The following is a 134,718-nucleotide window of genomic DNA, read 5'->3' on the forward strand; positions in this document are numbered from 1 at the left end:
TCTTATTCTGGTTTCTTTAAAACAAATACATAAGGCAAGAAATCACAGAGGAAAATGCAAAAGTACATCCTGAGAGGTCAAAATCTTCTATTTCCTTCTATTATTGTGTTGCTTTAGACAAAGAAATAACATTCCAAGAAAGAAAACTTCCAAACATGTGTTGTCTACAGTCTTACTGGAAAAAGAAGTGTTACACACATAGCAAAACCAGAAGTAAAAGGGCTTTCTTCTGATTCCTGACCCTAAATCCTCCATCTTTATCAAGGACACCGTATGTAAACTTCAGCTTCTAAAAGAAAAAGGCTCAGAATCTGCTGTCATTTTCACTCAGTGCATTGTTCATCGGTGAATGCTTTTCAAAGCTAATCCACTATTCAACCTAAAGCATTAGTTACAGAACCTGAATTAGAAACAGCTCTCTGTATCCTGGCATTTCCATGCTGTGAGCAGCACGAGATCACAAAACAGCCCTTGCAGTTTGCACTCTCTGTGTATTCCCATAACTGAGTTACAGTTATAGAGATGGCCTGGGACACGCTGCCTGTCAGACCCAAATGGAGGAAAGCAGAAGGTAAAGTGGGAGAAGGCAAAGGCTGGTGAAGTAGATTGTGGCAGTAAACTACAGATGCTGGGCAATTTTAAAGATACAGCTCAGACTTTCTGACCAGATTTCTTTCTGCTTTAGCTGATCTCATGTTTCAGAACTGGCACTGCTGCTCATCAGAGGCCAAGAGTTCATGCTATGACTCTGAACAGAGCCCATCTGATTTGCAGAACATTTTAGCAGCTCAGTTACCCTGTAAGAGCATTACGTTGCAGATCTGCTTCTCTGCCAGTTGAACATCAGCCTATTAAAAGCAGTACAAAAGACAGAAGTTAAAGAGCAGCTTTTTCAACTACTCCTTCCCTATTTTTGGAAATGCATGCCTTTATTGTTCTAAAACACTACAAGCAGTAATAGTTTGTTTGTTCTCCACTGTAATAATGATATTAAAATAATGTGCAATTAAAGCAGTCTTTAAAGATCCCTTCTAGAAAGATAATCACTGCAATAATATGTCACATAAGGGCAGATCATTTTAATAACTTGAAAGAATATGCTGAGGATCCCTCTACATTGCTAACTTCAGATTTAATACTTATTCTGGTCTGAACTGAGAGTTTCATGGAGAACAACTGCTGCTAATGGGAAATGATACATTCCCTAGGCAACTGTCTACAGCATATCTCACAAGAGAAGAGAGAATCACAGCTTCCCATTATGCTGATGAGAGTAAATCAAAGTGACCCAACCTAGAGTGTGAGGAAAAGAGAATAAAGTGATTATAACCAGCAGAAACTGGGGGTTTGGCTTTTATTTTGTATTTTAGAAAACATATTTCAGACTAAACCAAAAAAAAAAGATATTGAAGGACTAAGATATTTAGGACTAAGAAGTTGCTTTGTCTTTTTTAAATCATGCTGACAGTGCAGAAACTCCCTGCAATACTTTTGCTGCATGGAAAATGTAAATTCCATATCTTCAACAGCCTACCAAATATTTATTTAGCAAGAGAAGTGCTAAGATCATAGAATCACAGAATCATAGATTCAGTCAGGGTTGGAAGGGACCACAAGGATAATCTAGTTCCAACCCTCCTGCCATGGGCAGGGACACCCTCCCCTAGAGCAGGCTGCCCACAGCCTCAGCCAGCCTGGCCTCAAACACCTCCCTGGGAGGAGGCTTCCACCACCTCCCTGGGCAACCCATTCCAGGCTCTCACCACTCTCATGCTGAACAACTTCCTCCTCACATCCAGCCTGAACCTACTCATCTCCAGCTTTGCTCCATTCCCCCCAGTCCTGTCACTCCCTGATATCCTGAAAAGTCCCCCCCCAGCTTTTTTGTAGGCTCCCTTCAGATACTGAAAGGCCACAATAAGGTCAATTCAGAGCCTCCTCTTCTCCAGACTGAACAGCCCCAACTCTTTCAGTCTGTCCTCACAGAAGAGGTCAAAGATCCTCTGAAAACAACATTTTTTAGGCATTTTATAGTTTTCCAATAAAACCTGTGTTTCCCATGTGAAAACTGTGTTATCACTTTGTTTCCTGTCCAGATCCAATGTCTTTCCTGGCAGCTTCATTCCTTTCTGTACAGTCCAATGTTCAGCACCACATGAGACTGCATGGCCAATATCTTATGTATTGGTCCATAAACTCAACTGCTTTATTGCTCCACTTCTTTTACTTACTGTTTCTAGGACATCTAGGCATCTTCACTGTACCTTAACATTCAGTGATATCTAAGGAGAAATTTGAGGTGATCCTCGTGGTGCTTTTGAACAGATTTCCTTTCCTATTTTCTCCTTCCCATCCTGGATGGCCCCTATCAATGGTCACTTCTAATTTGCTTGAGCTTTGGAAGCTCAGGATATTTCAAACATCATTTCCTTGGTCTTTCCTTGCTTGTACATCCACCCAGTTTGCAAACCCATGTCTCTGTAGTGAATAAATATGACTCAAGAATAATTGTTAGAAGAGATTTGGAGACATTTCCTTACGAGCAGGTTGCAGATGCCAGAAACTTCTACTCACTCACCAGTGAAAAGCCCACGTGAAACCTGCTCTTTTACACACAGCTTTAACAAACACATTAAGTGCTTATTACACCGACTCTGAATTACAAGTCAAAGGTGCCACAAGTGCCCAGAGCAGCCAGGCCTGCAGCTCAGCAACACGAACCAAAGACCACATCTCACAAGAAGAAACTGCAAACCAAATAAGGAAGAAGTTCACTAATTTAGCTTCCCATTCCAAATGCACAGGATCGTTCTGACTTGAAATGAGACTCCTCAGTTACTACAAGCCCTCTAACTAGAGATACAAACAAGCAAACTGTCCAGGCACCACACATGTATTATTTATCCTACCCTATTTATATCCCATGCAATAGACTGAATCCACATCTGTGCCTTGAATTCCTTCTCACAGCTGAGAAGGTGCAACGAATCACAAAAGGTTTCACTGTTGCAAGGTTTTGTCATGGTATGTGTAATCAGCACAGACCTCGTTAAAGAGGCTCTGGAGGACGAGAAGTTTAAATATTTTATGTTTTTCTGCCTCTTGTAAGTTTAATAATTAATGCTGCTCCTACCTTGGAAATGACAAATCATACAATGAGCACACATGATAAAAGAAACAAACACAGCTAATAGAGAGGAAAACCTTACTTAGAAGATAGTAATTAAAACCCTCTGTAGTATACCTCAAAGTCTCAAAGTACTTTGCTGGCAGAAGCAAATTCTCCCTCCCAACCCAAAATGCTGCCCATCTGTAACTGAGCTACTTAATTTTGGGGAGGATGCAGAAGATGAGAGATAATTGAGTGCTAGGATTTACCTCACGTATGGGAAAACCAATACACAGATGTCACAAGCCAAAGTGTCTTCAAGACTTCTGCACTCACAGCAGGAGTGTGAAAGGTGTTATCCCTTGATGTCCTGCACAGAGGAGCCAGCCACTAAGTCACCACCGAAACTAGACCAAGCCTAGATCTGTGCCTAGATCTAAACAGTGCTGCAGCTACTTCAGCTCCTAGTCTTATCTACAAATACCAGCTCTTGCCCCCTTCTGAAGAACCTCTTTTATAAGACACTACCACCAACACATTTCTCTGAGGACATGCTCCTCCACATTCATTCCCACTGATGATCTGCAAGTGTATGCAACCTCCAAACTCCACTGACTCGGAGGGAGAAGACAATTCAGCTCACGCACCGTCGTGCTCAGTGCCGGCCTGTGCTCATGTAAATGCAACAGAATTAGCTCTGAAGGAAAGCACGAAGCATGGCAGTAATGAAATCTTCGGTGATTCATTCACTTTAGACACATTTTCAGATGATTAGCATTAGAAGCCTGTCAGACAAAGAGGTGAGCACTTTGATATAGATGCTGCCACTACATCCTCCTTTCAAGGTGGAAACCATTTCCTTGAAGCCCAAGTGTGAGCTAATCACGCTGTGGGAGAAGTAGGTACATCTAGAACAGTGACTCATCTTACCTTCAGAGATGCCTAAAACGGGTCTGGTGACTCATTCTCCCTACTGAAATCAATAGCCCGGTGTGACTACTTCAGATTCAGCCATGTAACACCTTGTAGGCATGTCAGTAGTACATCTATACCAGTGCACAGTCAGTAGTGCCAGGGCATGGGCACTGGAGCCCAGTCCCCTGCTCTATCAAGCTGCTGGAGCATTCCCTGGGGCTTACATCTCCTAGTCATCTCCTGAGCAATTCCTGAGCACAGGACCATTCCTAACAATTAACCTGGATTCAGCCACCTTGTTTTGAAGGTTACTTGAGTTGAACAATGCAGACATGCTCTGGTTGTGCCAGCTGACATCAGGGTTAGGGAAAGGTACTGCCACAGCTTTGCTAACTAGCATAGGTATAACCTTCCATCAGTAAAGTCCAGGGTTGTTTTGGTTGGTTAGTTTTTTGCACACTTTGCTACAAAATATGTACTTTTATTTTAGTCACTGTCTACTCTTCTTGCTTGAATCTTCTTTCTTTGAGTGGGCTTTGAGAATTTAGTATGAGGAGACAAATCAACCTTCTATCAGGAGACAACGTACAACTGTGCTTGGAAGTCACAACTTTCCTAAGCTCATTCTTTTACAACAAAACTAGGCTGGGGTAAACAAATGTTCACACCTACTCCTGGACAACCAGGTCAGTCACATCAGCAACAGCTTACAGCTTAAGTCACACTCAGAAAAATATGAAGATGTTACATTTTCCAAACAACAGCTCCCTTAGCACAATACCCTTCAAACTCTTATCCAAGGCTTTTCCTTCCTCATAAGTGGAGGAGCACAGCATATGAGAGTGTTTCTGCAGCATAGCTACAGCTAAGGCATCCAGATGAAACTACCTGAAACCACCTCAGTGATGCAATGATTTGTCCTGCCAGGATCATGAGGTAGTGTTTATTCAGGGCTCTATACCCATTCTGACTTTTTTGACCTCAAGCAACTAGTACTGCTATAATTTGATTGTGCATCAGGGTTATGCAGTTCAGCTGAAGGATAATATCCTAAGAGCTTGCTCTGAACTGCAGAGGAAGAAACTCCAAGGTGAGACTTGACCTGAGGTCTCAAAGTCAAAGCTGTATCTTTAATGGAGTCCTGCTGAAATCTGGCTCTCACTTGCCTGCAGGTAGTCACTTGGTGGCCACCAGCACACAAGGGCTCTTCAGTGCTATCGTGCTTAATGGCAGGATCCTCTGATGTACAGGATCCTGCTGATATAAAGGGCTTGTTGCTAGTAAGGTTAGTTATGGGAGTTTGCTGAGACAACACTTCAGGATGAAGGTCAGGCTCTTCTTCCTCTCCAGAGAAAGGTGAGCAGGAGCCATCGCTAGTCTGGCTGCTGTTTGGTACTGGACAGCCTTGATTTTGAGGTGAAGAGCTTCCATGCTGTACTGAAGGAGGGTTTACAATGCACTCTTCCTCCACGTGGAGGTTTGCCAGCAGCTTACTCTTTCGGTTTCTTGCTGTCATCCTCTGGAGAGCAGAGACAAGATCAACAAGGCTAAGCAGAAAGGATAGGCCACTGACCCCCCAGATGAAAATCATCATGATGGATTTCTCAGTGGGCCGAGAAATGTAACAGTCAACTGTGCTGGTACAAGGGGAATGGTAGCAGGAAAAGCGCTCAGGAACGAGAAACCCCAAAAGAAAATAATGCACAGCTGCAAAGGCAGCTTCAAGCAGTGTCCTAAAAAAGAGATGCAAGGTGTACGCTCCAGAAAAATCAAGTACACTTAGGTTGTGTGCACCACAGTCTGATCTATTGACCACAGCACTTCTACAGAGCTCCCTCAGGTCTTCGGGGCGCGACAAACCCTTATTCCCTTTGCATCCATGCACCAAACAGTGCACTCTTACTATGTGCATCGCTGCCTTGTGCAACACATAAACACTGAACGCAGCAGAGGGTAGCAGGATAGACACAGTCTGAACGAGCCAGAATCTGAAGTGAGATACAGGAGAGAACAAGTCATAGCAAACGTTGGAGCAGCCTGGTTGCAGGGTGTTGCAGACAAAGCGCTCCTGCTCGTCTTGGTAGAGTGGATAGCCTGCCAGCACTACCACTGCCATTCGCAGCAGGAGCATTAACATCAGCCAGATCTTTCCTACAGGAGAAGAACAGGTAAGACAAAGAATCAGAGCACTGAGAAGGAAAGGAAGGCAGACAAAGTAGAGGTGATCTCTCTATACACCAGGCGTTTGAAGAAACAGCTTCTTTTAAACAGCCTCCCCTCTTCAAAGCTTCTCTTTAGCTTGGAAAAAGGTTGAGGATATGTAAGCTACAAGGGGCATCACCAGAGAAACCTGCTGCTCCTGGCCAAGCAATACAGGGAGAGACTGCTTACAAGGGCATGCAGTGATATGACAAGGGGCAATGGATTCAAATTAGGGCAGGATAGACCTAGGGTGGACGTTAGGAGGAAGTTCTTTGCAATGTGGGTAGTGAAATACTCCGGCAGGTGTTGAAGGGCTCATCCCTGGAGATGTTCAAGGCCAAACTTGATGGAGTCCTGAACAACCTAAAGATGTTCCTGCTCACTGCAGGGTGGGTTGGACACGATGACCTTCGAGGCTGTCTTCCAACCCAACGCATTCTGGGAGTCTGTGATTCTATGATATTATCTGACCACAAATAAACTGAGGCTTTTCCATTTTATCTTTGATTTCTCAACTTCAGCAGCTGCTCTGCTGTGTTGTTGGCTTCCTGCCAACACTCTTCTTAATACACCCCAGGATCCCATTGGCCCTCTTGGCTACAAGGGCACATTGCTGTCTCATGGACAGCTTATTATCCACCAGCACTCCCACGTCTCTCTCCATGGGGCTGCTCTCGAGCAGATCACCTCCCAGCCTGTACTGGTGCAGTTTACTATTCCTCCCCAGGTGCAGGACTCTGCACCTATCCTTGTTGAACTGCATTAGATTCCCCTGTGCCCAGCTCTCCAGTATGTCCAGGTCTCATTGGATGGCTGCACAGCCAAGCCCTCCAGCTCAAAATGCCATGTGCTATTTCACTATGAAGACTTCATTAGACCATGGACAGCAGGGAGTGCTGATTAAGAAAAACCAATGGATCCTTAGGAAGCAGTTTAGTGTGACATAAACTGTAGCAATTAGCCCTCTATGCAACACCCTCCCTAGAGACTCAGTCTTGATTAAACAGGCTAGAACTGACCCCCTTGGAGTTTAGCTGGATACTCCCTGCAACGCACAGCACGAACTGCAGCAACCATCCACAGCTAGAGGCAAAGGGTCTTTGAAAGCCCCTTGAAAGTTTTTCTGTAGCTCAGACTTTGCCCAAAGTAGCCTATGAAAAAGCAACAGCCAGAACAGAGTAGGGAAAAAAAGAAGCATTGAGCTCATTGTTAGCTGAGGAGAAGGAAAATTAAAAAAAGCTGCATTTTGTGTTTTAAATCATAGAATCATATCAGTGGGGGTTGGAAGGGACCACAAGGATCATCTAGTTCCAACCCCTCTGCCATGGTTAGGGACACCTCACATTAGAGCAGGTTGTCTAAAGCCTCATCCAGCCTGGCCTTAAACACCTCCAGGAATGAGGCTTCCACCACATCCCTGGACAACCCAATCCAGGCTCTCAGCACCCTCATAGTGAAGAACTTCTTCCTAACATCCAGTCTGACTCTACCCATTTCTAGCTTTGTTCCGTTCCCCCCAGTCCTATCACTACCTGACAGCCTAAAAAGTCCCTCCCCAGCTTTCTTGTAGGCCCCCTTCAGACAGAGAAAATGCATGTGGACCTTAGTTATAAAAAGAAAGAATGAAAATCAATGCTAATTCACCAAGGCAGTAATAAACCACAAACTCCTTCCTGTAAAAGAGAGGTGGGTTTGGGGGTTGATTTTTTACTTTCTTTAAATCTTTTTCATCACTAATCTATTGCATACATTCCACTGTTCACTTAGTATTAACAAAATGTTACTTCTGAGGGTCTTAACCACAGTGCCTGCAGCAGCCACTGGAGCTAACTGGAAGCCTGATCACCAACAAGAGGCAAATTTTAAAACCCTGCCAGAACTTTTTACATTAAGTTCAGAAAATATCTACCAGAGAGGGAGAAAGGATCTGTTTAAAAGGAAATTAAGTACATTAACCACTCCTATCACAGTATGGACCCAAAGATCTCCAGAGATCACTTCTAACCCCTAATATCCTATGATCCTGTGGACTAAATAACTGCTTCTCAATGTAAGGATCACTGAGACATAGCTCGAAATTCATCAGACATCAGCAGGACACACTGGTGGCTTTAGGAATGGGAAAGAGCTCTTTTAAAGCACTTACCTACAATAGTCACATTATAGTTGAGTGTGACAATCAGAAGTCCCAGCGAGTCCCAGCGCTCCATGTCTGAGCCAGTTCACAACACTTCCAGCTCCTGGTGTCCTAACAATGCTGGCTTTTCCAAGGGAGATTAGACCTAGACAGGGAGTCAATAATTACATAGTAAATAAACAAAACACAGGAATTCTTTGTGAGGGTCAACCACAGCAACACATTGTTGTGGGGATTTGAACAGGCCTGGTAGTTTTGGATGTTGAAACAAATCTCCCTCCTGCACACGCTTCAGCTTCTCAGATCCAGCTGCTCCTACCTCTTGTGCGGATCCTCTGTCCACAAAACTGCAAGCAGACAAACAAGGACAGGAGTCATCTCTGCCATTGTAGACTATTCTTACCCTCCTGGGACATACCAGCCTCCTGGCATTGCTGAGATATTTCAGTGGTGAAAGACAGGGAGAGGGGAGAGAGGCAGGAAAGCACAGCCCAAAAACTATCAGGCACCCCTCTGTCTCCCCATGAGAACTGCAGATGGATAACAGAAGGAAGGACAAGCATCCCTACGTTTGAAAGGCACCTCCAGCTCTGCTCACTGGAAGCTATTCCAATTTCCCAGAGCAAATTTATTTCTAAAGCACAGCCTCCCTGACAGGACATCATGGCCCTGTCACTCACAGCCACACCATATTTTCTCCTGTGTGCTGAGCCAGCCAGCAGGCTGAGCCTCCCTGCAGGCATGATGAAAAACAGGGGGAGCATTAAAAACGACAACAAACCCCAGGGCAGGGGCTGGTTTCTAAGATGCCATAAGTCACTTCCTTTTAATTTATGTCAGTTCTTTCTGCCTGAACTGCTTGGTACTCTGGATGTCACTCAGAAGATCCCGAGGCTGCTTGCCCAGCATTCTGAAGTGCCAGCAAGCCACTGCAGCAATGATGGAGTGAGCTGTCTCCTTGGAGCAGGACACCCCATGGGCTGCTTGACTGCTAGGTGCCATTGCACAGTGTGTCCTTGACACTGTCTCACTGCACTGTACTCCAGGAAAAAAAAAACACAGGGGTGGAAATAAGATTCTCAGCTTCTCTTTTCTCACTCTTACTGTACCAAATCCCCTTGGGGAAAATAATCTACTACCATTTTCTACCCCTTGTTAAACTACTTCGAGCATGTAACTCTGGCATTTTGAGCCTCTGCTGCAATGGGGACAAAAAGTCTGTGTGTGACAGAGCGAGAGGGAAAAGTGATGTCATGACATCCTGGAGTCCTGGTGGATAACAAGTTATCCATGGCACAGCAATGTACCCTTGGGGCCAAGAGGGCCAATGGGATCCTGGGGTGCATTAAGAAGAGTGTGTCCAGCAGATCAAGGGAGGTTCTCCTCCCCCTCTGCTCTGCCCTGGTGAGACCTAATCTCACTCGATCTCATCTTGAGTTCAGTTTAATAGGGCCAGGGATCTGCTGGAGATGATTAGGGGACTGGAGCACTGTCTGATGAGGAGGCTGAGGGACCTGGGGCGGCTTAGGCTGGAGAAGAGAAGACTGAGAGGGGATTTTATAAAAGTTTGTCAATATCTGAGGGCTGAGGGTCAGGAGGGGGAACAGGCTCTGCTCACTTGCTCCCTGGGGTAGGACAAGGAGCAATGGATGGAAGCTGCAGCACAGGAGGTTCCACCTCAACACAAGGGGGGACTTCTTGACTGTAAGGGCCACAGAGCACTGGAACAGGCTCCCCAGAGAGATTGTGGAGTCTCCTTCTCTGGAGACTTTCAAGGTCTGTCTGGATGTGTTCCTCTGTGACCTGAGCTAGATTGTATGGTCCTGCTCTGGCAGGGAGGATGATCTCTTTGGGTCCCTTCCAACCCCTAATGTCCTGTGATGCTGTGATCCTGACATCTGAGGGCTGACAGCAGTCCAGGCACAAGGCTTTCACTGCAACCGTGCCCCTGTACTTCAGCACAGCACTCTGTGCCTGGGGAGGCAAGGTGAGTTGGCACAGCACCGTGTGCTGCACTGCACCAGTTACGGTCACTATAAGCAGGCTAAGCTTTATGACTGAACACTCTTACCTGGAAGGTGATAAAACTCACCATTTCATAGTGGCAGGGGCAACTGTGCAAAGACTTGCCCCCCAGCTTTCTGCTTCCAGGGCATGCAGTGCCTTGGCAGAAAACAGCAGGCAGCCTGTCTGTAGTGAGCCTCATCCTAAGGTAACCACACAAATGGAGCCTGAAAGTGTGTCACTTACAAGTTCTTTATGCAGTAACTGCATGGAGAGATTGATAACTGCAGTAGTAAATACAGGAGTTTCCCTGGTTTCAGAATATTTGCCAACCAACCATTTCTTCTGCTACCAACTTTTATTTATGGTGTGTGGTGATGATGATTTTAGCTTCATTTCCCCACTTCTTTTTTTTCCTTTGCAGAGATGTGTGGTGTAGGAGGAGAAGTTTGGGAAGGAGAGGAAGCCGAAGGAAGGGAACAGAAAAGAGATGCAAATGGCCAAGATATAAATTATGCTGAGATATGAAGGTATTCCTGGTTAAACATCCTTTCTCAAAAATAGCATCAGGAATGCCAAGATGGTGGCAGGCTCAGCAGCTGCATCCACACAATAGACTATAAATTGTCCCTGTCAATACTGCCTGTTGAAATACTCCTGCTCTCTGCTGCTGTGAGACCTCTCCCACTTATGAAAAGATAGCAGCTAGGGATTTAAGCCCCTGAACTGGTGCCTACAGAACTATACCAGGCGACACCTAATCCCTCAGCATGGATGTGCTGAGGTACGAGGAGCCATTTGCTTAGAAAACAAGCAACATCACCTTTCAGACTCAGCAGCAAGCCTAACCTAGGGCTAGATTTATGTCAGAAAGCCTAAAGCCTGTTTCAGCTTTTCCAGACAACTTTGGCTTTTCAATTCAAGCTTTTCCAGACAGCTCCTAATTCAGTGCAACACTTGCCTTTTGGTGGGGTGACCACTTCCCAAGTTAAACTGGAAGAGACCCAGACTGTTCAAGCAATCTAGAACACTTCAGAGCCAAATTTGCACTTTGAGGCCTCCTTTGACCACAACCTGAAGCAGTTTGGCAAAGGAAAGGCAGAAAGCATAAACACAGCCAATATTAGGGCATGGCTAGCAGGGGCAAAAACTGCCTTTGAAGCACCAACGTGTGTGCAGAAGGACAAAACCACAGGCTGTGGACCTGCTCTGCAAGCCTCTGCCATCAGTCCAGCTTCGGGCCACAGGCTGAGGTGGTCATTATACTCCACCTGCAGTACTGTGTGCAGTTCTGGAGCCCCCAACATGAAAAGGACATGGAACTGTTAGAGCGAGTCCAGAGGAGGCGGCAAAGATGCTCAGAGGGCTGCAGCAGCTCTGCTGGGAGGACAGGCTATGAGAGTTGGGGCTCTGTGGCCTGGAGAGGAGAAGGCTTCCAGGAGACCTTGGAGTAGCCTTCCAGTATCTGAAGGGGGTTACAGGAGAGCTGCAGAGGAACTATCAACAAGGTCTTGTAATGACAGGACGAGGAGTTTAAACTGGCAGGGGGGGATTTAAACTGGATGTTAGGTAAGGGTTCTTTCCAGTGAGGGTGGTGAGACACTGGCACAGGTTGCCCAGGGAGGTTGTGGCTGCTCCCTCCCTGGAGGTGTTGAAGGCCAGGTTGGATGATGCCTTGAGTGACCTCTTCTAGTGGGAGATGTCCCTGCCTATGGCAGGGGATTGGAACTGAATGAGCTTTGAAGTCCTTTCCAACCTAAATCATTCTATGATTCTATATCATCACATCTGAATTTAGGAGAGGGCCAAAAAGGCACTGGAAAGCTTTTAGAGATCAGCAACAAGACACAAGAAGATGGAATGAAGTCTATTTTGAAATTCACAACTGCTGCCCATATTTCCAACCCCTTACCAGAGATGCAAGGCTTGATCCTGCACAAATTCACAGGTGTCACTGTGAGTGGCTCACTGAAGCTTTCTGAACTGCTGGAAATGCTCCTCACTGTGCATCTCTGCCACATCTCTAGGCTGAGACCTGGGCTACTTGGTGCAAAGCCCAGCAAGGACACTTCACCTAGATCCAGAGGTGAGGTACAGTTAGCTTGGAACCACTTTGGGGTTTTTCAATCCAGGATCAAATCAGTCACTCAAAGGGTGACACAGTCTACCTCATACCCTAAAATACCCCAGAAATTAGAGGCATTCCTTTGGGGCAGCAAATCCCACCCCTGTCTCACCTAGTCAGCACCTACACTGATGACAGGTAAATGCAGTGAAGTGGGAGTTACTGCAGGAGATTGCATTCTACACAGCACCTGGCCATAAAGAAGCTTCCCTCTACCCATTTAATTAAGGTTAAGACAACGCAGATTCCCCTGACACAGAAGGGGATTTGGCCTTTCTGTCAGGCTCTTTGGCAGATAATTAGGAAACAAAACCTACAGATGCATATCTAATATTTTAAAGTCTAATTTTAGAACCTCTTTAGAATTTTTCTAGTTAACAAAAGAAAAAAAAAGGACCTATTAGTGACAAATCTTGTAGTCAATCTGGCTCTTTAGATGGTGACCCTTAAATCCAGGATGGGGAAACCAAAACCAAAGCCCATCACTCAGAATGGACAATAAACAAAACCTACAGGTGCATATCTAATATTTTAAAGTCTAATTTTAGAACCTCTTTAGAATTTTTCTAGTTAACAAAAAAAGAAAGGACCTATTAGTGACAAATCTTGTAGTCAATCTGGCTCTTTAGATGGTGACCCTTAAATCCGGGGTGGGGAAACCAAAACCAAAGCCCATCACTCAGAAGGGACAATAAACATTAAAAGGCAATTCATTTTGATGCCCTTACCTTTCAAATGTGTTAAATAGAGCAGAAGGGTGAGAGAAGGAAAACAAGCTAGCCATGGGGGACGACAGTAAGTGAGTATCAGGGAAAGCTACCCAGAGCCAACGTTCATTTTAAGGTATACATAGTGCAGATGCCTGCACATAAACATGTAAGACAATCCTCCAAGCAATCCCATGGCACATAGAAAAGCCTTCTACAGCACAGAGATAGTACAGAAGCCAGCACAGCGTGGAGAGCCCTTGCTCCATGCAGTGCTGCAGGCTTTGCATTCCCTGGGACTTCTCTGCAGCTGCCTCTCGGATACCACTGCAGGGGAATACGTTCAGAAGTAGACTCTCTTCCCTAAGCAGCCATTGTGTAGCTGTAGAAATATCACAGGACGTTAGGTGTTGGAAGGGACCCACAGAGATCATCGAGTCCAACCTCCCTGCCAGAGCAGGACCATACAATCTAGCTCAGGTCACAGAAGAACACATCCAGACAGGCCTTGAAAGTCTCCAGAGAAGGAGACTCCACAACCTCTCTGGGGAGCCTGTGCCACTGCTCTGGGACACTGTGCCACTGCTCTGGGACCCTTACAGTAAAGAAGTTCCCCCTTGTGTTGCGGTGGAACCTCCTGTGCTGCAGCTTCCATCCATTGCTCCCTGTCCTGTCCCAGGGAGCAGTGAGCAGAGCCTGTCCCCCCCCATCCTCAGATGTTGATAAAACATTTCTAAAATCCCCTCTCGGTCTTCTCTTCTCCAGACTAAAAACATAACTCCATAAAAAATAACTTCATAACTCCACTAAAAAAAAACCACATAAAAAATAACTCCAGAATTAGGGCTATGGAGCCTACACACACTGATGCAGGGGTGGTGAATACTTTCCATCATGAATTATTCACAGGAGAGCTTAAGCAACGTGTTCCTACTCCCCACTGCCCAATCTTAAGCTCCCTGGTCCCCAGAAGTGGCACTCTGCAGGTCTTTTAGGAAACTTCCAAAGAACATGTTCCTCCTCCTCCCTGTTTTGTCTACACACCTTCTGCTCCCAGGAAGGTGCTTAGACATACATAGCTGGCTGCTGCCGGTCTCTTCTCACAGGTAATTGCAGACAGAACAAGGGGGAATGGCCTCAAGCTGAGGCTGAGGAGGTTTAGATTGGACACTGGAAATTTTTTTCATGGAGAGTGGTCAGGCACTGGAATGAGCTGCCCAGGGAGGTGGTGGAGTCACCCACCCTGGATGTGTTTAAGGGTTGTTTGAATGTGGTGCCTGGGGATATGGTTTAAGGTGTCCCTTGTGGAGTAGGGTCATAGGTTGGACTTGGTGATCCTGAGAGGCTTTTCCAACCTGGATGTTTGTGTGGTTCTGTGATAACTGCCTCTGCAGTGAAACCATTTGAAGAACAACCAGAGCAGTGAGTTCAACTCAACGTCTCTGCTCGTATTGACTGGACTCCAACTTGGTAACTTCTACACCAGCTCTCTCACCCTGCTCTTTAGCCTGGTGCCCATAGTGCCTTGCCATACACACCTTGTCTCCCTTCTCCTCTGCTAATTCAGTCAATCTAAAAAACCCTGTGTTTTACTGCAGGTTCTGAAGGATTTAGACTTTGCCTCAAACAGACCCCCTTACAACAAGTATTGAAGGTTCAGAAGGGTCCTCTTCCTAAAGGGAACTTGCTTCTAGGAGGACGACAAATGGAAGATGCAGTTTTCCTTCAGACTGGTTTTAGCTATTCAGCTGAGAACTTGAAACATTTCAGGGCTGATCTGAGGGGAAATTAAGCAATGGGAAGTATAGGCTCATTTAGAAGCCCAGGGCTGATTTCTTCCAAGGTATTTAACATTACTAAGTAGTAAAAATACAAAGGGAGGCCATGGGATTTTCAAAGGCACATTATTAATAGATGCTTAAGTCCCACTGCAGTAGGTAGCTACACAAGCACATGACATGATCACTGCAATCTGCCCTGCACAGTGCAAATGCGAATCTGAGGCTCTGGAGGGTTTTAAGATCCTGTATTTTACAGTGAAGCTTTATGATGATGGTGTTTGCACATTTCACTAGTGCCCAACACCTAGCACTACTGAGAGGCTGAATTCTTCACCCAGGTGAGTCCAAACCCAGCCATAGTCAGACAAGCACGGGGGGCTGGGATCATGTCCTAAGTAACTGGGACATAGATTTCAAAAGGAAGAGAGGATAGCAAGAATATCTTTGGCTGACTGTGCTTTAGATTTAGTGCTGACATGCTATCACTTCTCAGTATGAACACTGCTAGGTTTGTGGAGAGCAAATAAATCCCTGTTTGCAGCAGGCACAACAAAAGCAGTCATTGTGCTGGCTCTGGATGCCAGTAAATAAATCTGTCATCTTAGACTTAACATACAGGCAGCCACTGCAGAATTAAAATAAGAGTTCTTTACACCTTCTTGTATTTTGTGGCAGTTGTCTGTTATTGAACACTGACACTGCTGCTTCTTTCACTAGGCAAAGATGAACTGTAACTACATGGTCATTCAAACCAAGCCAAGAAAAGGCTAAACTAACACAGGCATGAAAAAGGAGGCCTGAAAAGAGAAATGTAGTTTTCTTCTTTTTTTTCCCTCTAGCTTTCCTGTAGGATCCCTTCAGGTATTGGAAGGCAGCTCTAGGGTCTCCCAATAGCCTTCTCCAGGCTGAACATCCCCAGCTCCCTCAACCTATCCTCATAACAGAGATGCTCCAGCCCTTGGATCATCTTTGTGGCCTCCTCTGGACTTGCTCCAGTAGCTCTGTGTCCATCTCATGACGGGCATGCCAGAGTCTGCTGAAGAGATCAGTTCCAGTTTTCCTCTCTTCCTCTTTCTCTCAACCCTCTGAAGCTTTCAGTTTATCCTGTAAGTTGTAAAAAGTCCATTGTTCATGTTACAATATGAAGGGCAAAGTGCCAAAGCCTGCAATCTTATATCATGGGATTTACCTATTCTTAGTAAGTCAAAGAATCCAGACAAATGCATTCCTCAGGGGAAGGAGGGTGGGCAAACAACAGGTTCAAGTGACATTTAAAGTAATTGCTTTTTTCTAGTAGCAACTGCCACAGAAATTCCTTACCTAATGCAATTAATACCAAAAAGAAACGTTTGCATATTGAAATTGCCAAGGCAAATTCAGCTCAAGTTTGAAAATGCATTACAAACAAACGATGCCCCTGAAATGGAAAACATAGAAGCTGATAACTATTGGCAATAGAAGCTGATACCTGTTTGCAATCTATGGATTTCAGAGACATTCCAGAGCTGGTTTCTTGCCCTGGTCTCTTGTGCAGAAGAAGGGTTTTTTTAACTGAAAAAGTTAAAGAGCAAATGTCCCAGCTGGGCATCAGGTATCTAAGCATGCAGGTCGAGCTAATGCTAGCAACCTGCATGCTTTAAGGAGCAGAACAATTTGTCCTGCAACATGCCAGCAAACAGAGCAGAACAGAAAAGGCCTCTCTGATGTACTGTAACAAGAGGTCAGCACAGAACAGCAATAATTTCATGGTCTAGATGTCTTACAGGTCAGGAACACTGAAGATGCTTTCCCTGAGATTCAGAAGTTGATTCATTACTAAATAGAGAAGCAGGAGAATCAGGCCAGTCCTTTGTTCACTGGAGCTCAGTGTCAGGGTGACACAGCCACAGTTTCTCTAGATGAAGTCAATACTGTTGCTTTATGCTTCATGACATTTCTTTCTGGTCAGCAGAGGAAATCATTGATCCAAAGCCTCAAACCCAAGCAGATCTGGAAGATCACTTTACCTGACAATGTTCAAAAGTATAAAGGTTTACCCAACGATTTTCCTAGGTGACACAAATCATTCCTCTAGCTTTAGAAGACAGACTTAGAATTGGTGCCCCATAAAGCATCACTGAAGTACAAATTCAAGTCCTGGACCCTTTCCTACAGCAGAATCTAAGGAACATACACGTTGGCAGTCACAAATAAGTCAAGTGTCTAACATTGCAAATGCTGGTGGTGGTTTGGGTATTTAAAACAGAATCATAGAATCACCTGGTTGGCAAAGACCAACCAATTCCAACTGTAACCTAGTATCTCTCTGTACACAGCTGTCAGACCAAATATTTTCACTTTTATACAGAGCAACCACGTCAAAAAGTGGGAAGATCATTTTCCATCTCTGGTCACAGCTCTGGTAGTGCTCATGCAGAATTACTCTAACTACAACAATGGACTTGGGGTTAGCTGGGGAAGGTTGGGAGGTGGAAGGTGTGTGGGGTGTCTGCAATTCTCATTCTCCCAACCTGTGACTTCACTGGTAGGTATACTGGAAGGTGCCACAAGCAGGAGCCTCACTTTACCCCTCTCTTCACATGGTGTTCACACTGGTGAAGCCCCACAGAACTATCAGATCATGATCCACAGCTTTTGTTTTTAACAGGAGCTCTTAGACTGTTCTGCTTTGCTTTTTGGTAAAGACTACCTTCAAATATTCTTGATCTGATCCTAGTACTTCCTAAAGCGTGCTAAGATCTAAGATGAACTTTTATGTTAAGACCACAAAGGGAACAGGATGCAATTAAGCAAGGTGACCACCACAGCCTTCCAAGCACTGCTGGATTATGCATCAACACCAAGCTAGTCCTGAAACTCTAATGCACAAGTAGTCGAGATTATTTGGTGTATTTTATGTGTTGTTTCTGTTCCATTTTGCTCTGTACAACTTGGTCTTCCTCCTCCCAGGATTCATGATAATACAACCTGCACAGCCTGTCCCACTACAGGGAGACAATTACCCCTAAAGCTCCTCACCTCATGCTACTCATTGGTATTATCACAAAAGATACATGTATAAATTTCTGCCCTGATTTCCTCTCTTATTTTAAAACTATGCACACATAATTATGCCTCACAACCCTTCTAGCAGATCTACTCCCATTATTTTTGCCATTTTTTTCCCCACAGAAAGAAAGAAGTCCGTGGTCACAGGATGATCTGTGTTCAAAGAAAAGGCAGGGAGTGTATCACAGCTCTCAGTTCCCAAGATGTTGTTTCCATGGAGAATAATTTGCACTAATGTCTAAAATAAAGGGGCATAAAAACCCAGAGGCAGTGAAGCAAGAAGACCTACAGACAAGAGAAGAATTAGCTCCAGACAAGAGTGCTGCAGCATCTCTGAAGTGAAGGAGCTGCCTTACTATAATGCCTGGTTAGTAAAGCACTCATGTCACGGGTGTTAAGTCTTCATCTGCCTTTTAAGGAGGTGCTTCACTCTTAGGGAATTCAAAATGGACAGCAGTGCTAGTTCAAGCATTTTCTAGCTTCAGAGTTTTCCTGCAGGAGTTAGCACAGCACCCATTTGTCAGAGATGGCAAGGAGAAAAGATCTGAAACTTCATTATGTAAGAAGATGGAGTAAATGATGTAAGTACCTTGTGAAATGGCACTTCCCAAATGCCATTGCCATTTTGCTGTTATGTGCTGTTCTCCATCTGAGAACATTGACATCTTCACAGAAGATTCTGTCCAGTGCCTCCCTCAGTGAGCTTTACAGATTCTTTATGGAGATTCTGGGTAACTCCTATGGGAAACAGAGGCCAAGCCAAGATAAAGGATGAGGACTCAATGATCTTTCAAAGTCCCTTCCAATTCCTAACATTCAGCAACGTTCTGTATCGTCACTTGTCACCAAGCCAAGAAGTTTGCTTCTCATGCCATCGCCAAAGAGTATCTCTAGTTGTAACAGCTGAGTCTCCACCAGTAATCCTGAAACACATTATACAAGGTGTAAAGGGTATGAAACCCCTCAGGTTTTGTTTTTCACATCGAATTCCATCAGAAGGAACACAAGAAGTGCACTCTATTTATGCTGCTCTGTCATTTACCTTGCTTCAGTCTACCATCCTACTGCTTCTTCCTTTCATGGGAAGAGCCTCCTGAGCCATCTCAAGCAAGATAAGCAGCCTCATGCCAACACATTCAGCCATTTCCAAATGGCATTTCTGGGACTCCTCGAGCACTTTCTGTGGGTTCACTTACAAGGATCCAGAAAAGCAGGTTCACATACCTTAGGAAACAATGCTTTTTAGCCCCACCAGTATGTTTGCTATCACTTTTGGCTTCCTTATGCTCAACAACTTTTCTCTAAGAATTGCTTCCTTTTCTAAAGGGTTTTCTCCTGCCAGTGGTAGGCAGATGTATGCTCTGTCACTACCTTCAGGTACAGTTTATGCAACTCAAACGCTCACCAGTTCTGTGGTTTCCTTAAGTAATTCAGCTGAAAAGCCAGAAAGAGCAGGGGAACACTCACCACACTTTGACTGCAGACACTAACATTCCTGCATACATCTAGGTCCTGCTGGTGTTTGAGTTGTTTTCTCAGATCCTGGCAGAGACACCAAGTGGGCACTCCACAGCAGAGGTTTTCTACAGCTGTCAACTTGAGTTAAAAAACAACAACAACAACAAAAATTTCTGATTTCAGAAATGCATTTGAAAAAGTGAGGAAAGTGCTAAAAACTAGGTTGAGTGAAGTCCTTATGAAAACCACAGAGGCAGAGAGCAATACGAGGCTGCAGTGGATGTGCAAAGCACTTCAGCTAGCAGCTCAAACATGCCATTGGAAAATGCAGTCTGTTACCCACAAAGGATAACCCTAAATAATTTGTTGCTTCACCTGTTAATAGCTTTGGTGGTTGGTTCTGGGTTTTTTTTTGTCTCCCTATGGTTCTCTCCTTTCAGTTCCTCTATCCCCTCCCATATACTGCTACTTTTATAAACAGCCAACACTACCAGAAGTCACTTTGGTATCTGCTACTGAGGCACTATCACCTTTTCCTGTGAGGTTTTTGGCTACTTCTAAATGTTCAGGTTGTATCTAAGGCTTCTGGCATTAGGAAAGCTCAGAAGTGGAGAAAGGGGTGTCAGAAAAACCCAAAGGCTGAGCTAAGACTTGATAAAGGTCAACAGTTCTTCATGTTTTTCATTCATGTGATAAACTAAGTTAAATAAGCTAAGGGAAATTAACTCATATATGCTGATCTCTATCCCCCTCTCCTCCCCCCCACCCCCCTATATATATATAGAGAGAGATATATATCCTCCCCACAATTCCATCACCCTGCTAGGGGACAGGATTTTATGTTCTTAGCAACAGAAAATGTCTCATTTGAAAGACTGGTAGAGGGCATAGAAGGTGAAGGTGGGAAAAGTGATTTGTTTTTTTCCTTCTTTTCACACTTTTATCAGGTGTCTCCAGCAGGCACAGCTCCAAGGAACAGTGCTTGTCAGAATGACAATATATCACTGACAAAAAAAAATCCAATATAAAGAACAAACGACATAGGAACAACTCTGCAGATGGAAAGGAGCTGAGGAAACATCTCTGTCTGCAGAGGGATGCATGGATAAAATCTCTAACAAGACAGCCAATTACTAATGCATACATGACCAAATGAGTGAGTCACTGGCTCAAACATACAGAATCAGAGAGGGTGTAAAGAACCTTTGAAGATCATCGTGTCCAACTGCCCTGCCAGAGCACCATCACCAAAAGCAGATCACACAGGAATGATTCCAGACAGGTCTTGAAAGTCTCCAGAGAAGGAGACTCCACAATCTCTCTGGGCAGCCTGTTCCAGGGCTCTGACACTCTTACAGTAATGAAGTTTTTCTTCACGTTGAGGTGGAACTTCCTGTGTTCTAGTTTGCATCCACTGTGCCTTGTTTTGTCACAGGACACCACTGAAAAGAGCCTGGTCCCTTCTTCTTGACACCCACCCTTCAGGCATTTATAAACATCAACAAGATCTCCTCTCAGACTTCTCTTCTCCTGATTAAACAGCCCAGGTCTCACATCCTTTTCTCATCAGACAGATGTTCCAGTCCCTTAATTGTCCTTGTACAGAAATAATTCTTTAAGACAAGGATGCTTGAAGGGACAGGTTTATTACAGCTCCTACACCTTTTTGTTTCTGAGCCGGTGACCAAAGCAGTAAGGAAAACCTTCATCCAGCAAACATTTACAGCAGGTCCTGAAATGTAAACCACAATGTACCTGTGCTCTTATTTAAAGCACCGTTTGGTTCTCCTCCCTTCTCACACCCAGGTGGGTTCTCGAACCTTGCGATGGCATTTTCCGTACAGCAACGTTTCAAAGAAAAACTCCACTGAACACAACGTAATCCTAAATAACAATTTGGTTTTAATCATATGGCATAGAATACCTTGCAAACAAAAGACACTCACTGAAGATTTACTGATAGGTACTGTATTTTTGGCAACCCTGGAACAAATCAGAAGGAAGAAAAAAACGGAAGCAAAGAATTATTCTATAACCATGAGGAAAGGAAACATCCTCTGTAGAGGATTCATACAGCAAAACTCAAACTAAAGGAAAAAAAAAATCCACACTTAGAGCAGATTTTTTTTTTTTTTAATTCTTAGTGCAAGAAACATAACCAAGTTAATCACAGAATCAGTACTAATTAAGAATCTGGAAAATTCTCCTATACAGAGGTAGAGTCCAGTGCACAAGGCTAAAACGATATTCAATAGTCTAAACAAGACTGAGCCAGGTTTTACGGAATCCACTTTTTAAAATATCAGACTGTATGTACATACATACAATAAATAGACTATACAATCTTTAAAGTAGTTTAATAAACTTCACCAAAAAATTATAGCAGATGCATTGAGATCTTTACAGAATCCAAAGTTCGTATCTCTTCTCACCCAGAAATGGATTAAAGCAATATTCCTGATACCAAGTTAAATGGAAATCAGTTTAGCAAAGTGGTTGGTAAATCAAAATACTTTACCTGTTTTAAAGCCTAAATTGATGCCTGTAAAGGATGAATTCCAAATGCTCTGAAAATGGTCCTTTTGATACTGTCTGTAAAGAGGTTCCAAATGCTGTGATTTGCATTTGTCTTGTTACTATAAACACTTGCCTTACATTCCATGTTTAAGGGGAAAATGGACTTGGATACTCACAGTTCTGATGCATTGGCACAATGAGAATTGAGGAGAGTTAGATTATTTTAAAGGCCCAAGGGACATCAGGAGAATTTATGGATAAAACCTTCATGTCTCAAACTACACAAACCAATAACAGGAAGTTAGCAGGAAACTATTTGGCATCACAATTTCAGTCCTGTCATTGCCTCACCATCCTGAGGCATCTGGTTAGCATTGCACTGGAAGTCAAGTGTGCATCTCTGGGCCCCTAGGTTTGCTACAAGCCCATAGGGCTTAATAAAACAAATATGGAATCTTTATGGTCCACCACAGTAGTGCATAAATCAGGGACCTCTGTTGCCATTCACTTCAGTGATAGTCACAAAGAAAGGATTTCAGGGAACTGAGAGTTTGCAGCTGTATCTTTCTAAACTGTGCAGAAAAATGGGGGAGAATAAAGCCACACTGGGGAATTATAAAGCAAAGATGCTGCTATTGGTAAGTTATCTTCTACAAAAGGTTCTCACAAATCCCAAGGGGCAACAGCCACAGTAAGAGGGACCTGATGACAACAGAAGAGCTGAATAATCAGAGCTGCAAATGATGTTCACAGTTCGGTTACTTTTAATTTCTATAAGCACCTAAGCTGAACAACACCAGGGTCTGTATTTTAGCTTCCAAATCAAATCTGCTTGTGACAAGTGCCTTGTTCAGATTTTCTACAGGCCTTCTCACTGGAACTATTTTTTTTTAAAGTCTTTTTTATTTTATACAAACAGACTCACTTTTGCTTTAGGTAAACATATAAAAATGGAGGCTATTGCTTGCAACAATGGACCTGGAGGTGAAGGAATGAACTAGTCAGGGGAAAAAAGGCAAAACAAAACAACACCCAAAAAAACCCTCTGTCAAAATTAATTCTGCTAAACTTCTAATGCTATGAAAATCTGCAAAAAGGATCTTAAGATCTGTTGCAAATTTCAGAGATTTGGCCCAAGTCTTATCATCATCATCATCATCCTCTGAATTCTTCAATAACTGTATCTTTCTAGTAAGGAAAAATAAATGATTCCAAGAACTCAGGAAGGCACACGCACCCAGGTATACCATAAATAAAAGACATCATGAAATTATCTTCTGATCCCTGTACACACTTTTGGTTCAGCACTATGGTCAAGTTCTCTCTTTTGCAATACAATAAAAGGCATACAAGAAATAGAACATATGCATAATAATTATGGAGAATAATGCTAGTAGGACAGCTTACAGAGAAAAGTGCAGTGAAAAAACCCAATGCTATTTATTCAGGGGCTTGTGCTACTGGTAAATACAGACTTTGTATTTGCTGCTGTGCAAGGGGAAGAATTTATCCTGGGAAGCAGCAATAAGGAACATAAAAAAAACCCCAACATAAAATAAAAAAAGACATTAAGAGAAACCTTTAAGATGGACTCTCCCAACTTCATTCCTCTAGTGCACAGTCATCTCACTACATGGTTTATTTTCATGCTGTCACTTCTCTTCAGGAGTACAGCATATTAGAAAATGGCACAGTTCTTAAATCTTTTTTCTGCTCTGCTTCATTTTGTTTGTTTCTTTCTTCTTTCAAGCACCTATTTTGCTGTTTCCTCATAAAAAGGGTAAAGCAGTTAGCCAAAGTGAGAGGAGAAAAAAACCCACCAGCTGTTGCCCATCTTCTCTGCCAAACAGGGGTTCCTCCACGTCTCCTCCCGCCAGGTATTTTGCTCGTGTGCTACACAATGGGGAGGCACTGTAAAGGCAGCTCGACAGATTTAAAAACCAAAAAAACCCAACAAAAAGTCTTTTTATTTTTTCCTTTATCTTCTCACCCCCCAGCCCACCCCAAAAAAATATATGGATGGATGAAACAGTACATCTGTAGGAATATTCCAGTCTCCTCTGTTAGGAGATAATAGCAGGGCACCACCTAACCACAGTCAGGTTGTCAGCGCTGACGGACCGCTTCTTTGCGGCTTTCCTGAAGTCCTTATACTTATCTTCACACAAGCGGGAAATGGCCTGCAAGAGAAGAGAATGGAAACATCTCAGCTGCACTGACCACAGCCAGACAGCTCAAACAAAACTAAATGCAGATCTCTCCGTAGAGGTAGGGTTACAGAAGGTCACTGCATTAAGCAACAGACGTGAAAAGCTTCTCCCCACGATTCTCAATCTGTTCACCGTCCCTGGAGCTGTTCGAGGCAGGACTGGACGTGGCACTTGGTGTCATGGTCTAGCCTTGAGCTCTGTGGTAAAGGGTTGGACTTGATGATCTATTAGGTCTCTTCCAACCTTGGTGATACTGTGATACCTTAAATGAAACACAACTGCTTGGGAAGGCCTCAGTGAGCAGATTCCAAGCTCCCCTTTACAGATTAACCATCACAAATCTCACCCAAGTAGCTGGCAGTGCTTACCCACTGCTGGATGGTAACTCATGTATAGAACCACCACACGAGGGCTTAGGTTGGAATGGAACTCAGAGATCCTCTGCTCCAACCTCCCCACCATGGGCAGGGACTCCTAGACTCAAGTCACAGTATCACAGTATCATCAGGGTTGGAAGAGACCTCACAGATCATCAAGTCCAACCCTTTACCACGGAGCTCAAGGCTAGACCATGGCACAACCAGACTCAGCTGCTTAAGGCCTCATCCAAACTGGCCTTGAACACCCCCAGGCAGGAGGCAGCCACAACCTCCCCGGGCAGCCTGTTCCAGAGTCTCACCACCCTTGTACTGAAGACGTTCTTCCTCAGATCCAGTCTAACCCTGCTCTCCCTCAGATGAGTCTTCCCTTGGAACTGGCACTTCATATGTGGCATCTCTAGTCTCCAGTGATTAATTGTATGGATGAGAAACCCAGTGGCTGCTGTTTAAAGCAAGCTTATATCTTAATTTGCAAAGAATTTACCATAACTAACATTTGGTGCCTATTTGGAACATATGGGAAAACAAGACAAAAGCAGAAAGCTGTAAATATTTATTGTGGTTCTTCAGTTAAAATAAACCCAAAGAGTTGATAAACACTTTTCTGTCATCTGATCTTTCTGTTGCTTTTATTGCTATTAAAAGAAACCAATTCTTGACAGTCACAAGAAGTGGTTTCTCATAGGAAATGAAAACATTCCTAAAAACAGGAGTGCTGCTCAGTCAAGTGAAATTTTGTTGGATTTGACTGCAATATCTGTAATCAGCCAGAGAAATGCATACTTCTGTAAAGCCCTTGCCACAGCCCCTCACAACAGCCTGCTCTCTGGGTTGAAGAGATGTGGATTTGGTGGGCACATTTCCCAGCACACAACAAATTGGTTGGCCGATTGCATCCAAAAGGGCAGTGGTCAACAGCTCGATGGAGAGATGGAGACAAGTGGTACTCCTCAGGGGTGCTGTGCTGTTCAGTATCTCCAACAATGACATCAACAGCAATCAGGTTACTCCTGACAAAAAAGCAGGGGAGTTCTGCTCACCCTTTGCTTCTTGACTAAGAGGGTTCTGAACATACAGAAGACACAGAACTGCAACCAATCCCTGCGACAATGGGAAGCTGGAGGGACATAAAGACATTTCTCCACCTACGACTTAGGTATTTTTCTCCTCATCTTTTTTATCTGTTTGATCTATGTGACTGCACCTCTTCAGGGTCAAGCAAATACAGCACATAGTTCAAAGGGTTTAAACTGTGTGCTCAAGCACTATCCTAACAATAAAAAGCTGAGACAACACAGAGTCAGTTAAATTGGGAGGGCACTGACAAAAGCGCTCACAAAATCCAGCCTGAAACAAGCACAGAGCTAAGATCACAAGCAGGAACAGGGTAGGCACATTTTGTGATGTTACCCCAGAGAGCAGAACCTGACTCATATTTTGCCTCAGTACATGTGAGAATAACCAGGTGCAAGAGTAGGAAATTACAAATTTGTGGATTAAGGTTGGAAACCCAACAACCTTCTTGGCAGAAAAAAGCTCAAGAGTAGAAAACAGTTCTCAAGAGAAGCAAAGGAAGCCCTGACAATTGACATAATTAAAAGGCAGGAGAAGACACACTACAGCATATGCTGGCTGGAACAAAGAGCACTGGCACATGGACAGACTGGATGAGCTAATGAAAGGTTATCTGCCATTTTTAACTTGTGTGGTTTCATACAAAGGGTGAAAAAAGCAGGATCATCAAAATGGTTTCTGGCTACAAGGTGGATTGGTATAACAAATCCAGGACACTTGGAGACCCAAGGCTGGTGAAGGTTAAAAAAAATACTTACTTTAATTTGGTTATTTAAAAGACAAGGTTGCTCCTTAAATGTTAATTATAGGGACATTAAATAAGGGAAAACATCCACTGCAGATGCTCCAGAAAGCAATGTTACTTTTAACAGCTATTGTAACCTCTTCAAACACCTCTAAGTCAATGGACCTTGTCCAGCATTTCCATTTGATGTGGAACAGTATTTACTAGACTTGTCCTTGGTATTCTTGGGGATGTTTTTGCATGCTAATCTCATGCTATTTGCAGAAATAGCAGCACAGATCAAATGCTCCTGCTTTAGATACACAAAATAGCTTGAACAGGCAACAGCAAAAATGTGTTATAATATAACTACTCTGTGCAAGAGCTTCCATGATCTCAAATACCAGTAAGTGGTTGTAAATCTTAGGACTGTGAAGGGCTTTTCAGTTTATCAGACAAGGCAAATCCTTCCACTTGCTGTAAGTCTGCTGCCTTCCATCACAGACTGCAGCTGTTCCCATGCTGTCAGAAATCTCACAGCCTGTGTGGTACTACATCCACTGCAGGATCCAGGTAACTGTTTCAAAAAGAAACCTCAGGGCTGATCAGCACACAAGAGACCCAGAAAAGTGCTGCAAAAGCATTTTTACAACTCCTGGCAACCTAATAACTGTGCTCAACGAACTAGGCTATAAATTATGCTGTCAACAAGTTTCAAGGACATACTAATGACAACCAACTACTGCCAGGGAGCAAGGCAGTTCCCATCCTATTCCCTTCCTTTTGGCCACAGGAGAGAAGCAAGGAGCTGGTAGACCAAGTTGGTTTTGCAGCAGATCCTCATTCTCTTCACAGAATCAGAGTTGGAAGGGACCACAAGGATCATCTAGTTCCAACTTCCCTGCCATGGGCAGGGACACCCTCCCCTAGAGCAGGCTGCCCACAGCCTCAGCCAGCCTGGCCTTAAACATCTCCAGGGATGGGGCCTCAACCACTTCCCTAGGCAACCCATTCCAGCCTCTCACCGTTCTCATGCTGAACAACTTCCTCCTCATGTCCAGTCTGAACCTCCCCACCTCCAGCTTTGCTCCATTCCCCCAGTCCTGTCAATACCTGATAGCTTCAAAGTCCCTTCCCAGTTTTTTTATAGGCCCCCTTGAGATACAGAAAGGCCACAATAAGGTCACCTTGGAGGCTTCTCTTCTCCAGACTGAGTGAAAGAGTGTACTTCCCTAAAGAGTATAACAGGGCTGCTTTACAGACAGCATCAGACAGCAGCATAAAGCATCCCCAGCATGGGAATATTTTTCATAATATGGATTGATTTTAAAAATATTCTATTAAAAAAAAAATCTGTTTAGTCCAGAGGACTTTCCAGCATTCTCTGGGTGTTCACAGTAGCTTCCTATCTCCTTTTTTCCTAAGGTTTTAGGAGCTATCCCCTCAGTTGTAACTGGTGGTGTGGTGAAACACTGTGTGCTAAATTACCTCTAGAAAGCACATAATAGCACTTCTTAGCAAGAGCCATTATCTGCTAACTTGGTAAACTACCTCTTCTCATTGAAGTTTTAAAATTTCAATGAATTTCCTTTTTTTTTTAATTCTCTTCATTTGAAACAAAATCTGATGCATTTATATCACATTCCAGACACAGAATTAAGTTATATTCTCACCAGAGCTATCTGAGAAGCTCAGAAAGACTATATGTAAAGAATGAGAAATACAAAATCAGTGAAATCAGTTCTGATTCTTTCCAATTCCAGACACAAATGAGTCAATCAACCTTCCCTTCCACCATCTTCCCCACGCAAAAATGTATACAGCACTGCCTGCTTATTTTACAGGAGTACCTGGAGTTTCAGAACATGCAAAGCTCACTCTAACTCAAGAGGCAAACAATCTCCAGTGCAAAGCACATAAGTAATTAAAGCCATGCGACATTAAAAGTAGTTATTAGTAACAGAAAGTGTGCACACTCATGCAATAATGCCCTGTAACAGAAAGCTCAGGGAAAACCAGATTCCAGTCTGATGCTGATGCTTTTAAAACTCCTCCTGTGACTGTGAAAATTCACAGTGCCCTGCATTTCCCTGGTCCAGACCATCTGCACATGGCACACTCAGGTCTCACAGGCATTCATGATTTCTTCACCAAAAAGGTGTGCTCAGGCTGGCTTTCTGTTACTGAGAAAAACACCACAAGAGATAACAGACTTGGATCCACATGAAATGTAGTAGGAGGAGATAACAAGTGCCTGGAATAGTTATTCTCAGCAATATTTGTCAATAATCTGTCTTTTAAGGTAGATAATCAATTTCAAGAAACTAACCAAACACATAAAACTAGGCTGAGAAGAGTCATTGTAAACTTGTGGGTACTTTCACACGGCCAGTTCAGACCACAGCAACTGGCACATAAATGGAAGGCGAGAGAAGGTATGCAGCAAATCAGGCAAAAACCTGCCCCTACATCCATGACTGCCCAAAGCACAAACAAAACAGTTAGGAAAATTGGGGCATGTGATATTCTAATCTCATGGCAACATTCAGGAACACATGAAAGAAGGGGAATCAATGCCAAAATTCCCAATATTCAGCTGCGAGCAACCTGAAGAGAAAGTGTCTTACCTCAAGTTTATATGCCCTGTCCCTGCTGAGGGGCTCCAAAGGAAAACTCAGGTTATTTGCTTCTGCCAGGGAACGCAAATCAAAATAATACTTGGCATAAACACTGGAGGGAACATTAATATTGAACTGCAACAGCTCAAGAAACTGACGTTCCAGCTCATTCCTGCAGCAAAGAGATAAAGGCGAAAACGTACTTCAGACTGTGCTTGCTGAATGCAATTTACTTTCAACTGCAAATGCTATAAACCAAGCTCATTCCTTACTCTTGCCAGATATCATGATGCTAGCCTAAGGTCTGACCTAGTCTACCAAGTCCTGTTGGCAGGCGTAAGCCAATGAGGAATATGAAAGATGCTGCACTTGGCAGATGCTGCTGCAATGCCAATCAAATCCAGACACAAACTGTTGCTAGTGGAAGGGCACCTCTATCAGTTCAGCGAAGACAGTCTGGGAAAGAAAAGCCGGCAGGCAAAAAATCCACCCTTGTAGTTTCTGCTGTACGTCCACTAGATGGACCTGCACACACAGCTATGCAAACACAGCAGGCAGCCATGCCCTAGATTTGCCAGGCAGCTCTCATAAATGCTGCAAATTAATGCTTAAATTACTGAAGAAAGTATTTAGTCTCTTCAGCCTTTCATAATCGATCACTTGGAATGAAACACTTTTTCCTAGGACACAGTAGTGAGCATTTGTTTTTCACTGTCTAAAATAAATGTGCTTGTCAAAATAGCAGATAGGAAGAGAGGTCCCACTCAAGCTCCCAGCCTCTGAAAACTTTGGTACGGCAATACATTGCTACCTACACCAGTACGGTGGAAAGTATGGTAAGAAATCAGCAAATCAACAAAAATAAGGACTGGAAATCACAAAATCACAGAATTTTAGGGGTTGAAAGTGACCTCAAAAGACCATTCAGCCCAATCCACCCACCAGAGCAGGACCACCTAGAGCAGGTCACGCAGGAACACATTCAGGCAGGTTTTGAAAGAGAAAGAAACTCCACAGCCTCTCTGGGCAGCCTGCTCCAGTGGTAAAAAATACTTTGAACAGAAAAACAAGAGCAATTTGTGTCCTCTCTGTAAGCTACTGTCACAGACCTTGTGCCATCTATCAGCAGCCACCACGTTTAGATAGAAAGCAGAATATACAAACATTCCGTAAGTCAGGAGAGAGCTTCCTGTCCCCCCATACACACAGGTCCCTACATTGGGTCACCAGAGACAAGCAGGCTGCACTCACATGTCTTCAACTGTGATATCTTTCAGGATCTGGCAGTAATCCACGTTCCACACTGCCTGGTCGTCCCAAACTTTGGATGCCAGCAGAATTGCACCCAGGACAATTCGCTTCCAGTTCGCTGGGCAAATATCTATCTCTGCATAAGTTAAAAGTCTTTCAAGATATACCTGTGGAAACACACGAAAATTGAGACTTAATCTAGTGTGCTCTCAAGCAGAAATGAAAAAGAGAGCTACTGTTCTACTCCCTAAGCCCATTCCAGCAATTTAGAAACATTAATTGTCCTCAAAAACTATTCTTTTATGAAAGCTGCAGGTTTAAACACATAAATAAGGCATCAGTGAGAATAATTTAAAACAGATGAAAAGTTACAGCTAAGTAAAAAGGGAGCATAAACTTGCTACTCCCTTACCATCAGCACATACTTGAGAAATCAAATCTAACAACTAAATAAATAGGAGCATGTTAGGCCTTATTCTTACACCACCTTCATATTTGAGCATGTTGAAGGATACGACATACTGCTCCTGAGTCCCTGGGGATAGCTCAGACTTAACTTCAGACACACGGTTTGTGCAATGTGACTCTGTATCACAGAATGGTTTAAGTTGGAAGGGACCTCAAAGATCATCCAGCTCCAAATGCCTGCCATAGGCAGGGACACCTCCCACTGGAACAGGTCACTCAAGGCCTCATCCAACCTGGCCTGGAACACCTCCAGACAGGGAGCAGCCACAACCTCCCTGGGCAACCTGTGCCAGTGTCTCACCACCCTCACTGGAAAGAACCCTTTCCTAACATCTAGTTTGCATCTCCCTTCTGTCAGTTTAAACCCATGCCTCCTTGTCCTGTCATTACAAGATCTTGTCAATAGTCCCTCCTCAGCGTTCCTGTAGGCACCCTTCAAATACTGGAAGGTCACCATAAGGTCTCCTCAAAACCTTCTCCTCTCCAGGCTGCAGAGCCCCAACTCTCGTAGCCTGCCCTCAAAGCAGAGCTGCTGCAGCCCTCTGAGCATATTCATGGCCTCCTCTGGACTTGCTCAAACAGTTCCATGTCCTTCTTGTGTTGGGGGCTCCAGAACTGCACCCAGGACTGCAGATGAGGTCTGAGGAGAGCAGAGCCAAGGGGCAGAATCCCCTCCCTTGCCCTGCTGGCCACACTGCTCTTGCTGCAGCCCAGTGCACAGTTGCTGTCTGGGCTGCACTCACACTGCAGGCTCTTGTGGAGTTTTTCATCACTCCAGACCCCCAGGTCCTTTTCCTCAGGGCTGCTCTCAGCCATTCGCCACCCAGCCTGGAGTTGTGCTTGGGATTGCACCGACCCAGGTGCAGGACTTTACACTTGGCCTCGTTGAATTCCATGAGGTTGGCCTGGGCCCACCTCTCCAGCCTGTCCAGGCCCCTGTGGATGGATCCCTGCCCTCTAGCAAGTCAACTGTGCCACACAGTTTGGTGTCATCTGCAAACTTGCTGAGAGTGCACTCAATTCCTCTGTCCATATCACTGACAAAGATGTTAAACAGCACTGGTCCCAGCACTGACCCCTCAGGGATGCCACTTGTCAGGAGGAAGGTGAACAGTTTGGCTCCTGGCTCCCTTCCTGAAAATGCCTTAAAGGTCAGCATTTTGTTTTGCTCCTTTGCCGTGGCATGCCTGACTCAGTCTGGCGTTTAAGTGTATGTGTTGAAGAAGACAGAAAAAGCACAAGAGTTCTTGCAGCAACCATCTGCAAAAGTTTACTGAGGTCCTTAGCTCATGTGGGAGCTCACTGTAAGCCAAGACTGCCTCCCACAGATACACCTATGCTGTCATATTAGTCTACTTCTTCAACTTCCAACCAAACCCACTTAGTCACACACAGTCCTCATTCCAGCTCTCCAGCTCTGGTTTGGAGAGAACCAGGTGACTCTGCAGGCAGTGAAATTTAGGCCAAGGCTGCTACATACTCAAGCTCTTGCCCTACTGATGTACAACACCTACACAACAGCAGCACACACACAGCCACAGGAGCCCCCTCCTGTTCATGTGTGGGCAAGTTCTCTATTCCTGAAAAATTGAGCTCTTGAACGACTTCCATCTCAGAGCATTGCAAGATACTAGGCCAGGCTGTGGTAGCAACCATAGCACCAAGATTTTGACTTTGATGGGACAGCAGAGTAGAAAAGGAGAGGTGGATTCTGCCACACACTCAGCAGCCTGCACTCCTGCAGGGGATGCTTCTGGCTGCTGCAAAGATGTGCTGCATCAGAGCGGACTGCTGGAGAGAGGCCAGGTGGCTCTCAGCTCCCTTGGAGAAGGCGGCTGGTGGGTAGTTAGTGACTATGCTACTCATCCCAAACAAATTTATGGCTGGTGGGAGAACACCACCTGCCTTTGCTGGCAAAACCAAGCAAGTCTTCCCACACGTGGGCAGGCATGCTCCACCTCATTAAAAAAACCAAGAATGTCTGAGTTATGTTTGTGACCCTCTAATGATGTGACCTATGGAAATGCCACTGTCATGCAATTATACCCATACAGTGAACAGTGTCTTAAACACAGAGGGCATATTCTTAACTATGGGGTTTCTATCACACAGACTTGGGATTCTGTGTGTACTGTGTGGCTGAGTACATTCAGGTGCTGTAAAGAATTTCACTGCCTTAATTTTCTAAGCAAAAACACTTTATGCATTTTCTTCAGCACTAGCTGGTGTTCAGTCAACACAAAGCCAGATTTTAAAAGCTCACACTTGAAAAGAATATTGTAACTCTCATCCCAGAAAAGAATACTGTAACTCTCACCCCAGAATGCTGGAGAAAATTTACTTATACGTCAAAAGAGCAAAACAATGCAGAAGAAATAATGTAGTCATAATCTTCTGGCTTATTTTGGCATAAGCTCCTTTATTGAACCAAAACTGATAAAAGACAAAATAAGCTTTTAGTATCTAGACCGAGAATAAATGCCATAATTTGCCTCCATCTGCTTTTAACAGCTGTATCCATACTTAGGAAGGTCACAAAAGCCCACAACAAATTGAAGCTGTTATATCAATGTCATTTTTCTTCAATTTAATTCATCCTATGCAGTGCCTCTTCTGAATGTAAGCTTTTGAGGCAAAACATCTTGACCACTAAAGCATTCAAAAGTCAAATTCCACGAAGACAACAGAATTATTTTGCCTTGATTCAACACCTGAGTTTTCCTCAAATACTTCAATGGTTTCCAAGAGCCATCTTCATCACTTGTGTCATTACCCACTTAGTCCCATGACTGCATGCCTGTAGATTTTTTTACAGAATGATTGCAAGACAACTTAAATAAAGCCTAGAAGTTACTGACGTGGCACTAGTAGAAGCTCTCAGCAGCTCCAGTCAAACAACATTTCATTCAAGTACTTTTCCCAGCTTGCAAAGGACAGGCAGAACTCAGCGCTAATACCAATAACTCTAACAATCCTCAAAACTCATTGGTAACATAATTCCCTTCCAAGATGAAATGAAAATGCAGTTCTGACCTGGAAAATACCAATGGACATAGGTCCACCAATACGTTTTCACTTGCAAACACTTCAATCAGCCTAAGGTGTTTGGGAATGAACTCTATGGCTTTATGTGACTGTCCTTACAAGCTTTGATGGACAACGCCTGCACCTCATTGGAGACACTTCAATCACTTCAGCACACTACACAGAGTTGAAAGGCTTCAGAAGAGCAATGTTGGACTTGCACCAAGATTTGCAGTTGTTGACCTTTACACTTGAAATATCATCAAGTTATTATTTAATCCTAAGTGAAACCAATTGGGTGATTTGCCTTGGTTAAGAATTACATTTAAATTAATTAAATTACTATTCCGTGGGTATAGATAAACCCAAACTGGCTTTGAGTTCAATGAACTCTGGAGAGGTTCATTTGCTTAGAAGCAGCACCACAGGAATATAGTTAAATGGCTTGAAAATCCACTTCAGGTCAAGTAGAGGGACAGAACTAATTTGTTTCAGCATACATCTTGAGCTCATAAATCTGCCAGATCCAAAATGACCCCATGCTGACCCAGCCTGGATGCTTCTGACCTTAACTCCCAAGACCTGGACTTGCAATGGAGTGGTAGAGAAGCATTTATCTATCCATTATCACCACTCATCCTGGGGGGCTTTTTTTATCCAGACACAGAACTGTAACACAGCACAAACTAATAGGATCAGCAACCGCATCCAAGCTCCAGTAATGCTGCTCCAGCAGGGCCACTGCTGAGCCAGAACTAATCCCTGAGGTGATTATTTGCAGTTGGGTGAATCCATCCTGGACTTAGTCGCTGAGACCAGCTCCAGTGTAGGTTAAGTCCACACTGGGAGAGGGAATCACAGTGAAAAGGGTCAAGGAGGAGCTCTTCTGAGGGATTTTTGAAGCCAGGAAAGCATCATGGCTCTGCTAAGGGCTGGCAGCTTGTGGCAGGCTGCTCAGGTGAAGCCAGCAGAGCCAGCACCTCAGGTAGCATCTAAAAGGGATAGAAACACAGCTGAAAAGAAGGCTCAGGGAGGGCAATAATGAGTCACTGCCCACTGAGCACAGAGGTGAGCTCAGCTAATTTTAACTGTTGCCTTCCCAGAAGACCCAGAGTATAGCAACAAGGCTGTGTGGAATTGTTTAGGCTGGAGAAGGGAAGGCAGAGGGGAGATCTAATTGCTCTCTCTAATTACCTGAAAGGAGGCTAGAGTGAGGCAGGTGTTGGTCTCTTGTCCCAAGTAAGCACTGATAGGTTGAGAGGAAATGGGTTTGAGTTGTGCCAGCTGAGGTTTAGATTGGACACTAGGAAAAACTTCTTTACTGAGAAAGTGTTGAAGGGTGGGAACAGGCTGCCCAGGGAGGTGGTAAAGTCACCACTCCTGGGGGCATTCAAGAAGCTGTAGCAGTGATGCTTCAGGACATGGTTTAGTGGTCATGGTAAGATGGGTTACAGTTGGATTTGATGACTTTAAAGATCTTTTCCAACCTTAATGATTCTAAGATGCTGAGTGACTGATAGTAACAACAGTATCCAGTGTTGCCCCAGTTATCATGGGCAGCAGGACGTCCTGGATAGCACAGAGTTGGTTACACAACATCCCAACTAACAGGACATAAATGTTGAAGAAACTGAAAACTAAAGATAGCACTGAAGAGTTCAGTCTTAATTAGTGAAAAATAATATCTCCTCATCTTTTCCATCTCAGAGGACACTACAGCATACTTGGTGTATTATATAATACTCTCAAGTGGAAAGAGAAGTTGGAAATACCAGGAGAGGGGTTTTATCTTTTTTTTTCTCCTTTCTGCCTTCAGGAAGGCATATATCAAACATGAAAGTGTCAAGTAACTTCAATATTTCATAATCCAAAGGAACATTTGACTTTTATTAATATCTTATTGAGGGACTCTTAGAAGTTTTGTTTCTGTTGCTTCATTTTGAAGCTGTTCAGTGTTAACTTCAGTTATCCCACAGACACCTCTTATCACACTGGAGTTCAGCCTAAGCACCTAAATGACCCTAATTCCTTTTACAGGCTTCCCTAAAGCAATAAAGCAGGTTTTTGATGGAAGTTTATGAAATTTCCATCCTTGGGAGAAATTCAGAACTCAACTGGGCAGGCCCTGATCAGCCTGATCCAGCTGGTCATGCTTTCAGCAGAGGTCAGACCCGACGTGACCTCCAGAGGCCCCTTCCAATGTAAATGATGCTGTGATTCCATCTGTCTGCAGCTCTGGAGCTTCCTGTGGTGCAGCACAGAGGTCAGAAGTTGTGCACTGCCTCCAAGGAGGTTGAGTGGGAGTCTCAGCACACCAAAGAAACGGGCAATCACTAAGAAATGTCACTGACATTCTAGAACAATTCTGAATTTTGAGGCAGCAGCAAGGGCAAAGCATTATCTTTTCTCATCCTGTTTTTATTGCTTTCTGTCAGATCCTCTCTACCAATAAAACCCTAGTGGTTTTCATTATTTCTCACTCTATTTACACTGACAGAAGCAAATTCTCTTTGCAGTATTTTAATTACCATAACAAAAAAAACCAAACTACATATAAACATGGTTTTGAAACACTTCATTCCTTCCCTCTCCCATTTACCTCTCCTCACTAGGCTAATGCACATCATAAGCTGCAGGAGCACAGAATAACTACCAAGGACATTTTCCATTCCAACACACCACAAAGCAATACACAGCCTTCTCTCTTTAATGAGAAAACTTCAGTGTGTCACAATGCCTTGAAACTACAAACATCCTTGTACAAAAAAGAAGTAATTGGTAGTGGCTCCTAGTAGCCAAATTACGGCTCTGATCCAATCACTAAATTGCCATATGCTCTGTTCTAAGCAATCAGCCAGTTCCCTACCACGACACTCCAGAAATAACTGTGCTTTGCAATTGCCCAGCTGGGCATTTGCAATGTTCCACAAAGGTCTGCTGCCATCCATTTGGTGGAAAAAGATATCACATCATCACGGTCCTGGCAAAAAAAAAAATCATCCCTTTCTTATTTTTTGAGACCAAATGTTGAGAAATAATAACAAACGCAGACAGAAAACCCTGAAAGTGTGAACAACTGCAAAGGGCCATGGTAGATATTCATAAGGAGGGCTAAGGGAACTGAGAGAGAAGTCACACGTCACCTGGTCTGCCCTCTAACCCTAAGGCAGAGAGCTACAGTACATATAAAGCACACTCAAAGTACCAGGCAACATCAACCCTCCAGTCTGTAACTGGGATCAGTAACCACTCCTTGCCCACACAGAAGCCCTTCGAGATGCATCAGGAAACACAGAGCCGCTGAACGTCCTCTTCTCCAGGGGATTCAAAATCAATTCCCTCCCTGCCTTTAATGTTCTCTTTTTATGAAGTATATATCCCAGCAGGCATAAAGCAAGACTTGATTGAGAAAGACACAAGTAATAACCAATAATCATTCATGTGTTGTGTACTAGACTGTAGCCAAGAGATGAGAACAGCCCTAAAACCGCAGACCAAATCTCAGTCTCCCAGCTCCCACCAGTGCCTGCAGCACAGGTACAAAGCTCCCGTTCCTCTTCATGTTCTGCAGAGCATATCCTGAACACACAGCCAGCTGCCAAGGGTTATAAGGACCCATAGCACAGGTGGAGACCTCTCTGAGCCTGGGAGCCCTTCTTCAGCTGTGCCTTCAGCCACCTCCCAGAGAACGCTTGAAGCCCAGGACAAGGGCAGACACCGACAACGCTGAATACACACAACTGTTCTCCTGGCTTTCTCACACAAGGAGAAGTCTACTTTCAACAGCCTGTGTGGCTCACCCAACCAGGTCCACAACTCTCTCCAGTCACTGGAGAGTGTCAGCATCAAACAGTGCAACAAACAGTACTTGGCTTTTGTACTCTGAGGGCTTCAGAGCCCATCAGCAGCATGAATATTGGTAGCTGTGCTGGGCCAGCTGGAAAAGCCCACTGCTGCAGACCACATCTCTCTCTGAGCTCTGACCACCTTCTTTCCTGTTTTTGCTTTATTTTAAACAAGTAACAGATTTTTTTAATATATATTACAAATGAAATATAGAGTGGGAAAATGTGTTTTATCAGCATTTAAAATGAAAAATATGCCAGCGAATGCAAATCGGTTACTGTCATGGAGAGTAGCAAAAGCTCTCTAAGCTTCTGCTATATTGTGTAGTTTTTAATGCCTCACATTATTTCCTTTCTCCTCCAAACAGAAGAAAACTTCTTTTCAGACACTCTAATTTTCACAACACAGTTCAACAATATTCACTTTCTCTGCCTAGCTGCTGAAAATATGACTGATGAGAACAATGAGAACTCAGGAACATCTGTCTGGATTAATTAAATCCCTGTTCTTCACAGGGAGAATTTATTCTTACATTCTTCAAATTTCAAATTATCCTCTCGGTCACAGCATGAACTTTGCAATGTATTTCCAAAGAACTCTCCTCTGGACTTCACAGAAATAGCTCACCTCCTGCATGTATTTGCATACTGCTGGCTCTGATCAGGCTGCAGCAGACAGACACAGCACATCTGCCCATGTGGAGCCCCTGTTACAAGAGGGATGTGGACATGCTGGAGTGTGTCAAGAGAAGGACCACGAGGATGATGAGAGGGCTGGAGCACCTCTGCTATGAGGACAGACTGAAAGAGTTGGGGCTGTTCAGTCTGGAGAAGAGGAGGCTCTGAAGTGACCTTATTGTGGCCTTCCAGTATCTGAAGGGAGCTTACAAAACAACTCGGGAGGGACTTTTTAGGCTATCAGATATTGACAGGACTAGGGGGAACAGAGAGAAGCTGGAGGTGGCGAGATTCAGCCTGGATGTGAGGAGGAAGTTCTTCAGCATGAGAGTGGTGAGACCCTGGAACAGGTTGCCCAGGGAGGCAATTGAGGTCCCATCCCTGGAGGTGTTTAAGGCCAGGCTGGATGAAGCTGTGGGCAGCCTGCTCTAGGGTAGGGTGTCGCTGCCCATGGCAGGGAGGTTGGAACTAGATGATCCTTGTGGTCCCTTCTAATCCTGACTGATTCTACGATCTGCTTATTTACAAATGCAAAATGGCTCCTCCATGAAGCTACTGCAGCTACAGAAGTACACAGCCTGTTTGCAAAAACCTCAACAAGTCATGCCAAGGCAAAGCAGAAAACTTGGATCCTCTCTAGGTCTAGTTAGTAGGATTGTTTTCAGGGAACAAAAGAACAAAGCATAAACACTTCATTCTCAGGACATGCAAACACTGTTTTGCTTTCCTGTCAGTATGGATACTGCTCCTGTTCACATTTTTGTTTGCTATCCAGTTAGTAGATTAACCTAAGTACAGTTTGCCACCTCTGCCCTTGAGGAGATGGTGAAGATCACAGAAGCGCTTCTTGGTTTAGCAAGGATGAAACACCCTGGGAACTGTCTGAAAGAGTCCAGCCCAGAGCCCCCAAGCTGCAGCAGGCAGGGGATCATCTCATGTGAGGACAGGCTGAGGGAGCTGGGCCTTGGAGCCTGGAGCAGAGGAGCCTGAGGGCTGCCCTCATTTGTGCTGGTACCAATGAGCAGAGCCAGGCTTTGCTCAGGGGTGTCCAATGACAGGACAAGGGGCAATGGGGGCAAACTGGAGCAGAGGAGGTACCATGGGAACAGAAAGGAAAACCTTTTCCCTGTGAGGATGCCAGAGCCTCGGAGCAGGCTGCCCAGAGAGGTTGTGGAGACTTTCAAAACCCACCTGGATGTGTTCATGTGCAATCTGCCCTAGATGCTGCTCTGTTAGGGGGGTTGAACTGGATGATCTTTTGATGTCCCTTTTAACCCCTAACATTCTGTGGTTTTTTTTCTCACAAAGTCAGGTCACAGAGAATATAGTTCAGCTGTTCCCTGGGACAAAACCACTATTTGCAACACTTTAGATCAGGAGTAGAATTCCTGAAGCTAATTTTATTCTTACTGCATTATTTTATAAATAAATAATGTGAATTAGTATTTAATTGTTTCAACCTGAGATTTTAATTTTCCCCCCTATCAGTATGGGAAATCTCTTGGCAGCTCTGGAGGCTGTGTGAAAATTAAATTTTTTGTTTAATTATAAATTGGTTTTACTGTGATAGTGCAGGCTTTAATTGAAATATTTTAATTAAGTGCTTGAAGCAACACAATGCTCAGCTTTTTGCTGGAGACTAGCTTATCTATGAGTCTGAAGTTTCACATTTACCCAGCTCCTCTGCTGAACATCCAGACTGCTACCTAACCAAGTGTAGCTGCTGCTCCTACCTGGCTATGGGCAAGTAAAATGACAAACAGCAAAGTGCATCCAACCACACACCTTAGTAGTTCGTATTAATAAACTGGGTGATAAAAATGGGAGGCTAAGATGGTTTCAAAAGAATTAAGGTGAGGGAAAAAAAAGCTACAGTCACAGCATCGTGTTCAAAATGCACTGTGATCTCCACAGATACACTTCCTGTCTTCTGGCAACCCTCCCAGGAGGAACAAGTGGCAGACAGAGCTATCAGATTGCTCTCCAACGGACAGCCAGACCATGGTAAAACACAGCTCTGGCAGGGAATGCTTCTCTCTTCCTCTCTAGACAGGATATCAGAACTGAAACTGCTTGGAGGGTTCCTAAGGAGCAGTATCGACACTATAAAGATTTCAGGAGCATGCAGAGGGCAGGAAGGGTTGATTGCTTTTTAACAGGTTCATTTCTACATTTGAACATTTCAGAAACATTTCACTTTTGGTGACTCAAATAAAACAAAGGGATCTGGAAGTACAGAGGAAACTGGGAAGAGAAGCAGCCTTGTAAATCACTATTTATCCAAGAACTCTGAAGCTTTCTGGGAAGAGGGGTCAGACAGGTGCTATTATCCTCAAAACATGGGCAAGAATTAATAGAACAGTAACACTATGAAGACCTGCATGGCTGCTTTCAGAGACTGGCTATAAAACAGTTTGCCTGCTACTGTTTTTGGTAAAACACCCAAACATGCTAAGCTTTCAAGCACTAACAACTACAGACAGTGCCTCTGCAATGTAACAACTGAGGTAAAATCCATCCATAGCTCATTGCAGATCACCTTGGCAGAGTTACTTGCAGGGCAACCACGTACGAACCAGAAGAGGCAAGCCAGCAGTTACACACAAAAGATATTGAAAGGCATGCCTGGGTCAGCCAGATCTGTGGGGAAGAACTTTCCAAGCACTGCAGTAACAGGAAAGAAGGCCTCTTCGTTTTGACTAAGTGGTGTCCTCTCTGATCAAGTAACCTAAGATCAAACAACAGACAACCACCACAAGCTTCCAGTGTACTTGACAGTAGATTAATTAAATTACAGAAGAACACACTGATTCATACAACATGTCTTGCCTCTAGCAGAGAACACTTAGGAAGAGAAGGGAGCAGGACAAGTACTTAGTGCAATTATGTAAAAGTCAGGCAAAGTATTTCAGAGAACAAGTAATGGCTGGGTCAAGTAACTAGGTAGAGGAATACTTCAAAATGTACGAGTGGAGCACTGCGGGGTGTTTCTTGCCCTATTTCTCTCATATTCCTGTTCTGTACTGGCTAGTACAATTCATTCTGACTGTCCAAAGGAGAAAAGCTTGCCAACTATTCTTAGAAGCCAAGGGAGAGAGATTAACAGAGGAAATGAGTAGGTCTGAGCTTCAAAACCCACCTTCTCCAGTTTCCCCTTCTTCCACCTAAAGTGCGTAACAAAGTTGTTATGAAACCATGCGTTGTAGGTTGGTTAAAAAAAACATTTTGTTCTTATAAAACCTCTGAGTCAAGAACATGGCCACAATCATGCCTGAAAGCTAAAGGGGCTTGTCAGAGTTTGTAGGGTAACAAATTCCAGAAAATGAAGAAATTATCAGCTGGTGGAGACAACTCTCTCCTTTAATCTACATTGCTATGCTGATCCACGCCAGCTGAAAATCTGAACCTTCTTTTGTGTCATCCTATTTTTAAGTAGCTAAACTTGAGAACAATTGCTCATGCCTGTGAAGTGGTCCCGAATGACAAGCACAGTGCCACTAAAAAAGAACTATCGCCAACATGTCCCAGTCACTCACCAAACCCTTCCTCTGCCTGTCAATTCTTATTAGCGCTATCAAATTACCTACAGCTGCTGCTGAGCCTCTGCTGGGAGCTACGATACACAGCAAACTCTCCAAAAGCCTTTCTGCTTTTAACATTCCCTCTTGCTGAGCCCCCTTATGCCACCTGCATTTTCTATTTGTCACCTCGGTGGCCTGTAACATGACCACTCTGTGAGGGCAAGATGTAACTCTGGCTTCTGTGTCACATGGGACCTAATCTCCTCTTCCATCACCTACTCTCCCCGAGCAAATGAACTGCAGTTAGTATCTCTTCCCAAGAGACTTCCTTGGTCCCCATGGTGAGAAAAATTTCCCTGGCACCACCTAGTTCTATTAAATCCCACAAATCCCAAGCTTTGGGAACAAAACCGGGTCTGTCAGACGGCTGATGTCATCTCTCAGGCACTCACCAGGGTGACAATGGCACATTCAGCAGTCAGTTGAGCAGCACTGAACAACGTCCGGACAAAGCGGTAAATCTGTTTCTGCTCCGGGTCATGTTTGTCATAGTCTGGTGGCACTTCAGATTTCTAAAGAAGAAACACTTCCAAATAGGTGACTGAAACAAAACGAAGCAGACAGAAAGAAAGACAGTTCACGTGAAAGGGAAGAAGAGGCTGCTGGACTTACCGAAAGCGGGTGAAGGTTTTCATCAAAAATATCTAAGAGCATTCTTCCATCTGTGTCCCTAAAAGCACCAAAACCAAAGCAGAGTCATTATCCGGAGGTGACAGCACGCAGCTCGCAGATACACGCACATCATTACCACTCCTCATGCTGTAGGGTGCTTGGGAACAGTGCAGAAATGTGGGCTTTGGACCTATTCCACCCTGAGGATTGGTATGGTATGAAATCCACGTTACAAAGGAAGCTAAAAGTCTCAGCTTTCAGTGCCCTGGATACTCAGGTTTTGTGCTCTTTGCTGTGACAATTCCCCACAGCCTAAGCAGCCCTACTATGAACTCACAGTAACATCAGCCCAGCTTACTCTCCTTTTCTTAATTTCATCATGACAATCCTCAGAATCTCTTAATTCCTCCCTCCTTTCTTGTCAACACTACAACCATTACCACACATACAGCATTTTTTTTTACAGTTATCCTTAAGCTTTACATATTCCACTTTTCATTCCGTTGGAAATGCCTACCCTATTAATGATTTCTGAAAGCAAACAGGAGTGCACAGCAAATAAAAATGAATTACAAGAATCCAGACAAAACAATATTCCTATTCATTGGTTTTCTTTGCTGTTTTTCCCTCAGACCCCTGTTGTCTCAACTCCACCAGCCTAACATCCAGCATGCAAGATAAGATTTTGCTGTGTGTAATCATGGCACGAACATTAACGATCCCAGAAGTATGTGGGAGAAGAGTACCAGTTAGAACTGGACACTTTCTGGACAGATGCACCCATGTGACCTACTTACTACAATTCCATCTTTATTTATAGCATCCCTGGTACTCTGGTCATAGAGTTCTTCAGAGAGAAACTACTGAATATGGTCTCTATCTTCACCCAACAGCACGTGTCTCTCAGAGCATGCAGCACGAATTTCAGTCTGGATTCACGTCTACAAAATGTACTTATTAGGAGGTAACATTTAAACCTCAGCATCTGAAGGTGACTACTTTTTTTTTTCCTGCTAGAAAGCCTGCCAGCACTTGAAATAAACTGAAAGCTTGCTAATACTTGCAATAAATGCTTGTAATTCTGTTCCTTTGTTTGGTTTTGGGGAAAAGGGGTACCTGAATTCAAACAAAAACCCAGGCTGAGATAATTACTAGAAAATTCCTAATCAGCAAGGATTTTAGGTCACTCTTTCACCTCCCTCCATAATAAAGCAAAGATGGAAAGAGCCTGCCTGGAATCACTGTGTGTTACAGTAAACTGTAGCCCTTCACAATGAGAAAGGAGAAAGAGAGAATTTCCTGGTTTGTTTTTCCATGCTGTAGCTTCTGTGTGCTACGAAGGCACATTTGATTGCCCTCAAAAAAACATATTCCACATTGAAAAAAATAGGAGCTCCAAAGTTTTTGTCTTTATTAAAAGAAACTCATATCCTTAGCTTAAAGAAACTGAACCGCCTACTAGTTGGTGAAAGCGTTTTTCATGGTTAGTTCGCTGGGGGTTGGTTTACTTCGTTTATTTGCTTAGCAAATCCAGCACTGCTAAGGCACTGCTCTGAAAAGCAGCTAGGTGTAGTCTTTAAGCACTTGCTGAATAGCTAAGGACAACAAAAGCCGTGGGGAGCCAATCAGTATAGCAATGGTAGGAGACACTGGGGGAAGGAGGAACGATGACTAGAATGGGACAAGTGGAGGGAACAGGTAGAACCATAGAACCGTTTTGGATGAAAGGGACTTTTTAGATCATCGAGTTCAACCATCAACCTAACGCCATTCAATCAGGTCCCAGAGTGCCATGTCCACATGACTTTGAACAGTCTATGATTTTGAATATTCTATTTCATAGAGAGCTTCTCAACAAACCCAGCACTGGCGAGGGTCTGGAATACCAGCAATTCAGTTAGTTTTAAGCTCGCTGTGCAGGAGATAAGAAACCAAACACTGTCTGAAAAGAATTCTTCTCTGGCAAAGCAGATGCTTGACTCTGTCAAAATCAGCCCCGAGTTGCAGTGGCTTCTTACTCCCTAACCCCCCCCACAATGAACCAAAATCTACCACATAGGTCAACGCCTCCTCTTTGCCCATAGTGGCAGGACGCAGAACACACTCCGCCGCTACTGTTTCAGCAGCAAGTACAATACTGAATGCTGCTACCACCTTGACTCTTCGTTCCCAAGTCAGGGACAACTAAAGGCAGAGCGGTCACTTCACATCCCTCATTTGGGAGTGACACGCAGCAGCCTGCTCCAACATCAGCACCGAGCCCCCGAGTCCTAAGCGCGGCAGAGGGCGTCTTGACACCACAGCTCCCAGCCTGGGCAGCTGCAGGAGGGGAAGCAGCAACCAGCTCTTCCCGAATAAATCACTTCGGCATTCCGCAGGAGAAAGGACAGTGGCAAGTTTCCCAAGCTGGTAACACTCAGAGGGCATTTGTTTTACAGCAGGCAGAAATCAGCTCCACGGCAATCAGCACAAACTCTGATGTTCTTTGGGTCTGGATTCCTCCTGCACAGCTGGGAGCTCTCATTGAAGTTTGTCACCCTTTGTAGTCCCTAATGAGCCCTATTCCGAGTCTTTTACTCAGCTGGCTTGACACCTAAGCACTTAGGAATAACTTACTTCTACAAAACTTTCAAGTCTGACTACCCTCGAGATCTCTATTTAGTAAAACCTGACTAGTCAGCCAAACTAACCCAGGGGTGATGGAGGAACGGGTAAAAAGGGAAGCACAGATGGATAAACAAGTAATGCAAGCATGAGCACTAATGGCTCATTTCCTGGGAAAGGAGATTAAAAGTTTGGGGAAATATTTTACTTCAACTTTTGCTTTTCATATTGTCACGTTCCAGTCCAAGGCAAACTGATGCCTTGAAAAGTCTCGTAAAAGCTTTCAGCGAGGACCAAGCTGTAAACCTCTCTGCCCTAGTGCACTTCTACAGGTTTCTCTTTAGATGTCAGCCTTGTTTCAGAAAGTGCAACGGGTTACTAATAGCGTACCAGCTCAACTTTAAACTTCTGAGTAATTCCTTTTGTTCTAGTCAGACTTCTTACAGCCCAAAAAGAAAAAAACATGTTAGTGGCTTGCTAGATCAAATCTAAGCAAAGTTCTCTGAAAAGACACGTGGAAAAGCCATGGACACAAAAGTCAGCTGAAAGTATACAGTCTGCCCTCAGAAATGCTGGGAGGTATTATTCCATGGGATTTAAGAGACAGGGATTTAAGATACAGAAGCACAAAATAACATGAAAAAAATCTTAATTGTGTATCGAGTTACTTTTCAGTGAACCTATTTTCTATTCAATTTCAAACAACTTGACTGAGATCTAAGAGATAGTAACCAAAAGAGATAAGCCAGGACCCACTCTGTTTCTGAAGCATCTCCAATTGTATCTATTCACAACGTTTCTCTTCCTCTGTAATGAATAGTTCTTATTTCAAAAATCCATGAACTGCTTTACACAGTCAACTTACAAAGGTATAGCTAAAGAATTAAATCTCAAAGACAGATTTATCTGTAACGGCAACACCTGCAGTAAAGCAGAAGTGTCCTGTGCGCATAAAACTCAGCACTGATTCATCTAGATTTTCAATGCTGAACTGTAGTTACAGATTTTTATACTGTTTAATCCTCCAGGTTTTTTTTTCCTAAGCCAAAACAACATAGATGTAAATACAAAAGAATGTTTCTCATTTCTGGCATAGTAAATGAAAAAAAAATACTACCAGAAAGAAGTTCAGAAAGAAGTTCAGAAAGAAGTTCAGAAAGAAAGAAAGAAGTTCAGAAAGAAAGAAAGAAAGAAAGAAAGAAGTTCAGAAAGAAAGAAAGAAAGAAAGAAAGAAAGAAGTTCAGAAAGAAAGAAAGAAAGAAGTTCAGAAAGAAAGAAAGAAAGAAGTTCAGAAAGAAAGAAAGAAAGAAGTTCAGAAAGAAAGAAAGAAGTTCAGAAAGAAAGAAAGAAGTTCAGAAAGAAAGAAAGAAGTTCAGAAAGAAAGAAGTTCAGAAAGAAAGAAGTTCAGAAAGAAAGAAGTTCAGAAAGAAAGAAGTTCAGAAAGAAAGAAGTTCAGAAAGAAAGAAGTTCAGAAAGAAAGAAGTTCAGAAAGAAAGAAAGAAAGAAAGAAGTTCAGAAAGAAAGAAAGAAAGAAGTTCAGAAAGAAAGAAAGAAAGAAAGAAAGAAAGAAAGAAAGAAAGAAAGAAAGAAAGAAAGGGTTTGTAGGATTTGGGCAGTTGATTTGTTTGGACTAAAGATACCCTCAATAGAAGATTTCATTATTCACATACCTGTTTTTGATGTGGTAATATATTGCAAGAGCTACACTGTAAAGAAAAACACAGAGTTAATATCTCAGGACTGTCAGATTCTTTAGCATTTGTCATGTTAACACGCAGATTTAAAAGCGACCAGAAGGTGTGACAAAACTCATGCTCCACAGCCTAGTCTCTTCACTCTTAGATACCAGGACAACTGCTGGAGAGAGTTTAAAACCCCAAGTGCCTCACGTTCAGCAGAAATGAAAATACTGATACTCCACACAGCAAGCTGCAGACATCTTCCATTTAATGCCCTGCAGACAATGATAAAACTCCTCCTGACTTCCAAGGTGCAAGACAAAGCACTGTGGCCCTTGGACATTCTCTATTATTGTTTGCTAAGGCTGCCAGACTAATGTGCAATGTTTTAATCACTGTTGGCTTATGATTTTCTATTTAAATCCATTAACTTTTGGCTCTCTTTCTATGTAGTTACTCACATACCAGACTCAAATACCAGGCTCCTACAGTTTTATGGCACCGAGTTACTTATTTTAACTCAGGAAAGACAACTCCCTGAATAACTTACTGCATTATGCATTTCCCATGTTCCCAACCACATAACAAAGTACCTCTGTTTATATTCTGTACAAAGACAAAAAGTGTCTTTATGCTCACAGAAAGCTAAGATTTTAATTACATATAAAACTAACTGATCTCATTCACATTTGAGCCTGAAGAAAATTAAAAAGTGGCTTCTCGTGGTTCTTCTCCAGCCTCCTACTCATGACTCCAGCCTTATCAAAGGACACATGCTTTACTCATGATAGAGTTATTGAAGGATAAAGCAGATCCAGCAGCACCCCTTCCTACTTGTGCCAGTAGGATAAATCCCAGACAATGCTAAAGGGGAAGGGGAAGGGAATTATATTTGCTGACAATCTGTCAACAATTCACTATATAATGCCTATGTCTTATACAGATGCAAAATTCCCCTTTTAAAAGAGCCATTTGATTGCTCTGCAATTTTATTCCAGATTTCTTGCATGAAAGCTGGCATACTGCATGTAGGGAAACAACAGGTTGGAACTATCTCTTTAGCAAAATGCTAACTGATTTCAGGTTTGGGTTTTTCTAAGCCATGTAAGGGAAAGTATTTTTTTCTTAGTTGAAAGTAAATGTATTTTACTAACTTTGTATGAGCATTATAGCTTTTATCTGGCTGCATTACAAGCCTGTAGATCATAAGTGCTTTTGTGGACATTTAAAGGGCACTCTTCACTGAACACAAAAAGCACATTTATGAATGAATTTAATTTGACTGAAAGCTCTCTCCAAAATGAATTAGTCCTAGAATTTGATTTTAAATTATGCCCCTAGGAACACACTTGCAGTTCACTTTATGAAAGCAGATGTAAGAATCTATGTGCAGAGCTCTGCTTGGTGCCCATATGGTTGCTTTTGTGAAAAAAACAACAACATCAAATTAAGTTTAGAAAATATTTACTATTTAGGAATCCTTATCAGAATCTGAAGGCCTTTCAGAGCTGCAATAGATTAGCTCAGATCCAAGCTTTCTTCTGCTTTTCACATGCTGATTCAGCCAGCACTCAGAGTGCAGGGAAGAAGCTTATGGAGCTTTCCACCACCCTACTCTGGCCACCCCACTGATGCTGCATATCTCCAGTACATGAGCTAGTGTTTTAAACTCACCAATGCATTACATGACCCAGAAAAATGAGCTGGTCAAAATACATCCCTCACCACTCTATCTATCTGCAAGAGTCTTTTACCTGCAGAGACTGCCAGGATGGGGGCATGAAACAAAGCTGCACTACAGCAGCAATAATCCTACCATCTCCTCACATTTAATCCGGTAAATGTGCAGCCAGACAGGAGAGGAGAAGGAGGAAAGACTCCTCAGACCCTTCACGTGCCAAAGTCCAGTTTCTTACCCCACACAACCCCTTTTCAAACTCTCTGACCCCTTGCAGTTTCCAACCCTCCCCATACAATCAGCCTGGCCCCAGCCCTGCGCAATTCCTCCTGGGACCCAGAATCAGCCCTTCCAGCCTGACACACACCTTTTCCTCCCTATAGCTCTGCCCTCCTTCATGCACTCCAAATCTCTCCCAAATGTCACCACCTTCTCCTCCCCTGCCTCCTCTCAGGAGACTGCTGGTGGCCACGATAGCACACTGAAAACTCTTCTCGGCTGCTGCAGTCAACCAAACTCATCTCTTCTCTCCATGAGCAGTCTCAGTTCTGACATAGAGAGGGACACAAAACCCACCAAAAACAATGCATTTATGAAAATCTGCATGGAAAGACTTTAGAGCAGAAGAGCATGATATACCAGGAGGGTAAAAGGTGTCATTCTAACAGCAAACCCCTTCTCCATCTTCCCCTTTTTTCCTTAAATAGAAAAACTAAGAATATTTTAGTGACCACCAACATTAAAGATTTGTTTGGATGTGTTAGTCTGATTGTATTTGTCTCTCACATAAGTGCCCCTGTAGCACAGGCTCTGTCTTGAATTCTTGCACTGAAGTACACCGAGGTAACTACCCTACAAGCAACTCAAAACAGCATAAAATGCTTGAACATTTGTTCCCTCATTTTTCCCCTCTTACTGTACAAAATGTAAAGCACAACACTCCATAAAAATCAATTTGATTTCTCTTCAAATGCAAAAAGGCATCAGTGAAACCTGAAATGATCATCTGAGATGTCACCCAAGACCATGTGTGCAGCGCATCCAAAGCCCCTCACTGCTGTATAATAAACTGCCAGTGCCCTTGTACTCAATCAGGAAATGAATCTGGAGGCAAAGTCATTTCCATTTCAGAAAGTCAGAAGGAAATGTCACCAAATGAGTATTTCCTCAAAGAGACAAGAGCTCCTCAATTTCAGGTCATTCTGAAAGTCTGAATGAACAAGTAGCCAAGTGAATTTTGAGGACTAGTGCAAAGCAAGCACCCAGTTGGGCACCGATGGATTTCAGCTTCTGGGATTTGTGAGGACTTTGTTGCTGGTTTCTGTTAAGATTTGTAGTATTAGGAGGACACAGAATAAGAGCAATACTCTTTGCTCATCCTGTTCACTGCCTTGGATTACACACATTTACTACTTCAAAATCTAAACCTTTTGAAGCTTGCTTAGCAACACACCTGCACAAATACGTATGAACATAATGTAGAGTCTATGACAAAAAGAGTAATCCTACAACCCACCATTTGATGGTATACTTGAGGTTTGGTTGGCTGACTGTGCTGTCATCCAGGAAAATAGTGGAGCAGGAACTGTACTTCCTTCTCAACTGCCCAGGAGGATGCTATAACAAAAAGAGGCAAAAGAACAATGGCAATTATGTAAGAGAGAAGCATTTTTCTAAGACAATGTAAGAATAAACCAAATTTCTCTGTCTCTCACAATGACACACACAGTAATGTGACTGTGTTTGGAAGCAGCTCAGAAAGTTCAGAAATAATTACCAGTGCAAAAGTCACAACAATCCCTGCCTGTGCCTTGACTAACACTTTCAAACCCAAATCTCCCCTCCATCCCTCCCTTCTCCAAGACCATGCAACACTTGTTGTGCAGAATTACTCAAATGCAGGCAAAGCAAGGCTGAATAAGATCTAGATCTCAATCCATAAGAGTGAAAGGGAAAGTCATGTTAACAATAAAGATTGATTTAGAAACAGATACCAAACCATGCTCAGAGAAAAGAGAATTTATGAAACACCCAACCAGGCAAGCCCTAACAGAATGATGTAGGGCAAAGAGACCTTTACAGTAAAACTACTAGAAACTCTAAAAGACAAGAAGAATCCTTAGACAGGAAGAAAACTGATCAAAGGATGCAAAGGAAAGTAGATACACGAGACAAAACGAAATGTATCTCCTAACTGAACAAGTTCCCAGCAGTTTTCAATCCTATTTCTGCACTGCTGCAGGAAAACACTGAAAAGCTCAGCTATAAAGTGTCATCCAATGATCTCAGAATGACTTAGGTTGGAAGGGACCTCAGAGCTCATCTATTCCAATCTTCTCATCATGGGTAGGGACACCTCTCAACTAGACTCAGCTGCTCAAGGCTGAGCAGCTCAAACACTCCCAGGGAGGAGGATGAGAGAATAACGTTTAGAGGGCTTCTCCTTCAGCTGTTCAAGAGCAGCCCGCACTCCAGCAATCTAAAGAGAATAGTTTCACCATATCAGCCAGTAGCTATCACAGCCATCAATGCTCCCTGATTTTATTCTTGCTCATTTTATTCTAGTGGGAGGTGTCCCTGCCTATGGTGGGGGGTTGGAAACAGAGGATCTTTGAGGTCACTTCCAACCTAAACCATTCTATGTTTCTTATTGTACCTGTGCTAGTGAATAGATGGACCAAGAACTTGTGTCAGGAAAGTTATGACCACTCAAATTATGTGTTTAACCAGCAACAGAACAGATATAAAACTCAGTTGGAACATCAATATGGACATTTAAATTTGCCTCACAATGAATGTGAGCATTCTCCAGCATTTCAGCGGGAGATCAAAGCCAATACCATCAATGGAATCCACAGGCATTGACCAGGTCCAAGCTACTGAGCATCTATGCTATGGTCTCACGAGTCCTACCTCAATAAATGCTCCCCTGCCTAATTTCCAAAATAGATATTCCTCTAAGTGCCAGTATTCCATCATCTCACTAACATTTCATTTTCCATAGGCAGCAGACTTCTCAGCAGCGTTCATTAGGCAGATTCACTCCTGGTGAATCTACATGCATCTGAGTCATCTTTCTGTTTTTCCCAGCTCCAAGTGAAACAGCATTCAGTCTTCTGGTAATTGAAAAGAAAATCTGATCCTGTTACACTTGTAGAAACATTATGTTCAAGTTATTGCAAAGCTCACCAATGAATCCTATTTAGGTACCTCAACCATCAGAAACATGGCTGAGCTGCTTTTCTTGGCAGTGAAAGAGCCTGCCTGGAAAAAGAAAATCATCTCCTCTCAATATTCTCCAGAAGTTTGGAAAGGTACTTTGCAATGCTTTGGAAGTTCACCTTCCAAGCTATTATACCTTAAGCAAGGCAATAAACAAGAAATTTAGAAGAACTGGAGGCATTAATGTTGTCAAATCTAGCACTGATGTGTACAGAGAGAATTACTAGGGGGCTGGTGATTTATAGCTTTTACTCTACCCCAGTTTAGTTCAAATTCCTGGATTAGTCTGTTGAGTACCTTACACAGGCATGCCTTAGGGCACAGCAACTTGAAACTAGCTGAAAATGAGACTGTTTAGTGGTTGGAAAAAAAGAGAGAGGTATAGACATTTCAGCATCATTAAAGAAAGAAAGAAGTCCATGGAAAGTTCTAATTCTACATTCTAAGTGTCAACACATTGTTCTAAGGGTTTAGATAAAATTCAAGATAACCAGACTAGATTCATTGAAGGCAGGCATGAGTAAAAAACAAACCAGCTCTGTAGCAACACCACTATCAGATTTACATTTTCTTGTGTAAACAGCACTCTAACATTTGATGCGTGTCAATAACTGCAGCCACACTCTCTATTTCTGCAGCTACCACATCACAGAACACTCCACAGCTTTCAGCCCACATCACACTTTGTTAGGTTTAGAACTTTTCACACTCCAGTAAAATATGTAGTGTCTCATGCTTTCCTTTCTGTTCATAATAGCTTGGCAGGAAGGAGTACCTCTCCCAGACTGGAGAATGGTGCCAAATGTAAACTCACTATGTATGTATGTGCCATGGGAATAATAAACTTATCAGTAGATCACCATTCTCAGCTTCAGCTCTGACATCCAGCTGCAGTCATGTGCTATGCCAGGTAACAGATTTTCTGCCTCTTCAAATCACTGACAAACACCCTCAGTTTATATTCTATCTTGACTATGCTGGAGGGCACCTAAGGCCCACAGATCAGTCAAATAATGCTTTTCTGAACCTCCATGAAGTGCTGCACAAGAATCTTCTCCATTCTTGCAAAGGACCAAAGAGGTTACTGAGCATCCATCTCAGTATTTAGTATGGCCCCACAGAGAAACCTCTGTGTCCATTTCCATGGAGTAAGTCCACACTCAAAACTGTAGAGGAGCTTAGTGCCTTCACATTTCAAATCCATCGTGGCTGACCACAGGAATCTTCCATTAAGAGAAGCCAAAGAGGCTCTAAGCTGGACAAATCAGAAGAGCTGAATAAGAGTACAAAGCCTTTGAAGAATTAGCCAAACATTAGCTGTAACATGAATGGGATCCTTCACTGGCTCTGCCTCACCGTTACAGCTCACATGGGGGTAAGAAAGGACTGGTTCAACTCCTTTTGCAAATCCCATAATGCAAACTCTACAGTAAGCACAGACACACAGAGCCCTAACAACCTCTGATATTATATATACTAACAAATCAAAAGCTTGATGTGAGGTGGGATTCGCTTTATAAGTACTTTAACTTGCAGCAGCAGTATTTTGTACTCGAGCTGAGCTTCACTACATGCCATGTTTCTGAACTTCAACAAGATATCTGACTTCATCTCATGTAAAATTCCTGAAGGACAAAACAGGGAATCCACCACTGGTAGAAACTGCTTGGAAAACTGCGCTCTGTTTATCCAGGGATCACTTTCAAATTGTAAGGCTGAAGGGCATGCCACAGAGGTCTGGTCTGCTCAGTATGGATTAAATCACAGAGAGGTCTTCTATAAAAAGAGGAAAATGTTGTCTAGGATGCATAAGGTTAACATCCTCCCACTCTGCTCAGCTGGAATTCTACATTTAGTTCTGACCACTGTACTTCTAGAATGATGAATTGATTTCAGAGTCAGGAGGAGAGAGCTTGAAGATTTATCAGAGGTTTGAAAATCTGATTTAGAAGGAAAAACTAAAAGAATGGAGAGGTTTTCTCCAGGTACAAAGCAACAACAATGGCCTGAAGTCATGATGAAGGGAGTCCCGATTAAGATCAGTGTTCTCTGTGACCCCTGTGGACGGGGCAAGAAGGAGTCGGCTTACACCGAACTAGGGAAAATTAAGATTAGACATGAAAATGTAAGAAGAGATGATGGAAAAAGAAATGCTCAACCTTTTTTCTAACAGCAGGGACAGCCTGACTGATTTGAGCAGGGGTAGAATCTCCATCACCAAAAGTTTTGTAAAGAGGCAAAACAGACACACAGCAAGAATCGCCTAGATAGAGGATTCTGCCCCTCAGCAAGCAACCAGACCAAACAACCTCTGTAGATGAGTTCTGGACCATTTTTCTACTATTTTGTGACTTTTTCTGGTGGAGACAATTTGCAGCTCTTCACTCCAGGAGCAGTTGTTATTTACCTCATTTCAGCCAAAGACAATCATTAAGAATGCCAACTTTATATCTTACAATGACTAAGCTAAAGCTGCTTTGAATTTCTCTCTGTACAGGAAAAGTTGTGTAACAGAAAAAAAGTGCTTTATAACTTGCTAAGCTTTTATGTGTATTACAGAACAAGCTCCAAGAGAGCAAGATGCAATGTACTTCCATTAATGCCAGGTGTTTCTGGCTCTTAAGAACAGCAGATTCTCTCTCATGCACAGCTAGGACTACAGGAATATCACTGCTGCATCCTGAAACTTTCCAAATCACATTTTAAGACATTTGAACAACAGATTTGTAAAATACAAAGGCTTTGTTTGCCATTATAATCATCTGAGCTCTGCAGAACTGCTTTTATCTACCTGCTGTAGAATCACAGAATCAGTCAGGGTTGGAAGGGATCACAAGGATCATCTAGTTCCAACCCCTCTGCCCTGGGCAGGGACACCTCACATTAGAGTAGGCTAAGAGCCTCATCCAGCCTGGCCTTAAACACCTCCAGGGATGAGGCTTCCACCACCTCCCAGGGCAACCTGTTCCAGGGTCTCACCACCCTCATGGTGAAGAACTTTTTCCTAACATCCAGTCGGAATCTACCCATTTCTAGCTTTGTTCCATTCCCACTAGTCTTATCACTACCTGACATCCTAAAAAGTCCCTCCCCAGCTTTCTTGTAGCCCCCCATAAGATATGACAGGAATCACAACAAATTCCTAAGTAATTCACAACGAGAATACAGAAAAATGATGAATTTCTCTTGGCCTTCATTTTCACATCACTCAGAAATTAAAGCTAACTTTGTCTGGAATGGGGAAGTGTTGTTACTCTTTCATTTATTAAAGCAGTGGTTTGTGGTAGAAACACCTAACAGAAAGGTGCAAACTGACCCAAACCCAGCCAGCTCTGTCCTGGAAGCTCTCAAGCAACCCTAGCATGGCACTCTGCCCTGCTGCTCACAGGGTTTGCTCACTTGGGTGCAACAGTTCCCTTACAAAGCCACACAGCTTTTGTGCCAGAGCTGGCCTTCAGCCAGGCAGCCTCCAGCTTAGCTGAGGAACTTCAGCCTTCTTCAGTGCTCTTATACACTTGTCCATTAGAAAGTCATTTGCAGCTTCTGCCCTACATGATAGTCCTGTCTCTTCTTCCATCCAACCTGGTCTAAGTTACTTGAAAAGATGCTCTTAAGCAGCATTTCTGCCCGTGGAAGAGCGGAGCCCTGCATGCACCCATCTGTGGAGGCATGCCCACTAGCTTCCAGGCACCACAGCCTGGCCAAAGTGCTAACAGGCATGTAAAAGCACACTTGAGGCCAAAATACAGCCACAGGCCAAAATAACAGCACTGATTCCGACTTGGAAAAAGGAGATTTCTGTTTCAAGGATCTTCCATAGCTTCAAGGGGGTGATTTAGTTCTGACAACCTTTTTCATAGAAGAAACATGAATCTACAGGTCAACAGATTGCTTCCCAGATCAAGCAGGTCATGCAGCAGAGTGCTCTGCAGAGGTCTGCAAAGCTCCTGCATTTCTTTTCATCTTGCATAATTTGATAGTAGAGTACAACTATCTACATTTAGTGGCTAGATACAGATGTATTCACCTCCAGGGCACTGCGCCATTACATGCTTCCTTTGCCAATGGCTACAATTAAAAGGAAAGATCTAGTCCAATAACTCTTAAGCAATACCCATTGCAACTCAGCAGTCTATGACATGATTCAGTCTTGTCCTCAGTTGATTAGTTTCACTGATGCTTGGTAATGTGCCAAACTGATGCCTCAGACTAGATCTGTACTTGCAAGATTTTTGCTCTCAAAGCTTGCTCTTATTCAAGCCAATGATAGGAAATGATGGCAGCATATGTGGCTGTGCTAGTTTGAAGCAGGCTAGAATGGTGATGTCTACTTTGCTCACAGGCTTGCTGAGACGTATAAAAACATAAGTCAAAACATAGGTAACACACTTGGCACCACTCTCACTCGGGCTGCTGGCTGAGCTACATCTTGCTCTCTAACCTCACCCTCCAATTTTGGGGCTAATCCACTTTGCTTCCTAACCCCCTGGCTGAACCTCTATTCTTCTCTGGGACTGGGGTAAGGTTGAGAGGGGTAGGGGGAAGGTGCAGGGGTGGTTGAGAGCCGCTCCTGGGGACTCAGGTTTCTGGGAGGGCTGTTCCTGTATTACCTTTTACCTTGTCTATTTCTGTCTATAACTGTATATACTATAAATATCTGCTTGTACATTGTGCTAAGCTGTAAATATAAGCTGCATTCACATTTCCAGAGCCGGCTGAGTCTAGTCTGGGTGATTTCTAAAGTGGGGGGGGACAGGGAACACCCAAACCATCACAGTGGCGCTCCTGGGGGCCTCAACAATCACTGGCAAACCCTGCAGCACACACAGCCCCCGCCTTACCCACTGATAAAGCACCCAGCTTTACAAACCTGAAAGATTAAAATGTCTATTTGAACAGTAAAAGGCAGCTCAAAGGCTTGTATTTACATAGAGTATAATTGCCACTGTTGTGCAGTTTGGCCAGAGGGGCTTCACTAGGCTCCCAGCACAACACCTATTGTATAGCAACCTCGTTAAAGAGCTCTCCCTCATGCTCCCATTCTAACTTAAAAGTGACATTTTCTTCTTCCCTCCAAGAAAGTTTGTCACTTCATAGATAACTTTGTGACTTGAGGTAGATAGGAGAGGTAAAAAGTCTTCATCCTAGAGGACATGAAGAGAAGCTGAAAGACAATACTAAGTTTTTTAAAGCAAACCTGCTCTTTCTAACTTACTGGAAGGTTGAAAAGCACCTTAAGCACCATCTGCTAGGAATCAGAACGTACAGAGAATCTGCAGGAGAGATCAGATACTCTGCAAAGCCCTCTCTAGACCTGTATTTTTTGTGATGTTGCAATGGAGAGGAGCAAAGACCACATTAAGCAATCTCTAGGAGAGGTTCAGGAGCATTTGAGAAGCCTCTAATCTATCTTCCAGTTTATCTTGTTCTTCTCTTTGAGTAAGGAATGTTCACTAAAATATCTTAAGGAATTTGACAGCAGTTACAAATCCTTACAACAGCCAGCCTCAGGCAGTCCACTTAAAACCAGCATTTCACATTTTACGTTGTGCTTTGCATTTTTCACAGATTAAACCACTTTTCAGACTGTGTTTCCATTTCAATGTGTATCTTATTTACCCTTCAAAATGTTTCATTACCAGTCACATACCCAGTAGTTTTGCAACAGGGAAGCACAACGGCCTCTTTCTCCAATCTGACAAGAAAATTTGGGGGCTAGACATGAGCAAATATCATGCATCATTTCAAGCATGCTAAAAGGATCACAAAAACTGTTCCATGCTATGTACAGCAAATAACCCCTCCATTCCCTGCTAGTCTCTGCAGCACTGCTGCTGGGAAGATGCTCACCCCAGTGTGAATCACGACAGGGTCAGTTATGGAGACCAGGTTCTGACATGAATGATGCCAAGGAGTTTTTCCCCAGGATGCTGAAAACATTTTGGTCTATACACACAGATGATAGTTTTTTCTACTTAAAAATGACAAAAATAGTATTAGTCTGCTGGGATTGGAACAGCCAGTTGCTGGGTAGCACAGTGGAAGTCATATCCAGACCCCTAAACAAGATGATGCTGAAAGGATGCTGCTGTTGCAAGGCTCATTAAGCACCTCCAGAATAAAAAAGCACTGTATAAAAGAGAGATGCTACTTATCTTTATATTCTTTCCCTTTTCTTTTCCTTTACCTAACTTCAGATGCATTCCAATATTAAAAAGTATGTCTCTTATTTTTACTGGATGTTGCTGTTCCTAAGTACAGATTCAACTCTAAGGGCATATCTTGTCCAAAAGAAAGCACTTTGGCAAGGTGAGCACTTTCTTCTTGTCTGGATGTGAAAATTTCTAGATATAGGAAACAGTTTTTCCCTGGCCTGTCCTGCTCCTTTCCCCCAGCACCTAGAACTAGCCCCTGCAAACAATAATGAAAAATTCCCTCTTTTTCCACTTCCCCCCCATGCCCCCATAAAACATCTTCCTGTTTGCTTTCCCTGCACAGGAGAGATACCAACAGCAATCTCTCCTCTCCGAAAAAGGAAATGCTTTTATCTCTGTCTGCATCTTTACCTCCCTCAGCAGCTTGACTAAGCAGATTAAAAGACAAGACAAGTGCACACTGAAGAGGCATTAAAGCCATAACAAAAAAAGCAACAGCTGCCAGTTCAGCGGGAAAGGGAAGTAGAGTCTGCTGCAACTGCTTAGAACTTAAAACAGGTTGGAAGAAACCAAACATGCCGAGTACACTGTAAGTAGGTAAGCTCCAACACCTACAGGGATGCAAAGGATTCAGCACCATTCCCAACCTGTTGTCTCTCTCCGTGGGCTCCATGGCAACACCGAGGGATGACAGCTTCTCCACAGCACCCTGGCACCCTCACTTTAATTCCACTGCCCTTCTCTTCCCCACCCCAGACAAAGAACAGCTGCTGACTTCTTCCATCACACCTACTGACAAGGTGAATATGATATGTGGCAACTACTGCGTCTTGACAAAGTGCAGCAAATCAAAGCAGAAACCCACTAACAGTTTTTGGGGATAAAGGGAAACTATTCAGCCAATGAAATTATTCTGCAAACAAATGTAAGCAAGAAAGGAAAAGAACAACGATGTGAGCAGACTTTAAAAGTTCACCTTTTTTAACGGTCAACATTCATTACTTTTTTCCCCAGGAAACATGATACTTTTATAAATTACTATTCTCATCTGTTACTGCACAGAACTAGACAAGCAGCTAAAAAAGCAAAAGCACAACTTGGCTTGCTAACTCTCTTGCTAGTGGGCCACCCTCAGCACCTGAGGAATGTTTGACTCTGCCTGCAAAATAACCATGATGATAATACAGTAAGGGATAAAAAATAATTAGTTGCTCATCTTACTCTCCCTTTGTGAGAAATAAGTACAGACAACTTACAAAACAAAGAAGCAAAAAAGACATTATGGAAAACCCATAAAAGACTGCTGCATTATGATGAAGAAAGCAATGCTCCAAAATTTACGTCCTCTAGCTTGTTTCCTCCAGGGATGTGGGGAACTAGCAGTTCACATCAGCAAGGAAACAGATGAGTTGCAGTATCTCCTGTTAGAAATGCACTTAGTGCACTGAAAAATGGTGGAAAAGAACCAACTGATCAATAGAGTACAGAATAAATTCACTTATCATGTAAATGCCACCATCGTTTGTCACATATAATTGTTAAGGCTAATTCTTCCCTCATATTTCTTCAATTACGACAGCCTAGGAAATTACAACAGTTCCCTGCAGTCTACAGACCTAAACACAGTTGTCAGCTGAAGTCCACAGCAAGCACTTAAAAAATGATCACTGGTGTGTGTGTGTCAGCTTTAGCAGACTGAGTGTTTAGGAGGTGCTGAATGAATACTTAAAGATGTGCTGAACAACTCAAGTACTATGAGCCACGTTTGAAAATGTAACTTAGGAGTACTGGCTAAAAAACTTAACTGACTTGTCAGGACACACAGAGGAAGCCACGGTAAGGACTCTGCCTTCATAAAGGTTATTTTTAGCTTCTTTGTAAATACAACAAAGTCAGATTTAAGGTAGCAGTAAAGCAGATTTCTAAAAGGAAGTTTACATTGCTGCAACCTTAGCCACTGCTTTAAATGATACTTGAGAAAAAAAATTAACAGGAGAATAAAAAACTCACTGAGAGAGAAATGGGGAAGTGGTCTAATGCTTAGCGTGTCAACGCGAAAAACTGCTACATTAAACTACTAACTACACAACTCCTCAGCAGCATGATCACCTTTCTCCTTTCTGCAACAAGTCCAGCACTGCCCAAAAATCTTTTACAGCAAGACCTGCAACAGCTGCTTCCAGCAGCAGCATTTGCAAGAGTCATCTTTGTCCAATCTGCCAGAGGAATCCACTCGCAGTCTGACTCACACACACGTGAGCATTTCAGCCACGACCCGGGGAGGACTGCCACAGAAACTCAGTTAATTCCTTGCTTTGCAGTGTCTAAAAATTCTTTTGCTTTTGCACTCAAGCCTCTGTTTTGATGGTAAAAAAGCATGCTGGAAGTTACTGAGCACACAGTGAGTTTACAGGAACTCAGTGCATTCGCTTTACAAATCATTTCATAACGACAGTTCTGGGCCCCTCAATTCAAGAAAGATGTTGAGGTGCTGGAACATGTCCAGAGAAGGGCAACAAAGCTGGTGAGGGGCCTGGAGCACAAATCCTATGAGGAGAAGGTGAGGGAGCTGGGCCTGTTTAGCCTGGAGAAGAGGAGGCTCAGGAGTGATCTTATTACTGTCTACAACTACCTGAGGGGGCATTGTAGCCAGGTGGGGGGTGGCCTCTTCTCCCAGGCAACCAGCAATAGAACAAGGGGACACAGTCTCAAGTTGTGCCAGGGTAGGTATAGGCTGGGTGTTAGGAAGAAGTTCTTCACAGAGAGAGTGATTTCCCATTGGAATGGGCTGCCCAGGGAGGTGGTGGAGGCACCGTCCCTCAGGGTCTTCAAGAAAAGACTGGATGAGGCACTCAGTGCCATGGTCTAGTTGATTGGTTAGGGCTGGGTGCTAGGTTGGACTGGATGAGCTTGGAGGTCTCTTCCAACCTGGTTGATTCTATGACACAGCTATGCTGCAGATCATCCCCACGTGCAGGCTGAACAAATGGAACGGTTTACCGAGGAATAGAGAGTGAGAAGCTGTGAGAATATCTTCTCACCAGGTGGAGCCTACCTTATAGCTTTTGTAAGCCTCACAGTATCTCACGACTTCTCAAAATCTCAGCTCAGGGGAAACTGAAAAACTCAGCTTGCTTTTGAAGCCAGGCTGCACTTTCAGAAACACTCAGCACAAAACAGCTCTGCCAACAATTGAAGCAGTCCTGCCTTTTCATCCCACTTCAGCAGCTTATTCCTGCCTTTCCCCACTTCCTTTCTGCAGGGACAAGCCCTGAAGAGAATCATGTTTAGGAGCAGACCCATTTTTGCTTTTGGCTATGCTGAATCTTCTTGCATTCATGCTCCAATCCAGTTTAACTGGAGCTGTACAAACATTTGCCCCAGCAAAAAAGATGCAGAGGCTGTAGAGCACATTTGTTTCTCTCAGCATCTGTACCAGCTTAAAAATGGACCATGAAACAATAGCCTATATTTCCAGATAAAACGTGGAGAACTTCTTCCCACCTCACCTTAAAGGCAAATATCACTCGGGAGACAATTAGGTCTTTCCCTCCTGAATTTTACTGAGGCACAACTCCAGCTATTTCAACACAATGCTTAGCAGCACCGGTTCCAGGTACTTCAGTGGTACAAACAACACCAACTGGTCTTGCACATAAAGCAGGCAGCAGAAGATTTGCTCTCAGCCTCACTGAGAATTAGATTCAAACAGAAGAGAACTGCCCAAGATACACAAGCATATTAAACCTCGCTCTTCAGACTCAGCATGTACCACACGTCAACACACATTTACATTGCATCAACACTGGTCAGGCACTTCAGAACTTGTGTATAAATATCAAATGCTGTGGCTCTGTGCCAAAGCAAACCTGCATACAAATGTGATTTAAAGTTTGGAGAGTTCTGGCAATCACTTTAAAAATCAAACAGACGTGTGCAGCTCTTTGTCCCAGGTACCAGTTACCCGCACACCATGGCTGTGAGTGTGACACTGTCTTGACACCGACAGAGCCATTCCACTAACTCAACAGCCGAGGTCTCTACTTGTGGATCCTGCTGCATAGCATCCCCTCGAAGCACCAGCAGCCTCTCCCCACCACCGAAATCCCGCGCGGTGACTTAGTCACTGTATCACAGAGACAGCCAGGAGAAAGCTGCGTAGCGAGGCATTGTCACTTACGTGGTTTATATAGAGACTCTTGCGTTTTTCTCTCACTGCAAAAACACAAAATATGATAGAAATATTACATGACTATTTTTCCTGATGAAGCTTCTTATATACCATTTATAATAAAATGACCAGAGGGCTGCGTGCAACATTAGAATTGCTTTTGCACTAACCAATTATAGCTATATAATGAACACAGGAGGAACATAGATCTGTATGCATTTGGGCTTACTAGTGTGATGATGGATAAAAATTCCCATCCCTTTGGATACTTCACCAGGCGCTGGCCCTCATGGGAAAGTTAATATGCAGCAAGCTACAGTCCAAGTTAGCAGTGGATTTACTGTCTGTCACTAGTTCTCTGTGGGGGTACTCCAGAGCCACCAGCGCTTCCGTGCAAGGTGCCTTGCTGCAAAGTGGCCTACACTACCTTGCAGGTATGAAAGCACCACAATGGCTACACTGCAGAGTTAGCAAATTCTCATCATTACTGTGCACCAACTCCTACAGAGCAGCCTTGAAACCAGAGGCATTACACCACAGCCTTCTGTAACTATCAGCTGCAAGCCTGAAACTGTTACTCGTGGGGGATGTAACAATGCAAATTCCTTACTTTGGTGACTACCACAAGCAAGGGCTGCAAGTCAAAGCCACAACTGGCCAAAACATTCAGAAAATGAACAGCAACAACGTGAGATAGACGTAGAGAGTCTTAATCGTCAGGCAAATGTTTAATACAGCTGATTAAACACACTCGGTTTTTTTAAAGCACTTCCCCAATTAACTCACCCCATAGAGAGACTGTGGAGCTCTGTTCCAGTGAAAATACCACAGCATTTAGGATACAAGTCTGCAGGCAACTAACACATAAATCAAACTGCAGGATTAAAATAATAATGTTTTCATGCTGGAGGTGATTAAATGCACTTTTGGTGCACCATGAGTCGAAAGCTACGCAACCCAACGCACTTAGCAACACAAGAGTGCCGATAATGGTGGGAGAGCCTGTCCGTTCCCTGTTGGATGAGAAGCCAGAATTTGTGACTTGTCTTTTGCTAACAAGCAAGCAATCTCACATAACCAAGGCTGTATGTGAATACTGTGAAGCAATTGTGTTCGATGCAGACAGAAAACGAAAAGAAAAATAAGAAAAACTTTAAAAAGTCCTTACATAATTTTCCTCCCAGGGAGCAGAAAGGAGAATCACACATGACAGATGTTAGCCATGTCACTCAGCACATGCTCAGATCCACAATTATGGACATTGTGTAAGAAACAGCATTAAATAGGAACAGCAGGGAAATTCTGGTTATCTAGTAAACAGTTCAACTTCTTGAAATCCTGCTAGAACACTGCACGCACTGCATTTAAGTACCACACACTGCATTTATCACCAGCAAGGGGCATAAGGAATCAAAAGGAGAAACAACAAAATATTGGCAATAATTGGTAATTATTGGCAATTCATTCTGATAAGCTGAATGTAAACCTAACAGAGTACATAACTCGAAAGTAAAAGCCTATCAACCGTGTCCAAAATTTCACAGTTAACTATTTAACAGTGCTTGAATCATAATTTTACCATATACAAAGCTCTTATGGACTAAATTCTATGAAGACAGCCTGCACATACACTTCAAATTCCATTTTCATGACTTTTTTTCCCCCTCACTTTAGTTTTCCTTTTCTATAATTTCTCTTGTATCCTGTATTCAATTCCCCATGAAAGCACAATCATCTATTTACCAAGGCAAGAAGATCACTCACAGGTCATTCCCAGTTGTTATCTCCAATCTCCAGAAGAATATATTAATGTATTTACACACACACACCCCTCCCTTCTTCCTGCTCAAGTACTGCTTCATGTTCTAACTACCACACTGACCTCCTAGCTCCTATTTTCTCACATAACAGAAATTCAGTTAGCTTGGATTCTGTGCTGCTGAGCTTCTGGCCTGCTTTGCCAAAGTGTCAAGGCTCAGCTCTTTCCAGAGGATATGCCAGTGGGAAATCAGGCACAGTAGAAACCCACTTGGTCACAACTGCTCTCTTCTGTGATCACACCCCTCTCTTTAAACAAGACAGTTATTGCACAGAGCAAAAGACCTCTTCTGTTGAGCTAAAATGACTGCAAAAAGGTAATTCTATCACTTGGCTTCAGCCAGTTTAAAGGTGATCACACAGCACAGACCAGACTATAGAGCTATCATTAACAGTCATTTTGTAGCATAAAATCTTAACTGCAACTGCAGGCTTTTGGCTTTCAAGCATGAGAGTTTGATGAAATGAGGCTGAGCAGATTTAGGGCCAGTTTAAACAACTCAACATCTACTTTCTTTCTAACATCTGAAAACATGAAAGCTGGAACTCTTCAAGTGGAAAACAAGATGCTGCCAGCTTGTATAAGTTTTCCTCATTTCAAGGTCTGTTCCTACTTTTGCAGGCACTTTTAGGTGCTGTTGCTGAACTTTTGCAGTAGTAGGAAAATGTGCTCTCCTGAAATACAAGGGAGTGAGGGAATACACACATACATGTACATGTATGTGAAAAACACGTGGATACACACATACATGTATGTACATGTATGTGTATGTGTGTAACCATGTATGTACATAATGTACATGTATATGTATGTGTGTAACCATGTATGTACATAATGTGTGTTTGCATCCATGTATTTTTCACTGAGCTGTAACATATATTTTCTTTGTGCAACTTCTGTAGACCATCTTATTGTTACCTACATCAGGATTGAAGGCAAATCCTTAAGGATAACAGCAGTAAAATTGTCTCATATTGTGGGAGTCTGGAAATGCCTTTGTTTTATCCCAGTCAGGAGGCTGGTCCTAATTAGTATTAAAGAGTAAGTGCAGGTTACTTCACTTCTATCCACTATATAAATACAGCTTCATAATCCCCTTTGTCTGAAGCTGTTGTTGCAGTGATACTGCTAAATTTTGCAAGTACATTGAACGTGTAAAGCCCAAGGTCAGTTAAGTGAGGTGGACAAATGTAACCCACTTACAGGAAGACCATCAGCAGCACCCTGAAGGCAGCTGTTGCCCTCTTCTAAGGAACATGCTGAGGTTTGGAAACCAGGTCTTAAACACAACTACACAATAAACAGTGCATGGCTTTTAAGTTACCTAGATCATCCTGCTTTAGAGGCCAAATTCAGTAAACAAGAGAGACCTTGCACTCACAGGAGCTAAAGGCTTATATAAAAGATGATATTCTTTACTAGCTACCTGGGCAGGGAGAGCTACTCATGTAAGATTCAACACCTAGAAACTTCCACACAGAGTTAAAAACATTTAGAAAAGCCACTTTGGTGATGAATTGAATTAGTATTTATTGTGTCTTCAACTTTTCTGAAGGTTCACTGAACTCTCAAATAACTAAGGACACATTCAGACTACCAACTAAGAGGGACAGGACAGATTTAGATGCTTAGCATAGCATCCAAGCTTCAGATAACAATTCAGATGATACTCTGTCTCACTGTACCTGGGGAGGTCACAAGCAGCTGTAGCACAAATCCTCTGCCAGGACAGGATGACAGGATTACCAGTGAGACTGAAAGAGTACAGCCCAGTGTGGAACTGCCTGAAGGTAACATCACCAAGTCACTCTAGCACACACTGATGGATTTGGCCATTTCCCACTCTAGAAACATGTGACGTACATTCAAGTCACAGGCAGACCCTGGGTGAAACCTTGACTCCTGAAGCCCCTTGACTCTCCAGAGTATGTCTTTAAGGTGTCTGCAGGTCTATCTACAAAAGTATTGTCACTTGCAAGCAATAGGAAGATTTGCCAGCCCAACAATAGTGGAGAGAGGTAGTTTTTGCCCATGTTAGGTCTCCTCAACACTGCCAGCTCAGCTCTTCTCTTCTACATTGTCCTAAGAAGTGCTGGAAGTCCCCTAAACACCACAGCAGGGTGCCTGCACACCATGAAAAACAACCTTGATATTTTCCCCTTAACAAGCATTTTATTGCATTTTGCTATTAGGCAACATCCTTGAATAGTGTAGCAACTGCCACAGCTCACTTGGTTCCAACAGAGGGCCCAAAGTACAGCCAGGTGAAATGCTTACTACTGTGAGCTGATCCACCAGGACTAGATGGTTCTTGGCAACACAAATGTATGAAGAATGTTTGGGGTTTGTTTTTTTTCTTTTTACATGCAAGCAAAAGAGTTTTTGGTCTCTTTCCACCATGATCAAGGATGGCTAAACAGACCTTACACTGTTCTTGATAATATTCCTATTTGTTTCACTAAACTCATTTGCTCACTTCGGATTACTTAAACTAGAATAAAGTTTCACAGCTCAACTCTAGAACAGGTACAAACTGTAATTTAAATAAAATGCTAACAATTAATTCCATAATGCAACAAATTAACCACTGTTACTACAAGTCAGAATAATCATCAGGCCAAATAAACATTTTAGCTGTTGGATTTGGGATTTCTTTTGCATGTTCCTTCAAAAAGCTGTAACAAGGAACAGGTAGCATTCACATGGGATTATACAGTCTCATAACACTATAAAAACACTACAAAACAGACATCAATCTTCATAATACAGTGCACTATGAAAACACTCTCCTGTTCATTTGACAGACTACTAAATCAGATTAAAATGGTAAATCACATCCAAAAGCACATCATAAGGCATTGACAGAACGAGAGCTGAATTCAGAAGGACAACCTGAAGGGCAAAAGAGGTACTCACATAATCAGCTCTTCAATCAGGGCCTAAATGTAAATCCTCCTTGTTCTAGCCACACTCAAAAATTAGCACACAATACACAGTAAGAGAAAGCTGCATTTCTTTCTGTAAGCAATGTGTCTGACAGTGCAGCACACCAGGTAAATCAAACCTAGCATTTATAGGCAGCAGAAAGAAGGACAAAGAGTTGATGCTGAAGAGTCTGTATTACAATGTAAGGACTGCTTTGAAAGTCCTGGTAGAAAATAATGTGGTTTGCATGGATTATTCATCTACTTCTAAATCAACAGGTCATACATATCCAACAGGGAATGAAAGAGTCAGAATAAATGGCTTTTATTCTACTAACTCTATCAAAAGGCTTGCTTAACAGATCGAATTCCAGAGGGATCATTTTGTCCATGAATTAAAAAATTCAAAGACATGACTATACAAAATCCATACCGAGTGAGAGTATGGATTGTGTGGGAGGGGATTGCTTTGGTATTAACATCCAGTACCGAGCTCATTTACAGCATCAGCTGTGTCAGAGAGAACCTCTGGACCATCTTTTAACTAACATCAACTGGCATCTTCTCAAGAAAATACTCCCCACACGCTTCCCAGAAGTGAGGCCTAAATGTCCAGAGTTTAAAAAACACCCAACAGTTACACAAAAAAAATGGATTTAGGGAAAATACTTCTTGGATATAATTACATTTAACTCAAATGTGCACCTTCTGCTACTGACCTGATGAATCATTAGCCAAAGATGTTACTTCTTTGAACTCTATCAGGATACCTATAAAAGCCTCTTTTTTATGTTTTTTTTTGGGGGGGGGATTGGGTGGAGGGAGGGGAACTATAAATTAAAGCCTAATAAAGGGTTTAGAGAGAACTGCAAGAGCAAATATCGTAATAAATTCAGTAACCTACCATCTGTTTGTGATTTACTGAGAAATATCGTACTGGCCCGTGGGTGATCTGATGGGTTGAATTCCATGTTCAAATCTGGGAAGAAAGAAAGGAGAGCACAAAAACATTTAAGATTACCCAATGGCATACGCAGATTTTCCTCATTCTTTTTAATAAGACCAAGTTTACATACTTAAGGAGCTATTGGAAAACAAAATCCATCTTGAGGCCCACTTTTTTTATCCTCCTTCACACAAGTGGCTCTTTTTGGCATGCAAATCATTTGCATCAACACAGCTTTGGGATTAGGCTTCAGTTCTAAGGGCTCCTTTGGATTAAAACAGACAAAGCTGCTTGAAAAGTTTGTACACAGAGTCAGGAATTATCCATGTACTGTCAGTTTCATCCCACCATGCCTCAAAGGCATCACTAAGCACAGGAACACAGCTTGTTATGTGTAGTTAGAGAAGAATTAAGTATTACAAAACAAATATGCAACCCTCTGTAGACAGATGAGTTTCCAGGATTAGATGTGATTAAAATAAGCATTTACTGCAGCTGAATGTAAACAAGGTAAGTCCAGGCCAGAGCATTTGAAATGGTCATGATTACAAAAACTTGGAACTTTCCTGACACTTCCCAGATGAACATAATCCCTGCTATCACTCCTAAAAATCACCACCCCCACCCCCCTCCCAAACCAGCCCTAAAAACACTCACTGGGTTCAAGATCCAACTCTGCCAGAGCCTACACAAAATTCTGTGAATGTTATTTTCCCCATCAAGGTTAAAATCCATCGGATTTACTTGTCCCCAAATTCCACTTCACTACCAATTTGTCAGAACTCTTTTCTGCCTGCCTTCACTTGAAAGCATGCTACTAAAAATACCACATCATTCTTTATCATTTTCTTGCCCTGCCAGTGTGACTATCTTAACCTTGGCTCTCTTATGTTCTCTTGATCTCTGGATACACAGTCTCTCACATCTGATGCAGGCATTTATGTGAGACTACGTATGAGCACTGAGATGTTTATCTTCTGTGACTAGCCCAGGCTTTCTCTGTTTCTCTTACTCCCCTTCTGTACCTCTGTGAAAGGTCTGCAAAATTGGAAATTAAGTCCCATGTCTTACAGAAACAAAACAAGATCTTTTTGCCCAGGGGTCAAGCTCTCCTGCCTACAGCTTTCCCTATTCCTTCACTATCTATCATCCTTCTCTGCTTGCTTTATTTACTTGGTCTTCCACTTCCCTGCCGTTTCCTCCTGACCACCTCCTTACAAATGTAATTTCTCTTGGTATTTTTCCCCTTTATGCTTTCTAGCTTTCCTTTTCATCTCCCTGCATCCTGCAGCCCAAGAGATGAGCAACCTGCTACACTGCTGCCACCTCGACATCATTTCTGGAATAAACACGATCTTTCTTCTTACAAGGAAAAGCCTGGAAGCACAAAAGGGCAATTTCTTAGGTGGAAATGGGGCTTATTATTATTACCACAGCCAGAGAGAAAAAGAAATCTGGGAGTTTCATGGGAAAGTAATTTTGATTCTCCCAGAAACCGAAGTCTGCAGCAAAATTCTAGGAATTAGGTTGAACACATGAAAGATGATCTTTACAATGAGAGTGATAAGACACTGGAATATGTTGCTCAGGAATGTGGTTGAGGCACAAGATCAGATTTGATGTGGCCCTGGGCAGCCTGATCTAGTTAGCAGTGTTCCTGATGACTGCAGGGAGGTTGGACAGGACGACCTTTCAGGGTCCCTTTCAACCCAATGCAATCTGTGACTGTGAATGTCATCTTACCACTAGGAGTTCTGACATGAAGGACTAAGAATTAGAAAGAATGCTTTCCTCTCACTTCCGGTATTTTACTTAGACATAGAGAAGAAACCCAAACAAAAACCACACAAAGCCATCTAATGAGCTAGATGATGCTGGGAAAGGCTAGTTTCCATTTCAGGGTAGTTCTTCCATTAAGATGATTTCAAGATGCAATTCATGGATTACAGAGGATTCAGCAGCAAAATGCATTGCCTTTCATCATCAACTTCTATCAAACACACATCACCAGAAACAAAAATAGTCCTGGTTTTTATTTTAAAACCACTGCCAATCATTTTTCAATACATCATCTAAAGGATAGCAACACAAGTTCAATCCACAAAATAGGACCAGCAACATGAAATTGAACTCAGCTTATAAAACACTCCCCCTAAACAGACAAGTGATTCCTTCCCTTCAGGCTTAGACAATCATCTGCTCAGGAAGCAATAACAACCCAGTACAGCTTTACAGTCTGCTTGCAGGGCTAAAAAGAAATTGCCACATCTTGCAGTCAAGTTGCAACTATTTAAGGTTGCTGCGTTATGAAAGGCTGTTATGCAGAAGCAGTGAACCAACAGAGGACTTCAAGTCTTTCTGGAAAAACTATGACCTACCAAAAAGCACTGGCCCTTGGATAAACTGTTACTGTTCTAACAGGAGCTGAAAGAAGGCCAGCAAAATCCTATCTCAGCAGCTGAGGAGGCCAGGCCAGGGATTTTTGAACCATCTTGGGAGATGCAGCTACTCGCTGCCAGGCAGTGGCTGCAGCTGCTTCCCACCACTGAACCCCACAAAGCACCACACATCTTCTCTACACATTCCTTCCCTCACATCCTGGATATCCTGCACATAGAACACAGCCACCTGTCTTGCTCAAACTGCCTGCACAAAAGCCAGGAGGAGAACATGGGTGTGGGGAGCAGAAAGCCTGCCAGCGCAGGTAATCCTGCACCAGGTAGCCAGAGGAAAAGTGCTGCTCAGAGAGCCTGCCTGCCTGCCTCCCGTTGAGGAGCAGTATGGGTCTTAGGGGCTTGAAGGCAGAAGGAAGCCCTACTGGGTGTCTGCCTGCAACTTGATCACTCCCAGCTGCCCCAGAAAAAAAAAGCATTAAGCAAATCAGAGCATCTCACAGGCCATCTGCACAGACCGCATCACTCCACACCACCACAGCTGGCACACAGGAACATCAGAATGGAGGAAGTCTCACAACACAAGGAAGATTTCAGTCCCTAGTTGACCTTAGATGTCTTAAATATATTGTCAAACTGCAAACAAATGCCTTTTGGACAACATATTCTTACCAATCTATCACTAAAACCATTTTACAGAATGAAGAGACTGAATAATGATACACAACTCTCTCACCACCGAAGATGATGGCCACGTCTGTAGCTACAAATGTATGCAAATACCCTTAAGATTGCATTCCTTCCCTTGCTTAGTAGCATGCCAAAATTAACAATTTTTTTTAAATAATCACTCAAATCTCTAATTTATCACAAATAAATTCACACTCTCTCCAAGGGAGGGAGGGGAGAGAGCAGACTTTGTATGCAATGGTGCTGAAGCTTAAGAGAACTATGAGAAGCCCACAATGAGGTTCGCCTTCACCTTATACATTGCAAGAGATGTAGTTTCTAAAGCTACAGTAGTCACAAAAACAAATAAACTGTAAAAGAGTTTAGTTTCAGGCACAGGCTGAAACCCAGGCAAGAGTTTAAATCTCAAAACAAGACTTCAAAAAGCATTACTGAGACCAAAACCACTGAATACAGCCAGTCTGCTCTTCAGAAAAGGGTAAGAAGACATTTCAGATGAGTGCAAGCATGACTGAAGGACAGCTGAAAATGCCTTCTAATGAGAGTCTGAGCTCAAACTGTTTAGCTGATGAAAAAGGGGAACCAGGAGACGTCTGTACTTCACATGTACCTTCAGAAGGGGAGAAAAACAAGTATTAAAAGCTCCCTCTCATCTGGCAGACAATGTAACAAAAACAGTGGAAAATGAGAGCAGAAAGAAAGCAGAGAGATCTTAATTATGAACTTGCATGAAAAAAGGGAGGATAATTAAGCACTAAAGCTCTGCACTGAAGGAATAAGCACTCAACTTATTTTCATGTTTTCCCTTTTCCAGAACATTCCTCCAGACAAACATCTTCAGGCTTTAGTCCAGCAGCAGTATTTAGGGTCAATTTAAGAACAGCTACATGCAAGTTACTGCCTTATGATTCATATGCAGGTCAGACCAGACGATCCCCTGGGCTTCTAGCCTAAGCTCTATGAAATCTTTAGAAATAGCAATATTTAAATTATTAAGCACAAAACCTCAGCAAATCCCAGTGGTACATCTGTAAACTTTCTAAAGCTGCACCCAACGCTGCTGCACTGCTTCAGAACCAGTCACATTTGCAGGGTTGTGGTCAGAACACATCATGCAAGCTAACACCAGAAAAGGACATGGCAACGTTTGAACAAAAGCAAGAATCATTTCTTCAACTCATGAGTCTATCGAGATAGAACCAGGCATCACAAGAGGATGAAGGATGGGTGCTGTAGCAGCTAAGTTTTGAGCACCATGTATCAAAGCTCCTGCTATGACACAAACAGGAACAACCAACACAGTCACTGCTTTTGTAGCAGCGAACGTGGGATGCAGCCCAGGCAGCAGGTCTGAAAATGTGTTTACTCTATCAGCAAAATAAGATGCTGTTTCCTTCCTGTTGAACAATGAAACTTCTGTAAGCTTGCACTGCTGAAACCCTGATGCAGATTCAAGAATGGCCTACAGTCTAAACCAAGTGAAACACTTGGTCTGAAGTCATCTGGTGAAATTACCTTTCCTTCCTTCCCTTCACCCTGGGACCACAAGCTCTCACTACCACTGCACAACCACTGCTACCATTAAGGAAAGAGAGAGTGTCACATATTAGTTTAATGACCTATTGTCTGCTTTAAAATGAAATCAATCCACGTTTCTTTGGCCCAGAAGGCTTTTTGGGTTTTCCTAGTTATTGAAAGGTACTTCATGCCTACCAAGGGCATGCCACAGAGGAACCTGCAGCTGACCAGGCACTACATAAATTCCTTAACTTCTTTGCCATCTTTTCTCCACCCACAAGCTGACATTACAGAGCAGCTGCCTGGCATGGCCTGGTGGGTAGAAAACGACAAAAGCAACACAAAGGTGCTTATCAAGAAATGAGAAGAATGCAAGCAACAGCCCTGCAGGGCTCTAGGCACTCTGTCAAAAGGGAAAAGAAAACAATTGCCACAGAAGTAGAAGGAAAGGGAAGCACAAGTGACCTGAAGGAAAGGAAAGGCTTTCTCAGAGACATGAAGGGCAGAGCTTCCAGTGTGCCCTAACATGTGTGGGGAACAGCATGGCTGTGTCTCACTCCCCAGCAGGACCCAAGATGTTATTTTTTCAGCTGGTAGGAAGAGTGAAATTGCTGCACCAGCCCATACAAAAGAGCTGGAGGCATCCATAGGAAGAGAAACAGAAGAAGTACTTTCCAGGAGCAGACTAGGAAGTGAGTTTCCCCAGCCCTGAACCTAGGAAAAGCTGCTGAAATCAAATTCTAAAGTCTCATTTGCACTCTAGTGGGCTGCTCTCCTCTCTCAACAGCAATGAGCCACTTAAATGTAATGACAATATTCCCTTAAACATGACCTTATCATCATTCTCTGAGGAGTTAGTCAGAGTTAAATGGATACCTCAGCTGAGAGAACCTTCCTCATCTTTCTATGGTCCAATGAAGCAAAACCATGAAGATAAGAATTAAGAGCAAAGACAGAAGACTGAAGGAAGCAATCTCTCACTACTATTATCCATTTTCTTAGACTTTAAATCACCATAATGTATGCAAAGAAGCCACAACACAACCTTGCATTTAGAAAGCCTTATGAGTAAACCTAGCAGAAAAGTTTCCATTTGAGACTTGTGTACATCAGTGTCTCTGAAACAAAACAAGACTGCATTTTATAAGCTGCTTTCACTTGGTAATAACAACAGCTGCATCTGCTTTCATCCTAAAGCTTCCAAGATAGGTGCCCAACCCTCTGATTATCTTCATGGCCTCCTCTGGACCCGCTCCAACAGTTTAATGTCCTGCTTGTGTTGGGGGCTTCAATTTCTTTGCAGCAAATTTGAATGTTTTTAATGCTTCACATCTCTGTATTGGTGCAGACAGTGAAACAGGAAAATTACATTCTGACTCTTAAAACTGAATCTGTGAAGTTTATGAGAGGTAAAAGTGAACAGATTTAAGAATCTGTCACTAGACAAATGAATATTGCCCAATAGGAACTGTAAAATGAAGCTGAACAACAAGTCTGTAAAATTCAACCTGTAATTCTGGCTATTGGAAAAAGCTTCCTTGGATATTAGAAGAAAACTTCTTCCCTGGAAGTGTTCTCAAACACTGAAACAGGCTCCTCAGGTTGGTGGCTGAATCCCCACCCCTGGAGGTGTTTAAAGGACTTGGAGATGTGGTGCTGTGGGATGTGGTGCAGCATCAGACTTGGTAGAGATAGATAATGGTTGGACTCAATGATCTTAAAAGGCTTTGCCAACCAAAACAACTCTAGGTCTCTACAATTCTGCATCAGATCTGCTACTAGAAGGTTCAGGCCTCGCAACTCAAACATGACACAATCACAGCACAAAGCTTTATAAGCCTCAGACCATAAGATTTCTCTGCACCTTTTCATAGTACTTCGTGTCTGGTGTAAGCAAGAGCTAACCTACCCCCCAAGGAGAGTGCAGGCAGCTGTGATACTGCCTGCAGTACTCCTGGAAGAATGAATGTTACTGATGATGTTCCAGAACACTTCAGCAGGGATTATGAAAAGAAAAGAAAGTTGGAAATTGGAAGGTTTTCAAGAGGCAGTTGGCTGGAGGGGCAAACTCCTTCAGGTTTGGCTAGGTCTCTGGAAAAACTTGGCTGGGATCTTTGCTACCCTGGAGCTATGGTATTCTCTGTGCACCATTCCAAGCAAACAACGGGCATGACATTTCTCAGCAAGTTCTAATTACATGGTGACTCTGTTCCAGGCTCTGCTCTGATCTTGGCCTTCGAGGAGACACAGAGATAGTCCATCAATATAAGGAGCCCTCTGTGGCAAATAACGCTTGTTTCTGTAGTTACTCCTTACCACTCAGCCAAGTTACAACACAGAGCAGTTCTCATGGACACAGCTGTATTTATTTTCTCTTCTAGAAGGAAAGGCACATATATAACATTGCAGAGAACAAGACTGAGCAAGGCTCATATCCAGGGGTTTTAATTTTTGTATCATTTTTCAGGCTTAGCATTGCTTTCACAGCAATCTCTCCAAACTAACCTGACACATCTCAAGAGCAAACTGAATCATCTCCCATTATGTGATGTGTAAGTCTCTTCCTTAACATCTCCTTACACTCTGAACAGAAGACAAGTCTTTTCCACTTAATAAATCTTTTCCATCTCAAATTCATCTCACAAATGTCTTTCAGATATTCTAATACTGCATTTGTTAGGTTTTGCTTTAACTGTAAGAAAAAACAAGGTTCAGTAGTCTTATTGATATATAAGAGAACAGGAAAAAAAACCCAACAAATCAAATGTGACATTTTCTCTACTCCTCAGAAAACCCTAGAGGAAAAGGTAATTTCCCTGCATTAAATCAAGACCTCAGTATGGACTTAGGAAAGCACCAGTTCTGTGATCTTGTTAATTCTGGAGCATCCCCACATGTAAAACAGAATTATCCACTGGGAAAAGTGCTTAACACAAAATGTATGGCTGTGTATGCATCTGCTGACATCATACTCAAGTATTGCTTCTCTGACTCTTGAGTGCAACATAAAGCATGACACCCTCAAACACTTGAAGCATAAATAAAATACAATGGAATGTAGAACACTGTCTGCTCTAAAAGCCTATTCCTTAAAGTGAAGGAAAAGTGACATACTTTGACATATCTGAATGGAAATCTAAGGCCAGCAAAGAGGAACAACTTCTCAAATATGGTACCTTTAAGATTTTCCAGTTCCCTGTTTGACTCAGTAAGTGATGACAAGCACGTGTGTGAGCCTGCCTGCCTGCCTCCCTTCCTCCCAGCGTGCTCAAGCACAAGGGGACACTGCTGAACGTGGAGTTGAAGGTTGCCTTCCCGGAAAACATCCTGCCAATGTTTGAAAGAGAAGTAAATTCTTTTTCTAGGAAGACTTCTACAGAATCCAGACCAAGAGTCTCAACTGGACCCAAAGTTTGTTCATGTGCAGGATACCCAGAGATATGAAGCAGACGTGGATACAGACAAACTAACTCCAGAGGGACAACATTCCCTATCATGGTACTGGCTATCACGGACCCAAATTCATTCTAAAACACCATTTTCATTACACTGAAAATACAACCAGACTTCCAGAATGAAAAAATGACATTGGGGTAGCAAGAGAAGCCCTGCAAGTCCAACACACCAAAAGCTCACAATGCTTCTGACTCCTTGCACTGAGTAGGAAATGGTTTTAAGCCCAGTGGATTGAAGGAATGAGAGCAGGATTCAGCAGACACAGCAGCCTCCCTCAGAGATCTCAGGTATGCAAATGACCACTGGTGTCAGCCCATCCAGATGAACACAGGGAAACAAAGCTGAAGGCAAGCAAAGATGTCTAAAGCTTCTCACCAAAAGGCAAGAAATTGCACACAGTATTTCAGTGCTGCCTGCCATCATTTTTTCAGAAGCACAGTCTGCTCTGAATATTAGAACTAATAATATGGTGACAGCATTATTGCCACAAACCTTTTTTCCCCCAGTAATCATATGTGATCTGGCTGCAAGATGGAGACAAGAACTATAGTGCACGTTTTAAAAAGAGCATCTTGCTTTGCACTTCAGCATTTTGCAGCACATCTCCCACCACTGCTCGCTTTCTCACAGCCAGCCTTTCCATTTTGTCACTAAACACCCCTTTTTGGTACTTGAGAACACAGGACTCAAGTTTCCAGGTTGAACCTTCTCTCTTAATAACCCTTCTTCCATTCAGTGCCACAGAGCCAGCTGATGCCCTCTAGATGTGATCGTATCAGGGTTGGTGTCTCTCCATTCCAAGTGCGCTGCTATGTAAGGTGACAGAATGTCACCACCTGGACTGTGTCACCACCTGTTTCCAGTGGGTTTTATTAACACTGTAACTACTGCCTGCTTCTGTTAATGCCACTTATGCCCTAATTAGGATGCATGTAGCAAGAAAAAAGACAAATCCACTGTTCTACTACCCTTAAACTGCAACTTCATCATTTCTCTAATGCCCCAGTGAGCACCATGAATGTTTTTTCCTCTAACACATTTTTATTTAACATACACACCACTTCAACATTAATTTACTTTGCCCTACTTGATCCAAAGATAGAGAGAACACAAACAGCTGTGAAAGACTTTCTTTAAAAAAAAAAAAAAAATCAAAGCCTTTTTTTCTTCTAAATCTTATTTTCCTTCCCATAAATATACCAGGGAAAAAATCCACTGTGATTTATTTACCGCTCATTATGATAACCCTTTCACATGATGCACGGAAAATCTCTTACAGATACAACCACAGTACCACAGCAGACCTAAACAAATGATACCAGCTGTTGGCCACGCCAAAGTATTTTATTTGTCATTTCCAAACATGCTCTCCACCAAAAGAGGCACCAAGCCACCAATGTCCCAGAGAAGGCTGGCTGCGATCCCAGCCACCCTTGCCACAGATTTCACCCAGAGGTTAGCAGCTGGCAGAGAATTATTTATCACTGAGCCTGACACCGTAGCAGTCAGCTGAAGTGCTGGGTTAACCTACAGCAAAGTGAGGCAATTTTCCTTGAAGACACAGATCAATACAAAGTCAGCAGCATAATCGCCATCGTTTCACAGCTGAGCTGACATTATAAACTTGAGTCTTAGACTGAAGATCTGCAGCTTTGCAGCAAGGTGTATCTGTTTCACTGTCCCTCAAAACAAAGACATTACTGTCACACAAATTGCTGAGAAACAGAAAGACCTCAAGGATGTGTTCTGTTAGGTTCTCCAAATCAGAACTTCAGCTGTAGCTGAAGTCCTCATCTGGAAAGAAGTAACTTTGTGCTAGCAATTCAACCCAGAAGCCTTCTCTGTAGCCCAACAGCACAGGAGGAGTTTCCCTTCCTCATTCCTTTACAGAAACAACTTGACAAAACACCAGTGAAATTGGCACCCTTTGAGGATCTTTTCTTTATCCTTTTGCTTCTCTACAGAGCTCTGTGACCTAAAGCTCAAGTATTTATCAAACAGCCAGTAGGTAATATATGAATACAAACAGGAAGAAAAATCCAACAATCCATCCTAGTTTGTCAGAAAATTTAGTGTAAATGCATTGTAAGACACTTGTCACAGATGTACCTTTACTTCAAGGGCAGCAGCTCTTTTTTAATATGCCAAAATGTAATTTGCAATCTCTTCTGAGGAACATCACAGAATACTTGGTAAGCTACAATAACAGGCTTTCAACTTCTTCCCTGCAGACCTGTATTCACATGGCAACAGAACTGCCATGCTAGCAAGACACAATATTAAAATCAGCACTACATGAAGATTGCCATCTAAAACTGACAAGCAAGTGGCATTAAACGAAAAACTTCTCATCACTGCAGCTCTGCATTCATGCATGCATGCAAAACCCCACAGAGCCATGCAGCTACAGCATGTGTGCATGCATACACACTCAGCACTTCCAAAACTCAATCTCAGCACTGGCCCTAAGCCCTGAAGGCTCAGTCTCCTTCAAGTCCTACTGCAGACCGCATACAACACAGCTTGCTCAACATACATCCACTTCACACGGAGCCATCTAATCCCTGCCCAGGGTCCAGACACCAGCTTCTGAAACTGAAGTTTCAGTTATGTGTTAAAGGGCCATTTTCATGGCAGAATTTTAGTTCTTGTTTTATCCTGATTTATTTAGGCTAATCTGCAATACTGGGAAAAATCCCCAAACCCTCAAATCATTCAAAACATTCTCTGTGTCCACTGAGCCTGACATCTCTAGCTGTTGGCTTTATCTGCTTCTCTTGCTTTCCAGAGACCAGAGGCACTGGCAGATACTTGGATTCGACAAGGAAAAGATCTCCACTTTGAATAAAGCAAGTGTGAGTGAGTGTCTAGGGGTGCTGTGGTTCTCAGTGTCTCGCAAGCTGTGGTGCAATGGGACAAGAGGATAACTTAACAACAGCCCCAGCCTTCACTCTGCAGTGTGTGAAGATACACATCTACAACCTCCAGGTATTCATCTGTTCTCAAATCCCCCTTAACTCTCACTCACAGATCCTAGACAGCAGGCAAAGAAAAAGAAGCAAGAAGAGTTTGGAAAAGCACTCCACTAGGCCAGTCATAGTTTGCTATAGTCTGCTTCCAATCATTCACACTGACACTACGTGCTGTTTATTTATTAAGTAATAGCTTACTTCCAGATTACTGGAATTGTTCCATGTACTAAGGCTACTGGAAAGATTCATGCAAATGTCAGACCATATGTAACATAACCTTTCTGGACAAACACTTCATGTTATTGCCTGGCAGGGAAATGCTAATTTAACTCACCATGTTCAATTCTTTCAGAGCTTTTTTAGGCCTTAAGTAGCACAATACTTCCAAATGGTCATTGCCAAATGCAAGCCTGTGCTCAAGCCATTAAGTAGACACACATGGAAAGCAGCGATAGGAAACTGCTACCAGAGAACAGTTAAAATCACCTCATGTCAGTCGACAAAACTGCTTTCAGAGTTGCTATGACAAAAGAGAATCAGAAAAAAAACAAAGTATTAAATCAGAACAGATAATACCTAATGCAGCACACTGATCAGAATGATTTCATCAAATCTCCTCCAAGGCAATCTACTGGGGGAATCTACTGACAGGGAAGAACAAGCGCATCATTAGCAATTTGTGCTCCTGTCAGGAATGCATTTAGTCACACCATAGATTAAGTGGTTAAGAATTGCTAAGCAGACACGAAATTTTCCAATCTGAAGGCTTCTGTCTAATCTGCCAGTATAAAAATTAAATACAGTGAGTCACTTCACTCAGGACAGCAGCTCCTCACCTCCAATCTCATCAGAGGCTTTTTCATTAAAACACTACAGACAGCTGACATCACAGGAGAGGTTTTGATGGCAAGTGCTGTATGCACAGAAGCAGATCTCCAATCTAATTCTGACTGCCCTTTAGAAGTGAAAAAATCCCCAACAACTCCATGCATTCAGGAGTTACTACACAGAATTAACGTGTGGTATACACCTGAAGGTCCTGCTCTTTTAAAGAACTTGGATGTTAGGAGGAAGTTCTTCACAGAGAGTGATTTGCCATTGGAATGGGCTGCCCAGGGAGGTGGTGGAGGCACCATCCCTGGAGATGTTCAGTAAAAGACTGGCTGAGGCACTTAGTGCCATGGTCTAGTTGACTGGATAGGGCTGGGTGCTAGGTTGGCCTGGATGATCTTGGAGGTCTCTTCCAACCTGGTTGATTCTGTGATTCTATTTTGAACAAGTGTCCTGATCTTTAAAGTACCTGGATACAAAGAGGGGGAGCTGAGCAGGCTGTTGTTAGAGGACATTGTGTCTCTTGGAATTTGTGGTTCCTTAAAGGAATAAACAAACATTTGCATAAAGAATATCCAGTAGAGAGAACCTACCTGGGCTTACAAAAGGCTTTAAACAAGTGGACCTGCTTCTGAAACTAGGCAGACATTCAGTGCTCAGATATTCTATGCTCAGAAATGCCAGATACAAATTGCTTGAAGTGAAGCACAAGATGAAATGGTCATTTTTCAGCAACCCTTTTCTGTTGTTTCTCAACATATTTGCAACCATGAAGCAAATTTAATAAGGTGGTGAAGTCTGAAGATAACAGGATGCAACACAGAAACTAGCACCAGTTATGAAGAATGTCTTAGCTACTGCTCAACAAAATGACAGATGTAGTTAAATGCAAAACAGGGGAGCACATGGGGAAAAAAATCTAAATTAATCTTCAAATTGATGAGCTTCAAATATTCCTACTCAGGAAACAAGTCATAGAAATTGGGAACAAATGCAACTAGGATGCTCAGATTCAAGCCACACAGGAGGAGAGTCATCAGCAACATTAACACTGTGGAGCTACTTTCCACACGAGACTGAAGTTTCTGCAGTTTCAGAAGGTTCACAATGGATTGAACAGGTTCCTGGAAGACAAATTCATTATGAATTGCAAAGTACACAGTAACTGCTCAGGAAGCTCCCAGGATGCAATTTCAGGGCTACAGGGTACCCTGAAGCACTGACTCCTGCAGCAGTCACAGAGGGCCAGGCAGCACTCTGAACACTGCTCACATTAACATCCTGTTACACTGCGATCTGATAAACTAGCAAATCAAACGCCTTAAATCAAACCACGTAGGTCCATTGTCTCGGAGAGCTATTCAAACGTCTGAATTAACTAAACCAAAAGCAGACAACTGACTGGACCAGCATGTGCTTTTTAAGCAAGGACAAAAGCTGTCATTGCCTAGCAGTTTAACATTAACTAACTTCTCTCCACTGCTGTACTTTTGTCAACTTTCCAGCATCCAATTTATTGCAGCATATGGACTTTCATCCTCAGAGAGCCCCAACCAGACATACATTTGTCTTTCTGGTAGCTGTTGTTCTGGAAAGCTGTGGGAAAGGGAGGCGCTGCCTGCCTTGTGCTTCGACCACAGGAACCAAAATACAGATGAGTCACAAGTGAAACAAGATCAAACCAAATCTTCAGGAAGAGCCTAATCATTCATCTGCTGCAGATCATGCTACTGCTCCAGTTAACTCTCAGGTCAGTGGATTGCCATGCTGCAGTTTGTCTGGTTGGAGTAACACTCATCTGCCATCTAACACTACATACATGGCAACCCACTGCAAAGTGCTTAAGGATCTGGAGCAGGCCACAAAGAATTGGTCATTAACCCTCTTTTGCTACTGATATATATCTAGACTAAACCCATATATTAAATCCCGAATTTGTACAACAATGCCTAGAGCTGCTAGTTCTGCAGGACACTAGAGGGTAGAGAGGAAGAGACTCTTAGGACTCTGAGAGTGGAAGAGAATTCAGGATTTGGGCTTGGCTTTGGGCTGGTCCTCTGAGTTTTCTTCAATGTCTCTCTTCAAAAATGGAATTAAACAAAGCCCCTTTGCTGTCTCGAAAGGAACACAAGAGGGGCATCAGCTTACATCTGGGATGCTTTGCTCATCATGGTCCCTTAGCAAGCAGCTACTTCAGGAAGATGGAACAGCATGAGAAATAGCAGGTTTTGAAAAAGCCTTGGTGAGGAAAGATGAGGTTTTGAAATAGCCTTGGCTGTAAGGACAGACTGGATCCTGACTCCACCAGGCTGCCTGCCACAGCAGGAGATCACTGTTCAGTGAGAGTCAGAGCAAGTTTTAACACTCAGTAACTGTAGCTCAAACTGCTGCAACTCTTTACACTCCCCAAGACCTTGATGAAATTAGGTTGTGGCAATGTTTTTCAAAATGCCACAAGTTCAAAGGGGTATGTCCCACATTTTGTAAACCATGACCATTGCCAGTTAGACAAATCACAAGCTGAATGTAACAAAACACATGAGCAAGTGAATCCTTTTAAATTTATCTTAAGTGCCTTAAATGTCTTTTAAAAAAATTTGTGAAGATAAAACTTTGCCTTAGGAGTCTAAGATCCAACTGACCTCTGACCACCTGCAAAAAGACAATGGAGCTGTCTTTTTCTAGCTGCCCCTCATCTAATGCATCCTCATGGCAAAGAAAAATTACTTTGACCAGCTTCACCTGGGTTCAGTCCAGACCCTGACTACCCCCCCAAAAAAAAAAATTCCCTGCAACTTTTGCTGTAACAATGCTGCAAAAATTGGCATCTCACAGCCCCCTTTTATATAAAGAGAATTAATTTCACTTTGCTGTTTGTACTTTGTCCTAACAACATGAAACACACACAGGATTTGATTATATAATCTCCAGATATGGGGGAGGGATTTGGAGGCTTGCCTGAAAACCTGCCACTTCTTCTGCATGCAATTAAAAGCTGAGCACTGTGATTTTCCAAAGTACACATCCATGTAGCTGAAATCACAACTGAGTTCCTCCTCTGTATCATCGCAAACATCACCAGAACAACAAAAGCCACACAGGCAAGCAGGTAAACAAAGAAATCAACACTACGCAGGACACCTACTCAGTAACTTCAGCTTGGTCCTGTTGTAAATGAGAAGACCTCCAAAGAAGTTTATGGATTTACATCAATTTATGCTGCCCAGTTAACTTCAGTGGTTCCAGCCCAAATGCCAGCAGATCCATCCCCATAAGACACAGCCACCAAACCACCAGCACTGATGTCACACTTGTTGGCAGCTTTGTCTGAAGGTCTGTGTCCTGGCTGAACGTCAGCCTCTTTCAGGAGACACTCAGACACTCAACACACCAGTTGGCCCACTGACAGCAGTGCCAGACAGGTCTTCCTGAACCCTGTACCTATCACTCTTCAGTGTGCCTTAGTCTTAAGGCAGGGGGAAGTTTTCCAGGTATCAATGAACTCAGGCTGCTTTCACTTAACAGCAGCAGGCTAAGGTTTTCAAAAACACCACAGGGAAAAAAAAGGTTTTAAAATGACTTTTGCAATGTTAAAGACAGATCCAATTATTCTACTTGAAGACTCAGAGAACTGAAGTACAGAAAAAATACAAGGTTCAACTTGACATATTTTAACACCACAAATACAAGCAAGGTGAAGCTATCTGAAAGGTATCAGCCTTTGAAAGATCATAAGCATCATCTTTGTTTTCCTTTTTACAACCTTTAAAACTTGATGCTGTCTCCAATCTGTCTGACTTCAAAAGCACAAAGAGATTTGACCTCAATATGATTCTACCTGCATAGTGAAAACCACTTGGAGTGGTTTTAATTTTGACTTTTAATGTTTCTTCTTTGAGATACACAGATGAAACTCCCACAACTGGGCACAAACATAAATTAAGTGGAAAACAGCTAATCTATTTCGGAAGTCTTCTGAAGAGCCTATATCACTTCTCACCAGTGCTCACAAGAGATGATAGAATGGTTTGGATTGGATAGGACCTCAGAAACGAGCTCCTCCAACCTCCCCACCATGGACAGGGATGTCTCTCAACTAGACTCAGCTGCTCAAGGCCTCATCCAAGCTGGGCTTGACCCCTCCATGGGAAGAAGCATCCACAATGTCCCTGGGTATCCTAAGTTATTTTGCCCTAAGTTATTTGGATATATTCTGCAAGTTGACATAGGCAGGCTCTGGGCAGGTAGGAGGTGGAAAAAGGATGCACATGAGTGCCTTTATAAAAGACTCCTGGACCTCCATCCTAACCAAAGTGCTCCAGAAAAGAGAACAGGACATAGAGTATACACTTTTGCCAAACCTATGTGCATTTTGTACTATTAAGTAACACACATACATGCAGTGGATGCCCTAGCAAGCCAGTACAGATGAAGACCTGGGACACTGTCAAGTTTAGGTCCCTGGAAGCTAGAACAGATCAGTCTGCAACAGTTGGCATGTAAGGCTCTATTTTGTGACAGGGTAACAATAAGCTCAAAACTGGGAAATCTTTCAGACCTGCCAAGAAAGAAACAATACCATGGCCCCCTGAGAGACAGACAGCATAGCAGATGTCCCAACACTGATGAGATTCTGAGGCTGGGAGCAGGCTGAGGAGTGTTCCAGTAGATTGGTGGCAGCTCCACAGATCTGATCCATCAGATCATTTCTGGAAAAGACAGGACACTACAGATCAAAATTCCTGCAGCTCTGCCATTGGCCAAAGCCAATAATAACTAAGATCCCATTTTCTGTTTGCAGATGCTCTGCAAAGAGCTACTCTAGCAGTGTAGGAAACAATGCAAGCTAGCCTGCACCCAGGTGTTTTAAACTTGTGAGACCAGAAGAGAGCAGAACACTCTTCCCTGAAAATCTAACACAATGACATCTTTCCATCCTCATAACCCACAGGCTATTTTTACTCAGTTCTGAGTTTGTCACATCAGTGCCACAAGAATATGGTTCTTTTACTACAAGCAGGCACCCTTTCCAAGCCACCACTTTGTTCACTTCTGACTCCAAAGCAACCTAACAGACATTCCAGCAAAGAGAAGAGAAGAGAAGAGAAGAGAAGAGAAGAGAGAAGAGAAGAGAAGAGAAGAGAAGAGAAGAGAAGAGAAGAGAAGAGAAGAGAAGAGAAGAGAAGAGAAGAGAAGAGAAGAGAAGAGAAGAGAAGAGAAGAGAAGAGAAGAGAAGAGAAGAGAAGAGAAGAGAAGAGAAGAGAAGAGAAGAGAAGAGAAGAGAAGAGAAGAGAAGAGAAGAGAAGCTGCTTACTCAGAACAGCTAGAAGGTTCTACTGAGATGTTTGGGGTTTTTGTTCCCAAGCAAACTTTTCACATTAGCTGTCATAAGGAAACCTCTCTCTATGCTCTCCCTCCCACTTCTGATCACTTGGAAAATTTCCTATCCATTCCACTACAAATTAGTATGCTTCCAACTGTCATGCAGTAACACACAACCAAGTGGAAAAACACTCCTGACAACCCACCACAGAAAGCAGTAAAAAGTGAATAGAACAGAAGCTTGCAAAATATTTCTATTTACCTCCCTTTCTTTTATGAAGATCAATGTTTCTTATAGGATTTCTCCAAGTGAAAAAAAGATTAACACCATCAACAGCCTTTTTAAAGCCAGCTTCATATTTCCTGGAGTGAATAAAGAAGTAAGCTTTTGCCAGCTATGTACAACCACTGTAGCATCATAAATGTCAGCGTTTACAAAGAGATGATTGATTGCACATTAATTTTCCTCAAGATGCATGCTTTTCTGTCAAACAAAACTCTCAACAGAAGCTTCCAAAAAATGACAGATGAGCACATCAGTAAATGAAGTGCAGCAGCATTAAGACAATTTATGTAAATGACACTTAACAGCAGTCCAGGCTGAGCAGGTCTGCACTGTACTAGCAGATTCAAGCCCCCATTTCCCATTTTCTCACCTCCTTTCCAACTTTCCTCATTTCAGCTCTGGAAGCTCTAAGCTTTCATTATCTTCTACTCATAAAGAGAAGAAATCAAGCAGTAAAGGATAGATGGCTGACAACAGAACAGATTCCATCACAGTCAGTTATCTCAGGCCTCCGCTACTTGTAGGCAGATGAAGGTTCATACAGGTTATTGCTAAAGGCCCTTGATTAAATGTAATTTAGAAGAGAAACATGTTTGGCCTTTTATATTTGATTCCTACTGAGGCCTAAAGCAGAGGCTTTGGAATACTTTCTTTCTAGTTGCTCCCTCCACCTCTTGCAGACTTACATCCTCAACGTCACTGATGCAGTCCGGTGTCCACACATCCCCCACCTAAGTGTTTGCTCTTTCTCAAGAAGATTATTAGCCTCTTCATTAAGACATCTGCACACACATTACATTGAGAAGCAGAATTATCATCACACTGCTAGATAAATTAACTCTTCTGCTCCTGGAGGTGTAGAACTGAGCATCATGACATGTTTTGGACATGTTACCCTTCAAAAGGGGCTCTGTTTTCACTTGGTCTTCAGTAAATCAAACAAAACATTGAAAAATGATGATCTTATCCAAGTCACCAAAACTTACTCCTTCTGCAACTGATACAATCATTGCCCCATCTCCACACACAACTACAGTTGTCTAATTAGCAGCAGCTGGTGATCATCCATCACTTGCTACCCAAACACTTTACCATTCTCCCCTCTTATGCATGTCCCATTCCACCCAAGCATGGGCTCTAGTAATCCTTTCACAATAGTCTCCAACACTGCCAGGCTCTCAATGTGTTTTTTAAAGATTATATCTTAGTAGCTAATAAAACATTTGGAGAATGTTTCTCTAAACACTGTCTAGACCACAATGGGTGAGAAAATGAGCCAGAAGATTCCACACTCTGCATTGAAAAGTGGAATATGTGCACTTTGCAATTCGCCATGCCTCAACTTCAGACATAACTGTACAGGGGAAAAACATGAGAAAATCAAACCAGTAAACACAGGGTAGGAGAAAATACATTTCCAAGATGGTCAGAAGGTGTTATACAGCAAAATATGATTGTATTTGGAACAAATTCAGCATACATTACACTAGCAGATACACCTTGGAGGCTTCTCCAAGAATTGCTACTCATGCTGTGTAGAAGCACTCACGGCTCTGCAAAAGGGCTGCTTGCAAGGCAGGAGGCTCTAGCACAGGCATTCACAAAGACCTCCTGCAGCAAAATCGTTCATAATCCTCCTACATACTCAAGTTGAGATGCAAAGGAGAATGGAAGGAAGAGAAAGGAAAAAAGTCTAAGAGCTGCCCAGAAGTCTACAAATGCTGCTGTTAGCATAGCTCTAAAGCTGGGGCCTGCTGTTGGTGACAATTTCATACTTTCACTTCCAAAGTATCCTACAACCTCCTCTGACTGCTGCAAAACTACTCCAAAATCAAGTTTCTCTTAATAAACAGACAAAAATATAAAGGCTTACCACTTAGAACCTCAGTTCTTGTATCTGTAAGTTTGAGTTTTGTCATGCATCACAACTTATCCCCTGTTCATTTTAATTGGCATCAAATGAACTACTGTTCTGCAACCATCCTGCCATACACAGCTCTGGCTACAGAGTAAGGTTTTGGTTTTAATCTACAATGATCAGTGGCCTGAATGACTAAGTCAGGGGGCTGGCAAACAGTTCTGCTTTTACATTACAAAATTCTATGTTGTGGCTTTATTATTTCACAGAGAGATGTCACCAAATCCTTAGTGAAAGCAAACAGCAACATCTGCCTCTCACTTGCCAATTCCAATACCTTCACCTGTTTTCATTTCCTTTCATTTGCATTTTCCTTGCAAAATGTCTTAGACACTTTAGGTGTTGGTGAAAGATGTTCCTTACTATTTTGGGGTTGGGCTCTTTTTTTTTTTGCCCCCTCCCTTTTTTTTTTAATGGGTCTATCATTAGATCTTGCAGTGAGTTCAGGAGGATATTTTCAATGAGAAATGGCAGTCTTCTTGCTTGGTGTTCTCTTTTTCATCTGGCTTGAATTACCACAAGTCCATTAACTCAGAGTATATTGTGAAAAAGAAAACAAACCAACAAAAAAGAAAGCATGGAGAGGAATTTTTCCATTCTGTTTTATTTGCCACAAGGAGCATGCAAAGACAGCTCAAGAGGAAAATTATGACAAGTGCCTGCAACATACAGAAACAGCAGGAGGAACAAAATCAACAGCGAGCTGAAACTAACTGGAACATGGGGAAAAAAAGAGGTTTGTTTGTACCTCTCATCAAGCATTTCTCCAGTAATTGATTTTTAGCACTACTCTGAGAGCTTGCAACAGGCTACAGGGCAAATGAAAAAGCATTATGCATTCTCCTGATGCAATTAAAAGCTTTTCTCTTGGCCCACTCTCTACCAGGTCAAACAGCAGCGTAAAGACACAAAGATTCCCTATGGGACAGAGCACTGGACTACTCCTGAGTCATCCTCTCAGTTCTGCTGTTTCCATACATCTTTTTAGGGCCATGAAAAAGGAAACTGTTACTTTTTTTCCCCATTAAGACTGAGGAAGCCTTGCATTATGCAGCTCTGCTTCTAAGAAAATGCAACCTTAGGATCTGGAGTGCAAGTTGAAAGAAAAAGTATCTGACCGATTCACACTTCCCTCCTCCCATTTTAGGCAGTGGAAGATAGCAGATGAGGCACCACAGAAAAACTACCAGGAGAATTTACAGGCAAATTAGCAATTAGGATGCTCACTGAGGAAAGGGATAAACCTGGATGTCCATCAACAATCCCTCCCTTGCTTGTTTGCTTACTTTCTTCCTTGACCTTTCTTTATGCTACATGGTGATAGAAAGATATAATGAAGCTGAACTCACCTCAGTTTCAATATTAAAAGAAATACAACTACTGAAGATGCTAATAAAGAGATAAGTTATGACTAAAATGAGAGGGAAAATGCTACAAACTACCATTCTATCAAAGTCTCTTTGACTTCACATCAAACCCCACAATATAATTTCACTTTCCTGTACTGGGGTGGTTTGAGCAAAAAGAGAGAACACCAAAAGAAGCCTTCTTGCTGTGTGGGGGAAAAATTACTTTAAATAACAAATCTCAGCACGGTCATTCCAGGTTTATACAAATTTGGTTGATTAGCTGGAAGATCAGAAGACTAAAAGTACATCAAGGAAAACAATTACAAATCAGGTTTCAGAAAAAAACAGCAAATCAGGCACTCAGAAAGATATTGGGTCTTGCTTACCGACGTCATCTGCTCTCAGGTTTGAAGGTGTATAAATAGCAACTGTTCACTGAGAGGTTTATTCTATTTGATTTTGAAATAGCAGGAAGTCTGACACTTCTGACAATGGAGGACTTCACATCAATGTACTCTTCATGAATAATTAATGAATAAGGCAGTCAGATGATTTTGCTGCTTTAAAAGTAGCTTGGGTCTTTTGTTTCCTTTAGTTGCTACCCTTCTACTTGGAACTCTATGGCAGGCAGCAACACTTTGTCACAGAATGGTTTAGGTTGGAAGGGACCTCAAAGCTCAGTCAGTTCCAACTCCTTGCAATAGGCAGGGCCACCTCCCACTAGAACAGGTTGCTCAAGGCCTCATCCAACCTCACCTTGAACACCTCCAGGGAGGGAACATCCACAACCTTCTTGGGCAACCTGTGCCAGTGTCTCACAAACCTCACTGTAAAGAACTTCTTCCTAACATCCATTTTAAATCTCCTCTCTGCCAGTTTAAATCCACTACTCCTTGTCCTGTCATTGCAAGACCTTGTAAATAGTCCCTGCCCATGCCAAACCAGGAAAATAATCCTTAAATACATAGGCTGAAACAACTTCCTAAAAGCAAGAAACTTGGGTGTATTGACTGATGAGATGCTCACCATGAGCTGGCAGTGTGTTCATGCAGACCAGAAGGCAAATCGTAGCCAGCAGGGAGCTGCTGAGACACCACCTCCAATCGTGTCCTCAGTTCTGGTGTCCCCATCACAAGGACACAGAGCTGGTGGAGTGAGTCCAGAAATGGCCACAAAGATGATGCAAGGACTGGGGCACCTCTGTTATGATGATAGGCTGAGGGAGCTGGGGGTGTGCAGCCTGGAGAAGACTTCAGGGGGACCTCAGAGCTGCCTCCCAATACCTGCAGGGATCCTACAGAAAGGCTGCAGAGGGACTTTTCATGAGGGTATCTAAGAATAAGACAAAGGGGAATAGTTTGAAGCTGAGGGAGAGCAGGGTTAGACTGGAGCTGAGCAAGAAGTTCTTCAGTATAAGAAACTCTGGAACAGGCTGTCCAAGGCTGTGGCTGCCTCCTTCCGTGGGTGTTGAAGGCCAGGATGGATGAAGCCTTGAGCAGCTGAGTCTAGTTGAGAGGCATCCTTGTCCATGGTGGGGAGGCTGGAGTAGACGAGCTCTGAGGTGCCTCCCAATCCAAGCTATTCAATGATTACACAGGGATAGAGTATGTCACTATTCTCTCTGTAATTTTTATCTCAATAAGAGAATTAAAAGGTTAACAGCTTAGCTTAAAAATAGTTTGAACAACTACTCACAATTTTTCTGTTTCAATATTTAGTCCTAATTGACAAAAACAGGCAATGCAAACTGGTAACTAATATTTTTACTGCCTTAAGATGCTTAGCATAAAGTACAAACAGTATTTTCCTATATTCCACAAGGAAGTAAATACACACCACAGGTGGAGTGGGTCAGACTCAGCCAAACTATACACACTTGTGCAAAACAATGTAACACAGCAGAAAGTTCTGCTCTACAATGTGAGACATGGTTGACAGGCAAAGGCAAATTGTTATTTTTCACATTTTCCCCATGTTTTCACAGAGACAGAACCTGGATCCTTCTTGCCTTCAGAAGCAGAAGGAGCTATAGCATTAGATCTCCATGCATCTGTGTTCACACTGAGCTCAGTGCTGACAGTAAATTCACTAGTCAAAAAATAGAAAATAAAGCTGGTTTGTCATTTTATATAGCCCATCAGAGTCATTTCACAATCACATTTAATATCTGTTACTGTAACAAGATTTCAAACACTATTTATTCTCCTAATGCATGACATGATCACTATGTGGGCATATTCAACTAAATAAATGCAGCACAGCTGCAGCACAGCTGGAATACTCTGAAGGCTAATAACATTTACAGTTATGAATGCTATGCTGGAAACATAAGTGTCACACTATAGGACATAAATTTAGGGCAGTGTTCCCTCCACAGAGGCAATCCTTATCTGCCAACTCCTCATTTTAAACTCATCCAACTCCTCCTAAGGTCTCACTCGAAGGCTGCCAGAGCTATCAAATTTGCAAACCAGAACCAACAGCAGCAGCTTTGCCAAGAGCATGAACCACTACCTAGCATTCAGCACACAGGAAAATTCGTTCCTGGGTACTTAAACAAGCACTACATTAGCAAGCCTTTCCAAAATTACTCTCCATATCAACTCTGCAGTGTGAGGATAATCCTGACAAAACTGCTGAAAGACCAAGGAAAACCCTTCCATCCACAGGGAAAACAGCTCCGTCCACAAGCACTCCTGCATACCTTTCCTTAGAAAGGATGTGAAGAGCAGAAGACCTGGGCCCACTACGTGAGCAATGGGTGAGAAAGATGGTGAAAAGCTGTCCTGTGGCCACTGTTATGTGACCAGTGCTGCTGAGTAAGGTAGCAAAGAGACTGGGACTCTGGACTTCACAAATAGGAAGAAAACAGCAAGCTAAAATAAGTATGAAAGGCAGTTTTAACTGTAGATATTCCATACTTATTTAGTGCTTCTTTTCACTTTTTTTCCTTCCATCCCAAGCCATTCTATGATTCTCTTTTGATTTTCCAGATGAGCAACTCTTTTTTAATTCAAGTATCCACCAGAAATAAAAATATGTTGGCTCAGAATGAAAATAATTAATTAATTCTGTATTGCATTACAGATAAAAATGGAGCATATGCTGCTAACAAACAGAATCATAGAATCAATCAGGTTGGAAGAGACCTCCAAGATCATCCAGTCCAACCTAGCACCCAGCCCTAGCCAGTCAACCAGATCATGGCACCAAGTGCCTCATCCAGGCTTTGCTTGAAGACCTCCAGGGATGGTGACTCCACCACCTCCCTGGGCAGCCCATTCCAATGCCAATCACTCTCTCTGCCAACAACTTCCTCCTAACACCCAGCCTAGACTACCCCTGGCACAACTTGAGGCTGTGTCCCCTTCTTCTGTTGCTGGTTGCCTGGGAGAAGAGACCAACCCCACCTAGCTACAGCCTCCCTTCAAGCAGTTGTAGGCAGCAACGAGGTCACCCCTGAGCCTGCTCTTCTGCAGGCTGCACACCCCCAGCTCCCCCAGCCTCTCCTCATAGGGTTTGTGCTCCAGGCCTCTCATCAGCCTTGTTGCCCTTCTCTGGACACATTCCAGCACCTCAACATCTCTCTTGATTTGAGGGACCCAATATTGGACACAATACCTAAGAGTTACCGTACACTTGAGATCCCTGCAACCCTGGTAGGAGTGTTTAAACTTCACTTTGCTCTAGATTATCTATTTATTGTCTCCAGAAGGCAAGAATTAGGGAGATACATGATTACCCTTTGTATTGTTAAATGCAATTAAGATGCTCTAGAACTTGGGGGAAGAACACCACAACAAGAGCTATTTGGCTGTCAGCCTCCAGGGCATGTAACAAATGATAGAAGTCCTCTGAAACATCAGTGAACTACTCATCTGTAAACGATAAAACATACTATGCTAGTAAATAACTACACAGATCTTATTCTGGAGAAACACCAACCACACAAAGTCCTAGCACCAACTCAGATAGGCAAAGGTTTGCCCAGTACAAACCCCATGAAGCTGTCAGAGCCGTTTTTAAATGTTCTTTTTTCATTAATGGATGCTCTCCTACTACACTACTAGATCTTTACTGAGTAAACTAAGTAGCTAAGCTGTTGGTCTCATTAATCTTCAGTTCTTCGTTAAACACCAAGCAGCACTTGCATCCCTGTGAGCTATTTCCCACTGAAAATTTTGCTTACCCACATAGAATATTTTCAGCAGACACCTGACTGTTCAACCTCACCTTTAGCAGCCTTCTGGCTATGTTAGCATCCCACCCACTCAAAGCACAGCAGAGTTTGCTATACTGCTAATATTATATCGTGTAAACACACCTGTAAACCTACCAAGATCACCATCCTGTTTTGCATCTTTGTGCTGAGTGCCAGACTGAACAGCAACACACAGGGCACTAAATGTGTCTGCCAGTACTACTGTAAACATTTCTAATCAAGCTATAAATCTCTTGCCTGTAATGGGGTTAAGCAGCTCAAAGTGATTTGCCCTATGCTTACAGTTAAACATTAGTAATAACAGCTAGAATTCATTAGAGAACAAAACAAAACAAAACTTGACAGCCTAAGAGCACCAACTGCAAAATAGGTGCTGCATTTCTGCAGACTGCAGCATGGAACCACACTTCAAATCACAGCAAAACTATGATGACATTGGTTAAAAAAGAAAAAGCTTTCTTTCAAACATTAAAGCCAAAATACTTTTTTAAATGCTTTGGGTGATCATCTACAAAGGCACTGACAACAGAAGAAAACTGGAACAACAAATGCAGGCAATATTCAGGGCATAAGAACAAGCATCAGAATTGCAAATGTCTCACAACACATTATTTCATTATCGCTTGCTCCAGAAAGTGCTACAGTTCACACTAGTAGAGCTGTCCCTTGAAGAGACTAAATTCTCCACTGTTTTTTAACTAGCAGGTACTTGATAGAGAATATTAGGCAAAAATCCCACTTAGATGGAAATCTACACATCTGTATGAGGGTCATTGCTCAGACAGCAATGGTCTTTATCCCTCTGGGCAATAAAGCAGGTACATAGCACATAAAGAGGCTCTGCATTTGGGTAGCACAAACAGGGTGAGGCATGAACTCTGCCCAAGCAGTGTACCAACAAATAAAATGATGACAACAGAGTATTTTGTATATGCAAGAATTTTCCTCGTGCAACCCATGTTACTGTTTGCCACATCTCCTTTTAACCATGTGTGCGTTTAGATTAGTGCTCACAATTTCACACAGAGAGATTGACTTTTGCCCTACAAATCAGGTCCTAAGCCCTCAACTACTACCAGTTATTACCTATTAATTTTTTTTAAAAAAAGGAAAAATAATACAAGATAGGAAGTATTTGGGTAAAAACTAAGCATGAAAGCATAAGTAGCAAAGACTGAGAGTCTTACTACCTAGATCAGGAAATTCCAGCTCTCTCTTTTCTGAGCTGACACATATAGAAGTGTCAAACTCACCTTTTTTTTGTGTGTGTGGCCCACAAGCAGGGCTCTCAGACAATAGATGACATCAGCTTCTTGGCTTGGAGATAAATACTGAAGCACAACACTATTTTTAGCTAACTTCCTAAGGAAATCAGGCCAATTGTGTTAACACTCAGCCCTTTCTCCTAATATTTTTGAAGCCACAACCAGCTTCAACAGATTCTGATGAAAGGCTAAATATCTCAAATGCACAACCTGCCTGTGTATTTAGGGAAAGCTGGTGTAGGAGAGGTGTATTAAAGATCTAGTTAATAGGAACAGGGGGGTTGGCCAGCACCCTGTCATTTCCAGCCCCAGGGACAGCACTCACACCCAATAACAGACACAAAAACAGAAGGAAGATAGGGCACAGTAGCACAGGGTACCAGTAACAAGCATCTATTCACCAAAAAAAGGGAAAGAAAAAGACTTCATTAAACTTGCTGTTCATGAAACACCATATATACATCTGCATATAGCATGTCTGTCTTAGCAGAAAGATTAGCTCAATTGTTTAATGGGACTTATCCACCCCTGATTAAAACAATCCTAACTGCTCCTTGCAATCGTTAAAGTATGTCCCCTGGCACCAATAATTTTATGAAGAAAGCTAAATTATGTTCAGATCAAATTTAAAGAATGGAGGTAAATTACATTAGGCTACTTGACACAAATGTTCATTCTGAACAGCAACCACCTGTTGTTTCTCATAGCCTGGAGGAACAAGCACATAAAGGTGATCCAGCTTAAAATCTCCAGACGCAATGAGAGGCAAAACCAAGGAAAATGTAACTAACAGCATCTGGTTTCCTCTGTGTCAGTGGCCTCCTTGCTGGCAACTACCATAAATTACTGTTGGATCATCAGGAAGTCACACCACCATGAGCCTATTCCCATTAACCTGCTTCTGCTGCTAATTTTTCCATTGCTTTCCAGATGTTCTCTTTTCTTCCACAACAGCACTATTTGCACATCTTCTCTTTTCCTCTGTGCAGGACTCCAGCACTGCAGTCACACAGTTCAATACTTTCCCCTCCAGGTATATTTTTTCAAAGTTATGTTATTTATCTCCTGCCTCCTTTGTATTTATTTCTCTTGCCCCAAGGCTTTGTTTTTATGTTTACTACATTTTCTCTTTCCTCTTCCTAAGCAGAAGAGAAACTGGGAACAACTTTACTTCTCCCTATTCCACCAACATAAAGATTGAGTGCCCATTAGTTATTTCTTCACTAGATTCACCTCTATGTTTTCTTTACCCACTTCCATCCATCCACCCATCCATCAATGTAGCACAGAACAAACACAAAGCAGCTACATCAGTGGCTTCCCAGTCCCCAGAAGCCAAGCTATGTGGTTCTCCATTACTGCAGCAGCAAAAAACCAAAGAGGGCTCACTCAAGAGATTCAGTGCTGAGAACTGCATGAACAACCATAGTATGTGAGGGGTCAAGTGGCAATGATTCCTTAGGCGCTGATGTGATCCTCAGTCCACAGACAATGCCTTTACTGCAGGGGCCAGAGAGCTTCAAGGAGCCGAAAAGGTCTGAGGTGATAGAGAGGAGATGACCCAGAACACCAGGACTGCCTCTAAAATAGACAGGAGCATTTTTAACTTCAGAGAGCCACACAGGTGCTGAAGCTGGGTGGCACAAGGACACTTCAGCAGTTCTTCTTTCATAGGCAAAGGCCACACTACATTTTTATTTTCAGTATGGGAAATGCAGTTGCTAAAATAGAAGATCACTACGTAGGGTAAGTGTGCTAAAGCAAAAAAAATCAGCTTAAAGGAGGGTTGTGGCCTAGAAAAATGTAAGATTGAAAGTGTGCATGAGAACAGTAAGAACATGCATGAGAACATACTGTAACACTAAATTGCTTTTAAATGTCACTAACTTTTGCAAAAGAAAAGAAAAAAAGCACAAAATCTCTTTGCTAGGCTCACACTCAACCCATCTTACTAAATAAAGCCCAAACTGTGAGCTCATCCCTTCAGCCTCTGTGCAGCTGACAGAGAAGAATCCAAGGTCTGCGAGTTACTCGGTACACGTTTCGGCAGGAAGGTACAAACCAGACATTGACTTTGTTTGAAGAAGAGGTACCTTGAATACCCCAAACCAACACACACCAAAAAAAAAAAATCCATTAACATGCAATGAAGTCACTGCACCCTCCTGAGGTGTCGGCAGAAGGGCAGAAAGACAGCAAGCAAAACTTCTGAAGTGTGTTTACAGCTGGTACAGTGCGGGGCTGGCAATGAGATTTGCTCTCCAATGCACAGAATCATAGAACCACAGAAACAACCAGGTTGGAAGAGACCTCCAAGATCATCCAGTCCAACCCAGCACCCAGCCCTATCCAGTCAACTAGACCATGGCACTAAGTGCCTTATCCAGGCTTTTCTTGAAGACCTCCAGGGATGGTGCCTCCACCACCTCCCTGAGCAGCCCATTCCAATGCCAATCACTCTCTCTGTGAAGAACTTCTTCCTAACATCCAGCCTATACCTACCCTGGCACAACTTGAGACTGTGTCCCCTTGTTCTATTGCTGGTTACCTGGGAGAAGTCCACTTTTCTCTCACACACATGCTCTCAGTTTCTCTGATGTCCCCATGCTCCCTGCCCTTCAAATGTTTTAATTCCTTCTAGACAGCTGACAACAACTTCGGTTTCTATTCCTTGTGTCCTCCCTGCCCCTGATTTCTCTACTAAGCTTCCTGCACTCTTACCATGGATACCTGACAAGTTAGCAGAGGGTATCCAGCAGCCATATGCATCCCTTTCACAGGTCCTGTGCATCCCTTTCACAGGTCCTGTGCATTTTTTCAAGAAAATAAACACATGACAGACACAAGGATGCTTCATTTGTAAACTACTATGGAATGCTGCACAGCTGATCTGATAACAGATCTTTTGATACTATGGATCTTAGGAAAAAGTTCTTCAGTACAGGTGTGGTGAGACCCTGGAATAGGCTGCCGAGGGAGGTTGTGGCTGCCTCCTCTGTGGGGGATGTTCAAGGCCAGGTTGGATGAGGTGCAGCTAAGCCTAGGTGAGGCATCCTGGCTCACTGCAGGGAGGTTGGATCTACTCTAAAGTCCCTTTCAACCCAAGCCATTCTATGATTCTATACATGTGTAAGTCTATATAAAAATGTAGTATGTATTAAATGGATAGATCTTTAACATAAATATAGTATAGATTTATACATAAATACATAAAGGAGAATATTTTTCTATGAACTGCATAAACATAAGTGTATATGTATTTATATATTTTGCACAAACAAGACAGACAGAAATTACTGTAGCCTGGTAATATAAATTTTAATATCAGTTTCCTGTCTTGGTAAGACCTTTGCAGAGATGGTTCAGGAAACATTTCAGGTAGTTTTCCTCTCCCTGTACAAGTGAGCCTATGGGCAGGGGTCTCTGCACACCATCAGATACACTGCCCCCTTGCACCAACAACATTAAAAATTTCAGGGAAAAGTTGAAATAGAGGTAGAGAAGAAAGAAATAAATGAGTGGGCAGATGCAGGTTTTCACCTCCATAGGCATCACTCAAATGACAAATGATGTTGAACAGATTTTTTTTCCTTATTCAACTCTCTGTTGGTTTTCACTCACTGCTGCATTGCCATTCTATTAAAACCCTCCCCATTTTCTTAGCACCAAGCTGAAGCAATTTTACTGAAACCCTCCCAGCACCAAGCTGAAGCAATAATATTTCCCAGTGTTCTATATTCAAGATGCAAGTCTAAGCATCAGGCTAGGAGTGTTTACAAAGCACTGAATGAGCAGAACTAAATGGTTTTTCTGAGTGAGGTACTTTCACAGAGTATCTACCCAACATTTCTAAAGCATCTATCACCGTAGGATCTTCTGACAAAAAGAGAAAAAAAGCTTTGTTCTATTTAAGTCTCCAAAGATTTCCTCTTTCAGTGCTGGAACACACTGAACAGAAGGTAGAAATGAAATAAATTGCCACATAAATGCAGGTGTAGAAAATTCCTTCAAGTCCCACATTGTATTACTGATTTCTTCTGAGCTTTGTGCACAAATGACCAGTACAAACAAGACAGAATTACATGCAGGCAGCAGGCCTGCAAACTCATCAGGGGCACATCTGAAAGGCAACAACTAATTGCTTTGGGAAAGAAAACACCACAGAGTCTTACACCTACCAGGACTCTAAAGTAATGCTCAGCCTTGAATTACAACAGGCCCAGGTTTGTTAGAAAGCCCCAGAAACTTCCTCCTGTCCTGCACCACAAAAGATATGCAAAATAAAAGCATGCTTGGGCACAGTACTTCAGCTTTAGATTATGATGCCAAAACCTCAGAACAAGAAGTTAAGAAACACAAATCTTGGGGATGAGTCTTTTGCCATCTTTTCTGCACACTAAGGTGTGCATCGCTGGTGCTGCGCATGAGGGAAGTAAGCACCACAAGTGACACCTATGAACTCAGAACTACTCTGCAACCTGTTTGCTAATGAAATAAAAACCATTTACAGAAGCTTGTTAAACATCACTACAAAGACAGAACAACAAACGCCCCAGTGAGGTTTAAAGAGAGTGGACAGATTGAACATTCCTATCACAAAGTGGTTACTCTGAACTGTCACATCTGTTACCAGGTCACTGACAGAGGTGGCAAGTGAATGACAGTGATGTCCCACAAGAATCCATCATGAACCAGTGGGAAAAACTCAGAGCAAGCCCAAACTGACCCTGAGGCTGTGACAAAGAGCTGACAGCTCCAGAGTTCCTCTGCTATTTTTACATTTTTTGCTAGCAGGGTACTTCTGTCCTTTAGAATGTACATCCAGAAAAAACTAACATCAGTCTTTATTTTGCATTCTTCCTCCTGGCCTGCAAAAGGCTCTGCCCTCAAACAGCACACAGACAGCATATCAACACACATGAAAACTGCAAAAAGAAAACACTATCTGAAAATCTCAGACCCACAGAAATTGAAGGCACTGTAAGCCTGACCCCAGACATGCTGAGACTAAATAATGTTACCTTGCTGCTGAGGAGTGACAAAGCACTTCAGAGACAGATGTGTCCAATAAACAGGGTTAAAAACTTCATCTCATAAAGCACTTCAAGAAGATAGTTACAATAAACATAGTTCTGGACTAGGAAAACAGAAACCTTCAAAGCAGGCATTTTGCAGAACATATTAAAAAAAGTTCCTATTAATATTTTTGCTTTGTACTGCTCCAGTTTAATTCTATCCATCTTCTGTCACTACTTTGCATGTCACCAATTGCTTTAATCTTTCATTTCCTTACAAAAGCCAGGCTGCCTGCTCTCAGTGTTTATAAGTAATGAAAAACATGTTTGGAGAGGACAAATTTGCTGCTTCAGAGAGCTCATCCTTGGAGACTCAAATCTTTGAGCGTATTTAAGTTCAATCAAGTTCTTAACTTTTCTGGGGTTCTGGGAGAAAGAAAGGAAGATTAATTACCTACAGAATCCTTACAGAAGAGGAAAAGAGTTAGCTGTAGAACACAGAACAGGAGTTTGTCTTACAAATCCAAATATAATGTTTATACTTGCCTGCACTTTGTTTTGAAGCATGGGAAGCCACAAAGCCTTACCAGTTTTAAAGGTGCTTTCAAGGTCTCCCTAAAGGCACAGGAAATTTGAAGAGCAATGCTGAATGCTCTGAAGAATCATCCTGGTCTTGGTTAATTCAGGTTGCTTTTTCTCCACAATTCAGTATTTCAGTAAAAAAAAAGACTAGAAAAAGCTTCTTTTTAATAGAAAAAGGCTTCTTTAGGATGAGGACCTACTCAAGATTTTATGTGATTCAACAAAAACAGATAAAATCCTCATTTCAGGAGTACCTAGGTGACAATATTCAAACTGTGAATGTCACCTTTAGGTCTCTAAGATATCTGATTAGCAGATGTCAAGGTACAACACAAGGCTGCTATAAAAGACTATGGCTCTTGTACAGAGCAGACAGGGCACCTGGATGCAGTAATGCTATTACATCAGAAAGATTTCCCTTAACTGTAATCTCCAACTCTGTCTTTGGTCACTAACTATAAATAGCACCACCCTCAAAGCATGAAGAAGCAACCTGCCAAATGGAACTCCTGCTAAAAGAAATCCATCCAACCACAAGCCCCTGTTCTAGTGTTGGCAAATAGTTTCTTGAGACATAGGAAAGAAAAACATTAATGCTGTATGCACTAAAAGCAAAAATAACCCAGGCCTGAAGAAGGAGGAAGCATGAACCTTGCTAGGGAAATACATACAGATTTTAGTCCCAAGACATAAACAAGCAATGAACTGTTTACCTGGTCAAAGTCTGTAGTGGGTAAGTCCACTTAATCAATTTCCATAGTCAAGCTTCCACCTATGCAAGCTTCTGCATTAAATCCAGGACTACAATGGAGGTCAACAAGGATTATACTATGATTTGTTACCAGACATAGACAGAAGCATATTTAGCATTGGGGTAACAATTGCAGCCACAGAACTTTAGGAGTTCACAGCACCCCCACTCAGATCTTTATAGTGCTTTTTATTGATGTTCATGCGATGGTCAGGATTGCACAGCTGGGAAAAGGCTTGCAGCAGCTGGCAGTGACTAAGGTGAAGAGATGTCTGCTGACAGAATGTAATTCCAGAACCATCTGAATCATGAGACTGCATTACAACTATTGTCCCTTGTCATAGTGCTACATGACTTTGTAGACTCCTTTCAGGTCCTGAAAGGCCTCCTCAGAGCCTTCTCTTCTCCATACTGAACTCTCAGCTCTCTGCTTGCCCTTGTAGAAGAGGCACTCCAGCCCTCTGACCATTTTTGTGGCCCTCCCCTGGACTCCCTCCAATCACTGAAATAAAACAGACAAGACCTCCCAGCAAGACCCAGAACAATGCCATATGGTAAGTAACAGGGAATTACACTCCCCCTCCACCCCCCTTCTTCTATTACTAAGAACACTCAGAAGCCTTTGTTCACAGAATCACAGAAACATCCAGGTTGGAAAAGCCCCTCAGGATCACCAAGTCCAACCTACAACCTTACTCTGCAAGGTTCACCCTAAGCAGCACATCCTAACGACCCTCAAACACATCCTGAACACCTCCCTGGACAGCTCATGCCAGTGCCTGACCACTCAGACAGCTTTTATCCTTCTCAAGAACCACTGCATCTTATCTATCTTTACCAAAAGGGCAACTGCTGCTAGAACATTATATGTCAGAGTCTAATATTTGCAGAAGAGACAATAATTTGTTTTTCAAAAATAAGGTACTTCCTTAGACTCAGGCCAACTCTGGAAAGCAGGACAGAAATTCACAGTGCAAGAGGCACAATACTCCTCACCCTTCTCATCTGCAGTGCAACAAGCAGTGATGCTAAGAAATTGTGAGAGCAACTCCATTCAAGTGAGATTTGCAAGGAAAACAACAGAAACCACAACGACTAACCACCACTTGCAGTGAATATACAACTTACAAACAGCATCAGAGAAAACACATAAATACACAACACTGAGCTCTCACTTATTTGTGTACCATGATCCTCCAAAAAAAAAATCAATACAAAAGCACATTCAGAATGCAGAAGTTTGCTTTTCCCTTCAAGAATCATAGAATCAACCAGGTAGGAAGAGACCTCTAAGATCATCCTGTCCAACCTATCCCCCAGCCCTATCCAGTCAATGAGACCATGGCACCAAGTGCCTCATCCAGTCTTTTCTTGAAGACCTCCAGGGATGGTGCCTCTGCCAGAAAAGCATTGCTTTTGCTGAATTTCTTTAGTCTTTGTTTCATTGCAGAAGACACAGCTGACATAGCAGATCCAACCTGCATATTGCAATAATCTGCAGCTTAAAAATTCTATTTACAGAAAACATAGCCTGGACAGACGTCAGAGATGTTTTCCTCCTACACCTCACTCACGTTATTAAAACGAAACCTTAGTGCACAATTGAAGCCCAGTGTAACAAGCATAGCCCTTTTTTTCCTTGAAGAAAACTAATTAATCCCAAAGCTCTGTCAAAGCTTAATATAAACTTATGCAGAGTTAGGAAAAGCAAGAAGCTTGGACCTTGTCCATGCTGCATATTCTTCATATATCATAGCTTGATTAGAAAGAAAAAAAACAAGCATCCAAAACAAATAACAAGGAAAAAAAAACCTCACACCCAAGAACATTATAAAATAATGCCAGTTACATTTGCATGCCTTCGATTTTGTTATTCCTTTTGTACAACTTGGGTAATTTCAACACTGCTGATCAGAAGTCAGGTTAAAAACACACCCTCCCTCCAGAACAAGACAGAAACACCACTGGGAACTCTAGACTCCCCTGCTGGGCAGTTTGCCAGAAGATAGTTCCAAATGTCTGGATTTCTTCCCAACTGTGTGAATGTGAAACAGCAGAGGAAGAGCCAGAGACAGCTGCCTCTGTGTTTCCTCCCAGGACTGGGGACAAGCCAGCAGAGGCCAGGCACTGTGCAGCATCCCTACACTGCCTGCCTGCTGCTCCTGAAAACCGAGCAAGCAAAGGAAAGATCGTGGATAGCTCCAGGCACTCGAGAGGTATGAGTGACCCTGCCTTACCTTTGGCAGCTTGCCTTACCAAGTCATTTGAGAAATGTTGGTGTTCACTGCTAGAACTGAGCCAACAGCTGCCCATGGCACAGACAGGCACAGCCCTTTGCATCCCAGATGCACCCCCAGCTACTGCTGCCCCCAAGGTCCTGCACAGAACCCCACTGCGGAATGCTCACCAGATGTGGGTGCCCATAATGCCCACTGCCATGCATCTCCTGGCAGACGTGAGTTCTACACATGACAGAAAGGGCCTGAGTACCAAAAGGTGAAGCTCTGGCCACACCAGCCCTTTTAGCCAGGGCCAGGGGGAGCCAGGACAGCAGCACACAGGCTGCTGCACATGTCTTGCACCATGTGCACAACTTCCACTTTGCCTCCACGATGCCTCCGAAATCATTTACAAGCATTCCTCTAAAACCCATCATCTGCAGCTCCCTTCACGTTAAGAAGCAGAAATCAATAACTGGTGCCAGTTTCTCGCTGTCAAGGCCTTGCTGGTTTATGGCATAGCTGGTAGAGATAATGCACCAACATGAAGTGTAGGCTGTCAGGAGCTATATTATGGACAAGTGTTACTATAGCTAAATTATGTCCCAGAGGCTACATGACAGACAACTTTCCCTCTATTATCACCAGAGCAGCACACAGACAGGAGAGAAAAAAGAGCAGAACATAGCCATCTCCTTCTGGGAGAGTGAAGAAAACCAGCAGTTCAATAAATGGTCTGGATAGAGATCTCTGGTTGCATTTCAAACTGGTTACTGATTTCTTAATGGAATAGAAGACAAGGGAATAAAAATACAATTTATCGGTCAGAGCTGGTATGTGAGAAAGTACAGTGACCAAGAACCACTCATAGAACTCTTTAGATGAGCACTAAATCCTTAAGAGAAAAAATGAAGCAGAAATTGCAGAGGCACATAAGTTAATAGCAGATGTTATATAATGTATTATTAAAAGCTCAGCAAAAGCTAATAGCTGGAAGCGGCAATAAATGCATTTAGATAAAATCTACATTTAACTGTGAGAATAATTAGCCTTTAACAATCATTCATTGATACAGAGGACTCTTCCAAGTGTTCAAAGTTGAGTGTCTCTAAATATATGTAAGGGTAAATGTTTTCTTCAGTTTTGGTTTGCTACAACAGATTTAAAAGAGGGATACCCGCATGGATTTGCACCGGTACCCAAAAAAGAATCCTTTGATCTGAGCAAGTTTCTTGCTCTGAACTCACATGAGTGCATTTCCACAAAATCCTTCTCCATCAAATCAAGTGAACTTACAAGTACTCTATTTTAACTGTAACTGCACATTAGAGAAGCATGCCTGGGGACAGCACAGCTATTTTTCTGACCTCTAAAGTGATGGAGCTACTTCCTACACTGCCACATCATATGGGATGCTTGAAAAAAAACACACCTCAAAACATCTAAGACCTCTGCACAGCAACAGTGAATCATTAAAAGATTTGCAGGAAGTCATCTCTGTGTCAAATCTCTGACAGGAAAGATTAAGCAGGGGTGGGTTCTACATCCAGGCTCCAGCGGCACGCTTGTGCCAAGGGCTGGCAGCCTGTGGTAGGCTGTTCAGGTGCAGCGGGCAGAGCCAGCACCCCTCAGCAGCATCTAATAAACACACCTGAGGAAAGCCTCAGGCAAGGCAGCAATGGGACACTGAGGTGAGCTCAGCTGATTGCAACTGCTGCCTTCCAACACCCAGCATGGTGACCACACAGGTAAAAGCTGTTGCCAGGAGGAATGCGGGGACCCAAACGGAGCTCCCCCAACAGTCTCTTTGGTGGCAGGGAAGATGCACCGAACACTGTAAGGAACAGGACGGCACAGCTGATGAACTCGTGGCTCAGGGGCTGGTGCCACAAGCAAAACTTTGGTTTCTCTGACCATGGGAACCTTTCTGTGGTACTGGGCCTGCTGGAGACAGACAGAGTTCAGCTGCCTCGAAAAGGGACACTGCTTCTTACCCATGAGCTGGATAGGCTCAGTGACAGAGCTTGAAACTAGGTTTGAAGGGGAAAGGGGATAAAACCAAGCCAGCTAGAGATGAGCCTAGGGGTGGTGTGACCATGTCAGGGGTGAAATTGGGAAAAACTTCTTTGCTGGTGGTGAAGGGTTGGAGCAGGCTGCCCAGGGAGGTGGTGGAGTCGCTATCCCTAGGTGTTCAAGAAGCTGCAGATGTGGTGCTTCAGGATATGGTCTAGTGGTCATGGCAGGTGGGTTAAAGTGGGACTCAATGATACACAGTGATACACAAACACCAAAAAAACCAAACCCATCCCCACGACTAAACACAAATCTGTTCAATAAAACTTACAGTATTACATCACTGTGAAGGAAAGCATTTTAGTAAAAAAACTCAGATTAACTTTCTACTTGATCTGAACTGGCAAGGTTTTCTGTCTTACAGTCCTCAGAAAACTGACACAGGAACTCCCAAAACTCCAGTACAACTTCAAGACCTGTCTCAACCTTGGAAAATACAGACCAATTTTCTCATTTGTAGTTCCAACGAGTTCAGCTAAGCTTAATTATATCAGATTGGTATTTAACCCTACATGATTTTTAGTGCTGAGCAAAGAGTATTTAAGCAAACAGTTTAGGGACTATGAAAGGAAGTCTGAAGCACCAATGAACAACCCAGAATTTCTCTATCCATTCATCACATCATCTACTGTGCTTCACAGGCTTTTAATTCTCTCACAAACATTACTTGTTGATGTGGAGATAGCTTGACTTGAAAGATGCCTACTGCTGTTTTTAATGCTAGCTTACAGCATCAAGATACCATCTTTTAAAAGTAGAAATATTCTGTAATGGGGAAGTAAAAGCATTTAAATTAAGGGGAAAAGAGCACATGCTAATACTCCAAAAAATCCTGTTCCCAAGAGTCAGGCACAGTGTTTGCGAGATTACTGAACATCTAAATGGGTTTCAGCATTCTTTTAGTACATTTCATCAATCCTTTGCTTTTAATTCCATCTTTCTGGTAAACAGAGGGCTCAGGACATTTCTTTACTGCTGTCTGAGCTTGAAAAGACAGTAAGTCACCCATTGTTAATACAAGCACAGGCAGGAATACATGGGCAGTGTTGTTCATCACAGCAACTTTCATTTGCAAGTAACCTCCGATTCTCTGTTGTTTCCTAGGTCAATGTACCACCATGGAGATGATAATGATCCCTTTCAATCAGAGGAATCATAGAATCAACCAAGTTGGAAGAGACCTCCAAGATCATCCAGTCCAACCTATCACCCTGCCCTATCCAGTCAACTAGACCATGGCACTAAGTGCCTCAGCCAGTCTTTTCTTGAAGACCCCCAGGGACAGTGCCTCCACCACCTCCCTGGGCAGCCCATTCCAATGCCAATCACTCTCTCTGTGAAGAACTTCTTCCTAATATCCAGCCTATACCTACCCTGGCACAACTTGAGACTGCGTCCCCTTGTTCTATTGCTGGTTACCTGGGAGAAGAGGCCACCCCCCACCTGGCTACAATGCCCCTTCAGGTAGTTGTAGACAGTAATAAGATCACCCCTGAGCCTCCTCTTCTCCAGGCTAAACAGGCCCAGCTCCCTCACCCTCTCCTCATAGGATTTGTGCTCCAGGCCCCTCACCAGCTTTGTTGCCCTCCTCTGGACATGTTCCAGCACCTCAACATCCTTCTTGAATTGAGGGGCCTAATGGAAATAATTAATGGTAACTACCTAAGTATTAGCTATTTAAGATACATATGCATGTGCCTGGCCTAACTGCTATATACTATCACAAAAAAAGGTGACTTTTCCCTCCCATCTGCTTTAAGATCCATTGAGAAAAATACACTAACCACAAGTTTATTAATGGAACAAAAAAAATCCTATCATGACCCAGTGCTGGATAATAATTTCAGCCTGTTAGGATAAGAAAGATTACTTGTTGTAAACACTAAACCCTGCCATGAAAGGATAAAGAAAAGACAAAAGGGAAAGATCCAATGAAAATATAGTGAGTGAAAAAAGAAACCAGACTCAAGCAGCAAGACAGACAGATGTAATGCTACTTAGCAATGACACAAAACTGCTCTCTTCAACCAGGTCTTGGGTTTCTCTCCAAATGATAAATAAATACTGTCAGGCTCTTGGAAGACATTGCAGAGATCTTTCCAGAGATGAAGCAGGTTCCTAGGTCAAATGATTTTCCAGATTACAGCTAGGTGTTACTAACTCTCTAGGAGACATCAACACTAAAACTTTACCAGCAAGCTTATTCTAGGACTCAACTGCAAGAGAACAACAAACTCAGGTGTTCCCATGTCATGGCAAAGATAAGTGTTTTACAGCCAGCAGTGGACTGAAGTACATGTTTTATGTGCAGTACTGAACTGAAGCTTCACAATACTCAATTATATACTGCTGCAGCCCTGGTAAAGCAGTTACCTTCCCTCCCCACCTCCCTTGTTTGCTAAGTTACATTGAAACACTTGAATTTTGGTATACCTGCCACAAAACGAGTTCGCCTTGACAAAAAACAGGATCAAAATCCCCATGTAAGAAGTAGCAATGGCTTGAGTAAGTCAGCAAGTTCTCCTGAGATGCAGGTGCCTCCACTCATTTTTGTCACAGAAATAAGACAAGCCAACTCAGCCAGCTACAGCAATATTTGGTAGTGTGCCGACTTAGTATGTGACATTCCCTACAGGTTTGACTGGCACACAGTGATGGAAGGGGCTGCTTGTGGAGATAATGGCATGGCCAGCAAGGAAAGCACAAGAAGCACTTTATGCAAAACACAGTTTAGAAGCAGACAACAGGACCACAGAGCCCTCCTAACCTGCAGGTCCACAAACTAAAACTTCCACATCAACAAGAGGTACAGGCCGTCAAAAGTAAGGGAAGTAAGATTATCAGATATGGACCATAAACAGGGATAAAAACTCCCTCTTGGGGAGCTCAGCAGGACAGAGTTGGGCTGCACATACACCTGAACCAGGCAATAAACCAGCCCAACAGTCCTTCAGCCCCTCCTAACCCCCAAGGTGTCACCTAATTCACCAGGTAACCCTGTCCAGAACAAGCCCATTGACTGTCTCAGAGCTCAAAAGTCACACATTCTCTCCTTCAATAGAAGGAAAAAACTTTTCCTGCCTTTCAATTAGGTGATGCCAAATCTATCAGATTTGAGACCCCCAAATAGAAACCAAGGAGATTCCTCATTTACACAAAGAAAGAAATGCAGTGATGTAGTTAAGAGAGGATTTACATACAGCTGGACACATTGAGGCACAGGCAGAGTATCAATTACAGAGATGGTAATTACCCAGAAATTTCTCCCATGAATTGCAAATCTGTATGCTCTGAACTAACTACAGCTCAGCTTTTATTCAGAAGAAAGCAATGTATATGCATTCCATTACTCTTTACAAAGAAAAAACCTAAACAGCCTCAACTCATGCTTTATTTGAGATCCCAAACTGTAATCCAGGACTTAAACTGATCATAAAGCAGTAATTTCCAGAAGTTGTGATGAAACTCACAGAGCTAAACCACACAAAACCACATCTAATGCTACTCAAAAGTCCCAAGCCACAGTGGGGAAACACAGAAATGTTACCAATAGGTGGGTAACCATCAGACAGATCTGAGGAAACAGCATTTGCTTGACAGTAAACCACACAGGACAGGTATGAAAGGAGGAATGTGCAGCACATGTTGAAATGCAAACAGGGGTCTGAAGGGAACATTGAATGTTCTGATGCCATCCTGATGTCATCACACAGCTCCCACTCCAGAATACACCATGCACTTTGTACTTCTGTACTTCTCAGGATTCAGAGAAGATGGCATCAGAGACAGGATGCGTGTAGAAGGTTGGGCTGAGAAGCACAGGAAGGAGGCAAGTAAGGCAGACTACATAGAGATAAGAGGGATGGGGCAAGGAGAGAAAAATCTGATGATTTTGCTACAGAAGTGGAGGAGAGCAATAATCAAAAAGGACTGTATTTATCATTCAGCTCAAAGCTTCTTTCAACATTCTACTAACAACACAACAACAACAAATCAGTAACATTTTGCTTTCAATTTGATAATTTCCAATTCCAACAATTGTTAAACGTAAAAAATCTTAGGTACAAAGATTTCATTCAAGAACACACAAACCCAAGCAAATAAATAAATAGAGGGGGGCCAGGCTGCTACCTTACCCTAGTCTTTATTCCAACAAAGCCAGGAGGTAAAGCATTCACTTCAGGAGCCTCCCAAAGCTCGCTGGTATCCCAAGGACAAATGCCATTCTGGATTTACATCATGCAGTTATCCAGCAACCCCAGTAACAGAGAAGGCTCTCAGCTAACCTTAGCCAACCTCAGCCACCAGGAAGAAAAGGAAACAAAGCCATCAGTGGCATGCCCAGCTCCTTGCTGCACATGCCAGTTCCATCAGACAGCAGCTTATCCCACAGCAAGCAGCTCTCCTCTCTTTGGCATACAGTGCTTGGCAGAGGTCACAATCTCAGGAACCACCAGCCCTCACCTGGGAAACCACTGCATATAACTCACCATTAATGTGCCTTATTTTAACTAGAGGAATAAATACATTGACATCCATGTGAAGCCACTTTGAGATACCCCATGCAAAATGCAACACCTCTGCCATGAGGACAGGCTGAGAGAGCTGGAGTTCTTCAGCCTAGAGAAGACTCTGGAGGGACCTTAGAGCTAGCTGCCTTCCAGTACAGAGAGGCCTTTCATGAGGGTGTTTAGAGACAGGACAAGGGGGGATGGTTTGAAGCTGAGGAAGAAGCTCCTCAGTAGGAGGGGGGTGAGACGCTGGAATAGGCTACCCAGGGAGGCTGTGGCTGCCTCCTCCCTGGGGGTATTGAAGGCCAGGCTGGATGAGGTCTTGAGCATCTGAGTCTCAAAGAGAGGTGTGCCTGCCCATGGTGGGGAGGGTGGAGTAGATGAACTCTCAGGTCCCTTTCTATTAGTCTATGAAATCAAAGAGAAATGAACTACTGACATGCTCCATTAATTCTTTTCTCCTTTTCTACCCACACTGCTGTTAAACTGTAGATTTACATCCAAAATTTAAAGCATGCAGTAAGGAAAAGGCAGGGGGGAGAGCACACAACCGGATGAGTGAAAATGCAAGAGCTGTTGTTCAATTTAAGTTCAAGTTCCCATGTAGTAACATAAAGCTTCAGCGTTTGGACTGTATGAACTGTGATTCAAACACTTGTGATAAAAATAACTCTTCACTATAACATTTCCTAAAGAAATATGACTTAAGGTCGGCAGCTTATTTTTCACAAAACACTCACTTCCATTTAAATTTAACTTGGCAACATCCCTTTCACTTACATATCTGTTTTGCCAAGGGGAAGCAAGGTCCTAGATGTAGAATTCTACTAGATGTAGAATTTACATCACTGTTATATATGGAATTTTAAATGTTTGGGAGTTTTTTGGTTTGCATTAGCTTTCCAAGGCACTATTGGCTTGGTTTCCCCCACAAAACAGCCAGTTACAGCTCTTCTGCTGCATAGCATTTTTACTACAGACTGGATCTCTAGGACCATGTGAGTCACAGCACTTCTCCTACCCAAACCCCGGTAAAAGTATGCATACCCCTCTGTAAAACTGAAGTTTCAATTTCCTTCTGCCTGACACAAAGGGTAACTGTATATTGTCAGTGTAGTACACTAGATGCTTTAACATCCCAAATGACTGACCCTAAAAGGAAGGAGGACATTCAGCTGCAGAAAGCATGATTTTTAAGACTTAAAACACAATTACATTTCCAAACTCTTCACATCCTCACTACCTTCACTGACTGACTAAAATGTATCTGGATTTCTGCCAGGTAGGAAAAGCCACAACAAAACACCTTTTAGAGTGATTTTCACCTTTGTGAAAATCTATTTGTGCTGGTTTGAAGCTAGCTAGAATGTTTGGGTGAGAAGGATTAGATTACAGGCTGTGAAAGGGAATCAAAGGTGATGTCTACTTCACTCATAGGCTTGCTGAGAGGTATAAGAACAAGAATCCAAAAATAGATAAGGCAATTCTTGTTCTTCTTGGGACACTGTCTGAGCTGCACTTCTCTCTACCATCTCTCTGATTAATCCACTTTGCTTCCTAACCCTCTGGCCGAACTTCCATTCTTTCTTGGAACTGGGGTAAGGTTGAGAGGGGTGGGAGAAGGTGTAAGGGTGGTTGAGAGCCCCTCCTGGGGACTTAGGTTTCTGGGAAGGGTGTTATGTTTCTGTATTACCTTTTACCTTGTATATGTCTGTATATAACTGTATTTTATGCAAACAACACAACAACAACAAATGAGTAACATTTTGCTATTAGCACAATATACAAGCAAATATCTGCTTGTATATTGTGCTAATCTGTAAACATAAGCTTCATTCGAATTTCCAGAGCTGGCTGAGTCTAGTCTGGGTGATTTCCAAAGTGTGAGGGGGTGGCTAACACCCAAACCACCACACTATTACATTAAACCCTGCCTTTCTCATACAGGAACCCTGTCTTCCTATATTCCTTCTCCAGCATCAGGGAATCTCACTGTCTTTAACCACTTGCAGCTACTTAAACATATGGGAGAGAAATGCCAGAAAGACTGGGTGAGGAAGAGGAGGATCAGAAAAAAGCCAGAAGATCTGCACAGAATAACTCCCTGTCCCCAGTCTGTGGTGTTTTTTTTCAGACTTATCAGCAAGTGTGCACTTTTGTAATTGTTTTTCAGCAGTATCATAGAATCATAGAATCATAGAATCATAGAATCAACCAGGTTGGAAGAGACCTCAAAGATCATCCAGTCCAACCTATCACCCAGCCCTAGCCAGTCAACTAGACCATGGCACTGAGTGCCTCATCCAGTCTTTTCTTGAAGACCCCCAGGGACGGTGCCTCCACCACCTCCCTGGGCAGCCCATTCCAATGGGAAATCACTCTCTCTGTGAAAAACTTCTTCCTAACATCCAGCACTCACTGTTTAAAGCATAACCACTCATATCTGGTGAACACATGTTCTCTGGCAAAGTTCATCCATCACAACAGCTTCAGTTGTGCATTGTTCCTAGCAAACTGTTCTGTAAACTAAAGGTATTCCTGGGAACAGGAGTGAAGTTTGTTGACTCAAAGGCATCTCCTCAGAAAACTGTAGTGGCTCTTCTGAGAGCTGTGTCTAACACCTTTGAGGATGATGCATCACCGAGAGCTAGGGAGCATCAGATGGGACTGACACATAGCTTATAGTAGATGTACATGCAGAAGATCCTGTCATCAACTCATGAAGTTGGATATTTATCTCAATGTTTAACTTCAGAGATACTACAGATGACCACTCCTCAGAAGAAAGGTCCTCTATCTTCATTTAAGAATCTTTATAGGAACTGCTGATTCCACATGCAAATAAATTTAGCATTGATTACTATTTAACAGTCAAACCCCCAGAATTTCAAGCCATGCACATGGACAACTACAGCAAGAAGTTAACTATGTTCCCCAATTTAACAGGGAGAGTGAATAAGGCAGGGAATTTCAAATCCAAAAGATTATCCTCAACAGCCTTTACTGAGTTTGAGATCCTGCCTGTAGCTGCAGTTGAACCTGTGTCAGCAACTAGAAATAAACTGCTTTCTAGTAAGAATCACAGAATGGTTTTGGTTGGAAGAGACCTCAAAAATCATCCAGTTCCAACCCCCTGTCATAGGCAGGGACACCTCCCACTAGTACAGGTCACTCAAGGCCACATCCAACGTGGTCCTGAATACCTCCAGGGAGGTTGTGGATCACAGAATTCACAACCTCCCTGGGCAACCTGTGCCAGTGTCTCACCACCCTCACTGGAAAGAACTTCTTCCTAACATCCAGTTTACATCTCCCCTCTGCCAGTTTAAACCCATTACTCCTTGTCCTGTCATTACAAGACCTTGTCAGTGGTCCCCCCCAAGGCCTTCCTGTAGGTCCTTCAGATACTGGAAGACCACTACAAAGTCTCCTCATAGTGGAGGAGCTGAAACTGGTTTTTTTTTTCCCCCAAGTACAAACACAGCAGAATAAGGCACTGAACAGCCTGGCAAAACATTCCACAATATGATTATGATTTTTATCTCTGTTGGTTTCAGTTCCATAGTTTCATAAACTCAATTAATAAACCCACAAGTTCTTAAAGCAAAAAAAAAAAAAAGCATATCAAACAGCTATCAGGAGAGATAATAAAGCTCCTGATTGAGAACAGCTGTGATACTATCTCCAGGACACACAGGAAACTGCAATCCTATAATAAGCACACCAACAACTGCCTAGAAATAAAGATTTCTGTTAAGATGGTCTGCATGCTCCCCAACATAACTTTTTGTAACCCATATTCCACATGGGTGTTTTAACAGCATTACTTGAGGAGGAAGAGTGAGGACACATACAAAGCAGTACAGACTAGAGCTTACCAAATGCAATCTGGGGTAACACACAGGCAACTTTTTTTTCAAGCAAGAAAAACATACCCTGAAAGTCTGAAAAACCCTCAGTAAGCACATAAAATTAGGATAAAATGCTATGATCACTCACTGAAGAGGTTTTGATTCCTTTTAAATGTATTATTCTTACTACAAACAAAATCCAAGCAAAACCTGCCTCGAAATACAGTAATCCATGTGAAAGAGACATAGAATTTTAAGTCTTGTAACTCTGCTTCAAGTACCAATTTACCCAGTCATGACTGCTGATCTTGTGTACCTGACTTTCAAAGAAAGCCTCTATCAGACAGCAGAGCGCTAATTAAATTTGTTAGAAGTTCAAATATGATTAGTCTTAGCATGTGTGCATCTGAAAGCTTCTATTGCTAAATAGGAAGCCTTTGTAAAGGCTTTAAGTGTAGTGATTTGATGTGGACAAGGTGAAGTTTCAAGCAGGCCTGGCACAACATGGTGGTGCCTCTGAGAAGCAAGGCACAGTGCAGAATAAAGGGATGAAGCTGACAGCAGAAGGATAAAGGCAGCTGTGAGGCAGGCATCACAGGACAGGATGAAATTCAGTGGTGTGGGCCACAGCAGGCTCTAGATTTGAAAAGCTTTTTTTTTAAAGCAGAGGATTGCAGTGGCACCAAGGTACCAATAACATCACCTCTGAGAAATGCTTAGGTAGGTAATGCAAACAGTACTGGAAAGCACATAGATCACCTCTGTGCAGGAATTCTTGCTAAGGGAAAAAGAAACTCTTCTGTAAGCCAAACACATTTTTGTTTTTCAAGAGCTACACCTTTCTGTGATCCAGGTGTTAGCAGGAACGTCTGTGTGTGACGTATTAAATCTTTAACTTGTTTCTCAAGTGCTCACGTCTTGACTTCTGTGAATATAGGTCAGCTCCCTCACAACATGGTTTTCAAAACACCAATATCCCCTTTCAGCAACATTTCATTAGGTATATGGGGCAGACATTCTAAAGCTTCCTTGTCTGTTGCTAAAATCTCCTCTTACAAAACCCAGCAGCCAGGGATGCACAAATCTCATACAAAAACACTCATTTCACTTTAGAGACTCTCACAGGCAACTTTTAAGAAAGTGGAGAAAAGAAAGAAATGCAAATGAACAAATAAAAGGCTTTTTAAACAGCAGTCTAAATCTAGTCTTAGGAGCCTGTGCATTATACAGCAAAAAAAAAAAAACCCAAAACACAATTGGTCCACCATGAAAAGGGCTGAAGAGCTTGATCAGCGATGCAGTCACTCAAGACGACATTATCTGAGCTAGCAATGAGTAACTTCCGAGTGACATGAGCAGGAGTTTACAAAGAGTGCAACAATAATAAATAAATAAATCTTTTTTGAGGAGGTGGAGAAGCCAGAGGTAGGTAAGGAGGAGACAGAGGAGAGGCCAATGATTAAGAACTGTCTTTCCTTCAAATAGAGATTAGATGGAGAGTTTCTAGGCTGTTTCAAGAACAGCCTTTTGGCCAATCTCATTATAAAGTATCAGCTTTGCTTCATGCTATTGTATTGGTGAGAAGACATCCCCTTTGCCCTGTGCTTGAAAAGCTTACTATAGAAATCATGCTATGAAGAGAAAAATCGTATCTCAGCACATGCTGCTTCTTCCTAAGTCAAACCAACAGTAGGTCTGACTGTGTGCCCTGCTGACGCAAAGACTAAGTGGCATGTAGATTACACGCAGTCCAGCCAGCCAGAATTTGAACGATGCACACACCCAGATGCTTACATGCTTCGTGCAGCAAAGCTTTGCATGCAAACAGGATACAGAATGCAACACATTAAGGTTTCTGCTACTGCTACTTATTGCTGTCATTGAACACTTCTGGAAAAACAAAAATTCATGGCAAACAGATAAGAGCCAGGAATCTGCAAGCCTTGAAATGCCTGACACGGTTCTCTTAAAGTGTATTTATAAATGTGAGGCACTGAAAAACCAACGAAGCTCCCCTCAGCAACAAACCATCAAAAATATACAGTAACCTCTGTATGTTACAGCTATCCTCTTGCTCTTTCTCAAAAACAAACAAAAAAAACCCCAAAACACTCAAAATTAAAAAAAAAAAAACAAAACAGAAGTAAAAATCTGTTCAGTGCTCTTCATTATCATCAGCCTCCACAAGCAGAAAAAAAGTAAAGAAAAAACATTCTGTTCTTTTACTCAGAGAGGCAATTTTGCAAGGGTATGGATTTTTACAGAAGTCTTTTACCTTCTCACAATTTTTTTTTTTGGGGGGGGAAAGGAATGAAGATAAATTCACCATTACTCCCCAGAATAAGTAATTTGATAGATTCCTCATTGCATCTCTTTCAAAATCCCCATCTCTTTCAGATATCACTTCATAAACAGTTGTGAAATGTTACAGAAATGGTGATTTTCTGGCAAGCTACCAGCGATGCAGAGGTAAAAATCTTGCCATAAAACACATTTCTACTGAAGCAGAATCCCTCCAACGTTCTTTGAACAACTCCTATTAGACTGGGGATTGTACTGGAATTACAGGAGGCAATTCAAAGGCAGGATCCTGAAGGTGGCTCTCACAGGCATTTCCTTATGAAGTATGTAAGGCTGGCAAACAACAGTTCCACTAGTACTAAATCTTCCAGTTAAATCACTCCTTTGACATCTCTCCCTCCTTTTTCTCACTCTCATACTGCCAGAAACAGTGAAAAATGCTACTCTCTTACAAGCCTGACCCTTCCACAGCTAAAGGTTCTAAAAGTTCTGGGTTTATTAAAGTAGCTTTACACATAAGGACAAAACAAAGAAAAATGTTTTCCCTTAACATCAGCATGAAACCAACTTCCACGTGAAACATGTTAACTCAGACAACGCATGTCATGATTTGCTACAGCGTCCAAAAGCACCACTCAAAGTAAACACCTGCTAAGCACACAAACTGGTGCTTTCAGAGCCAGACTGCCACAGGTATTGAGCATGATGGAAGTGTTTTTACTTGACCAACAGTGAGGAACAGAATTTGAAACGTCAAAAAAAGTTTTCTTTTAGTATATTACTTTTGTCATGGCTTATAAAAAATGAAACAAAACAAACAGCCAGACAAAAACCCCCAAACAACCAAACTACATTGGGCAACACCACCACTTTTGAGAAACTCTTGGAAATACTTTAGAACCTGCAGGACCACCAAGGAATCAATATTCAACATTTTCTTCTTCATGAAACAGATAACCAGACTACTGTTCTCTCACTGTAAAGGACATCATTGTACACTGATAAAACTACCCTCAGAGTTCTCTGAGTGAAGGCTTCTTCCTCACCCCAGTGGGAAAATGTCAGTAAACATTTGTATGCCATACAACTTCAATCAATCTACAACAAAAACAGGGAACACAATTTCACAAACACAGCATCATTTTATTACATTCAGGAATCACTTTGTCATTACTGACTGAAAGATCTCCAGTGAGTATGACTTCAGGGTAACAGACCTACAACAAGGCACAGGGGCTGACCCAAAGTGTCTCCAGTTGTTTAGTGTGCACGGACACTTCTTGTCCATTAGCCTCCCTAGTCAAAATAAGTAGTTCTCAGAGTTTACCCATTACAAGGGGCGAGACAAAAGTAAGGCACAAAAAGGAAACCCCAAATGGTTTGCTCTTTTTCAGAACTGAAGACATCTTGGCCTATTTGAAAGTGTGATGTTGCACTGACAGCAGCCTCAGATCAAAGCCACCAAAATCTAAAAATACATATAAAAGGTATTTTCTGTGTTCCAACAACAGGTTACCACTCAACACTTGCTACAGTTTTTAAAGGAGAAGAGAGACCAAAGACACGTGCTTCAATCAAATGAAACAACTACCCAACAAAGGTATTTTCTTTGCAAATACCTAAGATGCAGGAACTTAGCTGCATTGCATGGACACTGGAAGAAATGCACATGCAGTTCACTACTTCTACCTATGCCCTTCTTCCCATCCAGAAAAAAAACCCCAACCACAAAGCAGATCAAGAACAAAACACAAAACCAACACAACTCTGACCAAAAACTTCACTGCAGACTGTGTTGAGCTAGATGGAGAAAGCCGTACCATCAGAGAGAGCTGCATGCTGCTACACTGGACAACACTGGTGCTGGAAGAATTCATCATTCATAGATCAACAATTGGTTCTTTTATCTCCCCAGCTTTCTCAGACTGGACCATTATGTATTTTTTTCGTCCACTTACTGATCCTGCTGCACTTCAAATTTTCAGCTGCACGTAGCAAAAACATAGAGAAGAATATTCATACATCCAGAATGTAGCTCATTAAAAGAAATAATCTTAAGCAGAGAGAACCTTTCTGCTTCTGTGGGCTTTGTAACTTTGCCAGGGTCAAGAACTGACTTAACAGAAAACTCTGTAACAAAATTACAATCAAATCAGCTAGGAGAAAAAAAAATGTAGAAGGCAAATTGAAATGCACCAAAGGCTCTCTTGCTGGCTTTCTACTAAAGGTACTTCACATAAACTAATCCATGAGACTGCTGACCTTTCACCAAGAAAAGTTTTAGGACTAAATACTTCAGCTAATCAAAAACTAAATTACATGTATACATTAAACCACATCTTTAAAATGAAGCTCTCTTCTGCTCAGCCGAAAGAGCAGCACGTTCAGTCATGACTAAGGCAAGGGAAACACGGCTTTTTGGATACCACTGCAGAGAAGGAAAGGCAGGGGAAAGCGGTATCCATCATTTCAGAGCGCAATGCCTCATCATGGCAGCAACGGGGGCAGGAAAAGTCACTGCAAAAGAACGCTGTCACGCAAAACATGTCTCCCACTTCTACTGCCGGCTGGGTTTGTCCTTTAAATCTTCACCCCTGCAGAGGCCTGCTAGGTGACACTCGGCAGGTGACGTTCCCTCGGTACAGCCCGGACTGCGCTGCCCAACCCTGCCAGAAAGGCGTCCCTGGGCCGTAGCCGAACCCCGAGATGCGTGGAAGCCTGCCAAGTCTCGGTGGTGTGGCGAGTGTCAGAGATGCCATCTCACGGCACCCCACAGAGAGAAGGGGCTCGGCAGCGCAGTCCGGGACCGAAACTGCACCTCGCTAGAGGATGCGGCGGGGGAGAGGCTATTCAGCCCTCGCTGAAGGGGTCCCGCACACCTCTTCCCGGAGAAAGGCGCAGCTCTGGAGGCAACATCCCATGCAGACGTACCGCGACACCTCCGTGAGCTTTACAGGGTCGGATGTGGGGACCAAAATCGAGCCGTCGCGGCACGAAGGACCACGGTGAACAGGCAACGGGCTCAACCCCCAGGCAGGGCAGCGGGACCGGCCGGTCGGGCCCCGCCCGCGGCGGGGACCGCATGGGACAGAGCCACGGCCCGGTCACAAGGAGGAAAGGGGAAAGGAAAGGATGCGGGACTCCCCAGGCCGCCCGCTCGCCCGCCCTCACCGTCGATGTTCTCCCGGTCGCTGATGTGCTGCAGGTTGCAGCCCGTATCCTCCCGGCTCAGCTCGGCCTCGGGGCGGTAGGACTCCAGGCGGGAGTGGGCATTCCTGCGCAGTTTGGGGCTGGAGGAGACGCAGCAGGAGGTGGTGTTCCCCATCTTCTCTGCCCGGGCCCGGCCCGGCTCAGGAGGCGGCGAGGGGCAGCCGGTCAGCAGCGGGAAGCCATGGGCACTGGTGGAGACGAGGGGCAGCAGCAGGAGAAGCGGCAGCGGCTGCGGCGCCCTGCGGCTGCACTCGCCGGCGGCTCTCCCCGGCGGTTCATCCGCGGAGCCAGCCCCTTCAGCGCGGCCCGCCGGCGTGGGCTGCGGCAGCTAAACCCTCCTCCGTGGGCAGGCAGCGTAGGGCCCGCCGAGGCACAGCCCCATCGCCGGCGGCAGGGCCGCCGCGCTCCTCCCCCGCCCCCGCGCAGCCGCCGGGCCCGCTCCACGCACGCACCCACGCGGCAGCGCCGCAGCCTCCGCGGCAGCGGCAGCCGCAGCAGCAGCCGCCCCGGGCGGCCCCCGCTAACCGGTTCCGGTTCAAACGGGCGGTAACGCCTCCCGCCGGGCGGTCTGCGAGAGCGGCAGCCGTGTCCGCTCCCGCGGGCCGACGATGCCCGCCTCAGAGCAGGGTGGTCGGCTCGAAAAGCCGTCCGGTGGCAGTTCGGGCCTCCCTCAGCCAAGGCCCCGGGGACTTCCTGCGTCCTGGCCTTGGGCCGCGCCGCCAGACGGGGGGAACCTGGCCCCGCTGCTGGTAGCTTCTCTGCGCGCCCTGCACGCAGGCAGGAGCGTGTGGTTGTGCTCGGGCAGAGCAGAGCGCTGCTCGCCAAAGGCAGCCGGGCGAGAGCAGCAGCTGCCGGGCGCTGCCCTCTCGAGGGAGAGCCGCGGGGCTGGGAGTCTCGCCGCCGCCTCCGCCGCGCCGCCAGCCCGGTGGGAAAGCCCCGATTTCATGTCCGCAGCACGGCATCCCGGCCTGCCGGCCGCCCTGCCCGCACCTTCGCCCCCGATCTAGGCCCAAAGAGCTCAGCGGCCAGACCCCGGCCAGGCACAGGCAGCCCCACGGAGTCTCCAAGGGGAGTCCGCCTACAAATAGCAGATGCTCACCCCTGTTTTTTAGTTTGCTCTTTTCTTTCTTTCTTAAACCTACAAATTGTTCTTGTTGAGAACTCCTTTAGGTGGACAGTGTCACAACTAACTGGCTGGAGAGGAAGGAGGGTGTGTAACTTGTCCCTGCACAGAGCTTTGCTACTCAAAATTGATTTTTTTTTTGGTGTCAGTGTCATGCCAGAGATGAGGACTGTACATGCTTTACATTAGGGTTTGGGAGATTTCATGTTTAAAATCTCTGCAGGCAAGCCTCATCACTACTGGTGGTCTGAGTTATGGTAGCTGATAGCAGAAAAACACACTTCTGTGTTTATAACAGTTGCTTTGACTTCCAGCCCTGTATCCAAGGAACCACTACTTGTTACTCAGTTAGACATCTCATGATATCCAAAGGATTCATAGGATCTGGTCAAGTCAGATGATTACATGAAATACTTCCAAGTTGATTTCATCCTATGGTGGTTTGGGGTTTTTTTTTCAGATCACACATTGCAAGCAAAAATAAAATTAATTTTCATCTGCCTCTGAATGTTTATTCAGTGCAAATATACCCTAGTGTGGCAGAAGGACAAAAAGGAAAGAAAAATGCCTTTTAAAAGCCTATTTTGAAGCATTTTCAGTAAGTAATTTTGTGACACTTCCCAGGTCCCTTTGTGGTAGAGAAACTTTGGTGAGAATAGGTTAGCATCTTCTGTGTACTGATGTCTTCAGTAGCCTGCATGAAAACAAAGGGAATGAAATATTTGCTGGTTTAGAAAGGTTACCTTGCAGGATGTCACCCTAACTAGTGCTTCCCACCAGCATGTAGGTCATTGCTTGCTGAGGGTACCTGGGGATCCACCCTCTCAGCACACTCTGCTCCTCAGCTCTGTGCTGAGCCAGCTCACCATCTGCACCTCTGCTCAAACCCAGCCTGGGCATCACTCTGCTCTTGTGAGCAGGTGTGATTAAATCTCAGGGAGCATAAGCCCTGACCAGAAAATATCAAACATAGTTTTGCCTGAATCAAATCCTAATGTATATACAGTAGAATAATGCAATGTTGCAAAAGGCCTAGCTTACCACATCTCATAGGAGAGCATTGACAGAGCCGAGGTCTGTGGAAGAATTAGCTATTTGACTCCCTGTCCCATTTGACTCCCTGACTGCTCCAAGTTCTACCTTCCTGCAGAAATCAGAGCCATCCATGTAAGGCCCTTTTGACCTGTAGCCTCCCAGCTCCTGGGGTGCCAGCGCCATTGTCTTTTAAGTGTGTCCTTGAATAATACTCACTGGGAAGTCGTCGTGTTGCCTTGCCTTGCCTTGTACCAATCCCTCTGGATTTTTTAGGTACACAGCAAACATTTCATAACCTGAGTACTTAGAAACCTTTTAACAGCTCTAAATCTATTGCAGTCAAAATACTGCAATTATCCTTAGTCAAATCTAGTGATTTATATTTATTCCATACTTTTCATAAGCTTTGAAACAAAATGGACAATGACATCATGATGGTGATGCAAACCCTGCTTCTCTAAGTAGAGAAGCAGAGTTTAAAAGAGATGTTTTCTTCATTACAAAGGAATGGTTTAAACTGTGGTCTATATTTAAAATTGATACTCTAAAAGTGAACATTTCATAATGTTTTTTCAAGTGTTTTAAACTTGTGATCATCAGTTGTGCCCATGTAACCAGTAGGTAGCTATTTTCTAACTTGACAGTCTTCTGAATTTTTCATTTACCTATATTCCTCCTCTTTCTCCTTTCTCTCAAAGAGCTTGCTGAAGTATATTATAATGACAAAGGTGCTACAATACATATTTAAAGATGAAGTCAAAGAATAGGAATGCCACTTTAGAGTAATGGTGTCCTGCTGGAATCTAAAAGCTGAGAAAACTGCATGGGTAAAGTATAAGTCAGGAATGCATATCTGTTTCTCAATCATGGTTGATTTATTTCAGCTGTATCATGTGTATGAGGCAAAAATGTCATTGTGTTATTTGATAAATACTGGTACAATAAAGCAAGAGCAATTCACTGTGCCTTGCTGACACACATGGATGCCATAAAAAGATCTTTCATGTCGTTCTTGGACTGGTGACCATTTTATTCTTGAGGTTTAAAATTACTGGAGAATGGCTTAGGTTGGAAGGGTCCTCATAGATCATCTACTCCAATTTCCTTCCCATGGTCAAGGACAACTTTCAACAAGACTCAGCTGCTCAAGGCCTCATCCAGCCTGGCCTTGAACACCCCCAGGGAACAGGCAACCACAACCTCCCTGGGCAACCTATTCCAGAGTCCCACCACCCTCCTACTGAAGATCTTCCTAAGATCCAATCTCACCCTACTCTTCCTCATCCTCAAACCATTTCCCCTTATCCTATCGCTAGACACCCTTGTGAAGTCATGCTCCAGCCTTCCTGTAGGATGTCTTCAGATATTGGAGGGCAGCTCTAATGTCCCTCCAGAATCTTCTCCAGGCCTAGCCTCATAGCAGAGGTGTTCCAGCCCTTGGATCATCCTTGTGGCCCTCCTCTTTTAACGACTTCACTTTCCAGAGGAACCTCATGCATCACCTGAGGAACAGGTGTAGCTTTAAGGCTACACTTTCCAAGATTGGTCAGCACTGAGGTACCTCTGTTTACCTCTGTTCCTGCACAAGAGTAGTTTAAATTTGCAACATCTCCATTGTACAGAAGACAATGAGTTCTAATAGGTTAAGTATTAATGCTGTGACCCATTAAACGTTGTGCTTGAAATCTTCCTGGAACACTGTCCAAAAACATGTCTCTAACCAGCAGATGTAGATCACTGGTTTGCTTAGGTTAAGATTTTTATTTTATGCAGATAAAAATGATAAATACTGTTTAACCCCAGATTACTTGCTGCTTGCGAACCAAATTATATGGGAGGCCAAGTTTAAGGGACACAAAACCAACCAACCAGCAACCAAAAATCCTTTCGGATCAGTGGTTGGTGACAAGCAGACCTGAGCGCTGCGCTTCTAAGCACAGCCGCAGGCACTTGTGCCACATAATCCCTTCCCCACACCGCCACCTAGCGTTGCACAGGAGCCCTGCTAGCAGTCGGGCCACCGAAGTGCCATGTTGTCAAACCTGTCACTGGGATCATCCTTAGCGGCAGGTCAGCAACAGCTTAAAGTGAACATTCCTCCGTAAAGGGCTCTCTGGCTGCTCAGCTGATCGCACACTAAATCAACTACAACCGCAGTGATGAACATACAGAATCACAGAATGCCAGGGGTTGGAAGGGACCTCAAAAGCTCACCCAGTCCAGATTCCCACTCCTATGGATCTGAATGGATTGTTCCTTGTGTCAAGACTTCCCTTTTGGTTAAAGGTGTTGATTCTTCTAGAATTAAGGCAGTCTTCCATTTCTTGGAGGGAAGAAATGCAGTGCTTGCCAGCTCTGGAGTGCATAGTAACTAGAGGATGCTATCTATTTTCATTTACTGTACAGGAGGAAATAGGTGATTCAAGAATGAAGGTGCTGGAGAGCAGGTGTTAGAGTACTTCCCTAAATGTACCTAGCCCAGGGAAGTCTATATTGCATTATTGTAATTTTTATTATTGCCATATTATTCACCAGCTTGAAAGCACAGCAGAAAGAGGCAGTTTCATTGATTGTTCATTGGTTTAAGAGAAGCACTTCAAGAAAAAGTATGCTACAATCATGAATAATAAAGAATAGTTCTGTATGAATCTATTTCTTCAGGACCCCAACAAGTGAAGATCTGCATCTGCAAATAGTCAGAAACCCACAGAGTATACAGGGAAGATCACCCACACAGCACAAACCTGCAATGAGAATTGAGAGGGGAGGATGGATGGTCTTGTTTTGTGGAGGAAGGCAAAGGCAATTGGATTTGACCAGCTGGGTGGAATTTGATGGATTAGCTTTGGCACATTTTCACATCAGTGAATGGAGTAACTATTGGAAAGCTACTGGGGAAAAACAACACTGCCCCTGATGCTATCGTTGTAGGCAGATAGAGCACAGTCCCATACAGTCTCTCTCTGTGTTTTTCTCTCTCTATTGTCTCCCTAGTTAGTTTTTTCGTGCCAGTGTGTGTCTTCCCATATCAGGATTGGCTGCCTTTTTTTTTTTTTGGTCTGAGTTCTTGGCATGTAAAGAGCAGTAATTACCCAATAGTATGGCTTGATGGCTACTAGCAAGGGTGGGAGTTCCCTCTGTTGAACAATAAAAGTCCTTGTAGAGAAAAGCCCAACTAAACAAAACAAAATTATGTGTAAAAACAGGCAGTGCTGCCACAAAGCACTGTGCCAGCTAGAGAGTCTATATGGAGTATGAATAAGAGCCTGCTGTGTTCTAGGCCCATCTGCTTGTGAAAGATCTCATTCTATAAAGAGATAAGTGTTGATCTGTTCTGATCTCATGCAAGTCTAGGCAAGACAACTTCTTTAGTTTCAATGAAGCTACTCCTAATTTACACTAAGAATGAGATCTGAACTAGGCCCAGCAATTTGAGACAGCATGTTCAGTCAGAACTGTTTTCTCCCCAAATTAATATTCAGGGGGGGAAAAAGAATGGGTTTGATGAACAGTTAAAGGTTTTGGAGACAACAAAACAAGCTAAATATGATGAATAGTGCAGATTCAGCTCAAGAACTGTTCCTGTCATGGGGAGAGTCCCAACAACTCCAAGACTGAGACTGACCAGTCTTTCATCCTCACTCTACCAATCACTGCTCAGTTTTAGCAAGTCCATATTTATGAACTAGATGGCATCTCTATTACACCCATTGGTCTCTTCAGGTCAAGAGAAGCCAAAGAAAGCTATCACAGGAAAGTTTAAGGTTGTTGTGTGCATTCTGAGGTTTCATACACCTGGGCTGCCAAGTTAGGAGCCTTCACTGGCATTAGAAGTTTGGTCTGGGACTTGTGGCATGTTTTGCTTGTTTGTTTTGACTTTTCCCATTCCAGATAAGATTGAATAGGTCACAAGCATGGGAAATTGTAGAAGCAAGATCCATAATTCAAGATTTTTTTGGTAAGGCACTGGTGAGACTGAAAGCTTAAATACAGGCTAACAAATAGGTTTGTGTCTGCACAGAGAACTAATCACATGAGCTAAAGCTGCCAGCATCAGTGGTGAGTGGTACTGCAAATGAAGACAAAAATAACTTCAAACATTTTCAGATCTGCACTGATTATTAATGTATGTTGTTCATCTGAATAACATCACTTGTGAAGCTGACATCTGGAATCCAAATGAACTATGTATCTAGGTTAGAGATGTGGGTTGGAGAACTTCATTGCAATATACAATTTGTACCTCATACAAGGCTCAGCTTTAAACCTTCTTCCCTAACAACAAAACATAATCTTGTGCAGAGCTTTGGGGTTTTGTTATGAGGCTGTTTTATAAGAACAGTGAAGTCTCACTTATATACCAACAATTACTGACAAAAATTCAACACATTTTAACAAAATAGCTTGACAACACTTCAGCATTTGCTTCTGGAATTGTGTATTTTCATTTCTAAATGGACATATGACTCATTTCCAAGAGTTGAAGAGTCATACCTTAGCTTAAGGCCTGTTTGTATTCTTGTGCAATTGTTCAACCCTGTAAATAACCATAAAGTATTTCTAGAATATCTTCAAAAGATTAAGAACTACTCAGAAATCACTAAGTTTTTACTAAACCACGTGTTATGCTAAATAAAATATGCTAGCTGATAGAGAGAAAGAAAAATAATCATTTAGTACTTAATGCTTTGTATTTTAGACTTATGCAAGTATTCATATCCATGTTCACCAAGGTAGAACATGCTCTTTGACTAAGCACAGTGCAACAAGGTCAGCTCTAAAGGTTTTGCTATCTAAAATAGGATATGACCGAATCTCAGTTCCTAAGATTAGGAGTTCCTGATGTGACTATACTTCTGCTCCTGTTAACAGCTACATTTTTTTCAGTGCTCATAGAGCTGCTTACACTCAGCCTAACCAGAATTCAGAATACAGGCGTGATACAGCCAGAGGCTTTAATTACCTTCAGACTTGCAAACCTTACCTCATGCTTTCACACTGACCTTGACAAATGAAGCCAATAAATCTACTATTACCCTTAAAAATGACATAACCCTTGCCTGGGATGATTATGGAGCATATCCCGTGGCACAAAATCAGGATTACTCTCACCCAGCTGTGTGGGTTCAGCACTCACTTCCTCCTCTCCCTAAGCCTTACCTTTCCTGAGAAGTTTAAATACCATGCTAGTTGGGCTCTGCCATCTGTGCAGCATTGCTCCGATGACAAAATCTCCCCATCTTTACCACAGCTCTTCCCCCTAGAATCTTTTCCTCAAGACTAAAGGAGATCTGTCTTCAGAAAGGTCAGGAGTTTATAACCTTGGTATTAGATTGTATTAGTTTAAACTGAGTGGAGGAACAGGGGAACAAGGGGATGGGGCTATATTCCACCCCCCCCAGTGGCACGGAGTGACACCAAGCTAGATGCTGTGTACTACATCACACTCACTGTACGACAGGAAAGGGGTTGCCAGGGGTTTATGGGACTTGCAATATATTCTATAGGTTATGCAGTCCCCTGTTCTGAATTTTTTTTGTCTCCTTCCCAGTTTCGGGGCTGGGGTTCACCTTTTTTGTCCTGGTTTGTGTGCAGCAGCAGTTTTGGTGGTTTGGTCTGTTGTGTACAGAGGTCCCTTTTCTCCAGGGTTTTTGGGTTTGTTTTCCCTTTGTGTAATCTGATATCCCGGCAACAGAGTAGTAAATTGTCCTTATCTCAACTAACATTTCGGCTTTCCTGACTCCTTTCCTGCTTGCCTACCCAGAAAGGGGAGGGGGGAGGAGAAAGGAGAAAATCTCTCAGTTGCAGCTGGACTGCCAGGACTCAGCTGCCAGCTGAATTCGGGCCATGACCTAGGTGTATCTTTAACTCAGGACTTACTTTTCAATAGCCGCTCTCCCTAGCTCTTCTCTGAACTGCTTGTACGTTCAGTGGAATGAAAGGGACTTTATCCAAGTCAAGTAATTCCAACATCAGAGAGTTATGGATTGCACTGTGGAAATGTTGCAAGCTGTCCCACTGAAACAGAGAATTACAGAGGAACATCTAAATTTTGGATGACCATTGTTATAGAAGACAAATATTGATTTCAATCAATTCACAAACTTGCCCAGGAGTCTGGAGAAGTAGGTTTAGGAGTCTCTTTGTCTACCCTTACAAATATTTCTGAATTTTAATGGAGGCAGTCATGCATTGCATAGAAAGCTGGTGCACACTGAGAGACAGATCCACCTACCAGACTGAGGACCAGGTATTTAGCATTTAGACATGCAACAGTTTACCATCAGACCTCATACCTGGCCCTTAAAGTAGTAACACTTCCCCTGGAAGCTTCACAAATGCCATTGTAGTTCTCTCAGTTACCATCAGTGTGGGATACTCTAAGGTTTCTCCCCTTCTAGAGATTCTGGGGTGATAAGGCACACATAAATCTGCAGTTCACCTTCTGGATGGGAAGGATTCTTCTTCAGGCAGTTCTGTTTCTCTCATCACTGAAGGTATTCAACTTCATGAGCGCTGAAGGAGGACCATGCACAACACTCTATACTCATTTTGTACCACTCCTGATGAATACTTGGCTAAGGCAGCAACCAGTACTGAATTTTCCATCCTATGTGTTCCAGGTAAACTTCTTGGGTACCTAACAAGTTTGGAGTTTTATGTTGTTGGGGAAAGGCTGGTTGGCTGCTTAGGGTATTTTCCTCCTTAGATAAGTAGCTTAAAAGAAAAAATGACAACTTTAATATAGCATTGGCTGCTCACATGGAAAAGCTGATCCAGGTCCAGTTGGGCTTTCTGCTACAATTATCAACTAACATGAGCAAACAAACCCTGCTGATTTGGGCTAAATGTCACATACCAAATATCACCTGGGCACACAGCAACTATGTTCCAGTGTTTTTGAATACCTTCAGCAATATAATGCAAAATGAAAGATGCAAAGCAGATTAATTCGGCAAGAAAATAATCTTTCATCACATTTCAAACATATTTAGTCATTGCACTTATGATGAGATTCTATTCAAGTGATAGATTTATTTCCTTATCAAGCTTACGTTTCAAAACCTAGCTGCTCATTTTACACCCCTTCTCTGTACTACTGCAAAGCTAATGTTTTGATTTTAATAGGATTATTTTTATATCAGCAATTCCATTAAGTGTGTTTCGCTTCACTGGGCATCTGTCCAAGATCCGAGATAACTCATCTCTAGAAAGTGACCTACATACTAAACTGCTGTGCCCCTTCAAAAGGGATACTAACTGCCTCATGTTTGCTGTTTAGTCAATAGACAATTTCTCTTGTGCACTTAATTCATTTTTTTTCATGTACATAAAGATCTTTCCAGTAATAATTCAGGCATAAAATTGTCCCATATTTTAACCAAGAATTAAGTTGATGTTAACTTTGTTCATCATGCTTTCCTCTGTCCTAAAATTAATCTTTACACAATGCATAATAAATCCATGTAAGGTTTATTCTCTTAGTGGTTCAGCAGAGGTAGGCACTGGAATCAGATGTTTGTACATAATCTGCTATAAACTGATTCTTTCAGACTCTTTAGACTGGATGTAATTTTGAAATTTTGTATTTCCAAAATCTTTGCAGGACACAGGAGCAGAGTAAGAAATGTTTTGGATGGATTAGAAGTCCATTACAAAACACCACAGCACAGCTTTGACAATTTTATTGGGTGGTGGTGGAAGATTTTCCTACCTTAGAGTTTGACCATCTGCCTTTATTTTACCTTGCATACTTGAGACCGCTCTCTGACATCTCTTACTGTGAAGCGTGTAAGAAAAAGAGAAGTTCCCATGCCTGCTCTCCCCTTCTGTGTTCAAGTCGAACAGTGAGACCTCTGCTGTCAGTAAAAGAGCATGGCTGCGTTCTCAGGCAAAAGCCCTTTCTGATTCCCAGGATGCTAACAGCAGATGCAGGAGATCAGGGAGGACTTAAGCATTTCCAGGGCTAAAACGCTGGCTAAATAAACGCAGCATTTAATCCTTTCATTCTAGAAAAGTGGGAAGCAAGGGGGCACATGCTGGAAACATGTGCTTTATCTGTGAAAGCAACATATCTACTCAAACAGCAAAGAGCTGATGGTCAATGTTGTTTGAACATAGCATTTCTAACCTCATGAATGCTCCAGTCTGAGGCAGGAGGACACAAACAGATCGAGCATCGGCCAAAACAGCTGCAGTGAAAACAGCTGGAACAGCAGATCAGCACTGTAAGCTTCGCAGTCACGCACTGCAGTGAAAGTGCACACCAACTCTCCTCAGGCTGTCCCAGTCACAACACAGACTTGTAAGAACTGCTTTAAACTGTTCTTAAAGTTAAGGTTACATTTATGACTGCAAATGGTATGCTGTTAGTAACTGATCTGTTCAATTATAAATAAAGGTGTCACTTAGGAACGACAGTTCTGAAACCGTATGTCTTCATTTTTAATAGAATAAGCCCATGAACTCACCATGTGGAAATCCACTGTTGTTCTAGACCCTGAGATCAACTCTCATCTTTTTGGCTAATTCTCTTGAATGAGGGAAAAATGTGGTTAGGTGCTCAGTTCAGGCTTCGACAGAGCTACAGAAAATCTGTGTAGTTCTGCCCAGGGACAGTTGCTTGCAGACACTATATTCATGGTTGTGATGGGGAAAAATTAGATCTACCCAGCCTGAAGAATGAATTGTCTACATCACTGTGACTTTCCTCTGCTTCCCCTCCTTTTCCATTTCCTTATGCTTGAATTGAATTGCTTTTTCCCCCTTTCCCTTCACACTATTCTATTCCAAAAGATATTCAAGGTTTTTGTTATATTTCATTTTTGTTACCCAGAACTGTGCCTCAATAACAGTATTTGTAATACCACTTTTAAGTGTTTAAATAACATTCTATGATTATTTGAAATTATATAAATCAAGATTAAATAATTCTCATTTTGTCTTTAAGTGGGGGTATTGAGCAGGAAGACAATAAATTGAGAATTTGTCTTCTTTTTTCCTGTTAGAAGGCTATAAAATTATAGATCACTTATTACTAACTACTTATTAACACAAGAAAAAAAATTAGTTTCTCTTCTCAACAGCCACCAAACACATCATCTCCTTTCACTCTGCTATGAAGAGATTCTCTACTTCTGAAATATCCTTTGTCTGATTAATCAGTTTGGACTTTGGACATAAAGTGTAGAAATTATACTCCACAAGGTGTCACTGTAAAACAGCTGGAAAAAAATGTTGTCTCTTCCCTTGGAACTTTATCCAAAAGGTCAGCAATGACTAGCATTTCAAATTTAACACAGTCAGCTACCAGACTCTCTGCTCAAACCTACTAAAGTGCAATAGTAAAGGCAGTGGTTGTTTTTTTTTCTTGCAAGCAGCGTTTTTCAAAACCAGTTTATTTTTAACCTCTTTGCCTAGTTGAAGTGTGCAAAATTATCAGTAAGTGTTTAAAACTCAGACAACATCCAGCAAGTGTTTTACGAGGGCACATTCCATTGCCCTTTAGTCAAACACTGAAGACCCAGAGGACAAGTTCAGACCCAGCAACCTAGGTCTGCAAAGAATTTCAGCTTTTTAATAAAATACACTTTGTCTATAAATACATAGTCCTTTTAAATAAATACAATGTATTCCACAGAAATCTGAACATTCCCCCTAAAAATACAAATAGCTGTCAGCAACAAAATTAATGAGACTTCATGAGTTCACCTGCAATCTGTGAATTATTTCTCTAGAATCTAACGGGACAGAATTCGTTTTCTTATACCTAACAAAACTTACATTGCAGTTTCTCCTTTAGTAAGTCCATGCCATCTTTGGTAACTGTCTGTTTTCATGAACTTCTGAGAGACCCATCTGCCAACTGCAATCAAGACTGATCATCTGGTTCAAAACATATTGGAAGAAATCAGGCACAAGCACAAGTGAAGGAGCTGTACATGACAAGATACAATAATAGAAACTGGAAGGCTGTGGTCAGTATGGCAGAGCTCTGATTCTTGCACAGACCAACAGGATACTTACACCAAAATAGGGAAAGAACACAGAAGTCCAACATGTAACCTGCCTTCTTGTGTTACTCTGCAGCATGACAGCTTTCAAACACTTTGTTCACTCTATCCCAATTTTTTTTTCCTGTTTACCTCTGGGCATGTTTCATGTTAGGCCTACTTCTAGTAGTCATGCTTCAATAAGTTAATTAGTTCATGCCTCAAATGAAAGAAACTGCAGAATATCTACTTAGAAGAGCTCACATTTTGCTTGCCCATTTGTGTCAAGAAGGCTGCAGTTCCATACCCACAGGTGGATCTTTGAGGTGTAGAGGCAGGTGTGTAAGGATTTGAGTGTTTTCTTGTTTATGTGGCAGCTGACAAGGTTCTGAAGGCTTTTCATTCACACAACCTAGACCTTTGAGAATCTAGTTCTTCAAAACAGACTTCATCAAGCAAAGCAGCTCTGTATGCATTAAACTTAAATACATTTGCAGTTCTCTCACTTCTGTAAGAATTAAAGGGAGACAGAATTGTGATAAATACCTTGCTGAAATGAAACAAAAAAAATACAATCATTGAGAGAACTCCTTTTGAGGAAGCAAACTGGTCTGGTTAGACAACCATGCTGCTGCTTTACCTGGTATGAGCACAGTCATTTTGAGAAATAATGGAAAAAAACCTTATATTTATGCAAATGAGACCATTAAAAGCCTCATTCAAGGCCATTTGTAAATTGTGTTTTTTGAAGTCACAAAGCAGAAACAATGACTTGGCTAGGTAAGCAGGTTTCTGAATTGTGACATCTGTAGAGTTATAATTCCATTCACAAGACATGTTAATCACACCCAATTCCACTATTGTGGCTATTAAAGGAAAGGAAAAAGCCTCAGCAGTTACCGTAACAAAGACACTTCCTTCACTGTTTTTTTTCCATGTAAGTCATACAGAATACAATGAAGTTATTTTTCCTCCAGTCTCTGCACAGAATTCAGTGCTTACATCACCCTGTTTCTTTGAGGCTCTGTGCACATACATAACTTCTGCTTCATAACTAGATCTAATGAGCAAATTGCAAGAAGGAAGCTCTATCTTAGATGTAACAGTAAACAAAATAGAAAACTGAGAAAATGGGCCAGAAAAGAGTTCTAAGAGACAGAAAAATAAACTGATTTTTGCTACCTGCTATTACAAGTCTGTAACAAATTCACTCAGTCATTTTCTTCAGTTTTTAAATTAGGCAAAGACCAGAATTAAGACAATTTCTGCTGGAATAATGAATTCATGGTTATATCTCATCCAGAAGAGCCTCAAGGTGTCTTAGAAAAAAAAAGCCTCCCAACCAAACAAGCAACTAAATTAACCCACCTACCCACAACCCAGTATTTTATACAGCAGTGCCTACAACCAAAATGCAGCTCCTTAACAGCTCAGCATTCAACACATTCTTGTCATGCACGCACCCACACGCAGAACACCAAGCACATAAACCATAAAGTAACCTGTGGAGAAAATGAAAATGGAGAAAGATCACATTGGATCTGATGTCTGCAGGATAACAGTACAGATCAGCAAGTATTTTGTTAGGAATGGAAGGAAATGCTGGAGAACTAAGTGGGAGACAACAGAGCTTGCACTCCTTGGGACTGTATCAGTACAGGCAGAAAAATCTACAATTATTCCTGCTAGCAGAAAAATCCACGGTAACTGTCAACCAACCATCTCCCCCACCAAAAAAAAACAACCCCAAACTCAACCAAACCAAACAAAACAAACAAAAAACCCAAACTCAAAACCCAGAAACAATCCCCCAGAGAAACCAAACCCACACCTACTCACACAATTTATTTACTTTAATCCCTTTTTTCCATGGTCACAACAGCTGGTGCTGTTTTACACAGTCAAAAGACAGCTCTGCCTGGACAGCCCAGAGATTTCCCTTTGGAATGCTGTTCCTCACACCACTTAGATGGGGAAGAAAACAGCTATGACTCAAAGCTGTACCTCTAGAGGAAGCTGACTATTGCATTCCTCATCGCCCACAACTCTAGGAGGTTGAAGACATTTTTCAAAAGCCCATTTCCCCTGAGCTACATAATATACTATTTGAAAAAACAAAACCCAGCCCCCTCCAGTGGAGTCCTGGATACATCTTCCTGTAATGGCAAATCCTCTACCTATCTGTCTCAAAGAAATTTGCAAACAGTTTCATGATTTTAGCAAGAGAGAAGATTTTCATGACAAAAGGATATGGCTTTCTTAGAGAAAGAAAAGCACAATTATTTGAGACTTCTATTTTCAGGTATTGAAAACACCAAAGGTCCTGGCTCAAATCAAAGCTTGGGCAGTGCTCAAATTATCTTATAGTAAACAAACTGAGATTAATTTAATGTTTCTGTACTGAGAATAATACTGCATTTGAAAAGGCCTTTCTCCTGTGCCACCCCAAGCACTCTGCTTCACAAATCTGAATTGAAATCAGATACCTGTGGAAATTATACTGGTATCCAAAGCTCAGAGCTACATTTTCATTAGAGAAACAGGTACTTCCCAGCCTTGTCAAATGAGAGTGGCACAGCCATCAAGTAAGATAATTAATACTGAACACCTCTTCAAATGTTTGTACATTCTTAGCAACCTCTTTTCCTGAGGTATCAACAGCTTTTGTTTCTGTGGTATTAAAAAGGCATTAAACCAAAAAATACACGTGCCACAAGACACAAAGTGGTTCTTGATCTAGTGGTCAAGAAGTTCTTGGAAGGAGTATAGAACCCAATGTCTGTGCCTACTGAGAACTGAAGTGGTAAAATGGGGAGAGAGGGCAAATCTTGGTAACTCATATGAGCCACAACAACCACCAATCCTGCACTTCCTTAAGTCTGAGATAGACAGATACACCACAGAGTGATCACCAAAATCAGCAATTAGTTTGTATGCTTCCACAGTACAATTCCAGATGATAATAGTTTCAAGAAAAGGGATGAATTTATCATCTACACAAAGAATGAGACGTGAAGACATTCAAAAGGGACAGCTTTTCCAGCTGTTGCCACTGAATGCAATACTTAGAGCTCAGTGTCTGATCCACTGGGTAATTCTCTGCAAACAGATTGGTTTAACCAAAAGTAGTTACAAAGTGAAGAGAAAGACAAAATGCAGAAAGTTGTTTCCTCTCTCCTATCAAAATGCATCCTCAGGAAAGGTATCAGTAACTGATTTTGATAAACCCCCTAGGATTTACCCTAAGAACTTTGACACTATCATCTCACCTTTTCTTGGTATAAACAGACCAAACAGTGCTTTCCAGAATGACCAAAAACATGCCAAAAATCATTTGGTTTAGCTTCCATTACTAACAAAACACACATACAAATAATCACTGAAGTAAAAAAGTAAAGCATTAATCAAAAATTCTCAAAGTATTAACAAAGAAATAATTGTAAACTACATAGGCATGAAAGAGACAAGGACTCCTCCTATGAAATTTCTAACTAGAGTTAGTACCAGATACTACTGGAAAGATGAAAAGTTTTTTACTGGAGGGGCATCCATCATATGCCCCAGTTTGTTTCCGTTTAAGTTTTCAAATCCTTTGAGAGTCAGAAGCAATGCCTACCAGTAACAGAAAGAGATTCTGGTAACAAAATCAGAACAAACTGATGGACACTTTTGTTGCAATCAAGAGGCTGCAACATGGACTTGCAGACTGTACTCATCCCGTCCAGCTCTAACAGAGGCTTTGATTTCTGCTGACTTTAGCACTTCAGATTTATTTTCACAGTGAGCCAGGTATTTCAAAGTTTACACTCCTTTTATTCCAGATCTGCATAGCCTGTGAGCCCAAAAGACAGCCTATTTCCTTTTTAAATTAACTAAAGTGACTGCAAGAAGCGAGAGATAATAGCTCTTCTTCCAAATGGGCTCACTTAGGTACATAGCAGATTTTCAAAAGATTTGAGGAAGTTATTTTGTGTATTCCAAGTAATTTGGGACAGCTAAAAGAAAACAAGATTTAAAAAAAAAATCCCCCTGCCCTAACAGTGAGGACTGGGTTAAATGTGAATTCACCCCCTGCCCTAACTAGGAAGACTGGGTTAAATGCGAATTCACCCCCTGCCCTAACAGTGAGGACTGGGTTAAATGTGAATTCACCCCCTGCCCTAACAA

The 134,718-nt window shown here is 42.8% G+C and overlaps 2 protein-coding genes across 4 annotated transcripts; both read right to left on the minus strand.

Annotated features, from left to right (window-relative positions):
* Positions 1-4,969: 4,969 nt before the first annotated feature.
* On the minus strand, positions 4,970-8,517 carry GJD4 (gap junction protein delta 4). The gene is made up of 2 exons (XM_064162948.1): positions 8,373-8,517; positions 4,970-6,175 (listed from the first exon to the last, which is right to left on the minus strand). The coding sequence occupies exons 1-2, from the start codon at positions 8,434-8,436 to the stop codon at positions 4,980-4,982; spliced, it is 1,260 nt and encodes a 419-aa protein (XP_064019018.1). The 5' UTR covers positions 8,437-8,517; the 3' UTR covers positions 4,970-4,979.
* A 12,851-nt stretch (positions 8,518-21,368) lies between these two features.
* Positions 21,369-118,748, minus strand: CCNY (cyclin Y). 3 transcript variants are annotated; one of them, XM_064162574.1, is made up of 10 exons: positions 118,363-118,748; positions 67,625-67,699; positions 61,987-62,021; positions 49,946-50,046; positions 46,743-46,778; positions 42,469-42,526; positions 42,249-42,368; positions 30,261-30,427; positions 29,019-29,181; positions 21,369-24,183 (listed from the first exon to the last, which is right to left on the minus strand). In XM_064162574.1, exons 1-10 carry the CDS (start codon positions 118,514-118,516, stop codon positions 24,067-24,069), a joined length of 1,026 nt encoding a protein of 341 aa, XP_064018644.1. In that variant the 5' UTR covers positions 118,517-118,748; the 3' UTR covers positions 21,369-24,066. The 3 variants fall into 3 exon arrangements, with proteins under 3 accessions (XP_064018644.1, XP_064018645.1, XP_064018646.1); XM_064162575.1 differs by lacking the exons at positions 67,625-67,699; positions 118,363-118,748 and adding an exon at positions 63,146-67,515; XM_064162576.1 differs by lacking the exons at positions 61,987-62,021; positions 118,363-118,748 and having other exon boundaries at positions 67,625-67,700.
* Between the last annotated feature and the right edge of the window lie 15,970 nt (positions 118,749-134,718).

The sequence above is a fragment of the Pogoniulus pusillus genome, chromosome 23 (assembly GCF_015220805.1).
Source record: "Pogoniulus pusillus isolate bPogPus1 chromosome 23, bPogPus1.pri, whole genome shotgun sequence".
NCBI classification, from domain to species: Eukaryota; Metazoa; Chordata; class Aves; order Piciformes; family Lybiidae; genus Pogoniulus; species Pogoniulus pusillus.

Excerpts from the sequence above, each read along its gene's own strand:
- GJD4 (XM_064162948.1), bottom strand. The coding sequence starts at position 8,436 with ATGGAGCGCTGGGACTCGCTGGGACTTCTGATTGTCACACTCAACTAT. Across the intron at positions 6,176-8,372 it reads CTATAATGTGACTATTGTAG|GAAAGATCTGGCTGATGTTA; the intron begins GTAAGTGCTTTA and ends CTTCTCCTGTAG.
- CCNY (XM_064162574.1), bottom strand. The coding sequence starts at position 118,516 with ATGGGGAACACCACCTCCTGCTGCGTCTCCTCCAGCCCCAAACTGCGC. Across the intron at positions 42,527-46,742 it reads TATTACCACATCAAAAACAG|GGACACAGATGGAAGAATGC; the intron begins GTATGTGAATAA and ends TGGTGCTTTTAG. Across the intron at positions 42,369-42,468 it reads AAAACCTTCACCCGCTTTCG|AAATCTGAAGTGCCACCAGA; the intron begins GTAAGTCCAGCA and ends TTTCTTCTTTAG.